The 144,179-nt window shown below is 44.8% G+C and overlaps 5 protein-coding genes across 6 annotated transcripts in view; 3 read left to right on the forward strand and 2 right to left on the reverse strand.

The window, feature by feature from the left end:
* Nucleotides 1-2,406: 2,406 nt before the first annotated feature.
* syce2 (synaptonemal complex central element protein 2) lies at nt 2,407-12,309 on the reverse strand. 2 transcript variants are annotated; one of them, XM_080216600.1, is made up of 4 exons: nt 12,196-12,309; nt 8,381-8,488; nt 5,876-6,090; nt 2,407-3,161 (listed from the first exon to the last, which is right to left on the reverse strand). In XM_080216600.1, the coding sequence occupies exons 2-4, from the start codon at nt 8,469-8,471 to the stop codon at nt 2,967-2,969; spliced, it is 501 nt and encodes a 166-aa protein (XP_080072726.1). In that variant the 5' UTR covers nt 8,472-8,488; nt 12,196-12,309; the 3' UTR covers nt 2,407-2,966. The 2 variants fall into 2 exon arrangements, with proteins under 2 accessions (XP_080072726.1, XP_080072724.1); XM_080216598.1 differs by having other exon boundaries at nt 5,876-6,095.
* Nucleotides 12,310-25,765: 13,456 nt separating this feature from the next.
* On the forward strand, nt 25,766-27,341 carry LOC145361106 (uncharacterized). The gene has a single exon (XM_080216697.1). The coding sequence runs from the start codon at nt 25,766-25,768 to the stop codon at nt 27,092-27,094; it is 1,329 nt and encodes a 442-aa protein (XP_080072823.1). The 3' UTR covers nt 27,095-27,341.
* Nucleotides 27,342-36,597: 9,256 nt separating this feature from the next.
* LOC145360875 (small integral membrane protein 44-like) lies at nt 36,598-50,169 on the forward strand. The gene is made up of 2 exons (XM_080216375.1): nt 36,598-37,635; nt 45,373-50,169. The coding sequence occupies exons 1-2, from the start codon at nt 37,392-37,394 to the stop codon at nt 45,519-45,521; spliced, it is 393 nt and encodes a 130-aa protein (XP_080072501.1). The 5' UTR covers nt 36,598-37,391; the 3' UTR covers nt 45,522-50,169.
* A 107-nt stretch (nt 50,170-50,276) lies between these two features.
* On the reverse strand, nt 50,277-84,887 carry farsa (phenylalanyl-tRNA synthetase subunit alpha). Its single transcript, XM_080216374.1, has 13 exons — nt 84,735-84,887; nt 81,415-81,552; nt 81,177-81,275; nt 77,796-77,914; nt 73,799-73,891; nt 73,045-73,173; nt 70,676-70,791; nt 68,568-68,652; nt 67,351-67,450; nt 65,321-65,489; nt 64,170-64,247; nt 62,814-62,928; nt 50,277-51,335 (listed from the first exon to the last, which is right to left on the reverse strand). Exons 1-13 carry the CDS (start codon nt 84,867-84,869, stop codon nt 51,230-51,232), a joined length of 1,482 nt encoding a protein of 493 aa, XP_080072500.1. The 5' UTR covers nt 84,870-84,887; the 3' UTR covers nt 50,277-51,229.
* Nucleotides 84,888-104,486: 19,599 nt separating this feature from the next.
* LOC145360890 (uncharacterized) overlaps nt 104,487-144,179 on the forward strand; it is a 56,742-nt gene continuing 17,049 nt past the window's right edge. Inside the window, exons 1-14 of the mRNA XM_080216392.1 lie at nt 104,487-104,740; nt 113,179-113,280; nt 116,136-116,339; nt 118,151-118,245; nt 119,664-119,873; nt 119,966-120,079; nt 121,241-121,384; nt 122,708-122,800; nt 124,720-124,911; nt 129,569-129,667; nt 138,149-138,307; nt 139,988-140,130; nt 141,288-141,445; nt 142,601-142,728. Coding sequence (XP_080072518.1) covers nt 104,653-104,740; nt 113,179-113,280; nt 116,136-116,339; nt 118,151-118,245; nt 119,664-119,873; nt 119,966-120,079; nt 121,241-121,384; nt 122,708-122,800; nt 124,720-124,911; nt 129,569-129,667; nt 138,149-138,307; nt 139,988-140,130; nt 141,288-141,445; nt 142,601-142,728 — 1,929 coding nt within the window. The 5' untranslated portion in view covers nt 104,487-104,652. The remainder of the gene's footprint in view (nt 104,741-113,178; nt 113,281-116,135; nt 116,340-118,150; nt 118,246-119,663; nt 119,874-119,965; nt 120,080-121,240; nt 121,385-122,707; nt 122,801-124,719; nt 124,912-129,568; nt 129,668-138,148; nt 138,308-139,987; nt 140,131-141,287; nt 141,446-142,600; nt 142,729-144,179) is intronic.

The following is a 144,179-nucleotide window of genomic DNA, read 5'->3' on the forward strand; positions in this document are numbered from 1 at the left end:
CTGGTTAGGGTGCACTGGCCGTGCTAAATTCTCTCTCAGTGTACCCGAACAGGTGCCTGAGCGTGGTGGCTAGGGGATTTTCACAGTAACTTCATTACAATAGTTAAATATTGGTAAGGCCACATTTGGAGTACTGCGTGTACAATTCTAGTCAACCTGCTATAGGAAGGATGTTATTAAACTGGAAAGGGGCAAAAAAAAGATTTACAAGGATGTTACCAGGACTGGAAGATTTGAACTATAAGGAGAGGCTGGATGGGCTGGGACTTTTCTCCCTGGAGCGCAGGAGGATGGGAAGTGACCATATAGAGGTTTATAAACGCATGAGGGGCATACATAAGGTGAATAGCCAAGATCTTTTCCCCAGGGTGGGTGCAGTCCAAAGATAAAAGGCATAGGTTTAAGGTGAGAGGGGAAAAAATTAAAAGGAATCCGAGGGACAACTTTTTCACACAAAGGGTAGTGTGGAATGAGCTGCCAGAGGAGGTGGTAGAGGCGGGTACAATTACAACATTTAAGAAATATTTGGAAAGTACACGGATGGGAAAGGTTTAGGGGTATATAGGCCAAATGCAGGCAAATGGGACTAGTTCAGTTTAGGAAATCTGGTCAGCATAGATGAGTTGGGCCAAAGAGCCTGTTTCTGTGCTGTATTCAGAAGGTGAAAATCATATAATCCCTACAGTGCAGAAGGAGGCCATTCAGCCCATCAAGCCTGATGACAATCCCATTTTCCCTGCTAATCCCCCTGACACTCAGGGACAATTTTAGCATGGTCAATTAACCTAACCTGCACATCTTTGGACTATGGAAGGAAACCAGAGCATCTGGAGGAAACCCACACAGACATGGGGAGAATGTGCAAACTCCACACAGACAGTGACCCAAGGCCAGAATTGAACTTGGGACCCTGGCACGGTGAGGCAGCAGTGCTAACCAATGTGCCACCATACCACCCCGGTATATATATCTCTATGACTTTATAGGATTCAATGAAATAGGCTGAGGGAAACTTGTGCAAAGCATAAACACTGACACATGTTCCTGTGCATTAAATTCTGTGTAATATTCTGATAATTACCAGTTAGCTTCTGTAGTACCCAACCATCACCACTGGATGATGCTAGCAGGTTCACAGACTGAATATTTATGTCACTCATGATGTTTGCCATTATAATGCAACATTAAATCCCTTCCCCAGTTGGCATCTGTTCCCCTATCCTGCCCACAACTAAACTGCTCAAGAACATAACACGTCTAAATGAAAATAATGTGGAGATGCCAGCGTTAGACTGGGGTGAGCCCAGTAAGCATTCTCACAACACCAGGTTAAAGTCCACCAGGTTTATTTGGTAGCACGAGCTTTCAAAGCATTGCCCCATCATCAGGTGAAGGAGCAGTGCTCTGAAAGCTCATACTACCAAATAAACCTGTTGGGTTTTAACCTGGTGTTGTGAGACTTCTCACTGTAAACGAAAATGGATGACAAAAGGGCAACAGAAAGAAAAATCTAATGGGATTACTACTTGTTAAGATGTCGTACCCATTTTGTGCGGAAATGGGATATTATTCTTGAGGTCTTGCATGATATGTTTGTGACCAACCCACCAAGGTAACTCTGGACTATATGTTGCTTCAACACTCATGACTAATTTAAGATAATCAGTCCTAACTTGGCTCATTTACACTTGCTGAAAGTGAAATAAATTCACACACGAAGTCCCATTCCCTAAAAGCAAAAGAAAATGTTCAAGGTTTGAATTATCCGGGAGCTTGGGGAACCTATAGATCCCCAGTATTTTCTCCATGACAACACTGTGACAAATCAGAGTTGACATGCCAACCAATCAGCACCCATTTTTCCTGTAGTTTAAATTGTTGTAAAGGTTTGAAATTTGACATTCTTGCACTTGTCCTGATGAGTGCAAGACATAACTCCCTCTCGACAACATGGCTTTCTCTCTCTCTCTCTCGGCAACATGTCTCCCTCGATCTCTCTCTCGGCAACATGTATCTTTCTCTCCCTCTCTCTTTCTCTCACTTTCGGCAATATCTCTTTCTCTCTCTCGGCTGTGTGTCTCTCTCCTCTGCAATATTAAAGTTCTGTACTACCTAGTGACTCTGGTTATATTCCACAACACATATGCTTCTTAATGCAACCATCTTTAAAGCCAGCTATTACAGTCATCACCAAATATTTTGAAATGTGTAACCCTCCCTTATAGTCCTCACGTTACCATATCTCTGTAGCTTTTGTTGTGTGAGCGCGTGAGTGAATGCGTGCATGAGTGACTGCGTGAGTGAATGCGTGCATGAGTGAGTGCGTGAGTGAATGCGTGAGTGTGAGTGAACGCTTACGTGAGTGAATGCGTGAGTGAGTGAGTGAGAGAGAGAGAGAGAGAGAGAGAATGACTGAGTGTGTGTTTGGGGTAGCTGCACCCACTTATCTACAACTCCTTGACAACCTGGACAAGATTGGGCCCAGGCTGTGTGAGAATCCTGTCTCTGAATGTTCACCAGCCATTCCCCTGCACACAATGTTATATCAGCAATGCCTTTGTATTTTTCTTTAAGTTCAACTACCTCCAATGTAATTTTTAAACAAAAATTTATTTTACAATTGTTAGTACAGGAAAATCTGCCAAGCAGAACCATTGTATAATTCCACACTGAGCGAGTGTGAGTTAAATATCCAGCAGCAGGGGGCCCCAAGTTTACCCCTGTACAAGTGGATGGGTACCGAATAGGTTAAAATCAGGCCCTGGATCTTTGCAGAATTTCTGGTCCAAAGCTTAACTCTAATGCATTGCAAAAAAAAAATCCATTAATTGATAGAAAGCCAACTGGCCACCAAGAAATCTATCGTTATTGCTTCTTTCTCTACCTATGACATTGAACTCTTAAAGAAAGGAGAGAAAAGATGCAAATACTTATTCTGCAGAGCCCATTATGTTGGAAGACAACACTTATACTTCTGGCTGGGTACACATGTCCTTGTAAACCGTTGCCATGGCACTGCAGGTCTGTTTAAGTTCGGACTCTAAGCACCTGATCTTATCCAGAATGTTCAGCAACTCCTGCAGTGTGTCCTCAATCAACTTGTTCTCATTGTTGTAGATTTCAAACAAGCCTTCTTCTAACTTCTTGGAGAATTCTGAAACCTTAAAAATGGCAAAATGTTATTATACCTTCTCTCCAAATTTCTCCCTGGGTTTCACAGCCAACACCAAAAGCACTAAGGTGCATTGACCTTACCACTGCCAACATTCTTCTTGTGCCTCGCTTAGAAGTCTTGCAGCACAGAAAGAGGCCCTTCAGCCCATCGTGTCTGCATCAGCCGTTATCCATTCTAATCTCATTCACTCACATGACAAGTCTTCACATGCAAGTCATGATCATAAAATCCCTACAGTGCAGAAGGAGGCCATTCAACCCATCGGGTCTGCACTGACCACAATCCCATCCATGCCCTATCCCCATAACCATCCTAGCTAGTCCCCTGACACTAAGGGGCAATTTATCATAGCCACTCCACCTAACCCGCACATCTTTGGAGAAAACCGGAGCATCTGGAGGAAACCCACGCAGACATGGGGAGAACATGCAAACTCCACACAGACAAGCCAGGAATCAAATCTGGGTCCCTGGTGCTGTGAAACAGCCCTGCTAACCATTGTGCCACAGTGTCAGCCACCTCTTATTACACCTGTTCTCCAATTTTCTCCCTGGGTTTCACAGACAACTCTAAAAGCCTGGGCATTGATTTTACTGCTGCCAACACTCTTCTTTTGCCTCGCTTAGAAGTTTTGCAGCACAGAAAGTGGTCCTTCAGTCCATCATGTCTGTGCCAGCCATCAACCACCTATCCATTCTAATCTCATTCACTCACATGGCAAGTCTTCACATGCCAGTCTTAACAGTCTTAATCGTGACTGAGTGAGTGGCCATTATTTAGCTTGATGCCAATCCAGTTTTTAACTGACATCTGCACACAAACTTTCCAGAAGGGAAACTCTAGGCAGTGATTTGGAGGCAGGGAAAAGTGATCTTTCCTCTCCCTCAGCTCAGAATACTGAGGCCAATTACAATGGCTAAGATTAATAAACACAGAATCAGCTTGAAGTGGAATTGTTGGGATCCAGCCTAACTTCAAACTATACCTTGAGGTTTCTGATCTGGCCCTTAACACTTGTGCCCCTGTTTATATTCTAAAACACATATTTTTCTTCTCAATTTCAAACATCTTTAACTTATAGCCAGCTACTACAATCATTACTAAATATTTCAAAAGTGTTAACCTCCCTTTATAATCCTCAAGTTTCACAGTGTCTGCAGGGGAGTGTGTCTCTGTGTGTGTGTGTGTGTGTGTGTGTGTGTGTGAGATTTTGATTTATTATTGTCACATATGTTGGGATACAGTGAAAAATATTGTTTCTTGTGCGCTATACAGAAAAAACATACCGTTCATAGAGTTCTTTTATTCATTCCTTTCAATGGATGTGGGTGTCACTGGCTGGACCCAGCATTTGTTGGGAGGAGAAGGAAGGAGAGAGTGCAGACTATGGTGTTACATTCATAGCTAGGATGTAGAGAAAGATCAGCTTAATATATGAAAGGTCCATTCAAAAGTCTGATGGCAGCAGGGAAGAAGCTGTTCTTGAGTCAGCTGCACCACTTTACCAGTGAATTTTTGAAGGAGCTGCCACCTATTCATCTACAACTCCTTGACAGAGAAGGTGATGGCCCACTGGTATTATTGCTAGACTATTAATCCAGAAACTCAGCTAACGTTCTGGGGACTCCAGTTTGAATGCCACCATGGTAGATGGTGGAATTTGAATTCAATACAAAAATATCTGGAATTAAGAATCTACTGATGTTCATGTAACCATTGTCAATTGTCGGAAAAACCTATTTGGTTCACTAATATCCTTTAGGGAAGGAAATCTGTCATCCTTATCCAGTCTGGCCTATATGTCACTTCAGAGCCACAGCAATGTGAATGACTCTCAGCTGCCCTCCGGCAACTAGGGATGGGCAATAAATGCTGGCTCAGCCAGCGACACCCAGGCCCCATGAACGAATTAAAAAAAACATGGGCAAGATTGGGACCAGGCTGTGTGAGAACCATAACTCTGAATGTTCATTAGCCATTCCACTGCACACAACATTACGGCAACTTTGTATTTTTTTAAATGCCTGAAATGTTTTTAAACAAAACTTTATTTTACAATTATTTGTACTGGGAAGTCTGCCAAGCAGAAACTATTGTACAATTCCATACTGAGCCAGTGTTAATTAGTTAGATTGCTCTGTACATCGCCTAACCACAATGCTGTACAGTAGGTAAATGACCATCAGTGGCACACTGGTTAGCACTGCTGCCACACAGCGCCAGGGACCCGGGTTCAATTCCCAGCTTGAGTCACTGTCTGTGCAGAGTTCGCACATTCTCCCCACGTGCAACCGAGTGCTCCAGTTTCCTCCCACAGTCTAAATATTTGCAAGTTAGGTGGATTGGCTGTGCCAAATTGCCCCTTAGTGTCAGGGGCTTAGCAGGATAAATATATGGGGTCGCAGGGATAGGGCCTGGGTGGGATTGTTGTCGGTGCAGGCTTGATGGGCTAAATGGCACTGTAGGGATTCTATGACTATGCATTTTCAGTTACACTGGAACCTTTGCTGCATTGTGTGACACCCTTGCGGAGCAGCTGGTGAGTAACCTAGGCCATGCTTTACAGGGGTTACAGAATTCCATGAAGTGTAAAGTCCTGTGAAGGAAATAAATGCCTTGACTCACAAACACACAACATTCTTCACACAAGAAAAGCTGCCTTACAAAAATTAGAGGTTGGCTTCAGGAATGTATAAATACCTTTAGGATAAGAGTGTCCTTAAAGTTGCTCATCAACTTGTGGTCCTTTATCCTACTTTTGTTTATTTCGTTAACCAGCTGTTTTGTTCGTTCGCATAGCGTGTCGACGTTGGAGTCTGAGGCCGCAAAGCTGTTTGCGGGCTTGTTACTGAAATCGTGTGTGGAATTCTCAAAATCTGAGTTTGTTGTTGCTTCGTCCGCTAAACTATAGGATTCTGCTCTGTTACAGAGGAAACAAAATACAATGATAAAATAAGATCACAGATTGATCGTTGACTATGATGTCCGTAGGTAAATCATAACCAAAATAAAGGTAGGTACGCACAGGTGTGCCCCAAAACTTCCAACTACAATGTAGAAAATGGCTGCAACATCTGTCCTTTTCAGAAAATGGAATATCACCTCCCAGCATTTATAAATGCACATCTAGCCATCATCTTTAGTTCCTGTCCTCTGTGAGTAAAAGAGGGAGGTGGTTATCTAGTGGTATTGTCACTGGACTAGTAATCCAGAAACCCAGGGTAATGTTCTGGGGACCCGGGTTCAAATCCCAACACGGCAGATGGTGGCATTCAAATCCAATAAAAATGAACCTAAAAGTCTATTGATGACCATTGTCAATTGTTGTAAAAACCTATCTTGTTCACTAATGTCTTTTAGGGAAGAAAATCTGCCATCCTTACCCAGTCTGGCTTACATGTGACTCCAGATCTCCAGCAATGTGGTTGACTCTTCAAATGACCTCCTAGTAAGCTGTTCAGTTCAGGGGCAATTAAGGATGAACAATAAATGCTGGTCCAGCCCCCACCTCACATCCCATGAATGATCAAAAGAAGTTTTCAAGTTACCCAAGAAGTTTCCCATGAGAAAAACGAAACAACTTAACATAAACAAAATTCCAAATAAAGAGGGATTTGCCCAGGAATTGGATTGAATCATGAGCCGAACTGTATAAAGTCTATTTTATTTGGCTCAATTTGGTAGCCAAGAATATTCCCAAACATGAGTGGTCAAAAACCCATGGACAGATATTGAATTTGATGGTCAGCCATGATCAAAATGAATGGCAAAGCAGACTCAAAGGGCCGAATGGCCTGCTCCTGCTTCTAGTTTCTATGTAAATATAGCCCTGCATAATAAATACCCAGCGTTTTACTCCAGTTAATTACATCAATCTTCATTAAGCTTTAATCTCCTTTCCTAATCTTAACATCCACCAAAAATGGGAGCACTAAAGAAACAATCACCTCAGCAGGATTCACCACCTCTGTGCTACCTTCTCAAGTTTATACTTTTTAAAGTGGCACAAGTAAAAATTTGGAACTCTATCAGTAACCAATCAATCTCCGTTTGATTGTTTTTTAAATCATGAAACATGGTGTGTGTGTGTCGCTGGATGGTTAGCAATTAATGCCCTTTCCTAGTTGCCTGAGGGCAGTTAAGAATCAACCACATTGCTGCGGCTCTGGAGTCACATGTAGGCCAGACCGGGTAAGGACGGCAGATTTCCTTCCCTAAAAGACATTAGTGAACCAGATGGGTTTTCCCAACAATCGACAATGACCTTCATTGTCTGTGTGGGAGTCTGCGTGTTCTCCCCCTGTCTGCGTGGGTTTCCTCCAGGTGTTCTGGTTTCCTCCTATAGTCTGAAAGACGTGCTGGTTAGGGTATACTGGCTGTGCTAAATTCTCCCTCAGTGTACCCAAACTGGCACCTCAGTGTGGCGACTAGGGGATTTTCACACTAACTTCATTGCAGTGTTAACGTAAGCCTACTTGTTACAATAAATAAATAAACTTAAACTTATGGTCATCAGTAGATTCTTAATTCCAAATATTTTTTATTGAATTCAAATTCCACCATCTCCTCTGGCGGAATTCGAACCTGGATCCCCAGAACACTGCGTGAGCTTTATGACTTCTTAAGTTTTAAAAGGTTCCTCAGCTGCTCATAGCTATATCAACCATCATATATTCCCAGCATCTAGGCTTGCTCTTGTGTGAATAACAGGAAAGCCCTTTAGACACACCCAGGTATAACTCAAGTGGATAATCTAGGCCAGGTGGCCCACAAAACAGTGGCACAGTGGTTAGCAGTGCTGCCTCACAGCGCCAGGGACCCAGATTCACTTCACTGTCTGTTAGGAGTTTGCACGTTCTCTCCCGGAGTCTGTGTGGGTTTCCTCCGGGTGCTCAGGTTTCCTCCCACAGTCCAAAGATGTGCGGGTTAGGTTGACTGGCCGTGCTAAATTGACCTTAATGTCAGGGGGATTAGCAGGGTAAATACATGGGGTTATGGGAATAGGGCCTGGGTGGGATTGTGGTCAGTGCAGACTCAATGGGCTGAATGGTCTCCTTCTGCACTGTAGGGATTCTATAGAAAGTGCAAGCAATGCACCCAAACAACAGCCAAAAGAAAACGTTCCAGCACTACTGATATAACCATTGTGGATCATGTTTGCCTTCCATTCTCCCACTAATAACAGAATAGCAACTCCTTCATCACCTTGACTCCCCCTCTGTGTAGGGATTCTTCCTGCAGCCACTGGTCTGTGGTGTGCTTTCATTGACGCCTCCCAGCTTTTGATCGCTGTCATAATCCTTGTCAGCCATCCTGATGTGAAACAGTACACAGAATTTTACCAGTTTGCTAAAGTTAAAAGTTAGAGTTTATTTATTAATCACAAGTAAGGCTTACATTAACACTGCAATGAAATTACTGTGAAATTCCCCTAGTCGCCACAGCCTGGCGCCTGTTCGGGTCAATGCACCTAACCAGTACATCTTTTAGACTGTGGGAGGAAACCCATGCAGACATGGGGAGAACGTGCAAACTCCACACGGACAGTGGGTGACCTGAGGTTGGAATCAAACCCGTGTCCCTGGCACTGTGAGGCAGCAGCGCTAACCAGTGTGTCCCCCATCATCAGATTTAATCAAAACACACTGTTGATTCAATTACATTTTTCATCAAATTTAGTCCTTTCATAGAAGGCCCTTCGGCCCACATTATTGTGCCGCATATGACACCAAATTAAACTCATCCCTTCATCCATATCCCTCTATGCCTTGCATATTCATGAGCTTATTAAAAGCCCTTAAGTACCCCTATGGTCTAAAAGCTCCTATTGAATTTGCCTCCACCACAGGTCCTGGAGCGTGCTCCAGGTAGAACATAGAACAGTACAAATTCTCAGGACTGCAAACCCAAGTCCTATCCTCAACTCTCAGTCCTGATGAAATTTATTTATTTTGTTTATTCATTAATGTCACAAGCAGCCTTACATTAACACTGCAATGAAGTTACTGTGAAAATACCCTAGTCGCCGCACTCCAGCGCCTATTCGGGTACACAGATGGAGAATTCAGCACGGCCAATGCATCTAACTAGCACATCTTTATAGAATCATATAATCCCTACAGTGCAGAAGGAGGCTATTGTGTGGAGTTTGCACATTCATGTCTGCGTGGGTTTTCTCCAAGTGCTCCAGTTTCCTCCCACAATCCAAAGATATGCAGGTTAGGTTGATTGGCCATGCTAAATTGACCCTTAGTGTAGGGGGAACTAGCAGGGTAAATATGTGGGGTTGTGGGGATAGGGCTTGGTGGAATGTTGTCAGTGCAGGTTCAATGGGCCAAATGGCCTCCTTCTGCATTGTAGGGATTATATGATTCTATAAAGGTGTGCTGGTTAGGTGCAGAAAAGATTTACTGGGACACTACCAGGACTTGATGGTTTGAGTTATAAGGAGAGGTTGGATAGACTGGGACTTCTTTCTTTTGAACATAGGAGGCTGAGGGGTGACCTTATAGAAGTTATAAAATAATGAGGGGCACAAATCAGCTAGATAGTCAATATCTTTTTCACAGGTAGGGGAGTCTAAAACTAGACAGCATAGATTTAAGGTGAGAGGGGAGAGATATAAAAGTGTCCAGAGAGGGGCAATTTTTTTCATACAGCGGGTGATTTACATTTGTTTGATTTGTAGCCCAACTGGGGCCAGTGGAAATTTTGAATCAAACCATTCCTCTACGACAAACTCAATAGACCTATAATCCCCTTGTCCAGGATAGAAATTAGGAAACACCTCTGCTCAAGGAGGGTGGCAGAAGTTTGGAACTCTCTTCCATAAACTGCAATTGATACCAAATCTGTAACTGATAAGTTTCTGTTAACCCAAAGGTGACACAGTGGTTAGCACTGCTGCCTCACAGTGCCAGGGACCCTGGTTCAATTCCGGCCTCGGCTCACTGTCTATGTAGAGTTTGCACGTTCTCCCCGTGTCTGCACGGGTTTCCTCCAGGTACTCTGGTTTCCTTCCACACTCCAAAGATATGCAAGTTAGGTTGATTGGCTAAGTTAAATTTCCTGTAGTGTCAGGGGGATTAGCAGGGTAAACGTGTGGGGCATGGGAATAGGGTCTGGGTGGGATTGTGGTTGATACAGACTTGATGGACCAAATGGCCTCCTTTTATACTGCAGGAATTCTATGAGTCTATCTTAAAGGACATGGGATGGCTTGGTGGCACAGTGATTAGCACTGCTGCCAAGTAGCGCCAGGGACATGGGTTCGATTCCCAGCTTGGGTCAGTGTGTCTGCATGCGTTTCCTCTGGCTGCTCTGGTTTCCGTCCACAGTCCAAAGATGTGTGGGTTAGGTAGATTGGCTGTGTAAAATTAATGTCAAAGAGACTAGCTAGGGTAAGTGCATGGGTTATGGGAATAGGGCCTGGGTGGAATTGTGGTCAGTGCATACTCAATGGGCTGAATGGCCTCCTTCTGCACTCTAGGATTCTTTGGGACAAAGGCTGTTATATGGATTTGGGTCACAGGTCAAACATAAAATGGAAGAACAGGCTAGAGGGGCTAATTAGCCTCCTCCTGTTCCTAACAGCATTTCAGGGTATAACTGATGATTGACTGGCCAGCCTGGAGAGATAGAAATAGCAATAAGAGCTGGATTTTCTTGCGATCAGCTGTAGATTACTTTGCCACGATATAAAACTTTGATTATACCTGATTACATCACAACTTAGACCTAACACAGATTTGAAGTTAAATGCTGCAGAAGTCTTAAGGCAATTCTTAATATTGGCAAAGTTCACTTTTTAACTTTGTAAAATGCAAAACACACTGACTACTTTAATACTTGTAATTAGTTTACTGCATGCAGATGTACCATACCATATCCTATTGCAACTGTAACAAGAGTTTTGATAATAATTTTGGTAAGCCAAGCAGCTAAGTAATATGTGGGCTGGCTGACCCAAGGTTGTCTGTCACCACCCATCCAACTAGGGCAGTGACAACCTTGGCTAGTGAGAGAATTGCATAAAAAGCCCTCCATCTCAGTTGGCCACAAGGTTGAAGTAGGGCTTATTCACAAATCTCTAACCCAAGAATAAGATTAAATACATTTGATACAAGCGGAATTATTTATAGTTATAACTAGTTATAAAAAAACTAAATCATTCATATATTATTAGAACTGTCATCAAATTCAAATGGTTAAAAACAAGAAAATATTTACACTTTGGGCACCAAGGGAGCGCACAGCTCTCACAGTCAATGTTGTGAGCAATCAGCACACGCCTCACTTCACGCACCCTTGCTTTACATGCGAATCGCTTCAGTCACACCAGTAGGAAAAAAAAACTACAGGGGTGTAAACCAACAGAATGTGGCAATCCTGCACTGGGCAACGGTCAACTAAATGTCCCATGGGCTACACTCAAAACCCTGATGGGCCGAATGGTAGTCCTAGGCCACAGGTTGCTCATCATTGACCCCGAGGGTGGAATATGCATGGCACTGGGTTATCCTTGAAACGATGTAGAGATGCCAGTGTTGGACTGGGGTAAACACAGTAAGAAGTCTCACAACACCAGGTTTAAGTCCAACCAATTTATCTGATAGTAACCCCACAAGCTTTCGGAAACAGTATTCCTTCGTCAGGTGTGTGGAAGGTTCCATGTGCTAACCCACACATCTTTGGATACTAAAAGGGAATTTAGCATGGCCAATCCACCTAACCTACTCATCTTTGGTCACTGAGGGGCAATCTAGCACAGCCAATCCACCTAACTTACACATCTGTGGAACAGCCCAGTGAAATGCATTGTCTGGGTCAGTCAATACAAACCTACAGGGACTTTCTTGACCCTTCAGGGCCCCTCTGCACTGACCCACCCAGGGACATGGGACTTATATTAAACTCTGAGTGAGGTATATTCTTGTTGTGTTGCTAAATTATTGAAATGCAACTAATTCCTATTGTTTGCCATTGCATTCCCAACTGAAACCATTTGTCTGGTACCTTACCTTTCTAGTTAATTCTTTTTTAAACAAGGTGTGTGTGGAGGGCACAGGACATTAAGCAGTTTGTGAGGCGCTGGCCTCCTGCCTCTGGCTGCCCAGGCCCGTTGCTAAGGGCCGCACCCGCCTAGCGACTAGCCCCGCCCTCACGTGACCGCGAAGCCGGCCCCGCCCTCTTCTGTGACGTCAGGTCCCCGTGCGCAGGCGCGGCGTCTCATTCAGAAGCTGCAGCGTTTTCCCGCGCTCCAACGATCCACGTGGAGCCATCCCAGCGCAACGGAGAGTAACTATTTGAGTTGGGAAGGTCCTCTTTCCATTCTCTTTCTACCCACTCTATCTGTCTTGGGGAAACCAAATGAATGGCATCACCTGCAAGGTTATTTTTTAACCCACCTTGTAGAATTATAATAAGTTTTGAAGTGTATTTATTAGGGTCACAAGTAGGCTTACATTAACACTACAATAAAGTTACACTACAATAACGTTACTATGAAAAATTGATTTGATTTGATTTATTATTGTCACGTAATAACATACAGTGAAAAGTATTGTTTCTTGCGCACCATACAGACAAAGCATACCATTCATAGAGAAGGAAAAGAGAGAGTGCAGAATGTAGTGTATAGTCTGGAAATTTGGCATGTCAGCTACGACTCTCACCAACGTTTACAGATACACCATAGAAAGCATTCTTTCTGGTTGTATCACAGCTTGGTATGGCTCCTGTTCTGCCCAACACCACAAAGAACTACAAAAGGTCGTGAATGTAGCCCAATCCATCACGCAAACCAGCCTCCCATCCATTGACTCTGTCTGCACTTCCCACTGCCTCGGCAAAACAGCTAGCATAATTAAGGACTCCGTGCACCCTGGATATTCTCTATTCTACTTCCTTCCTTTGGGAAAAAGATACAAAGGTCTGGGTCACATGCCAACTGACTCAAGAATAGCTTCTTCTCTGCTGCTGTCAGACCTTTGAATGGACTTATCCTGCATTAGTTAATCTTTCTCCACAGCCTAGCTATAACTGTAACACTACGTTCTGCACTGTCTTGTTTCCTTCTCAATGAACGGTATGCTTTGTCTGTATAGCGTGCAAGAAACAATTTTTCACTGTATGTTTATACGTGTGACAAAAATCAAATCAAAATAGCTAGGTTTCGGTGCATGGGGTGCATGGGGCCCTTAAACATGCTGGCTGCTTTTCCTGAGGCAGCACAAGTGTAGACATGTCTCATGAATGAATCCCCTAGTCGCCATACCCCGGTGCCTGTTCGGGTACACTGAGGAAGAATTTAGCATGGCCAATGCATCTAACCAGCACGACTTTCGGACTGTGGGAGGAATCTGGAGCACTCAGAGGGAACCCACGCAGACACAGGGAGAATGTGCAGACTCCACACAAATAGTAATCTAAGCCGGGAGTCAAACCCAGGTCCCTGGCGCTATAATACAGCAGTACCAACCACTGTGCTCTCAACTGCCCTCTGAAATGGCCTAGCAAGCCATGTAGTTCAATGATGACTCGTGCGGGATGGGTAATAAATGCTGATGTGTAGATGCCAGCGTTGGACTGGGGTAAACACATTGGACTGGGGTAAAATGCTGGCCAGCCAACGACAATCATGTCTCACAAATGTTTTTTTTAAATTGTGACAATAGATAGTCAATTTCCTTCTTTTTATCTGATAGTTAGGCAGATCTGATGGGTGTTTACATTGACATGTTTATTGTTGACATGTTTGGCAAGATAAATAGATTCGCATTCTAATCAGTAATCTCTAAACTGTCTGTGCTTTATATGCTCTGTCTGAGGCCAGAACTCTCCATTCACCTGACGAAGAGGGAAACCTCGAAAGCTTGTGAGTCTATTATCAAATAAATCGGTTGGACTAAAACCTGGTGTTGTCAGACTTTTTACTAAAGATAAATAGACCCAGAGATTTTAATTGAAGCAATCACTTTTAAAAGTGTATTTATTCAGGGGATATGGATGCTGCTGACAAGGTCAGTACTTACTTATTGCCCTTGTGAAGATGGTGGTGAGCTGCCTTCTTGAACCTCTGCAATCCAGATGAAGGTAGACCCGCAGTGCTCGTTTCGTTCATACATGCTTGGCTTATGGAGCCATTTAACAGTCCAGCACATTGCCTTAGAGTCACATGTAGGCTGGACTAGGTAAGAATGATGTGGAGATGCCGGTGTAGGACTGGGGTAAACACAGTAAGGAGTCTCACAACACCAGGTTAAAGTCCAACAAGTTTATTTGATAGTAAACCCACAAGCTTTTGGGGTTTGCCCCGTTGTCAGGTGAGTGGAGAGTTCTAGTCTCAGAGCATATAAAGGCACACACAGTTTACAGAATACTGATTAGAATGCAAGTCTTTACAGCTAACCAGTTCTTAAAGGTGCAGACAATGTGAGTGGAGATAGCATAGGTTAAAAAGATGTGTATTGTCTCCAGTCAGGACATTAAGTGAGACAGTAGTGAGTCACGGTGGCACAGCGCTTAGCACTGCTGTCTCACAGCGCCAGGGACCGGGGTTTGATTCCCAGTCTCAGGTCAATGTGTGGAGTCTGCACATTCTCCCCATGTCTGCATGGGTTTCCTCCGGTTGCTCCGGTTCCCTCCCACATTCCGAATGACGTGCTAGTTAGGAAAATTGTCCCGAACAGGCGCTGGAGTGTGACGACTAGGGGGAATTTCACAGTAATGTCAATGCAGTGTTAATGTAAGCCCTACTTGTGACTAATAAATGTCCTTCACCATTATTGATACTAGTTTTCAGAACATTAGCTGACTTCTTGGATTGACAACCTAGTGATCATGGCACTCTGTCGTCACCCCCGCCCCCCCCGCCCCCTGCCCACCAATTGATCCAACCGTATATGGAACAGATGTGACTCCGACTATGAGTAACGAATTTCATATGGGCTATTTAAACTGCACAATTTAAAAAGCTTAAGTAGAGTTTCATTTCAGAGGAACGGTTTCCACCGCTTCTTTACAATCTGACCTCTTTATTCATGCTTACAGCATGAGTTGTGCCACGGAAATTAAAGGTGTATGAAGTTTCCTCTCTCTCGCTCTCTCTGCCAATCGATAGCCTGCGAAGATCTTGTGTCATGTTGATCGATGGAAGCTTCCAGAACAATCCTGCCTGACTGGATGTGTCAGTGCTGGCAGCTGCTGCAACTGCAGCATCAAGCCACTGGAGGGAGTGGGGTTGCGGAATGAGCTATTCGACCAGATGCGCAATATCAGTATCAGCAGTGAGCTGTGGTATATTTGGCTTAGCAACCTGCATCATTTACAGAGTGAATTCAGGTGTTAAAGAACATCCTTTTAAAGAAACAAAGCACGTTTTTCTCCTCCTGAGACCCGGACACGACAAAGGAAAGATGTGCATTTATCTAGCATCCTTCACCTCCTTAGGTTTTCCCAACACACCCCACAGCTAATGAGGTACCTTTTAAAGGTATGGTCACTGCTATGTATATATGGACGGCATGATGGCAAGCTGCCATCTTGGATCTCTGCAATCCAGATGAACGTAGCCCCGCAGTGCTCATTTCGTTCATATTTGCTCGGCTTATGGAGTCATTTGAGAGTTAAGCACTTTGCCATCTATGCCTCCCATTCTCCGACATTGGGTAGTGGAAATGGTGGCTGAAGTGGAATATAATGTAGGAAATTGTGAAGTTGTGCCCTTCGGTAGGAAGGATAAAGGAGCTGAATATTATCTAAATGGTGAAAGACTGCAGAAAGCTGCGGCACAGAGGGATTTGGGGGCGCTCATGCATAAATCACAGAAAGCTAGCATGCAAATTCAGCAGGGAATAGGGAAGGCAATGGGATGTTAGTCTTTGCATTAAGTTGATCTTTCTCTACACCCTAGCTATGACTAACACTACATTCTGCACTCTCTCCTTTCCTCCTCTATGATTGGTATGCTTTATCTGCATGGCGTGCAAGAAACAATACTTTTCACTGTATGTTAATACATGTGACAATAATACAAGTCAAATCAAAAATAAGGAAGTCTCGCTAAAACTATACAAGGCACTAGTTGGACCACACCTTCAATACTGTGAACAGTTCTGAAAACTGGCATTGGAGGCAGTACAGAGACTGGGTCCAGGTTCACTGGGTCAATCCTGGATATGAAGGGATTTTCTTATGATGAGAGATTGAGTAGGTTGGGTCTGGATTCAATGGAGCTGAGAAGAATGAGACGTGACCTTATTGAGACATATCGGATTCTCAGGGGGATTGACAGGGTCGATGCCGAGGGGCTGTTTCCCCTTGTGGGAGAGTCTGGGAGCAGGGGGCATCATCTCAGAGTAAGGGGATCACCCATTTCAGACTGAGATGGGGAGGAATTTCTTCTCTCAGAGGGGAGTGAATCTGTGGAATTCTTTCCCACAGAGGGATGTGGAGGCTGGGGCGTTAAGTAAGTTCAAGGCTGAGATAGACAGGTTTTTAATCAGTAAGGGAATGCAGGGTTATGGGGATAAGGTGGGAAAGTGGAGTTGAGGATTTCATATCAGTCATGAACTCATTGAATGGCAGAGCAGACTGATGGGCCAAATGGCCTACTTCTGCTCTATCTCTTATGGTCTTGTGAATCTACCCTCCTTTGTTCATGGAGTGAAAGGTCAAATCACAGAATCATAGATCATACAGAATCTTACAGTGCAGAAGGAGGCCATTTGGCCCATCGGGTCTGCATTGACCACAATCCCACCCAGGCCCACTCCCCATGACCTCATGCATTTATCCTAGCTAGTTCTTCTGACACTAAGGGGCAAATTAGCATGGCCAATCCACCTAATCTGCACATCTTTGGAATGTGGGAGGAAACCAGAGCTCCTAGAAGAAGCCAACGCAGACACGGGGAGAACGTGCAAACTCCGCAATCACTCAAGCCAGGAATCGAACATGGGTCCCTGGCGCTGTCAGGCAGCAGTGTTAACCACCGTGCCACCATTCCGCAAATGTAGCCCCCTCCAGGTGCTGCCCTTGTGACTTCAGCACAAGCTGAGAATTTCTGTTCCATCAGATTCAGGGCCAACAACATGTGGCCACATGGAGCTAAGGGCTAATATCTCAGACTCCTTCCAATTGTTATTGGGTCTTAGTCTTTCTTTACAAAGTTCACAAACAATATCTCACACACAAGTTAGAACCATAGAATCTCTAAAGTGCAGAAAGAGGCCATCAGGCCTATTGAGTCTGGACCAATTTTCCAAAAGAACATCTTACCCATGTCCTCCCTATCCCCTAAACCCGCACATTCCCCATGGCTGATCCACCTAACCCTACACATCTTTGGTCACTAAGGGGCAATTTAGCATGGGTCAATCCACCTAATCCACAGGTTTTTAGACACTAAGGGGCAATTTAGCATGGTAAATCCACCCAACCTGCACATCTTTGGACTGTGGGAGGAAACCGGAGCACCCGGAGGAAAGCCACTCAAACACAGGGAGAATGTGCAAACTCCACACAGACAGTGACCCAAGGCCAGAATTGAACCCAGATCCCATTCCTGGCACTGTGAGGCAGCAGTGCTAGCCACTGTGTCACCATGCTGCTTTAAAGAAGTTATGAACCAGATGTATTTTAATGACAACCATTTTATGGTCAGATTTAGACTTCAAATTCGATATTTATTGAATTTTTATTTTACCATCGGCCCTGTTGAGTCACACGGACACAGTTTGGAGTGGCTTGTAAGGGAGGGTTAATATGACTTCATAGTATGGGTTTATAAGCATCTTCTCCACACTTTTCTGTGACATTGGCTTATAGCCTGGAATCCAGTGCAATTTTATCTTGCTATTTTTCGCCAGGTTATCTCCTTTCCAAGCTTCTCACCAGCCTTAAAGAAGCTGACTCATAGCTATAGTTAGTTCAAGACCGGGCCATCGATCGTCTTCCTCCGGCTGTTCATGAAGCCTTGAATAAGTGAATATTTACATTGGCAATAAAGGTACTGCGAGGAAAATGTTGCGATTGCTGGTAATCTGGAATAAAAATAGAAAACATGCAAGGACTCAACGGATCAGGTAGCATCTGAGAGAGAGAAAAACACAGAGTTAACAGAGCCTCTTAGTGTGCAAAGGTGCAGGTTAGGTGGATTGGCCATGCTAAATTGCTCCTTAATGTCCAAAGATGTGCAGACCTCGGATCACTGTCTGTGCGGAGTCTGCACGTTCTCCCCGTGTCTGCATGGGTTTCCTCCAGTTTCCTCCCACAGTCCAAAGATGTGAGGGTTAGGTGGACCGGCCATGATAAATGTGTGGGGTTACTGGGTTGGGGCAAGGAAGAGAGATTGGGTGAAATATTGGGTCAAAGAGTCGGTGCAGCCTCGATGGGCTGAATGGTCTCTTCTGCACTGTCAGGATTCTATGGTGGTTCTGTGAAAATCCATCAATGCCAGTTGTCAAATCATCCTTGGCCTCAGTATCATTTTTGCAGGATATGTGCGGGAGTAGGTGGGAGGGATTGGGCGGGGTGGGGTGGGGGGAGTTGGTGGTGAGGCAAGAAAGTTTGTGTGAAGAGTTGCTTCCTGACAATAACCTGGTTCTAATTCTAATATTAAGGTTGTTCTGGACTCAGCCACCAGAGGTATTATTTCCTTCTATCTGCCTTTAGCCATTTGAAACACAGCTTGTCTCGCATCGATCTCGTTGGTGAATGAAACAAGAACATTTTTTGCGAGTGGCAATGTGAAAGGAGAATTGCAGGAAGTGTGTGCAGGGCATCAGGTTTTTCCTTGGCATCACTCACTGAAGTGAAAGGTATGGGCCATCGACGTGAATGAAGCTGGTTTACAGCCAAGCGATTAACCCCCATCAAGCTTAACTTGACCTTTTATAGATCACTGGATGAAGAGGTGGATCGGATGATTAGCAAAATTACTGACGACACAAAGATAAGAAATGAGGGGAGGCAGTCGTGTGGTCACTACATTGGTAATCCAGAGATCCAAGGGATTGCTCTGGGGACCCGGGTGCAAATACAGACAAAGCAAACCATTCATAGAAAAGGAAAGGAGAGAGAGAACAGAATGTAGTGTTACAGTCATAGTCAGGGTGTAGAGAAATATCAACTTAGTGCGACGTAGGTCTATTCAAAAGTCTGATGCCAACAGGGAAGGAGCTGTTCTTGGGTCAGTTGATACGTGACCTCAGACTTTGTGTCTTTTTCCTGATGGAAGAAAGTGGAAGAGAGAATATCTGGGGTTCGTGGGATTCTTGATTATGCTGGCTGCTTTACCAAGGCAGCGGGAAGTGTAGATGGAGTCAATGGATGGGTGGCTGGTTTGAGTGATGGATTGGGCTACATTCATGACCCTTTGTAGTTTCTTGCAGTCTTGGACAGAGCAGGAGCCATACCAAGTTGTGATATAACCAGGAAGAATGCTTTCTATGGTGCACCTGTAAAAGTTGGTGAGAGTCATAGCTGACATGCTAAATTTCCTTAGTTTTGTTTAAGAAGTGGCGTTGGTTGGTGGCATGAAGGGGACCAGGACAGGTTGTTGGTGATTTGGACACTTAAAAACTTGAAGCTCTCGACCATTTTTACTTGTACATTTTACATTTCAATGTAGACAGGAGCATGTTCTCCACTACACTTCCTGAAGTTGATGAAAATCTCCTTCGTTTGTTGACATTGAGGGAAGAGTTACTGTCATCGCACCAGTTCACCAGATTCTCTATCTCATTCCTGTACTCTGTCCTAACTAACCCCAATCACAAATATCCATCCCATTCACTCTCATTCACATATCTTTAAACCCATTTTTTGCACCCACGTGTTGTGTGAAGTTTCCGCCTCATATACCAAAGAAAGTTTTGATGGTATTTGTAAAATTATGAGGGGTATGGATAGGGTAAAGAGTTGGAAGCTTTTTCCTAGGGCAGAAATGACAATTAAAAGGGGGTACAAGTTCAAGGTGGGGGGGGGGGGAAGGTTTGCTGCAGATGTGTGGGGGAAGTTTTTTTACACTGGTGGAATGCACTGCCAGATGAGGTGGTTGAGGCAGATGTGTTAGTGACATTTAAGACTTATCTGGATAGGCACATGAAGAGATGGGGAATAGAGGGTTACAGGCCCAGATAGGACAATGTGATTGATGCAGGCTTGGAGGGCTGAACTGCTATACTGTTCTTTGTCTGTTCTTGGAAATAAATACTTGCATTTCTATGCTACCTCCCACATCCACAGGATGTCCCAAGTGTTTTTACAGTCAGTGGAGCACTTTTGAAGCCACTGTTGTAATGTAGGAAACATGATAATCTATGGCAAACTCCCACAAAGGTCAATGTGGTAACTCTTTGTCAAAATAGGAGGCTTTTACATGCATCTGAGAGGGCAGACAAGGCCTTAATGACAGCAACCCCAACAATGCAGCACTTCCTCTGCCCTGCAGTGGAGTGTTGGCCTAAATTTCAAGTTTCTGGAGCGGATCTTGAACCCAAACCTTCGGTAGAAAGCATGCAAGGGTCATGCCCTTGCCACTGAGTCACTGTGACAATACTGTGCCATGAAGAAATGTATTGGAGTCATGTATCTTGTGCAGGATTTTGTTTACAGTCTGTTCTAACTGGTACTGCTGGGTCTATAACTGATGTCCTCTATTGTTACTGCAGCAGTATAATTGCTAATTGTTTTAATCTGGTCTAATGTTCTGTTGTTCTTAGTGTTCCCCTGGGGTTTTGCAGAAGAGGGCTTAATTGGGTTGGAAATATCAGATGGCTGGGTGGAGCTAAGCTTACACAGTGATGCTGCTTGGAGTTGAGAGAGAGAGCAGTGCCTCTCTCTTCCCTACTCTGAAGTTGGAGACTGAAATCTACCTGGAGATAAGTCTTTTTCTCTGAGAGTCTGCTGTAGAAGAGTCTTTCTTTCTCTGAGATTTGCTGTTTGGGGATATATCCTTCTCTGGAAACTGCTGTCTAGATCTCTGTCCAGACATGTTTAAAAGTTTGAAATCTAACCATGTGAGTATACTTGTTTTTTGTGCTAACTAATTCTGAAGAAGGGTAAATGCCTGTGGGGATATTGCTTTAATTGTAACTATAGATATTGCTAGTTGTTAAGGATTATATTTTTACATACTTTGATAGGCAGAGGGATCTGAGTGTACAGGTACACAGGTCACTGAAAGTGGCAACGCAGATGGAGAAGGTATCAAGAAGGCATACAGCATGCTTGCTTTCATTGGCCAGGGCATTGAGTTTAAAAATTGGCAAGTCATGTTGCAGCTTTATAGAACCTTAGTTAGGCCACAACTTGGAATATAATGTTCAATTCTGGTTGCCACACTTCCAAAGGAATGTGGAGACTTTGGAGAGAGTACAGAAAAGATTTACCAGGATGTTGTCTGGTATGGAGGGCATTGGTTTAATGAAGTTAGCCTAGACTCTAAGTTTTACATTTGATTTTGGCTTTGGAAGCATAAGGTCTTTCATTCCAGGTATGATTTAAGTTACCCACTAGGAAGCTTTTATCAAAGTTTATTTAAAATATAGCAAAAAGAATTAGCATAACTTTTACCAATTATAAGAGTCAAACATGACACAGTATAACTCCTAACAGCTAGCTATCTTTGTTGTTCCAAGTTAAACACAATCCCACAGACATATACACTTCTGCAGACTTAGCACAAAACAAGTATGCCCACATGATGCTGCATTTTCAGTTTTGTAACATCTATGGACATAAATCTAAGCCAGCTGTTTGAAGAGAAGGATATCTCCTCAACACAGCCAAACATCAGAGAGGTAAACTTAATCTCTGGTGACTTCCAGTCTTCAGATTCCAGAGAGGGGAAAGAAAACTGCTGTTGTTCCTCTTAACTCCTGAAAATGAAACAAACTGAAATGCTTTGAAAAAATAGCTGTCCCCAGGCATATTACCTGATCCATCAATTATTCCCAAATCAAGATCTACTCAGCTATCCCAAGGGAACATTAAAAGCACAGGACACTGCATTAGTTCAGATAAAAATCAACATGGTATGCATATCCCCTGACCTGTCAATTATTTCCAAATCAAGTTCTACTCAACAATCTCAAGGGACCATTAAAAGCACAGAACACTGCATTAGTTCAGATTAAAATCAAACATGGTATCAATTATACTGCCTCAGTAACAATAAAGGACACCGGCTACAGTCAACACAGTGCCAACAAAACATCCTGCAGAGAAACATGATTAAGGTACATTTCTTAAAGGCACGGTATCAACAGACTATCGAAACGATTCATAATTTTAACACCGCAATTACTTCTCCCTTAATTTTCACTTCTTCATAACCAAAAATGTATAAATATGTCTAAGGTACATGATATCCCACAGTAACATGAAGCAGGGTGTTGATGACTGTGCCCTTGTGTCACTGAGAGCAGGTCTTCAAAGGATCCTGGGCTGTTTTTCAAAACCAACTCTGGGTTTAAGGAATACAGAGATACACCACCAATTATTACCAAATTCGGATCTACCCTCTGTAACTATCAATGCCCTAAAAGTTCTAGATAACTTCACCTTTCTGGGAAGAATCATAGAATCCTACAGCACAGAAGGAGGCCACCCAGTCCATTGAGCCTGCACCGATCACAATCCCATCCAGGCCCTATCCCCATATCCTCATGCATTTACCTAGGTAGTCCCCCTGACACTAAAGGACAATTTAGCACAGCTAATCCACCTAACCTGCTCCGATTTCCCCCCAAAAGAAGTGCAGGTTAGGTGAGTTGGTTGTGATAAATTCTCCCTCAGTATACCCAAACAGGCGCCGGAGCGTAACGCTAGGGGATTCTCACAGGAATTTCATTGCAGTGTGAATGTAAGCCTACTTGTGACTAATAAATAAACTTTAACTTTAATCTGTGGGAGGAAACCGGAGTACCTGGAGGAAACCCACGCTAACAGGGAAAGAACGTGCAAACTCCACGCAGATAGTGATTCGAGGCCGGGAATCAAACCCGGGTCCCTGGGGCTGTGAGGCAGCAGTGCTAACCACTGTGCCAGCGGAACGCCCGAAAGAAATGTCTACATTTAACAGTGAGGTGGCGAATAGAATTGCCAGGGCAGCGGTCAGCATCTGCCTGTTTCCACAAGAGGCAACAGGGAAAACAAGGCTTGAAACTTACAACAAAATTTACTCCACACAAAGTCATGATAATATCTACCCTCCAGTCAGGCATGGGCTACTTATCCAGTCTTCTGGACAGACTCCGCATGAGACAGAACATCAGAACACCAGAGCCAAGAAACAAGAGGAGAAATTTCAAAATTCTTCAAGGAATAGAGGTGCCTGGAACCAAAGCATTCATCATCAGAAGCCAGCTCAGACGGAGTGGATGTGTAGAACGTTATAATAGGAGTTAGCCGTAAAGGAACAATGCTTTATTACACAAGATAAAGCAAAGCAAAATCTCAAGCCTGTGGTGAACATCAAACAGGTTCTTACCCGGATGATGCAACACTGGACCCACTCAAGGGCCTGCTTTGTACAGGGCCCACTATACAAGCCCCACCTGGTGGGGTAATGCCTGGTAGGCAAGCATTCTTTCTGGTTGTATCACAGCTTGGTATGGCTCCTGCTCTGCTCAAGACCGCAAGAAGCTACAAAAGGACGTGAATGCAGCCCAATCCATCATGCAAACCAGTTTCCCACTCATTGGGTCTGCCTACACTTCCCGCTGTCTCGGGAAAAGCAGCCAGCATAATTAAGGACCCCACACATCCTCTCTTCCACCTTCTTCCATTCGGATAAAGATACAGAAGTCTGAGGTCACGTACCAACTGACTCAAGAACAGGCTCTTTCTTGCTGCTGTCAGACTTTTGAATGGACCTACCTCGCACTGAGTCGATCTTTCTCTACACCCTATCTAAGACTGTAACACTACATTCTGCACTCTTTCCTTTCCTTCTTGAGGTATGGTATGCTTTGTCTGTATAGGGGACAAGAAACAATAGTTTTCACTATACACTAATACATGAGACAATAATAAATCAAATCAAATCAAAATAATTACCAATCGCCAGGAAGCTGGTAGTCTATGAATCCTACAAGGAGGTCAATCAGTGATTCTCCATACTGGTCCTGGAGGTTACCCCGAAGGTACGGGTGATGATAAAGCCTGTAAGATGGTCATGTACGCACAACCTAAATTTGGGATGCTAACCTGAGTGGTAGACTGGGATTAAGGTTGAAGGAACTGTGCATGCTCACAGGCTGTGGTGAACATACACAAGGAAGAGTTACCTGGGGAACACTCTCAGACAGGAACTCTGTTTCCTTCACGCACATAAAGGCAGCAAAGGACAAAAAAAAACAAACGAGCAGGACTGGGCAGGCACAATATAAAATTAGACAACTTGTCCTTGCTCGTTCTGTAGACAGCCATGCAGCTCTGCAATCAGAACGTAGGAATTAGGGGCAGAAGGGGGGCATGGTGGCACAGTGGTCAGCGCTGCTACCTCACAGCACCAGGGACCTGCGTTCGATTCCCGGCTTGGGTCACTGTCTGTGAAGAATCTGCACATTGTCTCCGTGTCTGCGTGGCTTTCCTCCAGATGTTCCAGTTTCCTCCCACATTCTGAAAGACGTGCTGGTTGGGGTGCGTTGACCCGAACAGGTGCCGGAGTGTGGCGACTCAGGGAATTTTACAGTAACTTCATTGAAGTGTTAATATAAGCTTTACTTGTGACTAATAAGTAAACACACTTTATTAACTTCAAACTTATCAAAACTTCAAGTAGGCAAATTCAGCTCTTTGAGCCTGCTCTGGAATTCAATCAGATCATGGCTGATCTCTCCCTGGTCTCAAATCCACCTCCCCACCTGTTCCCCACATCTTTTATCCTGTTTTCTATTAAAAATATGTCCATCTCCCTCTTGAACTCATTCAATGATTCAGACTCCACCGCGCTCTGGGGCAGCGAGTTCCACAAATTCACCACCCTCTGTGAGAAGTAGCTCCCCCTCATCTCAGTTTTAAATCTACCGCCTCTCAACCTATACCCGTGACCAGGTTCCACACAACCAGGTTAGAACGCACGACAGATGACCCAACGCATATTACGCCATCCACAATAACAGAGGGAAGCCACAATGGTTAAATTCATGCAAAAGTGAGTGTCGATGATGTGTCAGAGTCAGAGAAACAGGAGAGAAGGTTGCTAAGGAACCAGCAACAAAGTTGTGTGTGATGCTGCTGCTATGCAATAAACCATCACCTAGTGAGCATCGGGAGGTTCCAATTCCTAGCCCCTACTTTTGTGCTTTGAGCTACTCTCAGCAGGGTGGCAGGGTCACTAAGCCAGGCCTCTGCGTCCGTAAATTGGAGGAGTTACATCAATTCCCCACCACCAACCACCCCCAGCCCTCCCCTGCAGGCCTGTGACTCCCTGCTGCAGTCAGAACAAGGTGTACATCAGGTGACAAAAGGACTAAGCTTCATTGTGATGCCCCACGGTCCATCAAGTTGCCAGCACCCACTGCTCATGTTCACACATGAAGATCTGTGTCAGCTGTAAGCCAACCAGCTCCTGTGGAAATGGAGGACGAGCAGCCTGCGACTCCCGCAGAAGCTGCGGAGGAAGCACCGCCTGCGGAAGCCCCGGAGGAAGCACCGCCAGCAGAAGCCCCAGAGGAAGAACCGCCCGCTGAAGCCCCAGAGGAAGCACCGCCCGCTGAAGCCCCAGAGGAAGAACCGCCCGCTGAAGCCCCAGAGGAAGAACCGCCCGCTGAAGCCCCAGAGGAAGCACCGCCCGCTGAAGCCCCAGAGGAAGAACCACCTGCTGAAGCCCAGGAGGAAGCACCGCCCGCTGAAGCCCCGGAGGAAGCACCACCCGCTGAAGCCCCGGAGGAAGCACCGCCCGCTGAAGCCCCAGAGGAAGCACCGCCCGCTGAAGCCCCGGAGGAAGCACCACCTGCTGAAGCCCCAGAGGAAGCACCTCCTGCTGAAGCCCCAGAGGAAGCACCACCAGCTGAAGCACCGGAGGAAGCACCACCGGCTGAAGCCCCGGAGGAAGCACCGCCTGCTGAAGCCCCAGAGGAGGCACCGCCCGCTGAAGTTAGGGAGGAGGCACCCCCTGCAGAAGCCCCAGAGGAGGCACCGCCAGCAGAGGAGAAGAAAGAGGAAGCACCGGCTGAGCTGAAGAAGGAGGAAGCACCGGCGGAGGAGAAGAAAGAGGAAGCACCAGCTGAGCAGAAGAAAGAGGAAGCACCAGCGGAGGAGAAGAAAGAGGACGAAAGTTGTGAAAAGCCAAAATCAGAAGAGGAGAAAGAAAAAGCCAAAGCGGCGGAAGAAACCTGCGAAAAGCCAAAATCAGAAGAGGAAAAAGAGGAGGAGAAGGAGAAAGCCAAAAAGGAGGAAGACACCTGTGAGAAACCAAAATCAGAAGAGGAAAAAGAGAAAGAGGAGAAGGAGAAAGCCAAAAAGGCAGAAGACACCTGTGAGAAACCAAAGTGCAAGGAGGAAAAAGACCAGCAGCACGATAAGCCTGTGCAGGGTGCGTGCACAGAGCCAAAATCAGAAAAGGACAAAGGTGCAAAGCCAAAAGAAGAAAAAAAAGCTGACGAGCCTTGTGCAAAACTAAAGGCCCAGCAGCCAGTGGATTCTAGCTCCTGCACGTGCAGGGAATCGTCAGCAGAGTCAAGCAGACAGTCCAGGCCAGTGGATTCCATGCCCTGCAAGTGGAAGGAACCGACAAGAGACAGATCTACAGGGTCCAGCCAATGTCCAAAGGAAAAGCAGACTTTCTGCAGCTGCGGGAATCCAAAACCACCTGGAGCCAAAACCTGTGCGGCGGCACAGCCTGCTTTATGCGCCTGCGGAAACACGCACTCGGACCCCAAACCCTGTGGCCATTCGCACCACTAGGCAGGAGGGGTGACACACGGGAAATGGTTTCCACTAAGCTTATCTCAGGGAATGGGCCTGTGCTGCAGAACAACCCTTGATTTGGCAATATTATTCAGACTTAGCTTCTAATTAATGACCAATCACTGCTATGAAAATGGACAAGTGTAGAATGGGTTTGGCCTCCAAGCAAGAGCACCCTACACTCTAGTCCCCAGTGCCTTGATGCACAGAAGCAAGTTCTCACCAAACTCACCCACCCTCAACCATCCTCCACCCCTTTCAACCCAAAGAAGGTTAATGGCAGAGAGAAAGAGAGAGATAAGAATTCTTGAGATAAGTGCCGAGATCAATTACTTAAGGACTTAACACACTCAGGGTCACCATCTGTGTATATGTACTCCACTGATGCGCTGTAACGGGATGGTATGAAGTAGACACCACCATTACACATAGTCCCGTGATCAATCTCAAACAGAAGAGCCCATTTATACCTCCCTTTATCAGGTTCCTTCCTCACTGATACCACGTAACAATGTAAACGAACACTTTGGTCTCTCACTTTGCCAGTCAGACAAATCTGTGCCAATGTTGCAGCCATAGGATCTCCCTGCCGTGCCAACTAAAGAGAACCTGTTTCCCCCCAGTCTGCTGCGGCGATAGATAAGTGACTACCAGGAACATGTTACTAGCTGACTGGTAATGAAGATAGTGCCATCAGAGGGCCCTGAAAGTGCCAATTATATGGGCACGTACTCAGCCACCGACCCCTGGCTGTGTTTCTGGCCTCATCTTTCTCTTCACGTACCACTCATTCTGTCTTGATTGAATTCTCAGCCCGTCTGTCAGCATCAGAATTTTGAATAGCCATCTATTCTCGAGGCATAGTCAGATAAGATGCCAAGGGATAGCAGGACCACAGAAGAAGGCCATTCAAGGAGATCTTGGTTGATCTATATCCCAACTACATCCATGTTGGTTCCATATCCCTTTAATCTCATTGCACACCAAGACCGTGTCTGCTGCCAATTTGCCTTTATCCCAACTTCCAAAAGTATCGTCCGCCCCAAACCCCCACCCAAACCATGGTTAATATTTACCTCACAGCAGCCATCATTATGGATGGTCTCATTGCATCAAGGTCATGTGGAGGGCAGTCAGATGTAAAGTAAAGCTACTCTTCATGGAATCTGTTCAAGACACCTTTGGATAAAGATGACGAACAATGTTCAACCGATCTGGTCACATCCCTATGGGTTACCATCTTCCTATCATAGCAACCAGCTACTTCTTAAATTATCCCCGACCTCAACGAACCCTCAATATTAGAAGACATCATATTGGTGTCACTCCATGGCAGTGGACACACATCCTGGAGTAACACAGGAGATCCCCCTTAGAACCCATCAGCGGAATCTGCTTCAAGGTCCATTCTAGGACTAGGCTTCTTCCTACTCTTCTGGGACTTACTTCATCTCTTGGAGACATCGGAATCATGTACAATGCAAGACCATCACTGTACACCATGAATGCGATAGAAAATGTACAACTTGTCAATGTGTCCTTTTGTGTGATAATGCTGACCTCATGGGAGCTGGTCATTTTCCACACAGTGCTGAGTAAGCTAATCTGAACCATGTTGGCAATAAACAAACGTGGTTTGGCTCAGGCTGAGGTTACATGTCTGTGTGAGTTTATTTTTGGGCCATTTAATAGCTCGACCCACTGTGATCAATAAAGATATGAATGACAAACTAGAACGCTAAATGGGCTGGGGCGGCATGGTGGCATAGCGGTTGGCGCTGCTGCCTCGCAGCACCAGGGATCCAGGTTTAATTCTGGTCCTTGGGTCACTGTCTGTGTGGAGTTTGCACATTCTCCCCGTGTCTGTGTGGGTTTTCTCCAGGTGCTCTGGTTTCTTCCCACAGTCCAAAAATGTGCACGTAAGGGGGATTGGCCATGCTCAATTGCCCCTTAATGTCCGAAGACATGCTGGTTAGGTGGACTGGCTATGCTCAATTGCCCTTTAGTGTCCAAAGATGTGTTGTTTAGGTGGATCGGCCATGCTCAATTGCCCTTTAGTGTCCAAAGATGTGCTGGTTAGGTGGATTGGCCATGCTAAATTGCCACTCAGTGTCAGGGGCACTAGCTCAGGTAAATACATGGAGTCTGGGTGGGATTGTGGTTGGTGCAGACTTGATGGGCCAAATGGTCTTCTTCTGCACTGTAGGATGCTATGGTTCTATGGTAGAGATTCAGTCAGTCAAGAAGAACCTTTATGGGTTAAATCATATCTTGAGCAGACTGTAGTAAGGCCCCTTGTTCGGGACAGTGGATTAATTTCGGAAATGGGGGGGAACAGCAGGTATATTTGATTTATTATTGTCATATGTACCCAAGATAGAAACATAGAAAATAGGTGCCCTTCGAGCCTGCACCACCATTCAATACGATCATGCACTTTCAGTACGTAGCGGCACAATGGTTAGCACTGCTGCCTCACAGCACCAGGGACCTGGGTTTGATTCCCGGCTTGGGTCACTGTATGTGTGGAGTCTGCATTGGTTTCCTCCAGTTTCCTCCCACAGTCCGAAAGACATGCTGCTAAGGGTGCATTGGCCGTGCTAAATTCTCCCTCAGTGAACCCGAACAGGGGCCAGAGTTTTGTTTGGGAGTGTTTGATGAGGACAGTGTAGAGGGAGCTGTATCTAACCCCGTACTGTACCTGTCCTGGGAGTGTTTGATGGGGATAGTGTAGAGGGAGCTTTACTCTGTATCTAACCCTGTACTGTACCTGTCCTGGGAGTGTTTGATGGGGGACAGTGTAGAGGGAGCTTTACTCTGTATCTAACCCCGTACTGTACCTGTCCTGGGAGTGTTTGATGGGGATAGTGTAGAGGGAGCTTTACTCTGTATCTAACCCCGTACTGTACCTGTCCTGGGAGTGTTTGATGGGGATAGTGTAGAGGGAGCTTTACTCTGTATCTAACCCCGTGCTGTACCTGTCCTGGGAGTGTTTGATGGGGGACAGTGTAGAGGGAGCTTTACTCTGTATCTTAGTGTCCAAAGATGTGCGGGTTGGGTGGATTGGCCATGCTAAATTGCCCCTTAGTGTCAGGGGGATTAGCAGGGTAAATACATGGAGTTACGGGGACAAGTGGGATTGTTGTCATGCAGGCTCAATGGGCCAAATGGCCTCTTTCTTCACTGTAGGGATTCTACTCTATGAAATGAGGATGTGGGAACTACCACAAGCAGCCGTTGAGGCGAAAGATGCATAAATGCCATTGTGGACTCTTGGGAGATGTGGCCTGTAGCTGTGCTGTCAATTCTGAAAGAGTGTGGTCCAGAATAAGAAGAATGAGGGTTAGAATACTCAGCCTGTTACTGGTTTTAGAGAAACCATGCCTGCCTCCTAAGCCTTGTTACCCTCAAGTACTATCTGGCGTGAATTTCAGCTCCACCCTTTTTTCCCCCCACTTGTGTTCCTGCATTTGACACACTGACTCCGCAATCCGCTTTCACCTGAATGGCAGCAACTTCACACCGTGGGAACTGCATGGAAGCCATGGCAACCTCATCGGCAACCAGCCCTCTTCATGCAGCCCTCGAAAGGGGAGCGCCTGTGGCACTGACAGCTCACTCAAGATCCTCTCAATCGGCATGTCCCTTCCCTTGGTGAGAGGATGCTAGGTCACCTGGAGGAGTGGGGGCGGGGGGGTGGGGGCGGTTGGCGGATGATGGTGGTGTGGTGGGCAACAGTTGCAGCAGCGCTATGGCTAAGCACTGACTCGCTCCAAGATGAACAGCTTACACTCTGCACCTTTCATGACCTCAGAGTTAGTTTTCACTCCCACTTCAGTATCTGAGCACATAAGAACATAAGAAATAGGAGCAGGAGTAGGCCATCTAGCCCTTCGAGCCTGCCCCGCCACTCAATAAGATCATGGCTGATCTGAAGTGGATCGGTTCTACTTTCCCACTTTCTCCCCATAACCCTTAATTCCCTTGTCTATCAGAAATCTATCTACCCGTGACTTAAATATATTTAACGAGGTAGCCTCCACCACTTCAATGGGCAGAGAATTCCAGAGATTCACCACCCTTTGACTGAAGAAGTTCCTCCTCAACTCCGTTCTAAACTGCATCCCCCCCCCCGCCTTATTTTGAGGCTGTGCCCTCTAGTTCTGTTTTCCTTTCTAAGAGAAAAGAATCTCTCTACCTCTACGCTATCTAGCCCCTTCATTATCTTGTAAGTCTCTATAAGATCCCCCCTCAGCCTTCTAAACTCCAACGAGTTCAGGCCCAGTCTATTTAATCTCTCCTCATAAGCTAACCCCCTCATCTCTGGTATCAGCCTGATGAACCTCATAAGCCAGGCTGGGGAGTGGGATTTAGTGCAGAAAGTGCTATGTTGCCACATTTCAAGTGAAGTGTTAAAATTAAAAACCATCTTTCTGTTTACTTGGATATCAAAGATACCGGAACACTTATAAATGGAGCGAGGAGTTCTCCCCATGTCCTAACCCAACTTTGGAATGTGGGAGGAAACCCACGCAGGCACGGGGAGAACATGCAGACTCCACACAGACAATGACCCAAGGCAGGACTCGAACCCGGGTCCCTGGTATTGTGAGACAGCAACGCTAACCACTTTGCCCATCGTGCCACCCAGATATGACACCTTTTGAGAGAAGTATGGCATGGTGGAACAATGGTTAGCACTGCTGCCTTACAACTCCAGGGACCCAGGTTCGATTCCTGCATTGGGTCACTGTCTATGTGCAGACTGCACTTTCTATAGAATCCGACAGTGAGGAATAAGGCCATTTGGCCCATTGAGTCTACACCGACAACAATCCCCCCAGGCCCTATCCCCATAACCCCATGCATTTACCCAAGCTAGTCTCCCCGACACTAATGGGCAATTTAGCATGGCTAGTCCGCCTAACCCACACATTTTTGAATCCTTTCTCCCCGTGTCTGCGTGGGTTTCCTCTGGTTCCTCCCACAGTCCTCCCAAAGATGTGCGATTAGGTGGACTGACTATGTTAAATTGACCCTTAGTGTAAGGGGGACTAGCTAGGGTAAATGTGCAGGGTTATAGGGGATGGGCCTGGGTGGGATTGTGGTCGGTACAGATTCTATGGGCTGAATGGCCTCCTTCTGTACTGTAGGGATTCTAACTCTGCTGCAAACAGATTTTCTCATCACTTATCTCACTGTCAGTGGGACCTTGCTGGGCACAAACTAGATGCTATACTACAGCAGCGATTACAATTTAAAAATAATTTGTTAGACACAAAACAGCACGAGGATGCTGTGTTCTGTGCAAATGAATGTTTTCTCTTCTTTCAAAGCAGCAAAGCCCCCAGTGACCAACAGAATGACTCAACGTGAATCATACCTTCAACACTGAGCCAGATCTGCAAGGGGGTGTCAAGATTTTATTTATTATTCATTCGTAGACATGGGCGTCACTGGCTGGGCCAGCATTTATTGCTCTGATGAAGGGTCATCTAGATTTGAAACATTGACTCTATTCTGATGCTGTCAGACTTGCTGAGATTTTCTTGTTTTTATTGCCCGTCCCTAGTTGCCCTTGGAGGACAGTTGAGAGTCAACCACATTGCTGTGGCTCTGGAGTCACACGTAGGCTAGAACAAGTAAAGACAGCAGATTTCCCTAAAGGACTGTCTCAGTGGAGATTGCACATTCTCCCTGTGTCTGTGTGGGTTTCCTCCAAGTGCTCCGGTTTCCCCCCACACTCCAAAGATGTGCAGATTAGATGGATTGGCCATACTAAATTGCCCATTAGCGCCCAAAGATGTGCAGGTTAGGTGGATTAGCCATGCTAAATTACCTCTTAGTGTCCAAAGCTGTGCAGGTTAGGTGGATTGGCTATGCTAAGCTTCTCCTTAGTGTCCAAAGATGTGCAAGTTGGGTGGATTGGCCATGTTAAATTGCCCCTTAGTGTCGAAAGACGTGCAGGTTAGGGGGATTGGTCATGCCAAATTTCCTCTTAGTATCCAAAAGTGCAAATTAGATAGAATGAACATGCTAAATTGCCCCAAGACGTGTAGATCAGAGGGATTACAAGAGTAAATGTGTAGGATTAAGGGATGGGGGAGGTGGAGGGCATAGGTAAAATGTTCTTTTGAAACGTCAGTGCAGACTCGATGGACTGAATGGCCTCCTGCTGCACTATAGGGATTCTATGAAAATGGGGGATAAATGAACAGGTATTTATATAGTACCTTTCACGTCCTCAAGACATTCCAAAGAGCTTCACAGCCAACATACACTTTTTTTTTGAAGTGTAGTCATTGTTGCAATGGAAGACACGAGGCAGCCAATTTGCTCACAGCAAGGTCCCCCAAACAGGCAATGCATTAACAACCAGATCATTTGTTCTCATGATGTGGGTTAAGGGGTTAAATATTGCCTTGGACACCAGGGATAACTCCTTCTTTTAGAAATAAAGCCATGGGATTTTTTTTTTCTGTCCACCTTGGTTTAACATCCCATCTAGATTGGGGCAGCACGGTGGCACAGTGGTTAGCACTGCTGCCTCACAGCATCAGGGACCCAAGATCGATTCCCGGCTTAGGTCACTGTCTGTGTGGAGTTTGCACGTTCTCCACAAGTGTCTGTGTGGGTTTCCTCTGGGTACTCCGGTTTCCTCCCACAGCCTGAAAGACGTGCTGTTAGGTGCATTGACCTGAATAGGTGCCGGAATATGGTGACTAGAGGAATTTCATAGTTAACTTTGCTGCAATGTTAATGTAAGCCTTACTTGTGACTAATAAATAAACTTTACAAGTCTGATGGTGCTCCACTCCCTTCACAGAAGAAATGTCAGCCAGCATTATATTCTGCAGTGCCCTGGGTTTTTCAGAACAAGTTAACTGATTAATAATAAGTTATGAGACATATGGTATATACTTATCTTTATCTATTACTTTAATTATTTTATACAAAGTTTACCAGATACCAATGAGGAAGAAGTTACATTTTGCTGCTGCTGCTGCTATTATACAGCAGGTGAATTGTATACATCAAGGATCCACAAATAGCGATGGACTGCATGCTCAGATAATATCCCATGAATAATAAAATTTGACCTTTGAATTGTGCAATGGCTTCTGTTACCTTTGTTTAGAGAACGCCACAGCCTTGGTTTAAACAGCGCATCAGGAAGACAGCATCTCTAACAATGCAGCACTCTCTCAGTTCCGCAGTGGAACATCAGCTGTAGTGGGGCGTCTTTCACACAGCATGTTGCGTCCAGGGCAAACGCCCTGCCTGTTGCGTCAAGCCAACGCACAGTTAGTTTAATGTCTCATTTGTCATGCTGGAGTTGTATCGAACTTTGGTGAGGCCATATCTAGAGCACTGTGCGCAGTTCTGGTCACCACATCACAAGAAGGATGTGATTGCACTGGAGGGGGTGCAGAGGAGATTCACCAGGATGCTGCCTAGGTTAGAACATTTAAGTTATGAAGACAGGTTGGGTAGGCTTGGGTTGTTTCCATTGTAGACTGAGGGGCAACTTGATCGAGGTGTTCAAGATTATGAGAGACTTGGACAAAGTGTATCTATTCCCATTAGTTGAAGGGTTAGTCATGAGGTTCAAGGTGAGGGGTCGGAGGATTAGGGCGGATGTGAGGAAAAACTAAGATTTTGTTTAATAAGGGGATCGGGGTTATGGGGAAAAGGCAGGGGAATGGGGATGAGAAAAAAAAAATCAGCAATGACTGAATGGCGGAGCAGACTCAATGGGCCAAGTGGCCTAATTCTGCTCCTATGTCTTACGGTCTAACATTTTTACCCAGGTGGTAGTGACAATCTGGAATGCGCTGCCTGGGAGGGTGGCGGAAGTGGGATGCCTCACATCCTTTAAAAAGTACCTGGATGAGCACTTGGCACATCATAACATTCAGGGCCAAGTGCTGGCAAGTGGAGTTAGGTCGGCAGGTCAGGTGTTTCTCACGCATCAGTACGGACTCGATGGGCCAAAGGGCGTCTTCTGCACTGTAAAATTTTGAAAGGGTTCTTTTAGACACATACTTTAATTGAAATAAACAGACTGGGAGCTGAGAAACTCTGGCATGAAGGTTATTGAAAGAGAATGTGTGTGTCAGTGAGACTTCAAATTGGATTCCAATTCAAAATCTCATTGACACACACACTCAAATACTGGGTTAAGAACACATTAATCAAACATTAGGGGGGAGTCTCTCCTGACAAGAAAATACCGTGTGCATGTAAATGATTCAATGATAGATGCTGTATAAATCAGTTCTAATCTCCATCAGTGGTGTCAGATGATGTGTGCCAGGGCAGCGATGGAAGCAGAATTAGCCTCAGCGGCTCAGGCAATGAAGGTGCTCTCCCATTTCTTGTCTATCCGGCCACCACTACTGGAGAGTTCCAGTGCGAACGTTGGTTTGGGCTTGGACTTTACACTGTCACCTTTCACCGCCCTGCCTCCCTCCGATATTAAATATCCCAGTTACACTCTCCATCAGAACTCAAACATGGAGAATAGACTCTCAGGGGAATACAAGACCTTAGCCATCCTTGCGCATCAGTGGTTGAAAGTATGCGTGCAGGTGCAGCAAAGAACGCAAGTGGTATGTTGGTCTTCATAGAGAGAGGACTCGAGTACAGGAATACTGCAATTGTATAGGGTGTTGGTGAGGCCACACCTGGAGTATTATGTGCAGTTTTGGTGTCCTAATCTGAGGAAGGATGTCCTTGGTACAGAAGAGAGTACAACAAAGGTTTACCAGGCTGATTCCTGGGATGGTAGATCTGCCACATGAGGACAGACTAAGTCGGTTAGGATTATATTCACTGGAGTTTAGAAGAGTGAGTGGGAATCTCACAGAAACATATAAAATTCTTATAGGATTACACAGGGTAGATTCAGAAAGAATGTTCGCAAGGGTGGAGGAGTCCAGAACTAGGGCTCATAGTTTGAGGATAAGGGGTAAACCTTTCAGAACTGAGGGGTGAGAGAAATTTCTTCACCCAGAAGGTGCAAATGTGTGGAAATCACTACTACACAATCTAGTTGAGGCCAAAACGTTGTGTGATTTCAAGAAGAAATTAAACATTGCTCTTGGGGCTAAAGGGATATGGGGGCGAAAGGGGAATCAGGATACTGAATTCGATGATCAGCTGTAATGAAAATGAATGGCGGAGCAGGCTGGAAGGGCTGAATGACCTACTCGTCTTCTAATTTCTATGTTTCAGGAGATGAAACTGGAGAAGGACAGAAAACCATAAGACAATAGGAGCAAAATTAGGCCACTCAGTTCATCGAGTCTGCTCTGCCATTCAATCATGGCTGATATTTTTCTCATTCCCATTCTCCTGCCTTTTCCCCATAACCCTCGACCCCCTTATTAATCAAGAACCTATCTATCTCTGTCTTAAAGACACTCAATGACCTGGCCTCCACAGCCTTTTGCGGCAAAGAGTTCCACAGATTCAGAAGAAATTCCTCATCTGTTTTAAAGGATCGTCCCTTTAGCCTGAGGCTCTGCCTCATTGTAAAAGGAACTTTTACAATGTTGGCTTCTATCTTCTGATTATTACCTTGTCCCTTTGTAAGTTTCATCTTTCCCTGCTTCCTATTGATTACAAACGCTTACCTTTAAAATCACCAGTTAATCCTTCATTTTCTGTACTTTGGTGTCTTCTTTCCACTGTCTGATCTTTCTCCCTGTTAACGTGTTTAGTTTTTTCACCTCATATTTACTTCTCTTCCTTCATTACTTCCAAAGGGATTAGAAAGGACCACCCAGGCTTGGTGATTTGCTGATAGACAGCCAATTGAGGCAGAGGGATGCAGACAGCCTTGCTGAGCATTAATAAGCTCTTCAGCTTTGACAGCTCTTGCACCGGGAGCCAAACGAGGGACCCGGTGAAGGAAATCTGCTCAGACTATCTGAAGTAGAGCCAGTCATTATGCAGCTTGCCGCCGAAACAGCCTGATGAATAATTCCCCAACAGCTCAGAATACAGACTCATCGTTAAAACAGAGACCTGCTTACCTGGAATCTGAACATGCCTAGACGGGGGGACTCTACTTTCCATTTTTCTCAGAGGATGAAGCAAAGTGGGATTCAAGCTAATAGTGCACTGATCTTCACCCTGTAGAACAAGATCAACAGCACCCTTAGTCTTCTGGATCTGGGAATCTTTTCTGTCCCGACCCCCGCCCCCCTCCACAGTGGAATTTTAAGAAGCCGTGAGCTTTCTTCATTGAGAAAGAAATTCAATTGACGCCCCAACCGAACCTCCGGGAATGGACCAAGAATCGATTCTGCTCGCGGGCAATGCTACCAACTTTACAGAAGCGCTGGGCCACGCATTTCAATACTCCCTCTCCTCCAGTGATGTGCTCTACAGCGACCTGAAACCCCCTCGGAGGGAGCTGATCCCTTTGCCCAAAGCCGTGCTCTACCTACTCATGGCTGCCCTAGTCGTGGTGGCAGTGGCATATGCCATCGTGGGGCATCTAATTAAAGATCTTGCCCACGATGTTGCAGGTGAGTTCAGTTCAACGGTTACCATTTAAGATGGGGGGAGGGGGGGGTTGGGTGAAAGGCATTGTAGACTTGGTTGCTTTGTTATCGAATGGCACAGTCAAGGAGGCAAAGAGTGAAGGTGGGTCGCAAGTTTCTTGGTGGCACAGCAGGTTAGAGCTGCTGCCTCACAGTGCCAGGGACCCGGGTTCAAACTCCTGGCTTGGCTCTGTCTGTGCGGAGTTCTCCTCATGTCTCCATGGGTTGCCTTGGATGTTCTGGGCAGAAGGTTCTCTTGTGCACTGTAGTATTCTGTGCTTCAGTTTCCTCCCACAGTCCGAAAGACACGTGGGTTAGGTGCAGTGGCCATTGTAAATTCTCCCTCAGCGTACCCGAAGAGGCACCAGAGTGTGGTGACTAGGGGATTTTCACAGTAACTTCATTGCAGTGTGAATGTAAGCCTACTTGTGACACTAATGAATAAACTTCAGCAGTTTACATTGCAGAGTGTCTTTTCACATGTTGAATCCCCGAAGATCATAGTGTGGCACGGTGGCACAGGGGTTAGCACTGCTGCCTCACACCTCCAGAGACCTGGGTTTGATTCCTGGCATGGGTCACTGTCTGTGTGAAGTTTGCACCTTCTGCCTGTGTCCGCATGTGTTTCCTCCCACAGTCTAAAGATGTGCAGGTTCAGTGGATTGGCTATGCTAAATGACCCTTAGTGTCTGGGGATTACCTAGGATAAACGCATGGGGTTAGAATCCCGCCTGCACTGTAGGGATTCTAAATCTGATCAACCGTAAGATTAAATTCAAAGAGAAGGCAGGAGCTTATTTAACTCTCTCCTTTCCACCACCCTTTGCCACAGCAGACTCAGGGTTGTGGGACTGCTACATTCTCAGAGATGTGGAATGAGATTTTAGTTGATCCCATCTACCTGATTAAAAGTTTATTCATTAGGGTCACAAGTAGGCTTACATTAACTCTGCAATGAAGTTACTATGAAAATCCTCTAGTCGCCACAGTCCGGTGTCTGCTCGGGTACACTGAGGTAGAATTTAGCACAGCCAATGCACCTAACTAGCACGCCTTTCAGACTGTGGGAGGAAACCGGAGCACCCGGGACACCACGCAGACACAGGGAGAATGTGAAAACTCCATACAGTGACCCAAGCCGGGAATTGAACCCAGGTCCATGGCAGCAGTGCTGACCACTGAACCAGAAAAAGATCTTGCGACAGAGAAAGGTGTCTTTCCGCAGTGTCCTGGCCAACAGCACCAGGGAAAACAATTAACTGTTTGCAATGCTTTTTGAAGCAGCTTCCAACTCAAATAACCTCTTTGCTACCTCAATCAAGGGCAACAGGTGCACGGGGACACCATATGCAAGTTCCCTCAAAGTCATACTGAAAGTGCATGATTGGCCATCATCATATTGAATGATGGTGCAGCCTCAGAGGGCCGAATGGCCTCCTTCTGCACTTATTTTCAATGCTTCATCCACCATCTGATTTGGAAGTATAATTGCCTTGTGCTCCTCCATCAGCGCTGCATCAATATCCTAGAACTTCATCCGTAGCCCACTGTGAGTGCACCGACATGACGGGCTACAGAAGGCGGGTCACCACCACCTTCCGATTGCAATGGAGGGACGGACAGTAAATAATCAGCAACTGGACTGACAGCAACAGCCAACGAATGAATAAAAACCACTGCCACATATCCCTGTAAAATTTTAATGCACTCCCCAAAGATTATGTTGCCATAACAAGGAGCTATTTTTAAAAAATCCCAAGTACTTAATGACCTGCAATCCTGTGTGTGCGACTTTGATTTCCTTGCTCAGAAGCAAAATCAGCTTTGTAGATTTACAAGTTCAAGTCAATTATGGATTCCCAATCTGTCACTGAATAGAACTCCCTCAATCTCCTGCGCTGGGTCCACCATGGTGAAAAGGAGATGCTGTCTGAACAGCACAAAATTCTCCTTCAAGGAGGTAATACATAGAGGTGGGGTTCATAAAATGATAAGAGCAAAATTAGGCCACTCGGCCCATTGACTCTGCTCCGCTATTCAATATTTTTCTATCCTGCCTTTCCCCCCATAACCCCTGATCCCCTTATTAATCCATAACCTGTCTTAAAGATACCCAATGACCTGGCCTCCACAGCCTTCTGTGGCAATGAATTCCACACGTTCGCCACTCTCTGGCTAAAGAAAGTCCTCCTTATCTCAGGTTTAAAGGATTGTCCCTTTAAACCTGAGGTTGTGCCCTCTGATTCTAGTTTTTCCCACTAGTGGAAACATCCTCTCCATGTCCACTCTATCCAGGCCTTGCAGTATCCTATAAGTTTCAATAAGATCCCTCCCCCTCATCCTTCTAGACTCTAACAAGTACAGACCCAGAGTCCTCAATCGTTCCTCATATGATAGGCTCTTCATTCCACAGATCATTCTTGTAAATCTCCTCTAGACCCTTTCCAAGGCCAGCACATTCTTCCTTAGAACAAGGAAGAACAAGGAGACAGAGAATATAGGTCAGAGAAAACAAAGGAGTGCAAAGGAGACCAGTTTTGTCATTAGAGACACAATTAGAGAACGACTTCCAATTGCATCTCCCCCTTTTGAAGGCATAACTCTCACCAAAATACAGCTGTACACGGTTTAGCCCTAGTCCTATCCAAATGCTTTGAATAAATAAGCTAGCTATTTGATCATGGGGAACATCACAGCTTAGGTCAGCTCCTGTTCCAACTCGCTGCCCTGACTCAAAACACTTTTCACATCCCTAACCCCAGAAGGAGACTGTCAATCCCATCACCTTAGCGGAGACCGTAAGAAGTCTCACAACAAGTTAAAGTCCAACAAGTTTATTTGGAATCACGAGCTTTCGGAGTGCTGCCCTTCATCAGCGGAGCAGAGATTAGTTCACAAACACAAGCAGCACTCTGAAAGCTTGCGATTCCAAATAAACCTGTTGGAATTTAACTTGTTGTGAGATTTCTTACTGCCCATCCCAGTCCAATGCCAGCATCCCCATTTCATTAATAGGAGGCCCAGCAACTCAGAATCCCTACAGTGTACAAAGAGGTCATTCAGCCCATCTAAGCCTGCATCTACAACAATCCCACCCTGGTTGTATCTCCATAACCCCATGCATTTACCCTAATCCCCCTGAACCAAAAGGCAATTTACCATAGTCAAATCAATCTAATCCACACATCTCTGGACTGTGGGAAGAAACTCATGCAGACACGGAAAGAATGTGCAATCTCCATACAGACAGTGACCCAAGCCGGGAATCAAACCCAGGGCCCTGGTGCTGAGGCAGCAGTGCTAACCACTGTGCCACCTGTCAGAGATTGAACCAGGGGACCCAGCATGGGGGCACAATAGTTAGCACTGCCAACTCAGTACCAGGGACCTGGGTTCAATTCCCAGCTTGGGTCACTGTGTAGAATTTGTACATTCTCCCCGTTTCTGCGTGGGTTTCCTCCGTTTTCTGTCTGAAAAATGTGCCGGTGAGATGCATTGTCCCAAACAGGTGCCGGGCTGTGGTGACTTTCACTGACTTCATTGCAGTGTTAATGCAAGCTTTATTTGTAACTAATAAATAAACAAACTTTAAGAGTGATGTGTTAGGTGATCACATTGCTAAATCTCTTGGCATTGCTTTGAATGGAGAGCCTTTGGTGTCTCAGATTATAATGCATCTACTTGCATTAATTGGATGCTGTGGTCTGAAGGTGAATAACTCACAGGGGAGCCATTGATAAATAAATTTGATTTGATTTATTGCCACGTACTAGTTTAAAGTGAAAAGTATTGCTTCTTGCACACTATGCAGACAAAGCATACCGTTCATAGAGAAGGAAAGGAGACAGTGCAGAATGTAGTGTTACAGTCATAACTAGAGGTAGAAAAAGATCAATTTAATGCAAGATAGGTCCATTCAAAAGCCTGATAGCAGCAGAGAAGAAGCTGTTCTTGAATCAGTTGGTCGGTATGTGACCTCAGACTTTTGTATCTTGGATGCACACACAGTAGGGTTCCGTTTCAATCTGACTGGCTATTTACCATGGTCAACCAATCTAACGCATACGGCTTTGGACTGTGGGAGAAAACCGGAGAACACCCTGCAACACACTAGGAGAGGGTTAATACTTTAAATTAATACCCGGTTAAATTGCTGTTGCGAGCAGTGAGCAACACGCTATCAAAGTCCTAGCTGACCCGTGCTTTTTCTGTGCTCATTTACACTAAACACTTCCCAGATCTTACGCAAGTCTTGTTTAAAAGAAGCGACAGCGTGATCATCTGACTGCTGGGGGTCTGTTCTCAGTGTTGTGTATGACCACAAAAAAAAAGATGCTCGATCTGCAAATGTATTGTTTGTACTGTTCAGGGAGCGCAGCTAATGATTACACACGTATAAACCACCCCCGCTTGCTAATCTCTCAGCAGAACCAAATGCTTAGAACCAAGTTAATCTCTACTTACAACAATCAAAATGTTAAGATCTGAATGGCACGACCAATTACTCAACTGAACAACAGAATAATACATCTGTGCATCACTAGGCTCCAACTGTTTTATGATGGTGATTGAGCAAAGCCATAGGAGATCAACTATGGTGCAGCACTGCTACCTCAGCACCAGGGAGCCAGGTTCGATTCCAGGCTTGGGTGACCATCTGCTTGGAGTCTGCACGTTCTCCCCATGTGTGTCTGGGTTTCCTCTGGGTACTTTGGTTTCCTCCCGCCCTCCAAAAACGTGCAGGATAGGCGATGCTGAGTTGTTCCTTCGTGTCCAAAGGTGTGTAGGTTTGGAGGATTAGTGGGATAAATGCTTGGGGTTACGGGGATAGAGTGCAAGAAGAATCTCTCAGGAGGGCTGGTACAGTCTTGATGGGCTGAATGGCTTCTTCTGCATGGTAGGGATATGATTTTGAATTATTTTGCAAAACCCTCTTCTGCTGCCAAGAGCAGCAAAACAGTTTTGTGCAGTAACTGGGATTTCAATTTGACGTTCTATTGTTGCTATCTTGTAGAAAGTGCAACTGTAATGCAGTGGGCAAACCTTAATCTTTAGCAATAGCTACTTTTCAATGTTAATGTGATCAAATCATCCAATGTCCAGTCTCATCCTAGACAATCTGTGACGACTAGGATGCTACCAGGACTTGACGGTTTGAGTTGTAAGGAGAGGCTGAATAAACTGGGACTTTGTCCCTGGAGTGTAGGAGACTCGGGGTGATCTTATAGAGGTCTTTAAAATAATGAGGGGCATAGATCAGCTAGATAGTCAACATCTTTTCCCAAAGACAGGGGAGTTTAAAACTAGAGGGCACAGCTTTAAGGTGAGAGGGGAGAGATACAAAAGGATCCCACACAGAGGGTGTGGAGTGTCTGGAACGAGCTGCCAGATGTAGTAATAGAGGCGGATACAATTTTGTCTTTCAAAAAGCATTTAGACAGTTACATGGGTATAGAGGGATATGGGCCAAACATGGGCAATTGAGACTAGCTTAGTGGTAAAAACTGGCTGCATGGACAAGTTGGGCCAAAGGTCTGTTTCTATGCTGTAAACTTCCATGACTTTAAGATCCCAGCAAATTGAGAACTGATTGGCATTGGCAAAGGTTCAAGTCCGCTTCCCCCAAGTAGATATTGGTGGGGTCTCTGACTGACAGCAGCAATTTATTCGAATGGCAGAAGGAATGAGAGAGGTCAGCTTACCTGAAGAGAATTTTTAAAAAAGCTGGATTGCTTGGGGATGCAGAGAAATTTGAATCATAGAATCTTTACAGTGCAGGTGGCCATTTGGCCCATCAAGTCTGCACTGGCTCTCTGGCTGGAACAGTGGCAAGCACCACAGCCTCACAGCGCCAGGGACCCAAGTTCGATTGCTGGCTTGGGCCACTGTCTGTGAGACGTCTGCACCTTCTCCATGTCTGAGAGTTTCCTCCATGTGCTCCAGTTTCCTCCTACAGTCCGAAAGACATTCTGGTGAGGTACACTGGCCGTGGTAAATTCTTCCTGTGTACCCAAACAGGTGTTGGAATGTGGTGACTGGGGGATTTTTACAGTAACTCCCACTCTTCCCCACCTTATCCCTGTAACACTGTTATCCAAAAAGTGAGAATGTGAAATCAGAATCCCTTCTGAATGCCTCTATCACCCTCTCATGAGGTCTGTTCTGGACTTCCAACCATCCTCTCATCACCTAGGTGACCAAAACTATGAACGGCTGAAGTGAGGAGGAGAAATTGTTCCAACTGGCAGGAGAGCTGCCAATCTGGGCACAGGCTTTAAATTAGAAAATGCTGGAAAATCTCAGCAGATCTGACAGCATCTGTGGAGAAAGAACAGAGCCAACATTTTGAGCCTGGATGACTGTCAGAACTTGTTTAATTGGCAAAAGAAACAGTTTGAAGTTTATTTATCAGTGTCACAAGTTGGCTTACATTAACACTGCAATGAAGTTACTTCAAAATCCCCCAGTCCAGCACCTGTTCAGGTACACAAAGAATTTAGTATGATCAATGCACCCAACCAGCATGTCTTTCATTGAATATATTTAAGTCATGGGTAGATAGATTTCTGTTAGACAAGAGAATTAAGGGTTATGGGGAGAAAGCAGGAAAGTGGAACTGATTCGCTTCAGATCAGCCATGATCTTATTGAATGGCGGGGCAGACTCGAAGGGCTAGATGGCCTACTCCTGCTCCTAGTTCTTATGTTCTTTCAAACTGTGGGAGGAAACCCACGCAGACGCAGGGAGAACGTGCAGACTCCACAAAGATAGTGACCCAAGACTGGTGCTGTGAGGTAGCAGTGCTAACCACTGTGGAGGAGGGAGGGAGATTGAAAATTTCAATGCAATAAATTTTTATGCAATAAGTTTGATTTCAGAATACACTGTCTGAATAGTGGTGGAAGCAGATTCAATATCAACTTTAGAAGAGAATTGGGCAAATACTGAGAAGGAAAAAAATTCAGGGCCATTGGGAAAGGAAAGAAAATTTGGGAATGGGGTTTGGGTTTTCTTTTAAAAGTGATCTGCTAATTTTCATGGTTATCTTTCCTGGTGCAAGCTTACAAGTAACCAGATTTACTGAATTCAACAACTTAGCAAGAAAGGATTTGAATAACTGGCTCCAAGGAAGAGAAATAGGAATACAATCCCACCCTATCCCCATAAATCCCACTGACATCCCCTGGACACTAAGGAGCAATCTGGCATGGCTAATCAACCTAAGCCACACATTTTTCAGACTGTGGGAGGAAGCTGGAGCACCCAAGGAACCTACGCAGACATGGGGAGAACATGCAGACTCCGCGCAGTGACCCAAGCCAGGAATCAAACTCAGATCCCTGATGCTGAGAGGCAGCAATGCTAACCACTGTGCCACCCTCAATTAAACAAACAAGCCAGAGACGAGACATAAATAGGTGGATTGGCCATGCTAAATTCTTCCTCAGTGTACTCGAACAGGCACTGGAGTGTGGCAACTAGGGGATTTTCACACTAACCCCCACTCTCCCCTGCCTAGAACAGAATCCATACATTGCATAGAGGCTATTCAGCCCATCGAGACAGGGATTAGACACATTCAGTCAACAAGCTATGCTATCTGAAACACATCTGGAAGAGTAGTGAAGCAGCTTGGTACTGCTTCTGGTGCTGTACCATTCTATAAGTTTAGATAGTTGAAATTTTATCCACTTTAAACAAGTTGTCTTTCTTTCTCGACAGATTGCATATTCGGTCCGAGGCAGCAGGATACCGAGACCAGCACCGACCTGAAGTGCGTCACACATGAAACCCCTCTGTACCCTCTCCAGAATCAAGAGGAAGTCCCAATCCCAGAAGAGGAGGCTCTGCCCCTGTCACAGGAGACGTGACTTCAGAAACAGGAAGAGAGGGAGAGGGGGATGGCTTCACCAAAGACAGCGCCAATAGCAAAATCCTCATTCCATCAGCAACACTAGCCAAACTCCAGTTTAATGGCGTCAGCTGCTCCATCACCATAAGAGGTGGCTTCTTGAAGCTGATCATATTGACAAACTGGTCAAGTTTACCTGTGACATTTTGAATCCTTGACGTATTTCCTGATTGTAGCAGGAAACAATATGTAATCATATATAATCAAATATGTATACTGTGTACAATTCTGGTCACCCTATTATAGAAAAGATATTAAACTACAAAGAACACAATGATTTACTAGGATGCCACTGGGACTTGATGGTTTGAGTTATAAGGAGGGGCTGGATAGACTGGGACTTTTTCCTCTGGAGCATAAGAGGCTTAGGGGTTATCTTATAGAGGTCTATAAAATAATGAGGAGCACTGATCAGCAAGATAGTCAATCTAGGGGAGGTAGGGGAAGGGAGTCTAAATCTAGAGGCATAGGTATAAGGTGAGAGGGGAAGAGATACAAAAGGGTCCAGGGGGCAATTTTTCACAGAGGGTGGTGAGTAGAACAAGCTGCCAGAAGTAGTAGTAGAGGCAGGTACAATTTTGTCTTTTAAAAAACATTTAGATAGTTACATGGGTAAGATGGGTAGAGGGATATGGACCAAATGCAGGCAATTGGGATTAGTTTTAGGGGTTTAAAAAAAGGGCAGCATGGACAAGTTGGGCTGAAGAGCCTGTTTCCATGCTGTAAACCTCCACGACTCCATGTACATAGTTTGCCAACAGATTCGTAAATGTAATGGCAAGTCAAAGGCCATTCTGCAATTTGCATTTATGTAGCGCTTTTAACATAGCTAAAGCATCCCAAGTCACTTCACAGGATAGGTTTAAGCTTCTAACTTTTCAGTACATTAACTCCACTGTACTTAAATCTAACTGTTTTGATGGCCCCTGTAGCTCGCCTCAAATTCGATGCTGGTGAAACTACCCTGGATATTTATACGAAGACATCCTCTCAGCACTTATTTTTCATTAGTTTACATTAGAGACCACTGGTTCTGCTGCTCTGTATTATTTAAAAGCAATATTCAGAATTTATCTCAAGCCTTTGAATATTTTACTTTTTTCAGCAAGGTTCCAATTGAAACTCCTCCCTAGACAATTAGCATTATTAATCCTTCCTCGCAGCTCACTCCACATTTGGAATAATCTCTTGGTGTTATTCGTAGGGGTAGCACAGTGGTTAGCGCTGCTGCCTCAGCACCAGGGACCCGGGTTCGATTCCCGGCTTGGGTCACTGTGCGGAGTCTGCACAGGTTTCCTCCAAGTGCTCCAGTTTCCTCCCACAGTCTGGAAGACGTTCTGGTTAGGTGCTCAGTGTACCCGAACAGGCGCTGGAGTGTGGCGACAAGGGGATTTTCATTTCATTGCAGCGTTAGTGTAAGCCTACTTGTGACACTAAATTAAACTTTGCATTTACCCACAACACTTGCGCATCTCTGGTGAACAACTGCCATATTTTGGTTTGCTCCGATTGGTTTTTAAGTGGATGGAATTTGAGTGGTTTCCACTAATGTTAAATAGGGGAGGTTCAACACAAAGGGAGACGATGGCCGGGTGGTATTATCGCTAGACTATTAATCTAGAAAACTCAGGTAATGTTCTGTGGACGCGAGTTCAAATCTGATCTCAGCAGATGGTGGAATTTGAATTCAATTTAAAAAAAATCTGGAATTAAGAATTTACGGATTTATCGTATGAACAGTTTAGGTTGATACTCTCTGGAATTTAGAAGAATGAGGGGAGATCAAATTGAAGTATGCAAGATGATAAAAGGTATGATATAGTAGACGTGGAGTGGATGCTTCCTCTTGTGGGAGATTCTAGGACGAGGGGTCATAGTCTTAGGATAAAGGGGCAGCAAATTTAAAAACAGTTGAGGAGAAACTACTTCTCCCAAAGGGTTGTGAATCTGTAGAATTCGCTACGCCAAAGTGCAGTGGATGCTGGGACAGTGAGTAAATTTAAGGAGGAGTTACAGATTTTTAATTGGTAATGGGTTCGCTAAATATTTTTAAGAAGCGGGTTGATGGGTTTTTGATAAGAGGGGGGATTAGGGGTTATGGGGAGAGGGCAGGAATGTGGAACTGAGCCACGACAGATCAGCCATGATCTTATTGAATGGCGGGGCAGGCTCGAAGGGCCAGATGGCCTACTCTTGCTCCTACTTACGTTCTTATCAAGGGTTATGGGGAGAAGGCAGGAAAACGGGGATGAGGAGCCTATCAGCCAGGATCGAAAATGGTGGAGCAGACTTGATGGGCCAAATGGCTCCTATATGTTATGAACGCATTGTCGGAAAAACTCATCTAGTTCACGTGTCCTTTAGGGAAGGAAATCTGCCGTCTTTACCCTGTCTGGCCAACATTTGACTCCAGAGCCACAGCAATGTGGTTGACTCTCACCTGCTCTCTGAACAAGGGTAATTAGGGATGGGCAAGAAATGTTGACCAGCCAGCAATGCCTGTATTCAATTAGTGAATTAAAAAAACACATTGGTCACAATGACAGCACTCAGCATTGTGTAAAAATATGGTGATTTGTCACAGGGCTATAGAGACTGTCGCTGGTAAAATCAAACATGCACTTAAACTGCAGAAATCCCTCAATAACCTGGATAAGCGATTTAATATCCAGCAACAACTTCCTACTCACCACATGCTGCTCTTGCAACCGTGTATGGAAATACTGGAGACATCTCCCTGGATGTTTATTCTAATTCCCCGCAATATTAAACATTCTCGACCTGAAATACTGGCACTGTATCAGTCTGCATCCATATTTTAAAATAAAGTTTATTCATTTGTCACAAATAAGGCATACATTAACACTGCAATGAAGTTACTGTGAAATTTCCCTAGTCTCCACATTCCAGCATCTGTTTGGGTCAATGCACCCTAACCAGCACGTCTTTCAAACTGTGGGAGGAAACCGGAGCACCTGAAGGAAACCCACACAGACACGGGGAGAACATGCAAACTCCACACAGGCAACGACCCAAGCTGGGATTTGAATCCATGTCCCTGGCACAATGAGGCAGCAGTGTTAACCACTGTGCTACCATACTGCCCACTTCAAGAAACCAAAACATTTACATCAATACCCAGTTGTGAACAGTCCCAGAGGAAATTTTCTGGTCCTTGGATTTCAATGCAATTCCAATTCCAGTGGTCCCCGTTACCACTTCTCCCCCTCACTCCAGTAAGAAGTCTCACAATGCCAGGTTAAAGTAGAAACAAGTTTATTTGTAATCATGAGCTTTTGAAGCACTGCTCCTTAATCAGATGAGTGGTCAGCCATTCACAAATGAAAAGACTCTCCTGATGAAGGAGCAGCGCTCCGAAAGCTTGTGATTCCAAATAAGCCTGTAGGACTTTCATCTGGCGTTGAGACTTCTTACTGTGTCCACTTTAATCCAACACTGACATCTTCACATGGTTCACCCCAGTTGGCACAGGATGATGATTGCCAACTGTTTCAACCCATAAAAAGCAACCAAAGAGTGGGCCTGCAGAACGCAGGGTAGCTTATTGCTTAGCTGCAAGCAAGCTATTAATAGGTAATGTTGTGGTGAATGGTGTCCAAGCCACCTGGTATCACTCCTTTACCCTCCAAGGGCAGCAATCCCTCCTTGCAGAAAACAGTCAATGCGCAGCATGCCAGGTCCACCTTGTGTCAACTAATAGACAAGGGGGAAACTGGGGCTTCTGCACAAGGGCTTGGTTGGATTGGTAATGCAAGAGGCTGACCTTTAATTGCAGCAATCTCAGGCTTTTGAGAAGTTGGTACATTATTACTGAACCCAGCAACAGCCCAATAGCTGGAATTGAGCTACAAGAGTCTAAACTGATCCGTAGTCCATGCTGCCTTAGTTGATGTCAGTAAACCATGCTACTGCTGACAATATCGATCCCTGGAATGATTAAATGTAGGTGAACATGTTGGCATGGAGCTCAAAGAAATGATGCCCTCTGTGCAGTGTGCCAGCAAGATCTAGGTTTGCATGAGAATTGCTGCCCAGTGAATTGGCCATGCTAAATTCTCCTTTTGTGTCCCCAGATGCTGAAATGTGCAGCTAGAGGAATTTCACAGTAACTTCCCTGCAGTGGCTAATAAATAAACTTTATAAACAGCAGGGCAGCATGGTGGCTAGCACTGCTGCTTCACAGCACCAGGGACCTGGGTTTGGGTTTGATTCCTGGCTTGGATCAGTGTGGGGTTTGCACGCTCCCTGTGTCTGCGTAGGTTTCCTCCCACAGTCCAAAGATATGTTGGGTAATGTTAAATTGCCCATTAGTGTCAGGGAGATGAGCTAGGGTAAACGTATGGGGCCAGGGCCTGGGTGGAATTGTGGTCGGTGCAGACTCAGTGAAGCAAATCGTCTCCTTCTGCACTATAGAATTCTATGAAAGCTTTATTTAAAGGTTCCTCGCTTCCATTAGTGTCACAGCCCACTTCTCCGAACCAGTCACAAACAAACGGAACATCAGATTCTTAACGTGTCTGGATACCAGCAATAATCTCTCCGTGGACCGTGTAGCCCCTTGAGTGACAGATTGCAGTAAACCAAGCTGGCCCTTTGCCAATCACTCAGAATATAGACTGACCTTTAACTAAAGCTAAAACTCTCACCTTGTGTTAGGGTGGCCAAGAGGAGAAACACCAGAGAATTCAATTCATACACTTTGTTCCATTTATTGCTTTCGATTTACAGCTCCCATTCTGATAGAAGACGATAATTATTAAATAAACACGCTCCTCTGGAATCAAGACACTTTAAGCATGTGATAATGAGGTATGTGCCACAGTAACAGCTTTTCAAGAGACCACTGTATGAAACAGAGGGAGGGGTCCACATTAAACAACAAAGAATGACTGCACAAATGACCAAAGCCACCACTTCCTTTCCTTTCTAAAGGAAAATTACTGCAGATGCTGGAATCTGAAACCAAGAGAGAAAACACCGGAAAATCTCAGCAGAGCTGGCAGCATCTGTAAGGAGAGAGAAGAGCTGAAGTTGAGTGTCCAGATGACCCTTTGTCAAAGGTGGACATCTGGATTTGAAATGTCAGCTCTTTTCTCCCTCCTTACAGATGCTGCCAAACCTGCTGAGATGTTCCAGCATTTCCTCTTTTTGGTCCCTTTCCTTTTCTGGTTGGTTTCGACACTTCAAACTGGGTTTTATTCACTGCCGATTAGGCAGTAAGGGGGGGGGGGGGGATGGAAACCGATGCAACCAGTATATCCAGCCTTTCGTCAGAACAGCACACTAACAGAAAATGTAACTTTTACTGCAATTCCAATCCAGCTTCTAGTTCTATTTTAAGTTGATGCCTCAACACATTCTGACAACAATCAATTGTCAGCAAACTTGTTAGTTCTCTGCAACACCTTGAAGCTTCAATTTAAAATAGGCATTGGATTGTGAGCATCACGATTTTACACAAAGAGCTCCAGAGGCGGTCAGAATGAAAAGTTGGACGATGGCAAACCATTTTCTCCTGGAGTGGCAAAGCCTAAAACATTACTTCAATATTCCTCTCCCCAAATTTAAATATAGCTAAACCTTCTCTTGGACTGAAGGAGTGTCGAGCACATGTTTCGGTAAGAGTCCGTTCCTTCTGCATCAACACTAGGAGTCCAGGCGGCAGACTGGGCTATCGTACACCATCTGTAGGTTCACCCTGTGCCCCACCAGCTCGCGGATGTTATTGATTCCATATTTGATCATGGTTGGCCTGGAGATCAATAAATAAAACAAAGATGCTAAAATTAAAAACAGGTCTGATTTTCATTTCCAGGGTGGTTTGGGATTGACACTGGGGCTAAGGCAAGAGATAGAATCTCTGCAGTGCAGGAGGCAGCTATTCAACCCATCTACATTCTGCACCAACTACAATCCCATCTAGGTCCTATTCCCATAACCCCACATATCATGCTAATTCTCCTGATACTAAGGGACAATTTAATACGGCCAATCAACCCAAAGACATGCTGGTTAGGTGCATTGACTCTTGTTCGGGTCAATGCACCTAACCAGCCGGAGTTGGGATTTTCACAGTAACTTCATTAGTGTTAATGTAAACCATACTTGTAACAAATAAATAAGTAAACCTAACCTGCACGTCTTTGGACTGTGGGAGGAAACCAGAACATGCAAAATAAACCCATGCAGACACGGGAAGAACGTGCAAACTCCGCTCAGTGACCCGAGGCCAGAATTGAACCCAGGTCACTGGCGCTGTGAGGCAGTGCTAACCATTGTGCCCCATGAACAGAAAGCGATGGAATTCTATAATGCTACATGTAGCCTTGATGCCAACTATAGATTAACAAATACACAACAACGACATACGTGCTTGCGAATGCTTCACTGCAAACGCCAAATTGGACATTACGTCAAGCTTTAAAACTAAACACAATCGACTTGTGGCATTAACGGAAACTATATTCCAGGGTAGTGGATGCTCATTCTTTAGTCCTGTTGAACACTATTCAGTGGATACCATGTTATATTGTGCAAGAACAGAATGTCTTTAGAATCACAGGATTTTACAGCATGGCAGAAAAATCTTCGAAGGTTGTAAATCTTTGGAACAGTCCACCCCAGAGGGTTGTGGATGCTTGAATGTTGAGTCTAAAGCTGGATTTGATAAATTTGTGGTCTTTGAGAATCAAGGAATATGAGGTGCAGGCTGGAAAGTACAGTTAAAAAGGACATCAGCCATGATCATATCAAAAGGCAGAGGAGGCTCAAAGAGCCGTGCAGTTCTACTGCTGCTCCCATTTCTGAAGAGGCCCTTCAGCCCATCATACCTGCACCAGCTTCTTGTAGGACCCATCCAATTTAGCTTTACTCCACGCTCAATATTCTATTACCTTTTGAAAGTTACTGCTTCAACCAACATTTTAAGCAACATGATACAATTACAAAACCCATCTTCTCTAGCTCTTTTTCCTTTACTGAGGTTGCTTCTTCTGGCCTGAAGTGTTGAATCCAGCCGAAGGTGGGGTGCAATATCTTATAATAGTATCTGCAATAAGGGGAGGCAATGGCTTAGTGGTATTATCGTTCGACCATTAAGCCAGAAACTCAGCTAATGGGACCCTGGTTCGAATCCCATCATGGCAGGTGGTGGAATTTGAATTCAATAAAAGATGATGTGGAATTAAGATGACCACGAAACCATTGTCAGAAAAACCCACCTTGTTCATTAATGTCCTTTAAGGAAAGGAAATCTGCTGTCCTTACCTGGTCTGGCTTACATGCAACTCCAGAACTACAGCAATGTGGTTGACTCCCAACTGCCCTTGGGCAACTAGGGATGGGTAATAAATGCTGGCCCAGCCAGCAACGCCAATGCCCCATGAAATGAATAAAATAAAATACTTGGATCTTGTTTGTCTCACGGGAACCATGAATTGCATTCAATTTGAATTTGGCTTTTGGAGAAAGCACGGAGATGGGTTTGGGTCTGGCCAGTCCACTCGAGCTCAGTGTGGGGGGAATACAAGAAAAAGAAAGAGATCAACACTAAAAGGACACATCGAATTCTGACTTTAGAATGCTTCACCTGTAACCACACAGCATTTTTGTTGAGTTTATGTTGAAGGAGAATGCGAGTTCAGACAACACTGGCAACCACAAAGGAGTAAAAGGACAAACTACTTTTAATTTACTGTCCAAATAAATGCTCCTGATCAGGAGATGGGAGATAATTGATTCTGGCCCATATTTTGAAGCTGTCAACACTTATAAAGTTACAGGACAAAAGCTGCGGTTTCTTACTCTATAGGAAACGCTATCAGGTGAATGTATCTGCACTATTTATAAACAGAATAGATGGGACATTGATGTAATGCACTCGAAGTTGTGCAGAGGACGTTCTTTAGATTTGGACCTTGTGTGCAGTGACCGAGCAATCCCCAAGCTCCTCCTTGGAGCATGGTCATCTCATATTCTGCCCCTTTGGCGCCAACTCTATTCAGGAATTGGTAATTAGTTCAAGCCAGACAGGCTGAACAAAATGGACTAGCTGTGATGCAAGGGACCATTAAAAAAAATTCCAGGGATTGTCACTCGAGATGCCTCGTTTTGGTCCTTGACTAGAAGTCATTGCTCTCGCAGAAATTTCCCGAAACACTAAACATAAAATTTAACTGATGTGGGATTATGGCCAAGATTCATTTGTTCGCAGTCATCTCAATTTTTAGAAACAAAAGAAATAATTCCCCTTCTTAGAACCTTACGGTGCAGAAGGCGGCCATTCGGCCCATTGAGTCTGCACCATCAACAATCCCATGCAGGCCCTATCCCTGTAACCCCATGCATTTACCCTAGCTAGTCCCCCTGACACCAAGGGTCAATTTAGCACAGCCAATCCACCTGACCTGCACATCTTTGGACTGTAGGAGGAAACTGGAGCACCCGGAAGAAACCCACGTAGACATGGGGAGAATGTGCAGACTCCACACAGGCTCTGACCCGAGCCAGGAATCGAACCTAGTCCCCAACACTGAGGCAGCACAAGCTAACCGCCCCTGCTTGTGGTACAGGCACACTATATGCCAAACTGCCACTTTGAGCAAAGTCAGGAGGCAGGACACATGCACAGGTCTTCCAACTCCCCAGTTTCCCTTACTGATGTGAAGATAATAGATGCCCTGAGCATTCCTTTACCAAAAGGTTCCAAGAAGCTCACCTTTCCTCCATTTTCTATCTTAACCTTACAGTTGGTGCCATCTACAGTTCAATTGGGAGCACTTATTGAAAGTTCAGGGTTCACACTCCAGGGAGTTGAGCATGTGATGAAGGCTGACACTCAAAATGCAACACTGCCGGAGGCACTGCCTTTCATTTGGTTACAATTTGCTTGCTTGGGTGGGTCTAGAGTGATCATAGGGTGCCCTCTTAAACAGACAGGTGCCTACCGGATAAAAGCAAATCACTGCAGATGCTGGAATCTGAAACCAAAACAGAAAGTGCTGGAAGATCTCAGCAAGTCTGGCAGCATCTATAAGGGGAGAAAAGTACTGACCGAGTCCAGATGACCCTTTGTCAAGCTAAAAGGCATAGAAAGTGGGAGATACTTATACTGTGAGGGAGGAAATGAAAGGTGAATCACAGCCATAGAAGTAAAGGGAAAAGACTGGGAGATATGGACAGAGAAAGAACGATGACAACAACAATTTAACAAATGGTAATAGTGTCTTTAAAATGGCTGTTCTGGCTGAGGGCCAAGCATGCTGGGAATTTTGGTCAATTTATAGATTAAAATTAGGGGCAGGCCATAAAGAGGCTCTGGCCTGGGAGCTGCGTTCAGAAGCTTCCAGTGTTGGTTGAATCAGGGAAGTTGTTTACATTAATTGAGACATCATGGCTCCAATTTATGGGACATGTAAAATGAAGCATCATGGCTTCATTCAAAAGTAATTTCACTGGATGTTTGAGCCATGTGATCGGTTTCTGATCACTCAATTGGCTGGATGACAGAATCTTCTGGAAGCAAGCTGAGAAATGTGGATAAAAGACACACAAGTTCTTTGTTTTTGCAGTGATAACTCCAAGAGAACAGCCATCGCAACAAGACCTTGTATCCTGAAGGGAATATCAGAGAGAACAAGAAAATAGATTCTATATTGAGGATATTTCTTGGCCCAAGGTTTTCCTAAACTCGCTAGTATCTATTTTCAGTTAAATAGTTAAATTATATTTTAACTGAACATTAACTCTTTACTGAACTTTAACACTTAAAGTTGATAAATTACAACTGTTTGAGTTGGTACTAGAAGTGTTAAATAAAGCAATAATTGAGTGACTGTCCTTGTTTTCTGATTAAATTGGAATGCTTGGAAGGTGTTCAAATTAAAGCTGTATAACAGCAGGATAGATAGATCAGCCATGCTCCGATTGCCCCTTAGTGCCATAGGATTAGCAGGTTAAATACATGGTGTTATGGGGATGGGACAGGACGGGAGTGTCATTGGTGCAGGTGTGATGGGCCAAATGGCCTCCTTCTGTAGTGTAGGGATCCTACGAGTCTATGCAAGGCAGCAGGTGGTCAGGAAGGCGAATGGGATGCTGGCCTTCATAGCGAAGGGGATTGAATATAAAAGTAGGAGGTCTTGCTGCAGCTGTATAGGGCATTGGTGAGGCCGCAGCTGGAGTACTGTGTGCAGTTTTGGGCGCCGCACCTGTGCAAAGATATTTTGGCCTTGGAGGGAGTGCAGAGGAGGTTTACTAGGCTGATACCGGAGTTGAGGGGGTTGAGCTATGAGGAGAGGCTGAATAAACTAGGCTTGTACTCGTTGGCGTTTAGAAGAATGAGGGGAGATCTCATTGAGACGTATAAGATGATGAATGGGATGGATAGGATAGAGGTGGAGAGACTCTTCCTGCTCAAAAAAGACAGTAGGACTAGGGGGCACAGCCTCAAGATAAAGGGGGGGCATTTTAGAACGGAGTTGAGGAGGAACTTCTTCACTCAAAGGGTGGTGAATCTCTGGAATTCTCTACCCGTTGAAGTGGTGGAGGCTGCCTCGCTAAATATTTTCAAGAAGCGGGTTGATGGGTTTTTGATAAGAGAGGGGATTAAGGGTTATGGGGAGAGGGCCGGAAAGTGGAACTGAGCCACGACAGATCAGCCATGATCTTATTGAATGGCGGGGCAGGCTCGAAGGGCCAGATGGCCGACTCCTGCTCCTATTTCTTATGTTCTTATGTTCTTAAATACAAGTCTTTACAGAGGGGCAGAACAGCCACACAGTGTCACAATATTTAGTGTCACTGACAACCTTGCATGGTTCTGCCCTACTTTCCTCTGGTGCAAAATACTCCCTGTAACAAAATACTCAAGAGTACCCAAGCGGCACAGTGACAGTGGTTACCACTGCTGCCTCACAGCTCCAGGGAGGGGGGTTCGATTCGCTGCTTGGGTCACTGTCTGTGCTGAGACTGCACATTCTCCCCATGTCTGTGTGGGTTTCTTCCGGGTGCTCCAATTTCCTCCCAAAGTCCAAAGATGTGTGGGTTAAGGTGATTGGCCACGCTAAATGGCCCCTTGGTCTCCCAGGATGTGTAGGTTAAATGGATTAGCGGGGTAGGTATGTGGGGATAGGGCCTGGGATGGGATTGTTGTCGGTGCAGACTCAGTGGGCCGAATGGCCTCTTTCAATGGAAGGTTTCTATGATAATGACTTCCTACTCAGCACAGGAAAACATTACAGGGCTCGGAGAGAGTCTAAAACTAGAGGGCATAGGGGAGAGGGGAGATGCACAGAGGTTTGGAGGGGCAATTCTTTCACTCAGATAGTGATCTGGAATGAGCTGCCAGAGACAGTAGTAGAGGTGGGTACAATTTTGTCCTTTACAAAGCATTTTGACAGTTACTTGGGGAAGATGGTATAGAGGGATATTGGCCAAACACGAGCAATTGGGACTAGCTGAGAGGTTTAAAAAAAAGGGCAACATGGACAAGTTAAGGTCAAGGGCCCGTTTCAACACTGTAAGCCTCTATGACTAACACAGCACAGGAGCAGGACCTTTGGCCCATGATATGGTGCCAAAAATGACACCAAGTTAAACTAATCCTTTCTGCCGGCCCTTGGTCCATATCCCTCTAGTTCTTGCATAATCATGTGCTTATCTAAAAACCACCATTCTATCTGCCTGCATCACCACAACCCTGGGCAGCACACACCAGACACCTACCACCGAGTAAAATAAAACTTTCCCTCTTGCACCTTAAGTGCATGCCCCCTAAGTATTAGGCATTTCAATTAAAGAACAAAGAAAATTACGGCATAGGAACTCTGGTGGGCCAGGGGGAGGAATCTGACTGTCAACCCTATCTATGCTTGTCATAATCTTACAGGCTCCCTTAGCCTCCACCAAGCCAGAGAAAAACAATCTTCGCGACAAGCGAGGTCAGTCTTCAGAGCAGTTTTCAACATGCCTGACAGTCAAGGAGGAGCTTTGGGGATTACATGCCCAAGGACTGGTTCTTAATTAATGCCTTGTGTTCTCAAACTCACTTCAATGAATCCCTGGGATTTAGTCGAACAGCTTTTGAGCCTTGTGGAATTCAGCCGAGGGTAATTCAATAAGAGGATTACGAGGTGCTGAAGGTTTGTAGCACAGGCTGCAAGAGTGATTATTAGATGCCGAAAAACCTCCTCCCATCGCACTGTACGCAGAGCTGGATGCCTGAGTAGCAGTTCTGTTAGGTGAGCTTCTTATTCTCAAGGCTAAGATCAACTAAATAACAGTGCAAAGCTGGCGATGAAGTGACAAGCTGACTGAGGAGTGCAAATGAAATCTGTCCGCAACAGCTTCTCACGTGGGAAGTGTTAGGCAAAAGGAAATTAGAAAGCTCCGAAAAGAAAAATGTTTGTCAAATGAGTAATAGAATCGCTACAGTGTGGGAGAAGGCCATTTGGCCCATCAACCACAACCCCACACATTTACCCTGCTAATCCCCTGAACACTAAGGGGCAATCTGTGGATTTCCCTGCCCAGTAAACCAGTTGAAGCTACCTCGTTGAATGTTTTTCAGGCAAGAGTAGGTAAACTTTTGAACAGTAAAGGAATTAAGGGTTATGGTGAGCGGGCAGGTAAGTGGAGCTAAGTCCACATAAAGATCAGCCATGATCCTATTGAATGGCACAGCAAGCTCAAGAGGCCAGATGGGCCTGCCTTAGCTTGTGTTCTTATAAATTAGCACAGCTAATCAATCTAACCTGCTACAGCTTTGGACTGTGGGAGCAAATTGGAGCATACAGAGGAAACCCATGCAGACACAGAACGTGCAAACTCAGCACAGGCAATGACCCAAGACAGAAATCAAACCTAGGTCCCTGGCACTATGAGGCAACAATGCTAACCACCGTGCTGCCCACGGAAGCAAATAAAAGCAACATGCTACAGACGTCGAGAACCTCAAATAATCCAGACGTTCGCACCCCACCATAACTGGCAATGTGGACAGAGAATCTGGCACTCAGCCAGCTGTTCACTGCAGCAGGGCTGGAGAGTCTCAGCTAGGACTCTCCAGCCCTGTTGCAATGAACAGAGAGCTGGCCGAGTGCCAAATTATCCGTCCTTGTTGCCAGTTATGGTGGGGTGCGAATGTCTGGATTATTTGGCGGTTCCCAACATCTGTAGTATTTTGCTCTCTAGCTGAGGGCGAGGTTGGAGAATCGAGCTCAACGTTTCAAGTCTAAATGACCTTTCCACAGAATTGAAGGTAGATTGAAATTGAGGAACTAGGTGGTTGGATAGGGTGCACTAAAGTGCCTTTTATTTTAAGCCTACGACAAATTTGTCAATCTCTCCTTTGTCCCGACCGATCCTTGTTTACTAGTCTTCCCCCAGCTCCTCCGTCCCCCTTTCCAACTATATAATTCTGTACATTTCTATCTTTCTTCAATTCAATTTGAGGGTCATTTAGACCCGAAACGTTAACTCTGATTCTCTCTTTTTATTTCAGAGATCTGTCAAACACAGGCGGCACAGTGGTTAGCCTGCTGCCTCAGCGCCAGGGACCCAGCTTCGATTCCCAGCTTGGGTCAGTGTGGATTTTGCATGTTCTCCTCGTGTCTGCATGGGTTTCCTTCAGGTGGTCCAGTTTCTTCCCACAGTCCGAAAATATGCAGGTTAGGTGGATTGGCCATGGTAAATTGCCCTTTATTGGGGGGATGTTGAGGGAGATTAGTAGAGTGGGTGTGTGGGTTTGCGGGGATAGGGTCTGAGTGGGATTGTCGTCGGTGCAGGCTTGATGGGCCGAATAGCCTCCTTCCACACCATGGGATTCTATGAAATGGGCAGGGTGGCACTTCTTAGTGCCAGGGACTGGGTTCAATTCCCAGCTTGAGTCACTGTCTGCATGGAGTTTGCATGTTCTCCCCATTTCTGTGTGGGTTTCCTCCAGGTGCTCCGATTTCCTCCCATAGTCCAAAAGACATGCTGGTTGTGATGCATTGACCCGGACAGGCGCCAAAGTGTGGCAACTGGGGGAATTTCACAGTAACTTTATAGCAATGTTAACGTAAACCTTACTTGTGACTAATAAATAAACTTTACATTGAGAGACCAGGGGTGGGACTGGAACACTTCTCCATTTCATTTCATTTTGCTGTCAGCACCAAGTTCCCCCTACTCAGGCGCAGCTTGAGTTTGGTGGCATTAAATCAGTGCTTGGAGGTCACTCCCACAAGCACTTTCCTATCAGAGGGTCACAAATTATGACCAGGAGCCTAGGCCCACTTTCTCCTCTATCCCAGGGCACAGAGACAAAGCACTGCCCTAGTTAACTAGGAAAGGAACATGCCTGCAGGATTCAGTCGCTTAAACAGCTGGACCATCAGGAGGGTGCTGCAACTAACAGGACTCATGGAATATGAAAGTGATTTGTTTGATTTCAACAGCTTTACTCCAAGTGTTAATTTGTGTTTGTTTTGTTCAGTACCAAAATAAAACTGCTAAATCCCATCAGCTGTTTAAACCCAATTCACCAACTCTCCCCTTCCCAATACCCAGTCTCGTTACCACTAATTCCTACACTACAACGGGCGGTAAAGGGGTTGGGGCAGCACAGTGTTTATCACTGCTGCCTCACAGCTCCAGGGACCCGGGTTTGAATCCTGGCTCGGGTCACTGCCTGTGCGGAGTTTGCACGTTCTCCCTGTGTCTGCATACATTTCCTTCCACACTCTCAAAATGTGCGGGTTAGATTGATTGGCCAAGTTAAATTGCCCCTTAGTAAACCACGATTTGTAGGTTAGAGAAAATAATGGGATAAATAAGAACATAACTAGGAGCAGGAGTAGGCCATCTAGCCCTTCAAGCCTGCCCCGCCATACAATAAGATCATGGCTGATCTGTCGTGGCTCAGTTCCACTTTCCCGCCCTCTCCCCACAACCCTTAATCCCCTTGCCTATCAAAAACCTATCAACCCGCATCTTAAATATATTTAGCGAGGTAGCCTCCACCACCTCAACGGGCAGAGAATTCCAGAGATTCACCACCCTTTGAGTGAAGAAGTTCCTCCTCAACTCCATTCTAAACACCCCCCCCCCCCAAATCTTGAGGCTGTGCCCTCTAGTCCTACTGTCCTTTCTGAGCAGGAAGAGCCTCTCCACCTCTATCCTATCCATCCCATTCATCATCTTATATGTCTCAATGAGATCTCCCCTCATTCTTCTAAACTCTAACGAGTACAAGCCTAGTTTATTCAGCCTCTCCTCATAGTTCAACCCCCTCAACTCTGGTATCAGCCTAGTAAACCTCCTCTGCACTCCCTCCAAGGCCAAAATATCCTTGAGTAAGTGCGGCGACCAAAACTGCACACAGTACTCCAGCTGCGGCCTCACTAGTGCCCTGTACAGTTGCAGCAAGATATGTGGGGTGACGGGATAAATATGTAGCGCTTGGGTGAGATTGTTGTCGATTCAGTTACGATGAGCTGAATGGCCTCCTTTTACACTATAGGATTTCTAAGATTTCGATAACATCGACACCACTTAAAAGCGGCGAGGCGATGTCCCACTGGTATTATTGCTAGACCATTAATCCAGAAACTCAGCTAAATGTTTTTGGGACCTGGGTTCGAATCCCACCACAGCAGATGGTGAGATTAGGAATCTACTGATGACCATGAAACCATTATTGATTGTCAGAAAAACCCGGTTCACTAATGTTCCTTTGGGGAAGGAAATCTGCCATCCTTACCTAGTCTGGCCTACTGGTGACACCATAACAACGTGGTTGACTCTAGTGTTACAAGTAGGCACATGAAGTTTGTGAAAATCCCCCAGAGACCACCCTCTGGGGGCGCCTGTTCAGGAACACAGAGGGAGCATTTTAGCATGACCAACGCAACTAACCAGTACGTCTTTCAGACTATGGGAGGAAAGCGGCACACCCATACAGGCATGGGGAGAAACTCTGACAGTAACCCAAACCAGGAATCAAACCCAGGTCTCTGGTGTTGTAACGCAGCAGTGCTAACCATGCTGCCTCTGGCAAGTTCACATCTACATCACACACCATTCTGACTTGGAACTATTTCTTCCCTGTTGCTGGGTCAAAACCTGGAACTCTTTTCGCAACAGCATTCCACAACACATGAACTGCAGCGGTTCAAAAAGACAGTCCACTACCACCTTCTCAAGCGTAATTAGCGATAGGTAATCAAATGCCAGCCTAGCCAGTGTTGCCCACATCACATCCACGAATAAAAGGAGAAAGAAGAAAGGCAAGTTGCAATGATAGAATCCCTACATTGCAGAGAGGCCATTCAGCTCTTCAAGACTGCAGTGACAACAATCCCTCCTAGGTCCTATCCCTGTATCCCCACACATTTACCTTGCTAATCCCCCTGACACTAAGGGGCAATTTAGCATGGCCAAGCCACCTAACCCGCACATCTGAGGGGGGAAAACTGGAACACCTGGAGGAAGCCCATGCAGATGCACAGTGAATGTGCAAACTCCACACAGTGACCCAAGCTAGGAACTGAACCCAGGTCCCTGGTGCTGTGAGGCAGTGCCACCCAACAGAAACTGAAGCATATCAAAGCAAGATACTACAGATGTTGGGAACCACAAATAATTTGGACTTCCGCCCCCACCACAACTGGCAACAAGGATGGAGAGTTTGGCACTGAACCAGCTCTCCATTCACTGCAGCAGGTCCGGAAAGTCTCAACTGTGAGTGAGGTTGGAGAATCGAGCCCAATGTTTTAGGTCTAAATGACCCTTCTACAGAGCTGAAGGTAGGTTGAAATGCAAGGGATTATGTGGTTGGATAGGGTGCATTAAAGTGCCTTTTATTTTATGCCTACGACAACTTGTCAATCTCTCCTTTGAGCTGACCTATCCTAGTTCTGCTATTCCTCCATCCCCCTTTCCATCTATTTAATTCTGTACATTTCTACCTTTCTTCAGTTGTTTGAGGGTCATTTAGACACAAAACCTTAACTCTGATTCTCTAGCTTTCTCCACCAATGCTGTCAGACCTGGCGAATTGAAACTGGGTCCCTGGTGTTGAGGCAGCAGTGCTAACCACTGTGCCACCCCCAAGCTGTGTGTTTTTGTACAAATTCATTACTTACAATTGGGATTCATCTATTGAGGCAGTGCAGGAGGTGCTTTGAAGGCTGAGCACAATGTCTACAACCACCTTTCTAACCATGCCAGCATGTGGGGTGCCACTTACCGCTCAAGAGACAGGCCCCAGGCTATCACGGTCACATTTTCCGGCAGACCCATTGGTAGCAGCATTTCGGGGCGAAAGACACCAGAATTTCCAACTTCCACCCACTTCTTCAATCCTGTAGGAAGAAGAAATTTCTCTGAATGCAGCACTAAGACTTTCTAAGCAGAGACCATTCATTCCCCCTGTGAACAGCTCCAAGTGTCTGCAACCAACAAGACCTTAATAAAGGCATCAAAATAATCCTAATCACCAGTTGTGGGATAACACCCAGAAGTTTCTGCTATATTTTAGCTTTTAAAAAAGGTGCAATCTGCTTTTTGAATGGAACGTGTAAGCAAAGACCATAAAGAGCTCATGTATAATAATTCAATGGCAATCACTCATTTAAAAAGGGTCATGCAAGTACAGATTAAACAAAAAGTTACAGAATTCATTTTATCTATTAGTGTCTCAGGTAGGCTTACAACGAAGCTGCTGTGAAAATCCCCTAGCTGCCATACTCCAGCACATGTTCAGGTACATCAAGGGAAAATTAGCACAGCCAATCCACCCTAAGCAGCACTACTTTTCACTGTATCCCTATATATGTGACAATAATCAAATCAAACATGTAAATTCAAACTGGGGAGACTTAATAGATTTATGTTGAAACAGATTCCTGGGGTGACAATAAAAAAAGGTTATTAAATAAAATGAGCACACCCAAGCTCAATAAGGCGTTAGCACTGCAAGAACCTTGAACTGCTTGTGCTCTGCTAGATCTGCCTTATAGAACATAACAGCACAGAACAGGCCCTTTGGCCCTTGATGTTGCGCTGACCTGTGAAACCAATCTAAAGCCCATCTAACCTACACTATTCCAATATCATCCATATGTTTATCAAATGACCATTTAAATGTTCTTAATGTTGCTGAGTCCACTACTGTTGCAAGCAGGGCATTCCACACCCTCACTACTGAGTAAAGAACCTATCTTTGTCCTATATCTATCACACCTCAATTTAAAGCTATGTCCCCTCAGGCTAGCCATCTCCATCCGAGGAAAAAGGCTCTCATGGTCCACGTCATCTAATCCTCTGATCATCTTATATGCCTCTATAAGTCACCTCAACCTTCTAACAAAAAACAGCCTCAAGTCCCCTAACCATTCCTCATAAGACCTGCCCATCATACCAGGCAACATCCTGGTAAATCTCCTCTGCACCTTTCCAATGCTTCCACATCCTCCCTATAACGTGGCGACCAGAACCGTACGTAATACTCCAAGTGCAGCCGCACCAGAGTTTTGTACAGCTGCAACATGACCTCATGGCTCCGAAACTCAATCCCTCTACCAATAAAAGCTTTAGTACTCACCTTCATGGTAACTGAAGATCTCCATACTAGGCTCTGTGTAGGGGTTGAAGGCTGGCTTATAGCGCAGTTTGCTTATACCTGTCAACAGGAGAAAGACTGTGAAAAACCGCATCTTTAAAATTTAAAACAAATCTGATGCACAATTTTAAAGTTATTAAAAAAACTTGGATTTTTCAACAGGGCAGGAGACAAGATGTTCGATTGTTCTGGTATTGGACTGGCAATCTAAAGGCCAGAACCATTTCTTAGAATCCCTACAGTGCAGAAGGCAGCCATTCAGCCCATTGAGTCTGCACCGACCACAATCCCATCCAGGCCTATTTCTGTAACCCCTACATATTAACCCTGCTAATCCCCTGACACTAGGGTCAATTAAGTATGGTCAATCAATCTAACCTGCACATCTATGGGCTGTGGTAGAATAAGGGAGCACCTGGAGGAAACCCTCGCAGACATGGGGAAAATGTGCAGACTCCACACAGACAGTGACCTGAGGCCGGAATTGAGCCCAGGTCCCTGGTGCTGTGAGGCAGCCATGCCACCCAGACACGATTTATCCAGAGCAGGAGAGTTCAAGTCCCTGCTGGAACTTTAACCTGGTGTTGCGACTTCTTAGTGTTCAAACCTCACCACTGCATTCCAAAAATTTAAGTTCAGTTTTAAAAACAAAATTACAAATGGAAATTGTTTTATAAAGTGACCATCAGCTCAGGTGCTGTCCCAAGAGAAGGAAACTTGCTGTCCTTTGTCAATATACATGACTTCTCATGCTAACAGTCAGCACAATTGCCTTTTAATATGGTTCTTAAAACCATCACCTTCCAACTTGGAAACCATACAATAAATACCAACTTTACCAGCACATCCAGAGAATTAATACTTAATCAAAATGAATTCAACAGTGTTGAATTAGTATGGCCAGAGGTAGTATCTAGCAATGACTTGCTTCCACTGGATGTTAAAATTCAACTTTCTCACTTCAGCCACTTCAACCTTCACATTCATAACCTTCCCAAAACAATACAATCAAAAAGTTGCAATAACATTATTCCTTCAACGTTTATAAAGAGATAAGCTGGTACGTTTGCTTTCCCGACCCAAGTCGGTTACAGGAAGGAACAGAGAAGAACCACACAGAGATAGGGTCTTACCAAGTTTATTGAAGAACTGTTGGAGGACTCCCATCAGGTCACCCAAAGTCAGATCATAATCTGCCACCACCCCCTCAATTTGGTGAAACTCTGCCAAGTGAGTGGCGTCCAATGTTTCGTTACGGAAGACTCGGTCAATGGAGAAATATTTTACAGGCGTGAATTCTTTCTGTAGTTAGGAAGAAAACCATTACAGAAGGCTTTATATCATTCGACAGGACAGGAAAGTGACAGTTACTTTGGACACAGCACATAGCACAGCATAAGGGTTACATCTCTCAAGTGTTTAATTTGCGTTTCAAGTTTATTTCTTAGTGTCATAATGGTGACCATGAAACTTATTGTTATAAAAACACATCTGATTCACTAATGTCCCTTTAGGGAAAGAAATCTGCCATCCTTACCCAGTCTGGCCTACGTGCGACTCCAGGGCCACAGCAATGTGGTTGACTTATGTTTATTTATTCGTGTCACAAGTAGGCTCAGATTAACACTGCAATGAAGTTATTGCAAAAATCCACTAATTGCCACACTCTTGGCACCTGTTCGGATACACTGAAGGAGATTTTAGCATGGCCAATCCACCTAACCAGCATGTCTTTTGGATGGTGAAAGGAAACTAGAGCACCCAGAGGAAACCCACGCAGACAGTGACCCAAGCCAGGACTCAAATCTGGGTGCCTGGCACTGTGAGACAGCAGTGCTAACCACTGTGCTAATGTTCTCTTACCTAAAGGTAGAAGCTTTTTCCAGGAGTGGAAGAATCAATTACTAGGGAACACAGGTTTTAGGTGCAAGGAGCAAGTTTTAAAGGAGATGAATGAGGCAGATTTGTCTACACAAAGGATGGTGGGTGCCTGGAACTCGCTGCCAGGGAAGGTAGTGGAAGTGGATACGATAGTGAGTTTTAAGGGGCATCTGGACAAATACATGAATAGGATGGGAGTAGAGGGATATGATTCCTGGAAGGGTAGGGGGGGTTTAGTTACGTTGGGCAGCATGATCCGTGCAGGCTTGGGTCACTGTCTGTGCAGTGTCTGCATGTTCCTCCGGTTTCCTTTCACTATCCAAAAGATGTGCTGGTTAGATGGATTGTCCATGCTAAAGTCTCCCTCAGTGTATCCAAACAGGTGCCAGAGTGTGGCAACTAGGAGATTTAACATGAGCCTACTTGTGACATGAATAAGCATAAGAGTTAACCACATTGCTGTGGCTCTGGAGTCACGTGTAGGCCAGACTGGGTAAGGATGGCAGATTTCTTTCCCTAAAGGGACATTAGTAAATCAGATTCATTTTTAATAATGCACACTTGGTGCGAGTTTTAATTGAAAAAATTTAATAATATTAATATGGTAAAGAAAAGCAAATTCAGGAGACTGGCCTCTCAGCCAGGCCCTTGAGCTGTAACACTAGAAGCCAAACTATATTTCAACCCTTATCTCGTTATTGGAAGTCACAGGCTGTTTCCATATAGAAAAGCAATCCTTGCAGCTGCTGTATGGGAAACAGTTGCTTGCCTGCATTGTACACCCTTCAGGAATGCAGTCAGCTAACCCATCATGCCTTCTGATTCTACATGTAGTTAAGCCAGCTACAATTGTTAAGTTTAGAGTTAGTTAGCCCCTACAGTCTAGCATTTATTTGTAAATAAAGTCTTTGCAAAGACTGAAGCAAACAGGGCTAAGAATACACAGGATCTCTCTCTGCCACAATGAACATACCTACATGTTAAAGGCTTATGGAGGTGCTGTTCTGATGATTCAGCTGGTTACAAAAGGTCTGAATTATAGTAATCAGAGGTTTGATCTCTGACCTGTCCAGTGTTTGCTGCGAAGTCTGTTTGTAGTTTAGTGGCCAGAGATCTAGGAAAGAAAATCTTTGCCCTGGTTACTTTTGTAAATTGCATCACCACAAGACTAGGTAGAGGATTGGCACCTGAAGAGTGGCCATTAGAGTGGAGCACTGGAGATGGTTGGCAACAGTGGAATTATTCTCTAGCGGAGCCAAGGGGAAGAAAAAAATCAACTCACCTTTTGGGCAAGTTTGTACAGCATCCGTGCACTGACAGCTGTTGTATGTGTTCGCAAGAGATTCTTCTGCGCCTCCTCAATCTTCCAGTCATATTTATACCTGGGTACAGGCACACACAGTTAGTGATGTGTGGAACTAAAAAGAGTACAACATTGACGCAACTTTACAAGAGACACACTGCTCTTCAATTTGATATAGAAATCCTTTTATAAAAAAAGGAGTAATTTTGTCTCTCGACAATAGCCAACACAGTGGCAGCACTATCGACAAGATGCACTGTAGCAAATCACCAAAGCTCCTTCAACAGCCTGTAACATCAGGAAGGACAAAAGGATATAGGAATGTGTGGCTCTATGGCACAATGATCAGTCAATGATTTGGGCTGTTCTTCAAAGGCTGTGGGTTTGAGTCCCACCAGAGTCATTTTTTGGGCTGCACAGTGGCACAATGATTAGCATCATGCTAATTTCGGCCTGGGTCAATGTCTGTGCGAGTCTGTAAGTTCTTCCCATGTCTGCTCCAGTTTCCTCCCACAGTCCAAAGATGTTAGGTTGATTGGCCATGCTAAATTGACCTTGTGTCAGTGGGGATTAGCAGGGTAAATATGTGGGGTTAGGGGCTGGATGGGATTGCAGTCAGTGAAGACTCAATAGGCCAAATTGTCTCCTGCACTCTGTCACTAACTGTGAGCCCCTGCCCAAGTTATGTGCCAGCTTGACTTGGAACTACATCACTGTTCCATGATTTTGTCTCAAGTGACAGTGAAGGAACTCCTTCCTGAACAGCACAGTGGTCTATCTACACTGCACTGGCTCAACAGTTCCTCCAAGTTAAAGCAAAATAATGAAAATACTGCAAATCTGAAAGTAAAATAAACAAAAACAGCAGGTCAGTCTGCTCCTGGGGAGAGAACACAAACATGTTTAGTTCTGTGCCAGGACTGTGCTTGAAATATAAACACATTTCACCACCAGATGCTGACCAACCGGCATTTTTCCCCTCAGACCTTCTCAAAGCACCAGTGGGCTCACTGTCGTAAGTTACCAAATGCGGCATCTCATTTGCACACCACAAGCCGCCACAGACAGAGCTCCAACACTAACATGGTAACGTATCAGTGGTGTCGGATGACAATAATACAAATTCAGTGTAAAAACTCTTTACGTTATTGCTTTAAAATATTACTACACAATGTAAACAGCTGGTGCTGCCTTACCCCTGGGATCCGTAGCCACCCTCCGAATGGACTTTCTTTACCCTTTCCAGGTAATCCATTGGGAATTGTGTTGCAATGGCTGGCTCTGGATGTGTAAAAAAAACAGGAATACTCAATAAATAAAGTTCTGGGATAGGATCTTTTTATCATTTTCTATTGCACAATTTAGTGGCTTCTGTGAAGATGTAGTTACTGTCACTCCACCAGTACGATACCAGAGTTGTGCACATGCAGTCAGAATGAACAATTAAAGGAGATGTCTTTTATCCAGCAGACTGTCTCAAACCGACTATGTCTGAAGTGTGATTGTTGTCAGGGGCATAAGCATGCAGCAATCAATCACACACACAAGGTTGTAAATTTAAGGGAACATGGGCAAAAGAGATGTGCACCCTCATGCACAGCAGCAAAAAGGCAGCAGACAGTCTTTTAAAATTGCAGGCCATAATGCTATGCCCTGTCACTCTGAATTAGAGGGGTAAGGATTGGGAGAAGCTGCCAGTTAGCCACATTGCCTACAGTAGTTCAGTGTGGTACCTCACTAATATCCTCTCCAAGGCAATTGGAAGTGGATAATAAATGCTGATCTAGCCAGTGCTGTCCACACCCCAAAAAACTTTAAATGATAGGCCAGAGGATACATATGGTAAACAAAATGAAAATCAATTGACCGAGGCAATATTTGGTAATCAGAGCACCTTTAAAAAAAAGCTCTTTTTTGAACCCCCATTCTAACTTTTCTCCTCTCCCCTGAACCCCAGGCATTTGTCAACCAAATTGTAGAATTTCTGCAATGCAGGGGGAGGCCATTCAGCCCATCAAGCCTGCACCAATAACAATCCCACCCACGTATTTACACTGTCAATCTCCCTGACACTAAGGGGCAGTTTACCATGGCTAATCTACCTAACCTGCACATCTTTGGAGTGTGGAAGGAAACTGGAACATCCAGTGGAAACCCACACAGACACAGGGAGGACATTCAATCTCCACACTCATGCCAGCTTGGAATTGAATCCGGGTCCCTGGCGCTGTGAGGTGGCAGTGGTAACCACCGTGCCACCCCAGTGCTCATTAGTGTAGGTAAATGCTGACCACCACACGTGAGAAGAGTTGAAGATTAAACAAGCTATTTGGCCATGCTGAACAATGCAGCCAAATCCAAATCCATCCTCACTCTAACCTTCAAATAGGCAGCAGTCAGGTAGGGAATCACTGGCTGATCTTTCCCCTCCCTGGCACAAGCAGTGCCTCCTGGGGTAACCAATGAATTGACCCAAAAAATAAAAATCTCACTGTTCTCACTGAAACAAAGCAGTTGAAGGCAACCTGATAGAAGTCTACAAGATTGAGGGGCATGGACAGAAGCTTTTTCCCAGGGTGGAAGAGTCAATTGATAGGGGGCACAGGTTTAAGGTGTGACAGGCAAGGCTTAAAGGAGATGTACGAGGCAAGTTTTTTTTTAAAAAGCACAGAGGATGGTCGGTACCTGAAACTCACTGTCGGGGAGGTCGTGGAAGTGGATACGGTAGTGACTTTTAAGTGGTGTCTTGACAAATACATGGAATAGAATAGGAATAGAGGGATATGGTCCCCGGAAGGATAGGGGGTTCTAGTTCAGTCAGGCAGCATGGTCAGTGCAGACTTGGAGGGCCAATAGGCCCATTGTCGTGCTGTAATTTTCCTTATTCAACCAGTTTGCCTCCATTCAGAAGAGTCAAACGTCGACTCGAAATGTTATTCGGGTTTCTCTCTCTGCAGATGCTGACTGATCTGAGTATTTGTCGCTTTACGCGTTTTTATTCCCATCTGTCTCGACATTGGCCATAATGTGGAAATGCCGGCGTTGGACTGGGGTAAATACAGTAAGTCATCTCAACACCAGGTTAAAATCCAACAAGTTTATTTGATAGTAAACCCACAAGCTTTCAGGGTTTGCCCCTTGCTCACTCACCTGACAAAGGGGCAAGCTTGTTGGTTTACTATTAAATAAACTTGTTGGACTTTAATCTGGTATTGAGAGACTTCTTTCGGTGTTGACCTGCAGCCATTGGTTTTAGAAGATGGCGTTTGAATTCTCTGTACTCAAAAGGAGAAAGATTCCATACCGGATAGGAAGAATGTGTCATGTTGGTCTCGTGCCGGGTGTTGCTGCGGCTGAAAGAGGGAGTCAAAGTTCCAGAACGAGCTCTCGATGAAGTTATTGGTTGGCATTTCTGTGAAGCTTAAGATTGGAAAAAGTTTATTACACCTTCCCTCAAAAGGATAATAGGAATTATTCTTTCACTATGTTATGCTGACGAAAGTGACACCAATTGCATCATACGGTGATAATGTAACCATACTCTGCTACAGCATCCGCCAAACTAAAACTGCAATCAAAGACTCACTAACACAAGATACTAACAGTTATTTTGTTCCTCAAAAGACTGACCTAGGAGAAATGACAGGTGGTTGTATTGAACTGGCAGCAAATAAATCCAAAATAAGCTTTAAAACTTTATTTATTAGTGTCACAGATGGGCTTACATTAACAATAAACAAAGTTAGTGCGAAAATCCTTTAGTCGCCACACTCCAGCGCTTGTTGGGGTACACTGAGGGAGATTTTAGCTTGACCAATGCACCTAACCCGCACATCTTTGCGCTGTGGGAGGAAACCCACGCAGACACAGGGAGAGCATGCAGACTCCACATAGACAGTGACTGAAGCCGGGAATCAAACTCGGGTCTCTGGCGTTGAGAGGCAGTAGTGCTAACAACTGAGAGAGAGAAAGAGGAAATTACCACCACCACGACATGTCAACTTCTTCAGTTCTGACCATTTGGATCTTTCAAAGGCTTCATAATCTTATGGTTACGTATTAATGGATACTCTGCCTGCCTGTTCAAGTGATCTGAAATGATCCCATTGTTTAAACAGAGTACCAAGGGAGTTGCCCAGAGTGTTTGGGATGTGAATCTTATCACCATGGTCCTGCATTTGGTGGTTTCATCACCAAAGTGCTCCTTGCTATCATTGGAGCTAAAAGAATATGCGGACACAATGCCTGGATCCTTTATTGCTTTCTTAGCAATAAGGCAAAAAGAATTGAAAATCCCTAAGGCTTCTTCAGTTTGCTCAATTGTGTACAGTCAGCCTTTTTTAAATAGGGCTGATCTTACAATTTGTAGTAAAGATAATTCTGTTTAGTCACGCACACTGGTAAATTAATTTCAACAATACAAAGAGGTAGGCCCGAGATAATAGCTGTTTAATTGTGTCCCATTGGTAATGTCATAACCTTTAGTGGTAGGCAATGGAATGTCCGTTCAGACAATGGTCACTTAATCATGTCTCAATTACAGTTTCAGTGCTGTTAGCAAGGACATTCAGCTGTGCCCTGTTGATGGATATAGTAAAACATCCACCTTTTGTCTGCACTATCACATATAGAGACAGCCAGTCTACAATGAGGGGGCTGCAGCTGATGTGCTAATTTTCCTGGTCCCCTGGCCAACCTCCTGCTGAGTTCAGTTTTCCTCTCCCACACTATAGGCAGATGACGACTTTCTAAAGCAGAATGTCATGTCTTTTCCAGTTTCCTGGACAGCTCATTCATTGTTAACGAAAGGCAGCAAGTTAATGCTCTGGTCACAAACACATGCACAGTTCCACATTGGAGAGGGATGACCTACATGGCAGTGCATCATTTCAGGCGGATCTGGAAGCTTTAAAAACAGGGACAAGGGAGAGATGTGGCGAAACATATCACATAAAAGTGAAACAAGAAACAAAAAGGGCCACGGGAGATTTGAAACAGTTATCAGAACACATCGATGGTTAAAAAGGCAAAGGGCCCAGGCTGAAAACGAGTACAAAGAAAGACAACTATGTTCAACGTTGAAGTGGTGCGAGAACACCTAGTGGGGAACGTACATAATCCCTTGAAGATGACAGAACAAGTTGCAAATCCGGTTTTAAAAAAAACAAAGCACATGGGATCTTTAGCTTTATGGAGGGGCACAGAGTATAAAGCAAATTCTGGGAATTGAGAGAGGATGCCAAGGCTTTAGAATGTCGCAGAAGGGATTTACTGGAATGGTATCAGAGTTTTAGCACTTGTTATATAGAGAGATCTAACTTTTGTTAGATCAAACCACCAAATGCAGGACCATGGTGGTAGGATCCCAACAAACATGAGCCAGTTTCTTTGCTATTCTTAAAAATGCCTTGGAATCATTTTAGATTACTAGGTCAGGCAGGTAGAATGTCCCATTAACACCTACCCTAAAGATTATGGAGCATTCCAAGGGCCCAAACTGCCACAGTAACTCTAAGGGGCCTCTCCCTCACCAAGTGGAGTTGTGGATAGGACCCACCTTCAGGTAGAGAATTCATTATAATTGAATAACTAATACACTTCTAATGTGGTCTAGGAAGGCAATCAACTGAGGTGGTTAGTTGTGGATCAATTTAGAAAATAAGCTTCACCTACCCCATTTCCAGGAATATCTGCCGGAACTGTGTTCGGACTTTCATTAATGGATGCAGGTGGCCACACTCCGGGATGATGCCCATGGCGTCAAAGTTGTACGGCTTGAACTTTTTCTCTCTCCACGAACCACTGCCAACAGATTTTGCATGGATCCATCAGAGACTGCTTTAGGCAACAATAACTCACAGTTCAACTTTCATTTATGACGTGGAGATGTCAGCAGTAATTAACCTGGTGTTGAGACTCCTTACTGTGTTGATATAGCAGTGCTAACTACTGTGCCATCGCACCGCCTTAGAAGAGTGTATTTGCTCTCCAGACATGCAAACAGCACCAGGCTTAATTACACAATCTTTTGTGACTTCGAAAAACTCAGACAGTCACCATCCAGTAAAGCGCCACTTGTATCCCACACTGAAGACTCACCCACCCTCGCATTTAATGATTTTTAGCGAGGATTACTGCTGTGCATTTTGGGGGAAAAAAGGAAAACAAAAAAAAAATGACCGCTACTGGACCATCAATTTGAGTTTAAAGTGCAAGTTTTGTCACTCCTTAATTCAGGTCTCCTGTGCAAATGCCTTGCGATTGTTCCATAGTACAGGAATTACTGTCCTAGGCATCATGGCTAGCACATTCACTGAGCCTAGGGTACAAGCTGAGAATGTTCAGCAGAGCAGGTTTCTGCTTCAGCCACAACCCCATGAACATTAATGATGAAGTCCTTACACTTTGACCTGTTGCAACATCTTACTTGGCTATCATCTCCGGGGTGAGCTCTGTATCCTGTTTAACCACTGTGGTGCTGAATGAGCTTCCTTTAGTGATCCAGTAGGTCTTCAGGGTCCTACAGAAAAGTAGAATGGTCAGTTCACGTCAATAGAGATATCTTTGATTTTCTGTGATTCTCCCTGGCCCACTCCCTCTCTAGCTGAGTGATTGCAGCACAAGCTAAGAGACAGGCAAGTAACATTATTTTGGCCTCAATCTGATGCCCTTCTCACTACCTCCCATAGCAGCATAAAGATCAAAATAATGAACTTGCACATTTCCCAACAGAACAGTCCATAGCCAGTGAAGAACTTTTGAAGATGCAGCAATCAATTTACGCACAGCAAACTCCCACAAATGTCAATGATAGTGACCAGATCATCAGCTTTTTAAAGTGATGGCGACTGAAGGATAAATATCAGCTACACAACCAGAGGAAATCTCCTCTGCTCTCTGAACACTGCGCCTTGGAAATCTTGTGCCCGCACCCAAGCGGCAGACTCTTATTTAAGCTCTCATCCAACACTTCAAATATCAGCCTCAGATTATGAGATCAAATCACTGAAGTGGGGCTTCACCTTATGGGTTCAAGTCACTTGAAGTGGGAAGCAGGGAGGCAATGGCCTAGTGGTGTTACCATTAGACTATTAGTCCAGAAACTCAGCCAACATTCTGGGGATCCAGTTCAAATCCCGCCATGACAGATGGAGGAATTTGAATTCAATAAAAAGTGTCTGACCATGAACCGATTGTTGGAAAAAACCCATCTGGCTCACCAATGTCCCTTTAGGGAAGGAAATCTGCCATCCTTACTTTATCTGGCCTACATGTGAATCCAGAGCCACAGCAATGTGACCGACTCTCAACTGGCCTTGGGCAACAAATGCTGGCCCAGCCAATGACACCCACATCCCATGAATTTTTTTTTAAAAAATGGAACGCACAATCTTGGGACTCAGGGGCAAGAATGCACTGCCACTAAAGCGGCCCAGGTTGCCAGGCATTTCACCTTGCCTTCCTAGTGTGGGTTGGCAGATCTCTGGCTGCTGTTTGCCATAGAGTCAAAGAATGCAGAAAGGCCCTGTGGCCCATCAAATCTACATCGATAGTATCTACCACTAAAGGCGCACTAATCCCATAACCTCGAACATTATATTTCAAGTACTCATCCAAATTTTTTTTTGAGAGGTTGTAAGGTTTCCAGCCTCAACTACCATGATGGAACAAGTCTTCACTGTGGAAGTATGGAAATAAACGCTATCATTCGTATAGTCTACAGTTCTACTTATTGTGAAGGAGTTGCAGTGACACCCATCTGTCTACTCATGTTTGAGTGGCCTCAAAGGCAGCAATAAGTAAAATTAATCACAGAAGACTGCGGCAACATGTGACACTCTTCATTCATTGCCACAAAACGATAGAACAGTTTAGAAAGTTACATAAAACGTTGAGCACACACCCTGAAAACCAAAAAGCTCAGACTTGGTAAACATGACCCTTTTTGATGAACAAATTAAGATCTAAATCACACTGGGACAAATAACGGCACAGTAGTTACACTGCTACCTACAGCGCCAGGGACACATTTGATTCCTGGCATGGGTCACTGTCTGTGTGGAGTCTTCATGTTCTCCCTGTTTCTGTGTGGGTTTCATCCGGGTGCTCTGGTTTCCACCCAAATTCCTAAAGATATGCAAGCTAGGAGAATTGGCCATGCTAAATTCTCCCTCAGTGTGCCCAAACAGGCACCAGAGTGTGGCAACTAGGAGATTTTCACAGTAACTTCATTGCAGTGTGAATGTAAGCCTACTTGTGACTAATAAGCAAACTTTTAAGCATAGAAACATGAAGAATCATAGAACATCACAGAATCCTACAGTGCAAAAGGAGACCATTCAGCCCATCAAGTCTACACCAAAGAGAAAGGAGGTCTGTCAAGTCTGCAGCAACCACAATCCCACCTAGGCCCCATCTCTATAATCCTACACATTTACCCTAGCTAGTCCCCCTGACAACAAAGGACAACTTAGCAATGGCCTATCAACCTAACCGGCACACCTTTTGGACTGGGGGAGAAAGCAGAGCACCCAGAGGAAATCCCACAGGGAGAACATGCAAACTCCAGAGTCACCCAAGGCAGGAATCAAAACCTGGTCCCTGGCACTGTACAGCAGTAGTGCTAACTACTGCGTCTCCGTGCCATCCTATTTGTAGGTCTGTATTACCTCTGCACAGTTGAGTGCACTGTATAAAAATGTGCTGGCTGGATATTTTCCATCTCTACAATAAAACATTTCATGGCATCATAGTAATTTACAGCAAAGAAGGAGGCCATTCAGCCAATCATGCCTATGCAAGTTCTTTGCAAGAACTATCCAATTCACTCCACTCCTCTTTTTTCTATAGCCCTGCAATTTTCTCTTTTCAGAGAGATTTAATTCCCTTCTGAAAGAGTCACTACTGAATCAGTTATGCTGTCCTGTCAGTGCATTGCAAGGAAAATCCTATCAGTTAGCATTTTATATTAGGACAACCAGTTGGTAGAAGTAGATACAGTAGCAATGTTTAAGATGCATCTTTACAGATACACAAATAGGCAGGGGATAGAGATATACGGACCACAAAGACAAAATGGTCTTTAGTTTAGAAAGATGTCATGTGTCGGCACAGGCTTGGTGAGCCGAAGGGCTTGTTCCTGTGCTGTACTGTCCTTTGTTTTTAAATTACAGATGGGAAATTTGTTAGAGATTTGCTCCATGCAAATGCAGTTTTTAAGTTTATTTTACAAATGTTAGTTCCTGAAAAACAACAAACTACCCATACAAGGACTGCAGCAATTCAAGGCACCTCGCCATCACCATCAAGGGCAATTAGGGACGGCAAGAAATAGTTTTTCTAAAGTTTATTTCTTAGCGTCACAAGCAGGCTTACATCAACACTTCAATTAAGTTACTGTGAAAATCCCCAAGTCACCACACTCGTGCCTGTTTGGGTACACTGAAGAGGAATTTAGCACGGCCAATGCACCGAAACAGCACGACTTTTAGACTGCAGGAAGAAACCAGGGCACTTGGAGGAAACCCACGCAGACATGGGGAGAACGTGCAGTCTCCGCAGACAGTGACCCAAGCCAGGAATCGAACTCGTGTCCCTGGTGTTGAGAGGCCGTGCTAACCATTATGCTGCCCCTAAAAGCAAGGTTCTACTGAGATTTGAACTCAGATTGCAGGACCCAAAGTCCTCACCATTACACCACAGAACCCAGAGCACTTGTCAGCAATAATCCCAGGATCAGATAATTTTTTAAAAAGTCCAAGCAGAATATTCTTGGTCCATATAAGTTATTCCATTGGGAAATTCCATCTCACCGCACTGAGATTTACCCTCAGAATCTAATGAAACAGTGCCTCTCAATGTCTTGATTACACCAATATTGGTGTGAAGCTATACAGTACCTACTGCCACCCACAGAAAAGAGCTTGCAATGACAGCTTCTTTCTGGATAAATTGAGCCCTTCAAATTCTTATCAGAACCCCTGGCCTTGCAGAAAAAGCACATCACTGCAACAAATACCTCCTTTCCCAAAACCCCTCTATACAGCCTTCGCACCCTCCCTCTTAACTTATCATCTTGGGCAGGTGAAAGAGGAGCTCTACACGAATCCGTCCACACCAGTGAACCTCGCAGAGCAGCACATTACTGCAGCTAATGCCTCCCTCACCAATACCCCTCTGTACAACCACCCTTAATTTATCTTGGGGCAGGTGAAAGCAGAGCTCTACACACCTCCAACCACAAGTCTGATGGTCTCTGCTGTTGGGGGCTTCTCGCTGCCAGATAATCCAAGGCGCATTTTCTCTCATGGCGATGAGATAGCTTGCCAACACTTATAAAGTTTAAAAAGTAGGCAGGAAATGGGGAAAGGAAGATCTCAAGCAATGCCAGAGGGACTCGAAACAAAGAGGCAAAGACAACTTACACCTCACTCAGCAGCTTCCTCTTTTTCAGTTCGTTCTTCTCCTTATCGTCCAGGCTGCTTTCCTTCCTCTGTTCGACCAGCAGCAGTTTACGTTTGACGGTATCTTCAATACGCTCAGCCTGTTGGAGGAAGGCAAGTTACACCAAGAGTCCTTACTCAATAACGGTAAAAACAAATGAGTCTTTTAACCTGCTTCTCTGCATAACAAGAACGTAAAATTCACAGGGTCGGTCACAGCCTTTCCACGCCGGAAGTGCAGTTAACGCAGTGTCAGCTAACACTCTGAAAAGAAACTGGACGAACAGCAGTTGTGCGAGGGAATTGGTGGATGGTGGCGTGGTGGTTAGCACTGCTGTCTCAGCATCAGGGGACCAGGCTTAATTTCAGCCTTGGGCGACTGTCAGCGTGGAGTTTGCAAGTTTAACGTTAAAGTTTATTTATTAGTCACAAGTCTGCTTACATTAACACTGCAATGACGTTACTGTGAAAATCTCCCAGTTGCCACACTCCAGCACCTGTTTGGGTACACCGAGGGAGGGTCAATGCACCTAATCTGCACATCTTTGGACTGTGGGAAGAAACCAGAGCACCGAGAGGATAACCCACACAGACACAGGGAGAATGTGCAAACTCCACAGTGACCCAAGCCAGGAATCAAACCTGGGTTCTTGGTGCTGAGAGGCAGCAGTGCTAACCACTGTGCCGCTCTGAATCTGTGTGGGTTTCCTCCAGGTGTTCCAGTTTCCTTGGTGGCAGGGGAATTAGCAGGGTAAACACGTGGGGTTATGGGCATAGGGCCTGGATGGGATTGTTGTCGGTGCAGACTCAATGGGCTGAAATGGCCTCCTTCCACATGATATGGACTCTCTGATTCTATTACGGAGTCATCTCGAGTGTTGGATGGCTGAACCATCCTTGTCCTTTAGTTGCAAGCTGCAGTGCAGAACAAGTAAACGTGCTAGGATAAAACCCCTTCACCTCCCTGCTTATCCAACTCGTCTGCTACTCTTCAGCCCCACCCAATGACTGGCTGCCAGGCTCATTATTCAATCACTTGCTGGAAAGACAGAAGGTGGAGGGAGAGTTGCAACCCACAACAATTTGGGAGGGGACTAATTTGATCGAGATGCCCATGTTAAAATCATGTGACTATTCGTGTTGCAATACATCATGCAGTACCAGAAACAATTACATTTAATTTTCTCTATGAATGTTAAAGTTTATTTATTAATCACAAGTAGGCTTACATTAACACTACAATGAAGTTACTGTGAAAATCCCCTGGCTGCCACACTGCCTATTCATGTACAGAGAGAATTTAGCCTGGCCAATGCATCGAACCAAGCACATCTTTAGGACTGTGGGAGGAAACCCACACAGACACGGGGAGGACATGCAGACTCCACACAGACTGTGACCCAAGTTGGGAATCAAACCCAGGTCCCTGGCGCTGTGAGGTTGCAGTGCCAACCACTGTGTCACTGTGTTGTTTGTAATTTGTCTATGAATGTCAAACAGTTTACTCAAGTAATGCTGATTTGATTTCTAATTTTTAGATGAAGAAATTTGATCTCTTTTCTTCGGTGAATTGTCAACATGCAGACAGGACCTCTGGGGACTCAACGCTCCATTTGAAGAGTGCACCTGTGTTCCTATACTGGGACTATCAGTACATTCCACACTGAAGCCCTGTACAAAGTTCCAGATGACAATGGACTGGCCCAGAGGCAAGCATGCGACCGACTAGGCGGAGGTGAACCATGTGAAATAAGGAACTCACTTAGAAGGCAGTGAGTAAAGCAATAGCAATGCTTAAGCTCAGTTCCATGGAAGAATGCAAATTCAAAACACTATCTGTGCTCTGTGGATTCTGACTGTCTGAGTGTTTCTGAACTGCTTCAGGTTTCCAGTACCTGCAGCATTTGGTTTTACCCATGATATTTAAACCGTTAGTTCTCAAAAAAACTATCCCTTTGCTTCAGTGATTATCAGGCAATGTCCAATGACTTCAGTCAGAGAATGCTATGACCATAAGACATGGAAGCAGGATTAGACCACTCGGCCCATCAAGTCTGCTCCGCCATTCAATTATGGCTGATATTTTTCTCATCCCCATTCTCCTTCCCTGTCCCCATAACCCCTGCTCCCATTAACAAAGAACCTATCTGTTAGAGAATGAATGAATGACCTGGCCTCCACAATCTTCTGCGACAAAGAATTCCACATATTCATCACTCTGACTGAAGAAATTCTTCCTCATCTGTTTTAAAGGATCGTCCCTTTAGCCTGACGTTGTGCCCTCTGTTCTAGCTTCTCCTACTAGGGGAAACATCCTCTCCATGGCTTAACACAGTGTATTCTCTTGCATTAGAGTAGACTTGAAATAAGGGGATAACGACTAGACCATCTCCTTTTCAGCAATGCTGGTTTAAAGTTTATTTGTGTCATAAGAAGGTTTGCATTAACACTGCAATGAAGTTACTGTGAAAATTTCCTAGTTGCCACACCCTGGCACCTGTTCAGATACATTGAGGGAGAATTTAGCACGGACAACAACCAGCACATCTTTCGGACTGTGGGAGGAAACCCATGGAGACAATTTACAAGAATAAATACGCGAGCAAGTTTAATTTACAATTTCAATATGCCTGGTTACCTTCCACATTGCTCTACGATATCTCTCAATCTAGCAGAATGATTTATGAAAGAGAAAAGTAATCTGTAGGTGTGATTTGAGAACAATGATAAGCCAGTGATTTGAGAACAATGATAAGGACAAGTTAAAAAAATCTGCAATTGTTGAAAGTGAGAGAGAGGACAGAACCTGGTGAAAACACCATGTCAGGCAGTCAGCACTTGAGGGTAGGACAGCATTCAATTAACAAGACAGAGATCCTTGTCAGGTACACACCTCAGAACCGACATCGGTAACCTGTCTAGTTTGGTTTCTGTTGCTATAAGTCCTGCTGAACATTGACAGTTGAAATCAAAAAACTGTAAGCAAAGTTTACAGGACAGCACGGTGGCACAGTGGTTAGCACTGCTGCCTCAGTGCCAGGGACCCGGATTCGATTCCTGGCTTGGGTCACTGTCTGCGTGGAGTTTGCACATTCTCCCCATGTTTGCATGGGTTTCCACTTGCCTTCCACATTCTGAAGGACGCGCTGGTTAGGGTGCATTGATCTGAACAGGCGGAGTGTGGTGGCTAGGGTAATTACACAGTAACTTCAGTGCAGTGTTAATATAAGCCTTACTTGTGACAATAGTAAGTAAACTTTAATGGGGGGGGGGGGGGCAGCAGGAGGAGGAGGAATCGACACACCTACGGGAGAGTGAAGTTACACAGACACAAGGGAACCTGAGATTGACCCATCTACCTACAGCTTTATAGATACGAGGTCCCCCTTCAGCATTCTTGTCTATGCGGATCCACTTGTTGGACATAGCCTTGTTGAATCCCACTTTTCCACTTGGGAGTTTCTGTGCAAAAAGAAAGAAGAAAGGTCCGTTTAATGCCTTACAAATAAGTAAGCAGCGCTTGCATCTCCCATTGGAAACAGCATAAGATGCCACTCGGGACAGGCCCAGGACTTCTCACAACAGACAGCAGCATGCTCACCATCAGGTCACACTGAGTAATTCCATTTGGTGGAATGGCAGCGTACACCCGAGCTTCATGACTGCCTTTCTCCACAATCTCTTTCCCTTCCTCAGTCAGCTCCCAGTGTTTGCTGGATCGCAATTCAGCTTCAATCACCTGCAGCAAGAAAACAAAAATTGGCTCAGCAAGGAAATGTTAACAGATACAATAGCCCTGGTGGTTACAACAGGAGCAGTCATCCAGAAACCTGGACTTTTGTGAACTGGAGACAAGTTCAAATCACCATGGCAGTTAGGAAGGCAAATGCAATGTTAGCATTCATGTCGCAAGGGCTAGAATACTTCTGAAAGATCTAGTCAGACCCCATTTGGAATATTGTGAGCAGTTTTGGGCCCCATATGTAAGGGAGAATGTGCTGGCCTTGGAAAGGGTCCAAAGGAGGTTCAGAAGAATGATCCCTGGGGTGAAAGGCTTGTCGAATGAGCAATGGTTGAGAACACTTGCACTTGTTGGAGTTTAGAAGGGGGTGGGGGTGGGAATCTTATTGAATCTTACAGGATACTGCGAGGCCTGGATAGAGTGGGCATGGAAAGGATCGGCAGCAGCGAGAACGTGCAGACTCCACACAGTCACCTTAGGCCGCAATCAAACCCAGGTCCCTGGCACAGTGAGGCAGCAGTGCTAACCACTGTGCCGCCCACCTCAACAAATGCTGGGTAGCATCATACGTACTGCAAATTGGTTTTGCATTAACTGTACCAAGAGCCCATCCATTTGCCAGCTAGCCCTGGTACAAATTAAGGGATCAGAGCAGTCTAACATGGTGTTCATCAGCAAAATTAGTGGTAGGAAAGTCAGACCTGCGCAATCCCATCACACGCAGGCTACAGTGTGCACAAGATGCATTGCACAACTCACCTATTGCTGCTCCTCCCAAAGCCACAACCTCTTACCACCTAGACTGCACTTGAGAGGGTGAACATCATCTCCTCCAAGGTCACCTAAAGGTCACAAACACCACCGCGCTGCCCCCCCGGCCCCCCTCCCCCCACGTCCCCCGCACGCGCCCCCGCCACCGCCACCGCCCCCAGGCATATGAATTAACCCCTCCTTCATAACATTTGGGTCAAAAATCTGTAATTTTCTACACAGCAAATCGGAGGAAACGTTTTCACCACACACATTTCAATTCTCAAGACACCTGAGGTCAAATAAATAAATATCCGACACACGTGAATACGAATTACACTGTTCCCCTCCTGTACTTTCAATTTAGAATTCAGGCCTTCATCTGTCTGGAGGGGCATGGTCACCATCCATCAAGGTGGGCCAGGATGAGGGTGGGTTTTAGACCATTAGGAGCAGAAGTAGGCCATTTGGGCCATCAGGTCTGCTCCGCCAGTCAATCAGATCATGAAATCCCTATCACGTAGGTTATTTTATGATGAGAATAGAGGAAGCGGAGGTGTCTTTTGGTCGGTCTTTCGGGTCAAACAAGTAAACAAACTTAAATTACATTCGGACAAAGAAAAAGGGGGCAGCTCCCCAAAAGGAGGGGGAACGGCCCGAACAGAAACAAAAAAGTACAAAGGAAACTTAAGACACGTCAAATCAAAATGTGATTATCGGGGTCTATAAGGCACCTCAGCCCCTGCGGTGCCCAACAGGCATGGAAGGCCTCAACTGTGCCCGCAGACACCACGTGCTCCCTCTCCAGGGACACCTGGTGCGAACATAGCCACGGTAGAGGGGCCCTACAGCGTAGGAAGCCATTCAATCTAAAATCATAACCCACTTTCCCACCTAATTCCCATAACGTCCAATTCCCTTACTGATTAAAAATCTGTCTCACTTCATCATACTTAACAACCCAGCCTCTGTGGTAAAGAACTCCACAGATTCACTACCTTGAAGAGAAGAAGTTCCTCATTATTTGTCTTAAAATCCAGGTCTCCTCCTGTACCTAATGGTAGGCACAGTGCAGACTTTTGCCTGTTCCCACAGCAAGTCGTTAGTCAGTTACCAGCAGCTTATATTTTGAGGATGCATCACTTCACATGAAGTGTGGCTGAGTAGGAATTATTTCCACTCCTACCACGAGCAATTAGTATGATTGGAAGGATTTTGCAGGTTGATGCTCAGCCTGTTTGGCCATGTGAAGAACACACCTTCTTTGGACATCAAGTCCTGAGATGGGACTCGAACCGAGGGCTTCAGGCTCAGGAGTGGCGTTAACCTCACTGCGCCACAAGATCTCTTATTCTGAGATAACGTCCTCTGGCCCTAGACTCCCCCATAAAAGGGAAACAACTTTGCAGCATCCATCAAGCCCCCGAGAATCCTCATTTTTGGGAGTCTATGTCCCTGTTCCTTACTGCTCATCCACCCTTCCCTTACAGCCTCCCCCCAAACCCCTTGACTCCTTTGACCCCCTCATATCCTTAACCAACCGCCCCCCACCCTTCTCCACATGCTCCACCCCCTCCAAACCTTCACCCACCAAACCTTCCCCCTTCACATACCTCCCTACCCCCTCCTCTCACCCCCCCATCCCCCTCCCCTTCTGTCTCACACACATCCCATTCCCCTTCCCCCCTTATACATGCAAGGCCCTCCCCTTCTCTCCCCCCACCAACAAGGCCCTCTCCCACAACCTCCCCCTTCCTCTCCACACCCCCTCCCATCATACCCTCCCTCCATCCCCATCCCAAAGTACCTTCTCTACAGCCCCCTACCTTTCCTCCATATCCTCCCCTTCCCTAATAACCTCTTCGTATCCACCCCCTCCCCTAACACTACCCCCTATTACCTTCCCCTCCCCTAACATCCCTTGTGTATACACCCCACTGCCGTAACCATACCAGTAGCCCCCCTCCCCCCAACCCTTCTGTATTCACCCTCCTCCCCTAATCATTTCCCCCTGTGCCCTCCACCCAGCATACTCTCCCTCCCTTAACATCCACCCCCACCCCCTCCCAAGGTCCCTTACCCTTCCCTGACCACCCCCCAGGTCCCAGGTCCCTTCCCCTCCCCTGACACACACTCTCCCTCCCCCGACTCTCCGCCCCCGGGTCCCTTCTCCTCCCCTGACAACCTCCTGGATCCTTCCCCTCCCACTCCCTTCAAACCACCCCACCGTATCCTACCCCTCCCCTATCCCCCCCATATCCTCCCTCATGTCTTGAGTCTCCCCTCCATATCCTCCCCCTTCCTCTAACCTCTCTACCTTATGCTTCCCCCACCCCTCCTCAAATCCTCCCCCTCTGACCAACACCCTCGCCATTCTTCCTCCCGACCCCCGAGGCCGCACGCACTCACTCACTCACTCACTTACTTACATCGCCCAGCGTCTGCAGGCTCTTGACGGCTCCCACCAGCAGCTGATGGTCGAGGCCTAGGCGGGTGGCCAGCTCCGCGCTGTCCAGGCCACCCTCCGCCTCTTCCAGCTGCAGCAGTAGCTCCCGCTCCGCCATCTTGTGACATCACCTGACCCCGCGACCCTTCACCCCCGCCTCGCGCACGCGCAGACCAACACAGCCCCTGAAAAAAAACCATCGGAAACTCATCAACATCACCAAATAAACACCCCCCAAAGCACCTGGACACCCACAGAACCGATCATTACTAATTTAAACACCGTTAAAATAAATGTATTTAACTCCCTCATGGGCTGGCACCACGTGACATCTCTTACCTGTCCACCTCAGCCACCTGGGTCCAGGTACCTCCCCTCCCACCATTCAGTCCCATTGATGCCCCAAACACTCACACAGTGACTGCAAACCTCTTCTTATCAGCTTGTTTTCTTTATATATTTATTCTTTCCATCTTGTATATTTATTATTTGCCATGAGTTACTGTGAAATTCCCCGAGTCACAGAAATCTCTTAACACAGAAAGAGACCATTTGGCCCATCGAGTCTTCCTCAACCACAAGCTCAATCAGCCCCCACCCCCATATTCCCACACGTTTACCCACTATGCATCTCAGGACACTAATCCCTAGCTGGTCCCCTTGACGTAAGGGGCACTTTAGCATAGCCAATGAACTCAACAAGTACATCTCTGGACTGTGGGAGGAAACTGAAGCACTCGGAGGGACCCCATGCAGACACAAGGAAACTCTGCACAAACAGTGACCCAAGCCAGGAATCAAACCCAGCTCCATGGAGCAGCAGTGTTAATCACTGTGCCACCGTGCAGCCCAAATAAAAGCAAGTAGTCACCACGTTCCAACGCCTGTTCGGGTCAATGCACACTAACCAGCACGTCTTTCAGAACGCGGGAGGAAACTGGAGCATCTGGAGAAAACCCACGCTGACACGAAGAGAATGTGCAAATTCCCACACAGGTATGGTGACTAGCACTGCTGCCTCACAGTGCCAGGGACCCTGGGTTCAATTCCGGCCTCGAGTCAATGCCTGTGCGGAGTTTGCACATTCTCCCCTGTCTGCGTGGGTTTCCTCCGGGTGCTCCAATTTCTTCCCACAGCCCAAAGATATGCAGGTTAGGTGGATTGGCCATGCTAAATTGCCCTTTAGTGTCAGGGGGATTAGCAGGGTAAATATGAGGAGTTACAGGAATGGGGCCTGGGTGAGATTGTGGTCGGTACAGACTCAATGGGCTGAATGGCCTCCTTTTGCACTGTAGGGCTCTATGATTCTACAGTGACCCAAGCTGGGAAGCAGCAGTGCCAACCACTATGCTGCCCCAAATAATCGGTGACCCCACGCACCCCAGATGTTCTCTCTTCCATCTTCTTCCACCGCCCATGTATTATTGGGATGCAGTGAAAAGTATTGTTTACCATCAAAAGCACCCTACTTGTAACATCCATTGACTCCATCTACACTTGCTGCTGCCTCAGCAAAACAGCCAGCATAATCGTAGAAACACTACAGTGCAGAAGGAGGCCCATCGAGTTCTCATTGACAACAATGCCATCCAGGCCCTAACCCCACATACTTAAAAAGTAGTTTATTTATTAGTCACAAGTAAACTTACATTCACTGAAGTTACTGTGAAAATCGCCTAGTTGTCACGCACTGACACCTGTTCAGGTACACTGAGGGAGAATTTAGCATAGCCAATTCACCTAACCTGCATATTTTTGGACCGGAAACCGGAGCACCCAGAGGAAACTCATGCAGACATGGGGAGAATGTGCAAACTCTGCACAGACAATGACCCCCAAGCCGGGAATCGAACCCAAGGCCCTGGAGCTGTGAGGCAGCCGTGCTAAACACTGTGCCACCGTATGCCTCAAAATAATCAGTGACGCCACGTTCCCCAGCCATTCTCTCTCCCACCTTCTTCCGTCGGGAAAAAGAAACAAAAGACTGAGGTCACGTATCAACTGACTCAAGAACAGCTTCTTCCCTGCTGCCATCAGACTTTTTAATGGACCCACCTTGCATTAAGTTGATTGCTTGCTACACCTTAGCTATGACTGTAACACTACATCCTGCACTCTCTCCTTTCCTTCTCTATGAATGATATGCTCTGTCTGTATAGCACACAAGAGACTATCCTATTCACTGTGATAATAATAAATCAGATCAAATCAAAATACTGAGGATGCTGGAATGCAGAACAAAAACGCTGCAAAATCTCAGCAGGCCTGACAGCACCTGTGGAGAGAGAATAGAGCCAAACATTTCGAGTCTGGATGATCCTTCGTCAGAAAAGGTATTGTTTCCTGCATGACAAAGCATACTGTTCAAAGAGTACATATTTCTACGTTATATTAGTTATTGGTGTCACATGTAGACTTACATTAACACTGCAATGAAGTTACTGTGAAAATAGATGAGAAGGAAAGGAGAGGGTGTAGGTTGTAGTGTTACAGTCATTGCTAGGATGTAGAGAAGGATCAGCTTAATCTAAGGTAGGCCCATTTAAAAGTTTGATTTATTATTGTCATATATATTAGTATATAGTGAAAAGTATTGTTTCTTGATGCTATACAGTCAAAGGATACTGTACATAGAGAAGGAAAGGAGAGGGTTCAGAATGTAGTGTTGCAGTCATAGCTAGAGTGTAGAGAAAGATCAGCTTAATATAAGGTAGGCCCATTCAAGGTCTAATGGCAGCAGGGAAGAAGCTGTTCTTGAATCAGTTGGTACATGATCTCAGTATCTTTTCCCCAACGGAAGAAGGTGGATGAGAGAATGTCTGGAGGGTCCTTGATTATGCTGGCTGCTTCTCTAAGGCAGCATGTATTATAGGCAGTATCAATGGGTGGAAGGCTGGTTTGAGTGATGGACTGGGCTTCATTCACAGTAGTTTTTTGCCGTCTTCAGCAGAGCAGGAGCCATACCAAGCTGTGATATAGTAAGAAGTCTTGCAATACCAGGTTAAAGTCCAACAGGTTTATTTGGTATCACAAGCTTTTGGAGTGCTGCTCCCTCATTAGGTGAGTGATGAAGCAACAGTGCTCCGAAAGCGCATGATACTAAATAAGCCTGTTGAACTTTCACCTAGTGTTATGAGACTTCTTACTGTGCCACCCCAGTCCAACGCTGGCATCTCCACATCAAAGCTGAGATACAACCAGAAAGAATGCTTTCTTATGATGCATCTGTCGAAATTGGTGAGATTTGTAACTATAATGTTGTCATGGAGTTGGGGGGGGAAAACCAGGACAGAGTACTGGTAACCGAGACACCGAAAAACTTGAAGCTCTCAACCATTTCTACTTCATCCCCATTGATGTAGAAGATGTTAGAGCCAGTTCAGTAAAGGCCTCTCACTGAGCAGCTTTGCAGTATTAAACACAGAGCATTTTTGTTATTCATTCAAGAGATGTGGTCTTTGCTGGCTAGGCCAGAATTTGTTGCTCATCCCTAATTGCGCCTGAGGAACGGGCTCAAAGGACTGACTTGTCTTCTGTCACTCCTAATTCCTATGTGACTATATTTGTTCCTATGTGCCTATACCGGCCAGCTTTTTAAAAGAGCTTTTCAAGTAATCCCCTGCTCTTTTCTCACAGCTCTTCAAATCGCAGAATCCCTACAGTGCAGAAGGAGGCCATTTGGCCCATTGAGCTTGCACTGACAATAATCCCACCCAGGCCCTATCGCCACGTATTTACCTTGCTCATTTCCCTGATACTAAGGGGCAATTCACCTAACTTGCACATCTTTAGACTGTGGGATGAAATCAGAGCACCTGAAGGAAACCCACACAGAGAATGTGGAAACTCCACACAACAGCTACCCGAGGCTGGAATTGAACCTAGGTCCACACATAGAATCATAGAAAAACTACAGCATAAACAGGCTTTTCGGCCCACAAGTTGCACCGATCTTATCTCTACCTACTAGGCTTACCTATAACCCTCAATCCTATTAAGTCCCATGTACTCATCCAGAGGTCTCTTAAAAGACCGTAACAAATTTGCCTCCACCACCACCGACAGCAGCCGATTCCACTCACCCACCACCCTCTGAGTGAAAAACTTACCCCTGACATCTTCTCTGTACCTACCCCCCAGCACCTTAAACCTGTGTCTTCCTGTGGCAGCCATTTCAGCCTGGGGAAAAGCCTCCGGGAGTCCACCTGATCAATGCCTCTCATCATCTTATACATCTCTATCACGTCCCCTCTCATCCTTTGTCTCTCTAAGGAGGAAAGATCGAGCTCTCTCAACCTATCCTCATAAGGCATGCCACCCAATCCAGGTAATATCCTTGTAAATCTCTTCTGCACCCTTTCAAATGGCTTCCACATCCTTCTTGAAATGAGGTGACCGGAATTGAGCGCAGTACTCCAAGTGGGGTCTGACCAGGGTCTTATACAGCTGCAGCATTATCTCCTGACTCCTAAACTCAATTCCTCGATTGATGAAGGCCAGTACACCATACGCCTTCTTAACCACGTCCTGTACCTGCAAGCTGATTTGAGAGACCTACAAACCCGGACCCCAAGATCCTTCTGATCTTCCACACTGCTAAGAATCTTACCCTTAATATTACATGTCCCTGAAACAATGAGGCAGCAGTGCTTGCCACTGTGCCACCCTTCTGGGCATTCCCCAGTCACTATCTATAGGGGTATTCCCCAGTTGGTATCTATCGGGGTAATTCCCAGTCAGTATGTATAGGGGTATTCCCCAATTTGTATCTATAGGGGTATTCTCCAGTCTTCTGTTTCCAATGCACTTTCAGACATTGCATTCCGGATCATAGCAACTCTTGTGCGGAAAATTGTTTTTCTTTGCTTTGCTCCTGGTTCCCTTGCCAATGATTTTAAACATTTATATTTTACTTACTGACCCTTCCAATTTTTTCTCTATCAAAACTCTTCATGACTTTGAACACCTCTGTCTAATCTCTCATTAACCTTCTCTGCTCAAAGGAGAACAATTTTAGTTTCTGATGTCTCTTCATGTACAGGTACCAGTTACTAAATCTCCTGTACACCCTCTCTAAAGCTTTGACCTCTTCGGAGTCCAGAATTGGCCACAGTGCTCCCATTGACCTGACATCTTCACAGTCAAAGGAGTACTTTTGATGTGTAGTCATTGTTGTACTGCAGGAAACACTTGATAAGATGCCACATCAAAGGTTATTGCAAAAACTGAAAGCTCATGGTGCAGGGCGTGACACATTAGCGAGATTAAAGAATTGTTGACTGGCAGAAAACAGACAGTTTAAACTTTATTTATTAGTGTCACAAATAGGCTTACATTAACACTGCAATGAAGTTACTGTGAAAATCCTCTAGTTGCCACACTCCAGTGCCTGTTTGGGTACACTGAGGGAGAATTTAGCTTGGCCAATGCAGACTGTGGGAGGAAACCGGAACACCAGGAGGAAACCCATGCAGACACAAGAAGAATGTGCAGACTCCACATAGATAGTCACCCAAAGTCAGAATTGAACCTGGGTCCTTAGTGCTGTGAGACAGCAGTGCTAACCATTGTGTCACCGTATGCATAACCGGGATTTTGTCTGACTGAGGGGATGTGGTGAGTGGAGTCCAGCAGGGTCTGTGCTGGGGCCTCAACTCTTTACAATTTTCATCAATGACTTAGATGAGGTGAATTATAGTTTGTTAACTAAATTTGCAGACAACACTAAGAAGGGGAGGCACACGTATTGTGAAAGGACATGTGGCATGGAAGTTTAGGGTCTTGCTTGACCCAAGACCGGAAGATTCCCACTTAGGGTCCATTGACCTTCCCATTGTCCGCCCCTCATCTGCTCCAATTCCAATGGCGGGCAGGGCGGTAGAATTCCAGCGATGGACTTTGCAGATGGGTACAGATCATTATCAATGGGATTAAATTGGAAGAGGAGGCCCAAGCATCTTCAGCTGCTTCTTCAATGACCTTCCTTCCATCATAAGGCCAGAAGTAGGGGTGTTCGCTGATGACTGCACAATGTTCAGCACCATTCCAGATCTTGCTAACATCCTGAATCCCTTTCTCCTTCTTCCTATAGTAAGAAATCTCACAGGACCAGTGTTTAACAGGTTAATTTGGAATCACGAGCTTTTGGAGCACTACTCCTTCGTCAGGTGTCCAGCTTGGGTAACTGTATGTGTGGACTTTGCACATTTTCCCCGTGTCTGCATGGGTTTCCTCCAGGTGCTCAGGTTTCCTCCCATAGTCCAAAGATGTGCAGGCTAGGTAGATCGGCCATGCTAAATTGCCCCTTAGTATCAGAGGTTCTAGCTAGGTAAATGCATGGGGTTATGGGGATAGGATCTGGGTGGGATTGTGGTCAGTGCAGACTCGATGGCTAAATGGCCTCCTTCTGCTCTGTAAGATTCTATGATTCTAGGTGAGTGATGAAGGAGCAGCACTCGGAAAGCTTGTGATTCCAAACAAACCTGTTGGATTTTAATCTGGATGTTGTAAGACTTCTTGCTGTGTCCACCCCAGTCCAACACTGGCATCTCCACATCCTTTCTTCCTATGGGCAATGCTTTTGCAATTACATAAGAACATAAGAAATAGGAGCAGGAGTAGGCCAACTAGCCCTTCGAGCCTGCCCCGCCATTCAATAAGATCATGGCTGATCTGTCGTGGCTCAGTTCCACATTCCCGCCCTCTCCCCATAACCCTTAATCCCCTCTCTCATCAAAAACCCATCAACCCACGTCTTAAAAATATTTAGCGAGGCAGCCTCCACCACTTCAACAGGCAGAGAATTCCAGAGATGACATCTTGTTCGTTGGGTTCTGAGATGGCTGATACATCCAATGCATGATCTACAGACTGTGCTGCAATTCGGACAAGGTGCTATTTGAAGAGTTGGGTAGGTAAAAGGTTACGTGCTTCCTCCTTCACCTCAACCTCACCTCTACTTGTTCCCCGACAAGTCGTGAGGGGGGGGAGGTTACAAATACCATAGAAACCATAGAAACCCCACAGTGCAGAAAGAGGCCATTTGGCCTATCGAGTCTGCACCGACCACAATCCCACCCAGGCCCTATCCCCATATCCTACATATTTACCCACTAATCCATATAACCTACGCATCTCAGGACATTTCAGCATGGCCAATCAACCTAACCCGCACATCTTTGGACTGTGGGAGAAAACCGGAGCACCCAGAGGAAACCCACACAGACACGAGGAGAATGTGCAAACTCCTAAGTGTGACATGAACCCAACATCCCAGTTGAGGCCATCCTCATGTGTGGAACTTGGCTATCTATGTGACAGTCTGAAAGCTTGTGCTCTCAAATAAACCTGTTGGACTTTACCCTGATGTTATGAATGACATGTCCAGCCCAGCAGAGAACGATTAGTGCCTTAATGCTGGACATGGATCCGGCCTCAATAGAACAAGTTGAACAGCGTTCCATTGTGTGGTGAGTTGTGAATGATTTTGATTCATGAATTGTTTGCCTCCAATTGTAAGGCTTCCAATTATGCACTTAGCTCCATAAACGAACTAATTTTCCTACATTTGCATTTTGCATTTACAATTCTGTTCATAGAAATTCAACATATCATCCAGCTTGTAACCACATGCAAAATGCTCTCAGTTGCGATAAAAGCAATTGGCATTGGCAGTTTATTATCAGTAATTGTACTAAAGAGGGGTAATTCAATATCATTGAAATGAACCACAGACCCAGTATAAAGTGTCACACATTTGATTATGGACTTGGATACAGCCTACACCTGCCAGCTGACATGCCTTCACTTCACATGCATTTCACGTAGGGCGGCATGGTGGCAATTGGGTGGCACGGTGGCCCAGTGGTTAGCACTGTTGTCTCACAGTGCGAAGGTCATGGGTTCAATTCTGGCCTCGGGTCACTGGCTGTGTGGAGTTTCTCCCCATGTCTGCATGAGTTTCCTCTGAGTGCTCTGGTTTCCTCCTGCAATCCAAAGATAAGAACATAAGAAATAGGAGCAGGAGTAGGCCATCTAGCCCTTCAAGCCTGCCCCGCCATTCAATGAGATCATGGCTGATCTGTCGTGGCTTAGTTCCACATTCCTGCCCTCTCCCCATAACCCTTAATCCCCTCTCTTATCAAAAACCCATCAACCCGCGTCTTAAAAATATTGAGCGAGGTAGCCTCCACCACTTCAATGGGCAGAGAATTCCAGAGATTCACCACCCTTTGAGTGAAGAAGTTCCTCCTCAACTCCGTTCTAAACCACCCTATCTTGAGGCTGTGCCCCCTAGTCCTACTATCCTTTCTGAGCGGGAAGAGTCTCTCCACCTCTATCCTATCCATCCCATTCATCATCTTATACGTCTCAATGAGATCTCCCCTCATTCTTCTAAACTCTAACGAGTACAAGCCTAATTTATTCAGCCTCTCCTCATAGCTCAACCCCCTCAACTCTCGTATCAGCCTAGTAAACCTCCTCTGCACTCCCTCCAAGGCCAAAATATCCTTGCGCAAGTACGGCGCCCAAAACTGCACACAGTACTCCAGCTGCGGCCTCACCAATGCCTTATACAGCCGCAGCAAGACCTCCCTACTTCTATATTCAATCCCCCTCGCTATGAAGGCCAGCATCACATTCGCCTTCCTGACTACCTGCTGCACCTGCAAGCTGGGTTTTTGCGACTCATGCACAAGGACCCCGAGGTCCCTCTGCACCGTCGCCTGCTGCAGTTTTTCGCCACGTAAGTAATACTATTCCTACCATTATTCCTACCAAAGTGGACCACCTCGCACTTGCCAACATTAAATTCCATTTGCCATTTCCTGGCCCATTCGCCCAGCCTATCTAGATCCTTCTGCAGACTCTCCACACCCTCTGCACAATTTGCCGTTCCACCAATCTTGGTGTCATCAGCAAATTTCGACACCATACACTCGCTTCCCTCCTCCAGATCATCTATATAAATGGTAAATAGCTGAGGCCCCAGCACCGACCCCTGGGGCACTCCACTAGTCACCATCCGCCAATCTGAATAGCACCCATTGACCCCCCACTCTCTGCCTCCTATTTGACAACCAATCCTCTATCCACGCTAACACTCTACCCCCAACTCCATGTCCCCTGACCTTCTGCAATAACCTCTTGTGAGGTACCTTGTCAAACGCCTTCTGAAAATCCAGAAAGACCACATCCACCGGCTCTCCTCTATCCACCGCCCTAGACACATAGGTTTACCGGCTGCGCTAAATTGCCCCTTAGTGTCAGGGGGATTAGCAGGGTAAATATTTGGGATTACGAGAATAGGGCCTGGTGAGGATTGTGGTCAGTGCAGACTCAATGGGCCGAATGGCCTCCTGCACTGTAAGGATTCTATGATACCTCTGTGTATTATCTCCATATGTCTTTTCTCTTCATAGCAAGGTATGATTGAGGGGCTGAATGGCCTACTCCTGCTTCTAACTCGAATGTGATTCATATGTTAATTCTTACTGGTGCCCCATCTCTCATTTTCCTCTTTGCTTTACACCATCAACTTCTATCAGCAGCAACAATTTGCATTTATATAGCATCTTTAACAGAATGCAACACCTCAAGGTGCTTCGCAGCTGCATTATAAAACAAAATAAGGGGTGGCACAGTGGCACCATGGTTAGCACTGTTGCCTCACTGCGCCAGGGACCCAGGTTCAGTTCTGGCCTTGGGTCACTACTGTGTCTGCGTGGGTTTCCTCTGGGTGCTCCGGTTTCCTCCCACAGTCCAAGGATGTGCAGGTTAGCTGGATTGGCCATGCTAAAATTGTCCCTTAGTGTCCCATGATATGTAGGTTAGGGGAATTAGTAGGGTAAGTAGTGAGGTAAGTATATGGGGGTTACAGGAATACGGTAAGGTGCTCTGTCAGAGAGTCAGTGCAGGTTCGATGGGCCGAATTGGCCTCCTTCTGTACGATAAGATTCTATGATTCTATGAAAATATAACACTGGACCACCTGGGAGCAAGGAACAGTTCAGACCAGTATTCCTATTTCCCCATTTTATTGTTTTATTCAATCAGCGCACATAAGGTATGAGCAGATATTGGGCAGGATTTTATGGCCTCGCTTGACCCAAAACCGTAACATCCTGCCCAAGGTCACTGGACCTTTCCATTGTGCTCCCCTCGCCCACTCTGATTCCCGTGGCGAGTGGGGCGGTAAAATTCTGGCCTTTAGATCAGATGACTGTTAAGCTTGGTCGGAGAGGTGGGTTTTAAGGTGGATGTGGATGTGAATATCAGACAATGTTTCAAGAGTTTCAGAGGTTTTGGAGATTTCATAGAATCCCTACAGTGCAGAAGGAGGCCATTCGGCCCACTGAGTCTGCACTGACCACAATCCCTCCCCGGCCCTAGCCCCACAACCCCATGCATTTGCCCTAACTACTCCCACTGACATTAAGGGGCAATTTAGCATGGCCAATCCATCTAACCCGCACATCTTTGGACTATGGGAGGAAACCGGAGCACCTGGAGGAAATCCACATAGACACAGGGAGAATGTGCAGGCTCCACACTGGCAGTGATCCAAGCCGGGAATTGAAGCCAGGTCCCTGGTGCTGTGAGGCAGCAGTGCTAACCACTGTGCCACCATGCCGCCCACATATTTGAGAACCTGCTGTGGTCAAGATTAAAGATTGTGAGCCTGTCTCTGGCAGAGACTCATGCGCCAAAATTCCACCTGGGTCCACAACTGCACTGAAGTATTCCAGAATGGTATCCTTCTGTTCTAGATTATTCTATGGTCCAAAGATGTGAGCCTTATCCTTGCTCCATATAGTGGGAGTGTTGGGACAAACTATGCTTAAAAGAAGGAAAGTAAGGTAGAGAGGCATAGAATCCCTCAGTGCAGGAGGAGGCCATTTGGGCCATCAAGTCCACAGCGACCACAATCCCACCTAGGCCCCATCCCCATAACCCCACATATTTACCCTAGCTAGTCCCTCTGACACTAAGGGGCGATTTAGCATGGCCAATCCACCTAACCAGCAAGTCTTTCAGACTGTGGGAGGAAACTGAAGTGCCCGGAGGAAACTCACGCAGGCACGGGGAGAACGTGCAAACTCCACTCAGACAGTGACCCAAGCCGGGAATTGAACCCGGGTCCCTGGCACTGTGAGGCAGCAGTGCTAACCGCTGTGGCACTGTGCCACCCCATCACTGTGCTGTGTTTGAGGAAGTCAATTCCCATAAACTCACATAGATTCACATAGTCATAGCTCATGGTGACTTTTGAACAAACCTGGTGTTGTCAAACTTTTTTACCGACTTTTGAATTCACAGGGGCCAGTGCTGGAGTGATTAAAATCGAGGGTGCAAAAGAGGTCGGAATTAAAAGGGCATAGATAGCTCAGAGGGAAGCGGGGGCTGAAGGAGAAAAGGGAGTGGCAAGGCCCTTGAGGCGTTAAGGACAAGAATTTTAAAACTGAGGCCTAACCGGGATCCAGCATAGGTCAGCGAAAATAGGAAGCGGATGAACTGGACTGGTTGCTATTCAGAACATTAGTATCAGATTTTTAGATGACCTTAACTTTATGAGGACAGAACATGGGAGATGACAAGGAGTGCATTGGAATATTCAAATCTAGAGGATGTTTCCTTTTGTGGGAAAATGTAGAACTGCAGAGGAATGCAGTGGTGGGGGGGTGGTCACTGTTTAAAAGTAAGGGGTCGTTCATTTAAGATGGAAGGTTTACTACACTAATACCAGGAATCGGGGGGGGAGGGTTGGCTTACGAGAAAATGTTGAAGAGGTTAGGTTTATATCCACTAGATTTATAAGATAAGAGGTGACTCGATTGAAATGTTTGAGATCCTTGAGGGGTATTGACAGGGTGGGATGTGGAGAGAATGTTTCCTCTTGTTGGAGAATCTAGAACAAGGGGTCACTGTTTAAAAATAAGGTATTGCTCATTTAAGACAGAGATGAGGAGAATTTGTTTCTCACAGAGTTTAAAGTTTATTTATTAGTGTCACAAGTTGGCTTACATTAACACTGCAATGAAGTTACTGTGAAATTCCCCTAGTCACCACACTCCTATTTAGGTACACTGAGGGGAGAATTTAAGTTTGAAGCTTATTTCTTAGTGTCACAAGTAGGTTTACATTAACACTGCAATTAAATTATTGTAAAAATCCACTACTCGCCACAATCCAGAGCCAGTTCGGGTACACTGAGGGAAAATTTAACATGTCCAATGCACCCTTACCACCATGTCTTTTGGACTGTGGGAAGGAAATCAGGGCACCTGGAGGAAACCCACACAGACATGGGGAGAATGTACAAACTCCGCTCAGATAGTGACACAAGCCAGGAATCGAACCTGGGTCCCTGGCATCCTGAGGCAACAGTGCTAACCACTGTGCCACCATGCTGCCCTGATGAGATAAGGAAGAGTTTTAATACAACTGTGGCCATTGCAAACTAGAACAAATGGCCCTACTGTATAATGTGTGCAAGTTAAAATGACATGCCTGGCCACTTCTGTCTGTTTCTGAGTTTGAATGCCAGATCCTGTGCTGCAAATTAAGTAAAATTAACATTTCAGCTAAGTTCCAACACCATAGGAACAAGAGGAGTCCATTCAGCCCTTTGACCCTGTTCAGCCCAATTCAATGAGATTGTGGCTGATGTATGAACCGTATAGAACATAGAACATAGAACATAGAACATTACAGCGCAGAACAGGCCCTTCGGCCCACGATGTTGCGCCGACCAGTTACAAAAACAATGACCCACTAGCCTATACCAATCCCTTTTCGTCCATAAACCTATCCAGAGATCTCTTAAACGCCCCCAAACTAGACGCATTTACAACTGCAGCAGGCAGGGCATTCCAATCCCTCACCACCCGCTGGGTAAAGAACCTACCCCTGACATCCGTCCTGTAGCTACCCCCCCTTAATTTAAAGCCATGCCCCCTCGTGCTAGCTTTCTCCATCCGAGGAAAAAGGCTATCACTATCCACCCTATCTAAACCTCTAATCATCTTATATGTTTCAATAAGATCCCCTCTTAGCCGCCTTCTTTCCAACGAAAACAACCCTAGATCCCTCAGTCTCTCCTCATAAGACCTCCCCACCATACCAGGCAACATCCTAGTAAACCTCCTCTGCACCCTCTCCAACGCCTCCACATCCTTCTTGTAATGCGGGGACCAGAACTGCACACAGTACTCCAAGTGCGGCCGCACTAGAGTAGTGTACAGTTGCAACATTACACTGCGACTCCTAAATTCAATCCCCCTACCAATAAACGCCAAGACACCGTACGTATGTATATATATATATATATATATATATACCGTATGTACAGCCTTTTCCCCTTATCATGGAATCATATGATGTATGAGTAGACATTTCAGCCCATTGAGTCTGCACCAACTCCCTGAAGATCTATTCACCCAGGTCCTATCTCTGTAACCCCACATATTTACCCCGCTAATCCCCTGAACCTGCACATCTCTGGACACCAAGGGGCAATTTAGCATGGCCAATCCACCTAACCTACAGATCTTTGGACACTAAGGGGCAATTTAGCATGGCCAATCCACCTAACCTACACACTTTTGTACACTAAGGGACAATTTAGCATGGTCAATCCACCTAACTGACATATCTTTCTGACTGTGGGAGGAAACCAGAGCACCTGGATGAAACCTGTACAGACACGGGGAGCTTGTGCAAATCCAAACAGGCAGTCACCCAAGGCTGGAATCGAACCTGGGTCCCTGGTGCTATTCCTTAATATCTTTCAATAACAAAAATCTATCGATATCAAGCTTAGATGTCACAATAAAAAACTTTTTTGTTAACTCCATTCTCAGAGTTACAAAGTCAATGTGCAGAGTGGAGAGGGCAACCCCTTAATCCACTTCCTCGCTTGCTCCAAAAATCAATTCAGACTGAACCCAATTGATGCCCTTCTCCCACTCCTCAACAAGAGAGTAAGAAGTCTCACAAAACCAGGTTAAAGTGCAACAGGTTTATTTGGAGTCATGAGCTTTTGGGGCACTGCTCCTTCATCAGGTGAGACGTACAAGATCCAAACTGATAAGAAAAGGCATTGCACCTGATCTTGGGCTTGATCTTAGCCAATAGGCCAGACCTAGCTTGAATTTCTATTTGCAAAGTGAGTTCCAAAGCTTCACATTGTCATTACCACCTCTCTGTCTGGTGCTCTACATAACTTTGCCTTAATTTCTCATAGTTTTCAACAATCACCGACCTTCTACTCTTCTTCAGTTGCTCCAGCCCCTCTTACACGGTATATAATCATCACATTTCCCCCTCTCCTTAGCTCTGAAGGAGAGTCAAACAGACTCAAAATGTTACCTCTATTTTCTCTCTCCACATACGCTGCCAGACCTGCTGAGTTTTTCCAGCATTTTTGCTCCAAGCTTCTACTTCCCTTTGTATGTACCAGCGTTTCCTAATTTCAGTCCTGGAAGGTTCGACTCTACTTTTTAGACTATAAAACCCTAGCTTCTCCAACCAGCAGCAATAGTTTATCTCCACCTACCCTAACTCTTTCCCTCAATATCTTGAAAACGCTGATGAAATCACCTGTTGAACTTTGAAATTCAATGCTTCAGATGTCCTGCGGCCTATTCACTGACTCGCCATGCAACATGGTGACACAGTGGTCAGCACTGCTGTTTCACAGCACCAGGGAGCTGGGTTTGATTCTTGGCTCCTCACTGTCTGTGTGGAGTCTGCAAGTTCTCCCCGTGTCTGTGTGGGTTTCCTTTGGTTGCTGCTCCCACAGTCCAAAAATGTGCAGGTTGATTGGCCATGTTAAATTGCCCCTTAGTGTCAAGGGGACTAACAGTGGGGCGGGGGACGTCTTTCGGGTCAAACCAAGTAGACAAACTCAAATTACATTAGGACTAAGTAAAAGGGGCAGCTCCCCTAAAGGAAGGGGAACGGCCCAAACAAAAACAAAAGTAAAAAGGAAACTGAAGACACTTCAAATCAAAATGTGATTGTGGGGTCTATAACGCACCTCAGCCCCAGGGGACTAGCAGGGTAAATATGTGGGGTTACGGAATAGGGCCTAGCTGTGATTATGATCGGTGCAGGCTTGATTGGCCAAGTAGGTGCTCTGGTTTCCTCCCATAGCCTGAAAGTGCATTAGATGCATGGACCCGAACAGGTGCCGGACTGTGGCGACTACAGAAATTTCACAGTAACTGCATTGCAATGTTAATGTAAGCCTTACCTGTGACTAATAATTTAACTTTACATATAAGTAAGAAAAGGAAAAAAAAGTCTTGCATTTCTTGTATTGCCATTTGTGACTGGTTAACTATGATGATATGAGTGGCACAGTGGTTAGCACTGCTGCCTCGCAATGCCAGGGACCCAGGTTGGATTCCTGGCTTGGGTCACTGTCTGTGCAGAATCTGCACATTCTCCCCATGGCTGTGTGGGTTTCCTCCGGATGCTCTGTTCTCCTCCCACAGTCCAATAGACATGCTGGCTAGGTGTATTGGCCGTGCTAATTTCTCTCTCAGTGTTCCCGAACAGGCGCTGGAGCGCGGGGACGAGGGGATTTTCACAGTAACTTCATTTCAGCGTTAATGTAATCCCACTTGTGACACTAATAAATGAACTTTCTTCAAAAAAAAGATATTAGTCGAAGGTTAAAAACTCCCCAACTTCTCTTTGAATAGTGCTGTGGGATTCTTTATGCCCATCCTTTGGGCTATTTCTGGTACCCATTTTCTGCCCTCTTGTCTCTGGTGGGACATGAATGATTGCTTTAAAATGACCTTCCGTTTTGGAATTATTCCTTCTCTGCTTCCTCAGATGCACACACTGAACTGCAAAAAATTCTTTTTAGGCACTCTGTCATCAATGATTTGCACAATACAAATATTTGGCCTTCTGCTTAGGTTCCCCAGTCTGTTTTCATGGGCACACTCCCATGAAAGGAATCTTCATAGGAAATGATTGAAATGTGTCTAAATGTCTGAGAATGTTCCTGCGAATGTTACGGATGGTATACAATTGCAAGTTCAGGATGGCACGGTAGTACATGGTTGGCACTGTGGCCTCACAGCGCCAGGGACCAGAGTTCAGCTCCAGTCTTGGGTGACTGCCTGTGTGGAGTTTGCATGTTCTCCCTGCCTCTTTTGGGTTTCCTCTGGTGCTCCAGTTTCCTCCCACGCTTCAAAGATGTGCAGGATTACAGGAGTAGGTAGATTGGCCATGCTAACTTGCCCCTTAGTGTCCCAAGATATGTAGGTTGAGATGGATTAGCCATGTAAATGTATGGGGTTACAGATGTAGGGTGATAGAAAGTACCTGGGTAATGTACTCTGGCAGAGAGGATCAGTGCAGACTTGGTGGGCCAAATGGCCTCCTTCTGCATTCTTGTGTCTGGCATCTCATCCAAAAGACAAAAATGTTTAAAGTTCAATCATTATTGTCACAAGTAGGCTTACATTAACACTTCAATGAAGTTACTGTGAAAATCCCCTAGTTGCCACACTTTGGCGCCTGTTCTGGTATACTGAGTGAGAATTTAGCATTGCCAATGCACCTTAATCAGCATGTCTTTCTGACTGTGGGAGGAAATCAGAAAAAACCCATGCAGACACGGGGAGAATGTGCAGACTCCGCACAAACAGTGATGCAAGCTGGGAATTGAACCTGGGTCCCTAGTGCTGTGAGGCAGCAGTGCTAGCTACTATGTCATTGTGCCGCCCACATGAGTTATGCAGAAAGCCCCAAACTGCAAGTGACTCAAGAAACTCAGCACCATCCAGGACGTAACTTCGCACTTGATCAGCAAGTTAAACACCACCACTGCCTTCCTGCCTCCAATACTGATGTACCACGACTGCGGTATATCTGTGGCTACAGCAGCATAATAGCACAGTGGTTGGCACTGCTGCCTCACAGCACCAGGGACGCGGGTCTGATACCTGACTTGGGTAACTGTATGGAGTCTGTACATTCTCCCAGTGTCTGCATGGGATTCCTTTGATTGCTGCCCCCACAGTCCACAAAATGTGCAGGTGAGGTTTATTGGCCATGCCGACTTGCCCCTTGGTATCAAGGGGATCGGCAGGGTAAATACATGGGGTTATGGAATAGGGCCTAGATGGGATTGTGATCGGTGCAGGCTCAATTGGCCAAATGGCCTCCTTCTTTGCTGTAGTGAATATATGATTCTCTACTCCAGGCTCAGTACTTTGAGCAATGGCCTGTTAAATTGCATGTTAATATGCTGGAAAATGTGTAGAAATTGCTTTGGTGCACTTTCCAGCAGGTTCAATGCGATGTGCATGTCGTGTATGTGTGTGTGTGTGTGTGTGTGCGTATATGTGTGTCTGTGTATGTGTGTCCATGTTGCATTTTGCAAATTGTAGTGTTATCTCAGTTTGAAAATGCCTCCCTTCTGCATTCCTATGTACTCCATGGTCAGTACCTTGAGAAATGTAAAGGCAAAAGCAGTATCATTCAAAAAAAAATCACTGCTACAATTTTAATTTCAAATGAAGCTATCACCACGAAATTTTTTAAAAAGTTGAAGCTAATACGACTACAGCGCCAGGGACCTGGATTCGATTCCCAGCTTGGGACATTGTCTGTGTGGAGTTTCCACATTCTCCCCTGCATGGGCTTTTTTTAAGAAGTTTATTTATTAGTCACAAGTAAGGCTTACATTAACACTGCAATGAATTTACTCCAAGCACCTGTTCAGGTCAATTCACGTATTTCAGAATGTGGGAGGAAACCAGAGCACCAGAGGAAACACATGCAGACACGGGGAGAACATGCAGACTCCACACAGATGGTGACTCAAGCCAGGAATCGAACAGAATACAGTGAATTCTGTCACTGTAAAGCAGCTGTGCTAACCACTGAGCTACTGTGCTGCCCTATGGATATCCTCCAGGTGCTCCAGTTTCCTCCCACAGTCCAAAGTTTAGGTTGAATGGCCATGCTTAATTGCCCCTTTGTGTCAGGGCAATGGCAAGGTAAAATATGTAGGCTTACGGGGATAGGGCCCGGATAGGGTTGTTGTCAGTGCAAACTTGATGGGCCGAATGGCCTCATTCTGCACTCTAGTGGAGTGTGGTGACTAGGAGATTTTCACAGCAATTGCATTGCAGTGTGAATGTAAACTTACTTGTGACTAATAAATAAAGCTAATTGGGCGGCACAGTGGAACAGTAGTTAGCACTGCTGCCTCACATCAGCAGGGACCTGGGTTCGATTCCCAGCTTGGGTCAAAGTCTGCACAGAATTTGCATGTTCTCCCCGTGTCTGCCTGTGTTTCCTCCGGGAGCTCTGGTTTCCTCCCACAGTCCAAAGATGTGGTGGTTAGGGTGCATTGGCCATGACAAATTCTCCCTCAGTTCACCCAAACAGGTGCCAGAGTGTGACAACTAGGAGATTTTCACAGTAACTGCATTGCAGCGTTAATATAAGCCTCACTTGTGACTAATAAATAGAATTGATATGAAGGCACAGTGGTTAGCATTGTGGCCTCACAGTGCCAGAGACTTGGGCTCAATTTCCGGCTTGGGTCACTGTCTGTGTGGAATATGCACATTCTTTTCGTATCTGTGTAGGTTTAGACCAGGATTGGGCATGGTAACTTGCCCCTTTGTGTCTAAAGACGCACAGGTTAGGTGGATTGGCCATGCTAAATTGTCCATTAGTGTCCAAGATGTGCAAGTTAGGTGGATAGGTCATGTTAAATTGTTCGTTAATGTCCAAAAATGTGTGGGTTAGGTGGATTAGCCATGTTAAATTGCCCCTTTGTGTCCAAAAATGTGTAGGTTAGGTAGACTGGCCATGTTAAATTGTCTGTTAATGTCCAAAAATGTGTGGGTTAGGTGGATTAGCCATGTTAAGTTGCCCCTTTGTGTCCAAAAATGTGTACGTTAGGTAGATTGGCTATCCAAAATTGTCCGTTAGTGTCCAAAAAATTTGCGGGTTAGGTAGATTGGCCATGTTAAATTGTCCATTAGTGTCCAAAAATGTGCAGGTTAGGTAGATTAGCGATGTGTCAGCGGAATTAGCTAGGGTAAGTGCATGGATGGGGTAGGATTGTGGTCGGTGTTGACTCAATGGGCTGAATGGCCTCCTTCTGTACAGTCAGGTTTCTACAATACCACTAGATCATTTAAAAAAAAGTTCACCTCTACAATTTTAATTTCAATGTTAAAAAGGTGGAAAATGTGCAGAAATAGCTTTGCTGCACTTTCCAGCAGGTTGAGTGCTATGTCCATGTTTGGGGTCTGTGCCCATTTTGCAAAAGTGCAGCCATTGTCCCTCTTGATGAGGAAAAAAGGTCCCGTGTGACATCATCGGACCGACAGTCTAACCGACCAATCAGAGGCGGGGGCCGGCAAAAGAGGCGGGACCCCGCCGCCCCCTGAACATGTGGTCGATGCCCATTGGCGGGGGCCTGCGTCGCCATGACGTCCGCGCGCGGCCAATCAACGACGGCCATCTGGGCAGCCCGCGCGCAACCTACCCTGCTGGCCGTTCCCCCGCGCGCCGGGGGGGAGGGCAGGAGGACGTTTGACTGACAGCCTAAGTGACCCAATCAGGAGTGGGGGAAATCACCCGCAGTGGCGGGTGCGGCCAATCAGCGGGCTGGGATGAGGGGGTGGGACAGGGTCGACTATGAAGTTTGAGTGAGGCGCGCGGTATAAAAGCATCAGTGAGGGGGAGCTGCCTCAGTCCTGGTGCTTTCAGTTGAGGTCCTTTATGGTTTTGAGGTGTTGTGCTTAATATTTAAGCCCCTCCATAGAGGAAACCCCCCCCCCCTAGAAGAGCCAAAGTAATTTAAACCAGGAAAAATAGATTTTTCTTAAAAAAAGCCCCCTCCAAGCTGAAAGATGAAGACCAGGTTGCTGCTTTGCCTGCTGGCTGCCCTGGCAGCTGCAGACCCCTCAGTGTATTTTAAGGAGGAATTTTCTGATGGAGGTGAGTATTACTTGTCTTTTTTTTTGGTGGGGTGTTTGGGATATAGGGTAGAAAGAAGGTGTTCCTTCCAGCAAAAATAACCCCCAAGATGATGGCATCTGCAGTAAATTTTTAATCCATAGAATTGTAAATGTTGGATCAATCCAGCTTAAATTTGTGTGTGTATAGGGGGTAGGGGGATAAAATGTGTTTTTTCTCTGTTTTAAAAAGAATAAAAAGATCTGGTGATAATAGCCCCATTTGGAGTTCAGAAGGTAAAAGGTTAAACATGATCTGGTGGACATCCCAGCTAAATGGTTGGGGGGAGGGGAACTTTTTTAAATCTAGTGGTATATCAGTTTTTTAAAAAAGTTAAGCTAGTTATATAGCTTTATCTGGAATTAAAATGATCCGGTGATGGGTGAAAACCTAATCTGGAGTTCAGATGGTTAAGAGGTTAACTTTTAAATAAACTTATCAAGTGGTATATTAGCTTCAACTTTTAAAAAAAAGGTTATAGTTTTATCTGGAGTTAAAATGAACTGGTGGTGGGTGAAACTTTTATCTGGAGCTAAAATGGTTAGAGATGAACTTTTTAAAATTGATCTAGGGGTGTTTAGTTTCAATTTTTTAAATAGTGGGTAAATAGTTTTATCTGGATTTAAAATGATCTAATGGGTGAAAACTCTATCTGCAGCTAAAATGATTAGAGGTGAACTATTTTTTAAAAATCTGGGGATAACTTCACTTGAAATTAAAATGGTACTGGTTTCAAATGATCTGATGGTGTAATGGTTTAATTTTTTTAAAATTAAAACGGTAAATAAGAGGTAAACCTGAGTGGTAGTAGCTTAATCTGAAATTGAACTGGTTAGAGGTGAACTTTTCTTCAATACTTGGTAATCACCTCACTCGAAATTAAAATGGTAGAAGTTTTAAAATGATCTGGTGGTTTTAGCTTCATCTGAAATTAAATTGTAGAGATAACTTCTGAAATAAGGCTGTGATTGTTTCATCTGAACTTAAAATGGTAGAGGAGTGTTAAACTTTGTTTCACTTTCTTTTTCACTTTTTTATTGAAAGAAATGAGAGCTTCAATGAAAATTCTGTTTTTTTTTGACTTTTTTTATTTTGGGCATTGCTAAGCTGTAGTTAATGGTGTCCCCCGCCCCCCCAGCCACCACCACCACCACCACATCTGTCTTGTGTACAGGTGCCATGAATGAGCACTTTGGTATTCCTACACGTGCTAGAACCTTAAAAGAACTGTTAAGTATTTTTTATTCTTAATGTTTGAATCTAAAAATTACTGTTGAGGCAAGAGTGATGTATCTGGAACTGTACGTTTAAAAATTCTCTTTTTTGTTAAATCCTAATTACTCAACTTTTAATGGAGTGAGTATTTTCTTGCCAGCACCTCAGTTTTGGGAGCACTCTGTCCACAGGTATGTCTGTCTTTTATCCATTCAGTTTTAAGTTTGGATCATCTCCAAATGTGGAGAAGTTGGAATGTATTCCCCCAACCTTGTGGAGTGATTGTTTGGAATACATGCTGTCATTTTTTTAAAAAAAATGTGCTGTGTGTATTTCCTTCCTTGTTCTGACCTTTTGGCTAGCCAGAAGGACTCAAAAATACAGCCCTGTTTCACAAAAAAAAATCATCAATGTAATTTTTTAAAATTTGGTGGGGTTCGTAGGATGGTGAAGTTGAGATGCCATGTGAATGGGTACGTGCGGGTGGAATTGAAGCTATTTCAGGTTTTTCCTGATGTTCCAATCTGTTAAAAGGTGTTGCATGCAATTCTGAACCTAAGGTGAGTTCTCCTGCCTAAGTAGCAAATGTCAGCTGGGTGACTGAGGATTGCCTTGGATGGGTAGAAGGGAAGTTGGCCACTAACTAGCTTCTGAGCACCGTTTAGTGCCTCCTGCAAAGCGGTTCAGATTCGGTTGAGTTTTGCCATTGCTCTACCTTGGTTGCCTCCTTCTGCTGTCCAAAAGCCTGAAGACACGTAGTTTGTAAGGTTGCACAAGCAAACTGCCATGTTGTGAAATACATGCTGGCTGTGGAACTTTGTCAAACCAAGTAGGGAGTTGATGTTGTCTGGCAGTAAGAAAGAAATCCTGATGTATGGATAGCATGATTTTAAGATTTTACTGAGCTTTTTCCTCAATTTCTGTGTTTGACTTACAAATTCACTTTAGTGTTGTAGTATTGGAATTCATTGGTGTTATGCTTCTTGCTTTGTTATGGAATACAACCTACTCCATCGTTGCTTTACTCCTCCATAGGAGGACAGGGCTAAGCAAGGGTTATTTCCCTCTTCACTGTGAACCATGTGTACTTGTACACCACTTTTTAAAAAAAATAGTGTTTGGGGGCAGCACAGTGGTTAGCACTACTGCCTCAGAGCGCCAGGGACCTGGGTTCAATTCCTGTCTTAGGTGCGTGTCTGTGTGGGTTTCCTCTGGGTGCTCCAGTTTTCCCCCCTCAAGTCAAAGATTATAACATTCCTATGTTACGGAAGGAGGCCATTTGGCTCATTTGAGCCTGTACCGACGACAAATCCACCTTATCCCTGTAACCCCACCAATTTATCCTGTAACCTCTGCTCCCCAAACCCCCCTAAAACTAGGATCAATTCAGCATGACCATTCAACCTAAATTGCACATCTTTGGATGTGCGGGTTAGGTGGATTGGCCATGTTAAATTGTCCCTTAGTGTCAGGAGGATAGGGGCTGGGTGGGGTTGTGGTCAATACAGACTCGATGGGCCAAATGGCCTCTTTCAACACTGTTGGATTCTATGAAACATTACAAGATACTTTTCATTATTTGGATTATTTTAAAGCAAAAGTTGGGAAAGTGACCAAAGATTTAAGAGATAGGAATGGTGACAAGTTTGAGGAAATTCTAGAGCTTGAGACCAAAACATGCAGGATTTGTTCCAAAGTGCCATGTGTGAGATCTGTTACTAAAGATGGCTGAAGGGAAGTCGAGGAAATACTACGAGAATATAATTGGTGATCAGGAATGACTTGCTGAATGTGAAACCAGAAATCCTTGGTCAGACGCACTATAAAACATCTGGCCTTGATCAATTTTGCAAGCATTAACTTGAAGTGAAATGTAGTTAGCGGTGGAAAATGACTAGTATTTTGGATTGAGATGACCTAATGTAGATGAGCACATGAGCAGCTCATTGAGGAACAGCATGAAGGATGTTTGTTTAGGGTAAAGCAGGCTTTAAGTGTTTACAAGAATAAAACCTCAGGGAAAGGAATTCTTCAAATTCCTATACTCTAAACTATTTTTTTCCTTCTCCTGTCAAGCCTGCATTGCAGAATTAACAAAGCAGACTGGTTCCTTCATTGAGGGCAGTACACTACTGCTGCTGGAACTGGATCTTGAAGAGTGAGTGGCTGTTAGTCTCTCTCCATGTTCCCCTCTCTCTCGGCAGAAATGTCCTGACCTAAGTATTTACTTCTATTGAAAGCTTTTGGTGGTTAAGCGAGGGCAAAGATTGGTGCCAAGACTGCTCCTTCTAATGAAAGATATTGTTGCAATCTTATTTCATAGACTGGGAAAGTCATTTCCAGATTTTTCTTCTGTGGTAGTATTTGGTGGTATATTTCCTACACGTTTTTCTAGATTTAGTTAACAGGCAGGGATCGGTGTATGATTATAGTGTTGTTCTGTTGTGCAGCTTTAAAAAAAGGCTTTAATTTGAAAAATCTAGTGATACAGCCAGCACTTCACTGTCCTTGCCTCGATGGTATTAAAAGTGAGTTTGTGTATTTGGCTGGCTAGATGTTAACACAATTACTGCAGGTGTAAGTATTCTTGAATGAAGGCCTCTTCTGCTCCCTTAACTGCACCAAGCGCTTTCATAGCTGGAGCTTGCCTGCCTCTTTAAAAACTAAAGAGAAATACTTGTGGGGAGTTAGCAGTGTAGTCACAATCCACAGATCCCAGTGACATGCTTAGAGGACCATGGTTCGAATCCCACCAGATGGTGAAATTTGAATTGAATAAAAATCTGGCATTAAAACTCATGAGTGAAACCATTGTCAATTGTCATAGAAACATGTCTGGTTGTACAAGATATTAGGTAGGCCACACTTGGAATATATGTACAGTTCTGGCCACCCTATTTATAGAAAGCATTTTATTAAACTAGGAAGATGGTTGTCTCTGGTTCACTAATGCCCCTTTAGGGATGGAAATCTGCCAGTCTGATCTACATGTGACTCCAGAGAACACTCAACTGCCCTCTGAAATGGCATCAGTTCAAGAGCAATTAGATGGGCAACAAATACTGGCCCAGCCAGCAGCACCCACGTCCCATGAATGAATTAAAAAAATGCTGGAAGTGTGACATAAGCTCAGAAGGTCAGGCAGTAACTGAAGAGAGAAGCACTTGATGACTGACCTCCATCCAGTCTGAGCTAAAACACTGTCTTTGCAGAAGTGGTCTGATGGGCTTTTGGAATTTTATTAATTAGTTTTTAAGGTAACCCCTCCTGCCCCTATGAAATCGATACTTGCTTTGAACATCTGCCTTCACTATGTGTTGACTGACTTATAAGCCCCATTTTACCTGGACCTGTATTTTCTACTGGACCACAGGCCATGCACGAGATAGGAATAAGCATAAACCATAAACTCCTCCATATTCAGTGCTCGTTGAGCTTGCTCTGTCAGCATTTTATATTGAACCTGGTAAACCATTCTTGAATGAACAGTTTATCTTAAAACTAAAACTACAGCTTGTTTTGTTTAGTGTCAGAAGTAGGCTGTGATTTAACTGCAATGAAGTCACTGTGAAAATCCCATAGTTTCCACATCTGGCGCCTGTTCGGGTGCACTGAAGGAGAATTTAGCACAGTTAATGCACCCTAACCAGTGTGTCTTTCAGACTATAGGAGGAAACCAGAGCATCTGGAGAAAACCCACAGACAGCAAACCAAGCTGGGAAGTAAACCTGGGTACCTGGTGCTGAGGCAGTGGTGCTAACAGGACAGATGTCTGTTCCAAAAGGTGTGCACATGTAGTTCTCATCAATCATCTCTAGGGTATAACCCAGAAGTGAGGGTGAAGCAACATAAGCCCATTGCTCCTTAAAGGACACAGCAGATGGGGCTGTCCTTGGAATTCCTCAAATCGTTGTCCCCCTAGTTCTAAGGCTGTTGTATATCAGGCCAAAATTACAACCTCCTTCACTTTAAAACAATGTGCCAAGTTTACAGCAGGGTTAGTTTATATAGCACAATCTTCCCTGCTTTGCACGAGGCTTTGAAGTATTGCCAATTGAGTAGCTGCTTGCTGTGTGCATACTGATCCTGGTAAATTACCAGTATTTCAAGGGTTTCCCATCTGCTTTAATCTCCCAGTGAGTGAATGGGATCAATGCAACAAAACAGTTATGTATTTTTTTTGCTTCCTATTGTGACTTTTTTGCCAGAGAAGCAGAAATCTTAAAGATCTGTTAGGTGGCTTTAATCAGATGGTGGGCATTTGCTGTCCACATTTAAAGCTTTGCCTGTGACACAGCCAAGAACTGTTTTTATTAACCAGTTTCTGATGACCACCCTAAACGTCTCTCGTTTCCTCCCTCAGTCTGAAAGATGTGCTGGTTAGATGCTAAATTCTCCTTTGGTGTGGTGACTCAGATTTTCACAGTAACTTCATTGCAGTGTTGATGTAAGCCTGCTTATGATTAATGTTTCTCTCTCCAGATGCTGTGTGACTTGCTGAGTATTTCCTGCATTTTCTGTTTTTAAATTTGATTTCCAGCTTCTACCCTATTGTTTTTTTTAAACTAATTCATTATTTGGACTACACAAACCTCATGACTGGTTAATTGGCATTGTGAAGATCTCAGTGGTTACTGCTGCCCATAACGCCAGAGACCCAAGTTCAATTCCTGACTTAGGTCATTGTGCAGACTCTATACAGACATTCTACCCATGTCTGCGTGGGTTTCCTCCCACAGTCTGAAAGAGGTGCTGGTTAGGTGGATTTGCCGTGTTAAGTTCTCCCTTGTGTACCTGAACACTTGTGAATGTAGGCCAGCATTTGTGGCCCCTTGAGTAAGTGGTGGTGAGCTGCCTTCTTGAACATAGAACATAAGAACTAGGAGCAGGAATAGGCCATCTAGCTCCATGAGCCTGCACCACCATTCAATAAGATCATGGCTGAGTTCCACTTACCTGCCTGCTCCCCATAACCCTTAATTCTCTTATTGGTCAAAAATCTGTCTACCTGTGACTTAAACACATTTAACGAGGTAGCCTCCACCTCTTCAATGGGTAGAGAATTCCAAAGGTTCACTACCCTCCAGCAGAAGTTCCTCCTTAACTCCGTTCTAAATTGACTCCCCCTTATTTTGAGGCTGTGCCTTCTAGTTCTTGTTTCCATTCTAAGTGGAATGGAATCTTGCACTCCCTGCAGTGTTGGTACACCCACAGTGCCAGAGTGTGGCAACTAGGGGATTTTTCACATAACTTCATTGCAGTGTTACTGTAAATCTACTTGTGACTAAATAAACTGCCTATAAAGGGAACTCTTGTGGCTTTTGCAGCATTAATTTGTGGTTATTTCCAATGCTCACTGTCCATTGCATTTCCAGCACTTAATTTTTATGCTTTTTTTAATAAACATTGATGCATTTCCAATGCTTTTCTCCAGTGAAACAATGATGTGTTCTCCCTCCCAACCAGCTAATATCCTTGCCAGCTAATGCCTTTAAGGATTTTGAATCTCTATTATTGTGCAGTTGCTAGTCACCTTTTTATGGCATCTCTGTCCAAGCAGCCACTATTCACCAGGGAACACCCTGGCAAACTAACTAGCCCCACAAGGCATCACAGCTGAGCCTGCTTTTCTTATGGCAAAGAGATCAACTTGTGCCTGTGCAGTAGGAAGTCATGGGGAAATGATTGCAAAGGGAGCTTGGAGGGAATTTTCTATTTGTTGCCTCAGGGTCACAAATTCCAAGCTGCAATTCAGCATCAAGCTGGCCTCTTGGGTCACTCACTTTGGATAAAACTCAAACGTCGTAAAGCCTCTTGGCTATTTTAAATCATCAGTAGTTATTTTCTCTCTTCTAAATCAGTTTGGCATTATACAGCTTTATTTCATTATAATCCCAAGATATAATTCATTATAGTCCAAAGATGTGTGGGTTAGGTTGATTGGCCATGCTAAAATTGCCCCTTAGTGTCCTGGGATGTGTAGGTTTGAGGGATTAGCAGGTAAATGTGTAGGGATATGGGGATAGGGCCTGGGTGGGATTGTGATCAGTGCAGACTCGATGGGCTGAAGGGCTTGTTTATGCATTGTAAGGTTCTATGCTCTATAATTAAATAATGCAACTTGTGTAATTTTTTTTGAAAATCAGATTTAATCGAAACATAAGTGGCACGGTGGTTAGCACTGCTGCCTCACAATGCCAGGTACCAGGTTCAACTCCAGTTTGGCTCACCGCCTGTGTGGAGTTAGTACATTCTCCCCATGTCAATGTGGGTTTCCTGAGTGCTCTAGTTTCCTCACATGGTCCTCCAGGTGCTCTGGTTTCCTCGCATGGTCAGAGATGTGGGTTAGGTTGATTGACCATACTATAAATTGAGTCTAGTGTCAGGGGATTAGCAGGATAAATATGTGGGGCCAGGGGCATAGGGCCTGAGTGGGATTGTGGGTGGTGCAGGCTTGATGGGCCAAATGGCTGCCTCCTCTGCACTTATGGGGATTCTATGAACGTATACATTTCTGGGGCTGGACAGCCTGGATGCAGATACATTGATTGTTTCCTTGATTTGCAGTGATGGGGGCAGGGTGGGGGGGGTTCTGAAACAAAAGATCACAGTTGGGGCAGGAGGAAGGAGGAGGAAGAGTTCTGGAACAAGGGTTCACATTCTCAGAATATAGGGTAGTCTCATTAAGACTAAAATGAGGAGAAACTCACTCCAAGAGTGTTGAACCTGTGGCATTCTCTACCACACAAAACCATGGAGGCTTAGTCCCTGAAAACATTTAAGGAAGGAAATCTCTTGATTCTAGAGGTGTCCAGGAGTGAGATTAGTCATGATCTTGTTGAATGGTGGACCAAACTCAATAGCTAAATAGCTTACTCTCTTCTGTTTCTAATCTGGTTGGCCAAATTTTGGCACAAAATTTTTATCCTGAAATGGTTGCTGTAAAAATGCAAACTTGGTGTGCTGGGTATTGGTGTCAATTTCTTCCATGTAACTATAAGAGTTGTGACTAACTGAGCTTCATACAACAGGGGAATCCTATTGAAATGCCACCTGAAAGCTTGACAAAATGGTGGTGACGGGTAATGGATTCCATAGGCAATTGCTTTTAGCTTGGTTTCATTTTAAAGACATTTTCTGTGTCTTTGGGTCTTTATTCTTGCATTTTACAATGTAGCTGCCTTTTGTTTTGTATTGTGCAACAGATGCCTGGACACAACGATGGATCGAATCAAAGCACAAGTCTGACTACGGAAAGTTCAAGCTGACTTCTGGCAAATTTTACGGGGATGCTGAGAAAGATAAAGGTAGGGGAATTCCTCATCTCTGCTGCCACCGCCCCCAAAGATGTGCATGTTAGGTGGATTGGCCATGCTGAATTGCCCCTTGGTGTCCAAAGATGTGTAGGTTTGGGGATTAGTAGGGTAAATGGGTGGGGTTATGGGAATCAATGCTCTTGGAGAGTTGGTGCAGACATGATGCACAGTAAGGATTCCTATGCTTTTTATCTCTAGTTCTGATTAAAACGAGGGCTCCTGTACCTTATCACTAAGGCTGCCCCAAGTATTAAATATTTTCAACTAATTTTCCTTGCCTGAGTTAAGCGTTCATCCTATACCTTGTGTAGGATGACTTTAGTTTCTTGATGCTAAATGACCAATTTGGCCCTTGGCATTTCAGATGTTTGTTTTTAATTCCTTAAGGGAAGAAAGACATACAAAAATCCAATGCTCCCTTGTGTCTTCGTCTGACTTGGTATGGGACTGAACTCTCACATGATTCTACAGAGAAGACTGAGGCTGTTTGTTTGCTCTAGGGGGTGGACAAATGATTGAATGGTTTCAAAAAAAAACTGAAATTTGGAATATATTTCAAGGCTGTATTGCATCAAAAGATTGAGATCATCAAAGATGGACTTTTACTACAAGGCCTAATCTTCTGGCTTCTCAACTTCAGTATTTCTTTGTAATGTGCCCTGGGGTGGTGTTCACATGTGGCAGTATTATTGTGCTAGTTTTATTGCTGTGTATACCTGTACATAAAAGCACTTTCTCACCAACCTAAAGGTTTCTAATTGAGTGCTATGTGACCAGGCTTGCTAGTAAGATCTGGATTATGGTGGTTCTTGCTACTATATAGCTTTTCTTGACCTTCTGCCTTGTCTCTTTCCTCCTTGTATCACTTGTTTTCCCTAATTAAAGCTTCTGCTTCTGTGGTTCTTCCTTTCCATTTAGAAAGAGAAAAATCTACATTCTGGTAGATTGGGCTACTGTCTGTGTGGAGTTTGCATGTTCTCCCCATGTCTGTGGGTTCCCCCAGGTGCTCCAGTTTCCTCCCACAGTCAAAAGACGTTTGGTAGTTTGGCCATGCTAAATTGCTACTTAGTGTCCTGGGATGTGTATGTTGGAGAGATTAGCAGGGTAGGTATGTGAGGTTACAGGATAGGGCCTGGGTGGTATTGTTGTCAGTGCAGATTGGGCCAAATGGCTGCCTTCTGCACTGTAGGGTTTCTATGATTCGATGATATTAGCTTCCCTCGATTTTGTGTGGAGAGAAGGGAGGCTGCCTTTCTTTATGGCCATAGAACCCTGCAGTGCAGAAGGACGCCTGACAAGTCTGCACTGATCACAATCCCATCCACGCCCCAGCTCCATAATCCAATGCATTTACCTTAGCTAGTCTCCCTGAACTAGGGGGTAATTTAACATGGCCAAGCCATCTAACCCACATCTTTGGACAAGTCATACACTCAGGGTGCCTCTTTCTGCTGACTGGAAGGTTGCTACCACTGACATGTGACACATTGCAATATGTCAGTTGGTGATTCTGCTTTGTAGTGAGCTTTGAGGAATCTTGAATGTCAGTGTAAAAAAAAAACAAATTGTTCAATCTGAATCCAGACCCTTTAGTCTGCATTGAAACTGGGAGAATTGACTGCTCACTCTGCCATTGACACTGACACTCAGTAGTAGCAGCAGTGTGTGCTATCCACAAGATGCACTGCAGCAATTCACTAAAGATCCTGAAATGGCACCTTCCAAACCCACAACCACTTCCATCTTGAAGGACAAGGGCAGCAGATACCTGGGACCACCAGCACCCTCAAGTTCCTCCTCCAAGCCACTCGCTATCCTGATTTGGAAATATATTGCTGCTCCTTCACAGTCGTGGGGTCAAAATCCTGGAATCCCCTCCCAAATTGTGGGGCAACCCACAGCACATGGACTGCAGTGTTTCAAGAAAGCAGCTTGAAGTGGGAATTCTGTACTCGAGTGGCTAGAATGCTTTTTGGAAAATATTAAAGTAACTTTATTTTTCACAAAAATAAATAACTTCAATCTAAAGTCTAAAATTCACTTTCAAAACTAGCTTTGTTAAAACAAATGAACAGTACAAAGACATACATTAGACAGACACAATACTTCAGCCAAAGGGGGAATCTGGCAATGCAATAAATAGCACCTTGAGTTTTCTCCACAAATCTCCAACTTCAGTGACAAAATCTTAGATAATTATGAAAGTTGGTTATCTTGATACATCCCAACAATTAACTTTTCATTTAATAATTAACTTGTCAATCTAATCATGACATTATCAAATCATCAAATTATAACTTGGCACTTTAAAAGTTTATTTGACCAATTTGCTCAGCTCACCACCACCACCTCGAGCACAACTAGGGATGGGCAGTAAATTCTGGCCAACCAGCAACATGGTATGTCCCACAAATGAACAAGAAATTCTGGGGTTGTGAATTGCAGTAAAAGCTTTCAAATACATGTAGCTGTTACAAAATTAAAACCTGACTTTTTTTTTTTGAAAGCTAGTTGGGGTTGCTTTGTTTAATGGTACTGGCTCCCTGGATGTTACAAACTGCTTGAACTTTTCTATCATTCAGGGTAACACAGGCTCTTTGTCATAACTGGAATGGGTTTCTGTTGGAAGAGCTACTGGCTCTTGTAGTGGAAATATATGGAGATTTGAGAGATTATAACCAGACTCCTGAAACCAGCAGCTTTCCTCCGTATTGGAGTCTTGTCATTGCTATTTATTTTTTGGACACTGTGTGGGATGTTTTAAAATGTCCTTTTTTTTTAAATTATACAACTTGTGCTACTTAACCTCCTGAGCTCACTTAGCTTCTACTTTTCCCTAATTCTAGGACTCCAGACGAGCGAGGATGCCAGATTCTATGCAATGTCTGCAAAGTTTGAGCCTTTCAGCAACGAGGGAAAAACACTTGTCGTCCAATTCACAGTCAAGCATGAGCAAACCATTGACTGTGGAGGTGGCTATGTGAAGATCTTTCCGTCTACCCTTGATCAGTCCGATATGCACGGAGACTCCAACTACAATATTATGTTTGGTAAGGTTTTTTCAGGTTGAACCCTACATTTCATTTTATTTTATTACTCCACTCCTAGGCACCTTCTTTGGCCTCAGAACACCAAGGGAATGTGTGAGGAGGCAGTGTGGTCCCCCACTTGCCTACAGGATGAGATTGGAAGGCTGAACCTTCGAACCCACTTTGTGTTGTTCCATACAATCCATACATTGTTCCATGGTGCAATCTGGATTCTGTGCCACTCCTCAATGCAGCCATTTCCTGTTGTGTGAATCAGAGCTGCAAACTCCATCCAGTGGAGGGAAAATGTTACCTGAATTGTACCCATCCATCACCCCCATAGGGGGGAGAATATTACTTGCATTGTATCCATCTATCACTGTCCCTTGTTTGTGTACTTAATGCCTTGAACTGTCATTTGTGCACACTACAATTGTTCCTTGATCTATAATTACATAGTTCCCCAGGGATAAATCTTTAGCATTACGTAGTGCATTATCTGCATAATTGGTTGCCTGAACTTGTACCAGATCGATAAAGTTCCAATTTTGCCTTGCCCTGCAGTTGAATGTTTTTAAACAGAAAAATTAGGGAGCAAGTGTGATTTGTTGCACAATTTCAACACTAGGACAGCAGTAATATAACCCTTCGGGCAACACAGTGGTCAGCATTGCTGCCTCAGTGTCAGGGACACAGGTTCAATTCCAGCTTTGGGTCACTGTGCAGACTCCACACATTCTCCCCATGTCTGTGGGTTTCCTCTGGGTTCTCCAGTTTACTCCACACTCAAGATGTGCAGGTTAGGTTGATTGGCCATGTGAACTTGCCCCTTGGTGTCAGGGGTTCTAGTTAGGGTAAATGGGTGAGGTTGTGGGAATGGGGCCTGGGCATGATTGTGGCTGGTGCAGACTCAATGGGCCTGGTGGCCACCACCTGCATTGTAGAGTTGCTATGATTTCTGCTTTTGAGTATTCTACAGAACAAGAGGCCCTTCAGTCTGCGGTATCATGCTGAACATGATGTCAAATTAAATTAGTCCCTTCTGCCAACACTTTTCCCATATCCCTAATCCTTGCATTTTCATATGATTATCTAAATACCCCCATCATATCTGCCTGCACATTCAGACACCTATCACTTTTTTTTAAAAAAAAAACCCCTCCCCCTTTGAATGTCTCCTCCTCATTTTAATTGAATGCCCCACCAGTATGAGACATTTCAATTCTGAGCAGGGGCAGATTCTAACTGTGAACCTTATCCAAGCTTCATAATTTTATGGACTTCTATCAGGTCTCTTTTCCACTGTTCCAGAGAAAACAATGAGTTTGTCCAGCCTCTTTATAGCTCAGATCCTCTAATCCAGGCAGCATCCTGGTAAACTTCTTCTGCACCCTCCAAAGCCTCCACACCCTTCCTGTGGCAACCATAATTGAATGCAATACTTGTAAGAGCAGCCAACCAAAGTTTTTTTTTTATAAAAGTGCAACATGACATCCTGGCTCTTGTATTCAATGCCCTGACCAATAAAGGCAAGCACGCCATAGTTGTCTATTACTTTTATCTACTTGTGTGGCCACTTACAGGTATGAACTTGAATCACAAGAGCCTTCTGTGGGCTGAAGGGCTGCCATTAACTGTGTACTTATTTGTAACATTTGAGCTCCCAAAGTGTAGCACCCCATACTGCCTGGATTAAACTCCATCTGCTTTTTCTCCATCTAAGTCTGCAGCTGATCTATATCCAACTGTATCCTTTGACAACCTTAACATTGTAGGCTATTGGAATATGTTGTGTAGTCAGTGATGTTTGTTTTTTGCTGTTGTAATTTCAGGTCCTGACATTTGTGGCCCAGGAACCAAGAAAGTCCATGTGATTTTCAATTACAAGGGGAAGAATCACTTGATTTCCAAGGATATTCGTTGCAAGGTGAGTAACTGCAAAGTATACTAGGAATTGCTGCAGCCACATCCTTAAAACAAGATGCTGAGAAATGTACATCAGGTCTGCCAGAGTTAGGAGGGAGGAGAAGAGACTTTTAATGTTGACATTTTTTTAGTAATATAATGGTAGATTATGCAGGTTTTCATTAGAATCTTATCACATGCTGCCTGGCATGTAAAACTCCCCTTCCATGAATGCCCTGTCAGAAGGCAGGTCCACCCATCATTCATGGGATGTGGGCATCACTGGCTAGGTCAGCATTTATTGCCCATCCCTGAGGGCATTTAAGAGCCAAAGATAATTAGTGTGGGATCAGGCCCTTCAGCCCACACTGACCATGCTGTCTGACTGAACTTAGACCCCTACCCTTCCAGGGACCATAGCCCTCCATCCCCATGCTATTCATGTATTTGTCAAGGCACCCCTTAAAAGTCAAATTGCCGTGGGTCTGGAGTCATGTAGGCCAGACCAGCTAAGGATAGCAGATTTCCTTCCCTAAAAGGCATTAGTGAACCAGGTGGGTTTTTCTGACAACCGGCAATTCAGAAATTGTCTCATGGTCATCAGATTCTTAATTCCAGATTTTTATGAATTCAAATCATTTGCCATGGTTCCCAGATCATTACCCTGTATCTCTGGATTACTAATCCAGTGACAATACCACTGCTACCCCCTCAGGCTCATTGCCTGATGAAGCTTCACTCTGAACCTTTTTTTTTCTTAGCAGTATTTTGGCATGTCAGTACTGCTTCCACCCCCTCAATTTCTGTACACTCAATCCATGCTTTTTCACTGATCTTTACTAGTGTGGATCTCCTGTCAGGAATCAGGTGAGTGGAGCTCTGTTATTCAGGGGCTATTGCTGATTGACTTTCTGTTGGAATAGTCTGCTAATTAATCTTCCCGTGTGATCAACTGCAGTTTAAAAAGTTGCAATTTGAACATGTCTAATTGGATAAAGTAAATTGTACAAAGGCTAAATTGTAGTGAGATAAAAGAACATGCAGTCTGATTCTATCTTTGTACAATCCAATACCCTGAATGGTGACACATCCAATACTGTGATTCTAGGTATATACCCTGCCTTTGTGGAGTTTGCATGTTCTCTATCTGCATGGGTTTCCTCCCTCAGTCCAAAAGATATGCTGGTTAGGTGCATTGATCTGAACAGGTGCCAAGAGTGGCAACTAGGGGATTTCATAGTAACTTCATTGCAGTGTTAATGTAAGCCTTGTGACACATAAACTTTAAATTGAGCCTCTTGCAGCATTGCCTGTCATGACAAATGGATGAGGGGTGTTGATGCTTAAGGCAGAGCAGTCTCTTGGAAATCCAACAGCTTTAACCCTTTGGCCAAATTGGTAGAAACTGACTTAACCCACTTGTTCTCCACTTTATACTAGGATGATGAGTTTACACATCTCTACACCCTCATTGTCCGTCCAGACAATACTTACGAGGTTAAAATCGACAACCAAAAAGTTGAATCAGGCAGTTTGGAAGAAGACTGGGACTTCCTCCCACCCAAGAAGATCAAGGATCCAGAAGCCAAGAAACCTGAAGACTGGGATGAACGTGCAAAGATCGATGACCCAGAGGATAAAAAACCTGATGTAAGTAAATTTCTTACTCCACTTTGAGATGTTGCAATAAATAGCAACGCTGTGTTTACTCATTTTTAACTGTTTCTGATTTTTTTGGTCAGGACTGGGAGAAACCAGAGCACATTCCTGATCCTGATGCCAAGAAACCTGAAGATTGGGATGATGAGATGGATGGTGAATGGGAGCCACCTATGATTCAGAACAGTGAATACAAGGTGAGTAGGTTGCCAGAATAGCAATCTGGGTCAGGTATCTGACCTCATTAGTCTAATTTTTGTACTGTCTGTTCTGTTTAAGTCGCAGACTAGTGTTACAATCTCAGCTGGCGCAAATGGGTATTGCAGGCTGTAGCCAATTTTTGATGGGAGAGGAATGGGTTTACAAGCAGAAAGTAGCAATAGTAAATTTTAGCTGCCTGTTATGTGCTGAATTTTTCCTTTATTGATGAAATGAAGTATAAATGAAGCTACTTGTCGCCCAGTCTTAAACTTGAGTTTTGACTTGAGCTGTGCTTGTTGTACGATTTACTTTTTATTCTAACCTCACTGCAGCATTAGGTGTCAAATGCTCTGTTCACACTGTGGTGTGGCTACTACCTGTTTATGAAATCCATTTTAATTGCTGGCCACAAAAGTCTTCAAGACACTGACGTCATGAGATTGTTATCTTGTACTCAAGCCCATTCTACCAAACCACAAGATTGGTCTTGATCCCTAATGTATTATTGTCACAAGTGGGCTTACATTAACACTGCAATGAAGTTACTGTGAAAATCCCTTGGTGGCCACACTCTGGCACCTGTTTGGGTACACTGGGGGAGAATTTAGCACCTAACCAGCACATCTTTCTGACTGGGAGGAAACCAAAGCACCCAGAGGAATCCCATGCAGACATGGAGAATGTGCATTCAAGCCAGGAATCAAACCCAGCCATATGGCAGAGGATGGCAGTGCTAACCACTGTGCCACCATGCTGCCCTCAATCTCAATATTGATGAGAAACCTTTTGTGGCTTCACTTGATCTTTTTTAACTGATTTTTCTCTTTTAAAACAGACTTCACATCAACATTACTTGCTACAAATACCAGAACAGCCTGTCTACCCCCATTCTATTCACATCTAAACAAAACTGAGAATTGCAACAGTCCCAGGATATTTTAGTTAATCAACTGTCTCCATTTGAATTGTGTAGAGCCAGTGACCGATCAAATCTTTATTACTTGCAGTTTGTGGGAGAGGGGAAATGTGCTTTCTCTTTTGTTTAATATTTACACTCCTTGTACCTATTTTCTCAGTTTAAGTTTTGGGGAAAAATATTTCCATTTTGGAAAGAGCAGTTATGGTCTGACTGAAATATGTTTTTATTTTTGTACCAGGGTGAATGGAAACCACGGCAAATTGATAATCCAGATTACAAGGGCAAATGGATTCACCCTGAAATCGACAACCCTGAATACACACCAGATTCTAGCCTTTACAGTTACAAGGATATTGGTGTAATTGGTCTAGATTTGTGGCAGGTTAGTGTGCTGGAAAGATTTGTAGCAATGTTTCTGAAGCCTTTTGTTCCCAAGTTAATGGATATCTGCAGCACTGCTTGCAATGCCTTGACACCTATAGTTTCTATCTCCTCCTTGATGCTTATTTCTTGTATTTTATATCTTGCAGGCATTGAAATTTGCATTCTTGGTCCTAATGTCACACCCTAAGTTTCCAATCTTGGTCCTTCACCCTATCAGTGACAAGGTTTTAATATCTAATGTGAGGCATAATTATTGGAAATATTCATTTTAAACTCTGGCTTGCAGTACTTCATTTTCTAATTGACCTTTTTAAGGCAGGGTTTGGTCACCTCCTTGTGGCAAGTTATTAGGCCAAGCTACAAGATGGAAAAAACCATGGTGCACAGTGGTTAGCACTGCTGTCTCACCAGTGCCAGGGACCCAGCTTGGGTCACTGGAGTTTGACTACTAAATACTTTTATTAAAAAAAAGCATTAAATTTTGGCCAAGACAGTGAAACCCACAAAAACTTAATTTCTGTATATTGGGGAATCATCAGCATAAATTGGTTTTGAAGTATAGTGGCACAGTCTATTAGTGTTACAAGTAGGCTTACATTAACACTGCAATGAAGTTACTGTGAAAATCCTCTAGTTGCTACACGCTACCTGTTCAGATACACGGAGGGAGAATTTAGCATGGCCAATGCACTGTAACCACACATCTTTTGACCTGTAGGAGGAAATCCCATTCAGGCCTTACCCCCCCCCCCCCCATCCCCAATAATGCCGTGCATCTACCCTAGCTAGTCCCCCTGACATTAAGGGGCAATTTAGTACAGCCAATCCACCTAACCTGCACATCTTTAGCATGTGGGGGGAAATCGTATAGAGACAGAACATAGACTCTGCACAGTGACCTAAGCTGGGAATCAAACCCAAGTCCTGGCAGCAGTGCTAACCATAGCTATCATGTGTTTGTCTAAACTTCCACGTTCATTTGAGCAAATTATTTTTTGTGGTTTTTGAAAGCATGTAGTGATTCCGATAAGGAAACTTTTCAGTGGCAGAACCATACTCAATATGAGCCCATTTTAAATGTAATTTTCTCCCTTTTTTTCCTTGCCTGTTTATGGAAACAAGCATTGTTTTGGCTAAGTGTGCAGAATTTTAATGTCCTGCTCCAAAGATATGAGAGCACGTTATCTATCTTTATTCTCTTCCTTCCTGTTCTCTTTCCTTCACACTTGCAAAACCTCTGTGGAATTGGTGTCTTCCAGATGATGCTATGTTGTTACAGACATGACACAAGTTGTTGAGTGAGTTGTTTCAATTTTTCCAGGTTAAATCTGGGACAATATTTGATAACTTCCTGATCACAGATGATGAAAAATTTGCTGAAAAGTTTGGAACAGAAACCTGGGGAGCTACTAAGGTAAGAGTGTGAAACATGCCCCTTGGTAATCTTTTGGTTTGGAGTCGGAGGGGGGGGAGGGGGGGAACCTGCCTGCAGAAAGGGGAACAAGATTATTTAAATGGAAGTCCCTGGGGGTGTTTTCAACCTTGTGTAATCATTGATATTCTGACCATTTTGCTTCTGGGATCTGTCTAATCTAATGGGCTAAAAAGGAAAAAGTCCAGGATACATGATAACAAGCCACAATATAAGGGCAAGGCATCACACGGTTGGGGGGGTGTGGGGGAAGCAACAAGGGTTGGATGTGGGCCAAAAGAAAAGAGGCAAAAGCTTGAAGAAAAGGGGACATGTCCTGTGTCCAATCCCAAAAACCTAATGGGCTGAAATGTGTTTCTGAAGGTGTTTTGGTTGCATGGAATTGTTTAGTGCAGTTACAACCTGGCTCTTGGTCAATTTTAATTCATGACAAGTGCAAAAAATTTGGATGAGCAGTAAAGTGGCACTCCTTGAGAATAGCTCTACAAACAAAGCTAGGGACTTGGGAATAGCTTGGCACTCCTGTGCTGATAAACCTCTCAACAGTAAACTAACAAATTGAAAAGACATCACTTGCATTCTGCCATAAATTGGCAAAGCCCCTTATGATGTTGGCTAGTTGCTATTTTTAATTGTTTATAACAATGGGGAATTTTAAGTGTTTTTTTAACATTTTGCCTCCATATCTGAAATATTGTGATGGAATAGTTAGAACCGACACTTTAATAAACTTCTCCTAAAATCATAGGAAAATAACACACTGCATGGTATGGAGTTTCACTGTTAGCACGAGTAATTCTTGGTGTATAGATCAAAATTAAGGGGGGGGGTGCAATGGACAAGTAATTCAGAAACCTAGGGTCATACACAGGAGATCTGCATCCATTTAAATAGGGCAGCATAGTGATTAGTGCTGCTGTCTCATAGCACCAAGGATCTGGATTTGATTCCCCACTTGGGTCACTGTAGAGTTTGCACTTTCTCCCTTTGCTTGCATGAGTTTCCACCAGGTGCTCTGGTTTCCTCCTGCAGTCCAAAAGATGGCCATGCTAAATTCTCTCTCGGACCCTAACAGACGCCAGAGTGCGGCAGCATGGTAGCACAGCAGTGGTTAGCACTGCTGCTTCACAGCTCCAGGGACCTGGGTTTGATTCCCTGGGTCAGGTCACTGTGGAGTTTGCACATTCTCCGTCTGTGTGGGTTTCCTCCTGGTACTCTTTCCTCCCACAGTCCAAAGATGTGTGGGTTAAGTTGATTGGCCATGCTAAGAAATTGCCCCTTAGTGTCCTGGGATGTCTAGGTTAGAGGGATTAGTGGGTATGATATGTAGGGATAGCAGGGTAGGGCCTGGTTGGGATTGTGTTCAGTGCAGACTCAATGGGCTGAAGGGCCTCCTTCTGCACTGTAGGGTTCTATGATTCTATGACTAGGGGATTTTTACAGGCATTTCACTGCAGTGTTAATGTAAACCTACTTGTGACACAATTAAAAGTCTAATGACCATGAAATCATTGTCATTTTAAAACAAAACTCATCTGATTCACTAATCTCCTTTTTAGGGAAGGAGAAGGAAATCTGCCATCCTTGCATGGCCTACATGTGACTCCAGGGCCACAGCCATGTGGTTGACAAATTCCCTCTAATGGCCTAGCAAGCCACTCAGTTCAAGGGCAATTAATGATGAGCAACAAATGCTAGCCCAGCCAGTGACATCTGCATCCCATGAATTAAAAAATGGTCTCTTCAGACCAACTTTTTAAGGATTGAATTAGTAATGGCAGGGAGAAATGTAGTATTTCAAATAACCTGATTTGTGATTTAAAATCTCTAATTAATTTGACTGTGCAGAACAGTTTTTCCCCCTCCCATAACCTGAGTTGATTTTTTTGGTCATGTTCAAGGATCCAGAAAAGAAAATGAAGGAGCAACAGGATGAGGAAGAGCGAAAGAAGCGAGAAGAGGAGGAGAAGGATAAGGAGGATGATGCCGAGGGAGACGAGGAAGAGGATGAGGATGAAGAGAAGGAAGACAAAGAGGAGGAAGAGGAGGATGAGGAAGAAGAAACAACAGACACTGCTCCAAAGGATGAATTGTAAAGGATTGTAACAAATGTTGGGAGAATGAATGGCAGCAGGGCAATGTGCAGAAAAAAACCTTTACACAAAGCAGTTGGGACCCCTTTATTGGAATGTTTCTTTGTTTACAAACACAATAGAAAAAATAGGGTCTTTGGGCATGGGGGGTGGTTAGAAAAAGGGAGGGATGGGATCTAATTCTCACTGGAGAATATATCCATTGAGTAAGGGACTACTGAGACTTCAGAACCTTGGTTACTAAAATATATTCGGATCACTAAAGATATTGACTTCATAATGTTGGGGAGAGGGAGTGAATGAAGCTTCAACACAGCAACCTTACTGGGTATGAGGAAAAAGCCACACAATCTTGGAAATCACCTGAGCATTGTTCACAGCAGGTTAGCTGTTTTTCTTTTGCTATTTTTACTGAGGGTGTTAACTTGTGGGTCAACCCCCTCAGTTTAAAAAGCCCTTGAGTATTTGCATAGTAATAATGCTTATGGCCAGTAACTTCCAAACTTGGGTTCCTACACTGTTTAGGTTAGTTTGTGTTGACTTGTCTAGATGAGCATAATACACTGAACAATGGTGTACTTTAAAACATGTCTCAAGGTTGTACAGTTGATGCCAGTTAATTTCCAGGGAGCACAACTTTATAAAGTTTTTTTTCTTAACCACTTGATTCCCTAGCATAAAATTAAAATCTGGTGATGGAATTAACGTAAAGGGGGGGAATAATCTGACTTAAATTGACCAATTTCACTTCCATCTGGGGTTTTCCCACATTAACAGGCTTCAACTGTAAGTGTAATTGTACAGCTGCCTTTATCCATTCAGAACAATAGCATCAAGCAGGACTGCACTGGTTATACACATGGATGTTTATTGGCTCTTTCCAAATCCAGGGTCAACTTTGCCTTTGTATTTTGCATTCTTTATATAGGGGTTTCAAGGGAGGGGAGGGGAAATTCTTTATTTCCAACACAATTCAAAAGGGGGACTTAAAATTTCTGTACAGACCAAGTCTAAAAGTTTGTCATTTTAATCTGTTATTTAAATGTTGTAAATTGGTGATTTGACAGATAACCGTGTTTGGGGAAAACTTTTTTTTTGAGTTCTGTGTGCAATACAGAAATAAGTTTGATCACATTTCTACAATAAAAACCAATGGAAGTGAAATGACTACTGTGGGTTTGTCCAGGTTTAATGGGACTCCTGAGATTGAGGGTAATATTAGCACAGATTTGTTGGTTGAGTTGCCAGACTGCAACCAGTGCAGTATGCAAGGATCCATGCTTGGGACTTGGCTATTGGGGCAGCACAGTAGTTAGTACAATGCCTGACAGCTGCAGGGACCTGGGTTCAATTTTCTTTTGCTTGGGTCACTGTCTATGTGGAGTTTGCACATTCTCCCTGTGTCTGTGGGTTTGTTCCAGGTGCTCCAGTTTCCTTCCACAGGCATAAGATCTGCAGGTTAGGTGGATTGGCCCTTCATGTCAAGGGTACTAACTAGGGTAAATGCATGGGTATTGGAGATAGAGCCTGGGTGGGATTGTGGTTGGTGCAGGCTCAATGGGCTGACTTCTGCACTGGAGGGATTCTATGATCTTGAAACCAAATATATAAAATTAAGGGATTTGACCAAATTTGATGATCACGTGTATCAGCATACAGTGAAAAGCTTTGTTTCTTGCAGACTATACAGAAAAATATCTGTTATAGAGAAGGAAAGGAGAGGGTGCAGAATGTAGTGTTAAGTCATAGCTAGGGTGTCAAAGATGCCGTAAGGATGCTTCTCTGGGTAAGGAGTCGGTCCATGTGGCACAGACTGATGTATATCTTTGGAATTCTACTCCAGAAGCCTGTAGACATTGACTCAATTTTTCCTTGTTGCTGGCAAGGCCTGCATTTTGTTATCTATTAATTGCCCTTGAAGTGATTTCCCCTCTTGAACCACTACAGTCCACTGTGCTGTTAAGAAGGTAATTAGTCTTAGATATACAGCAGGGAAACAGGCCCTTCAGCCCAACCCATCCATGCTGACCAGGTTTCTTAAACTGAACTAGTCCTATTTTGCCTGTATTTGGCACATGTGCCATTAAACTTTTCCCATCCATGGCTTAAATGTTGTAATTCTACCCACCTCTACCACTTCCTCTGGCAGCTCATTCCACACACACATCACCCTCTTGAAAATGTGCTCCTTGAGTCCCTTTTAAATCTTCCCCTCCACTTTTTTTTTAAACCCTTCCCTCTAGTTTTGGATGCCCCTACCCTGAGAAAAGACCTAATTTATTCAGCTTATCAATGCCTCATGATTTTATAAACCTCTAAAGGTCACCTCTCATCCTCCTACTGTCCAAGGAAGAAGTCCCAGACTATGCAAGCTCTCCTTTATAATTCAAATCTTCCAGTCTGGGTAACAAATCTTCTTTGCACCCTTTCCAGGTTAATAACATGCTTCCTATAGCAGGGCAACCAGAATTGCATGCAGTACTCCAAATGTGGCCTTAATGTCTTGCACAGTTGCAACATAATGTCCCAACTCTTGTACTCAATATTCTGACTAATGGAGGCAAGTGTGCCAGATGTCTCATTCACCACCATGTCTACCTGTGATGTCACTTTCAAGGAACTATGTGCTTGCACTCCTGGGTCTCTCTGTTCAACAATACATCCCAGGGCCCTACCATTAATTAAGTCCTGCTCTGTTTTGCCTAACCAAAATGCAGTATCTTGCATTTATCTGAATTAAACTCCAGCTGCCATTCCTTAGCCTGTTGACCCAGTTGAAGATTCCAGGATTTTGACCCAGTGCTGGTGAAGGAACATCAATCTAGCTCCAAAGATGGTATGGGTAGATACATGTTAGTAGTTTTGGTAGTAGTTTTGGTAGGTAGTGTTACAGAGGTAGTGGTAATATAATTGGACTAGCAATTCAGATAGTGAAATCTGGATTCAATAAAATATCTGGAATTAAAAATCTAGTGATGAAACAATTGTTGTAAAACCCATCTGGTTCACTTATGTCTTATCAGGGAAGGAAATCTGCTGTCTTTATGTGGTCTGGCCTTCGTATGACTCCAACCTGTGGTAATGTGGTTGACTCTCAACTGCGCTCTGAAATGGAGTGTAGTTAAGAATGGGCAATAAATGCCAGACCCAGCCAATGACACCTACATCCTATTAAAAACAAATATTAAAAAAAGTATAACTGGAGATTGCACATGTAGGACAGGTGACATAGTGGTTAGCACTGCTACCTCACAGCATCAGGGACCCAGGTTCAATTACTGGCTTGGGTCACTGTGTGGAGTTTGCACAGTCTCCTCATTTCTGTGTGGGTTTCCTCCCACAGTCTGAAAGACGTGCTAATTTGGGTGCATTGACCCAAACAGACGCCAGCATGTGGTGACTAGGGGAATTTCACAGTAACTTCATTGCAATGTTAATGTAAGCCTCATTTGTGACTGATAAATCAATAAGTAAAATCTTTGGACTGTGGGAGGAAACTGGAGCACCGAGAGGAAACCCATGCAGTCACCTGAGGTCAGAATTGAACCTGGGTCCCTGGTGCTGTGAGACGTTGACAGTAGTCATGATGTGGAGATGTCATGTTGGACTGGAGTAAACACAGTAAGAAGTCTCACAACGCCATGTTAAAGTCCAAGTGGCGTTTTTTTTCCAAAAATATTCTTTATTCATTAAAAATCTCAATAATCTAGTGCAAATGTATAGGGCTTTGATAGCAAACAATGTGGAATCAAAACATTTTTACAGATCTGTCCAAATTACAGTGACTACATTTCAATACTTAAAAACTATATCCATGTCTCAATATTTACAGATTTGTGCTAATTACAATGATTACATTTCAATACTTGAAACTATATACATGCCTCAATAAATTACTGTGTGCCGTTAGTGCTCAGATTGGCACACAGCTACGCAGGTCGAGGGTGTTCTGCAGTTCCTGGGCCCTCGGTCTGCCTCCGTTAAAAGGCTTTACAGTGTGGCCTTTCCCCATTGTGCCTTTGTGGCGGCTGCCCCAAGCTTCAGCCCGTCCCTCAGCACATAGTCCTGGACCTTGGAACGTGCCAGTCTGCAACACGCGGTCGAGGACAAGTGGCGTTTGCTACTAAATAAACCTGTTGGACACACACAACCTGATGTTGTGAGACTTCTTGCTGAGGCAGCAGTGCCAACTGTACCACTTTACATTTGCTATTTTATATGTATTTGCATATATTTTATAACTATAAGATATAAATGTTTTTATTTTCTAATGAAGAAGTACGGTTAGTCGTGGGGAACATGAGTGTAGAAGTGCTTGAATGGAGTCAGTCAATCGCACATGGTGGTACTTCCTGGTTAAAGGCTGGGCGAGGCCACGCCTCAGGTAACGTGATCACGCAGGCCTTACGTAAAGCGATTGCGTACACGCAGTCTACGTGACGTAATGACGCAGACAGCGTGGCGCAACCACGCAGAGTACGCGACGCGATTGCGCAGACCACGTCACGTAACTCGAATACGTAACGCGGGCCGGTCGCCATGACGACGACGCTGCGCGGCCTTGCGTCAAGATGGCGGCGGTCTGAGGCGGCCCCGCTGGAAATTTCCAGCAAACTTGAGGGCGAGCGGACAGGCGGCGGAGGAACGGCACTGCTAATCACCCTCTCTCCGGCGAGGCGAGGCGGGGGCCATGTTCATCACCGTGAAAACGCTGCAGCAGCAAACCTTCAAAATCGAGATCGACCCTGAGCTGACGGTGAGGGAGCGAGCGGGGGATCCCCTCCCCTTCTCTCCCCAGTCTATTTATAGGGAGGGGCCGGGGTACCGGGGGCTGCCTCCTCCCCCGGAAACCGGGGCGGGTCGGAGGATTGGAGTGATTATATGGATGAATGTTGCATTTGTATGGCAACTCCTCTCCTCCTCCACCTCCTTCTGGTCTGGACTGGGATGAGGATAAGGGGCTGATCAGCCTCTTTCTTCCCACTCGAGGACTTTAAGAAGTCAAGATTAACTCACCCCACAACAGGAGTCAGTGGGGGGACAGAAATTGCAGCTGTTTAACGAATATTGCATTTGTATAGTACCCACACCCACTTTCTCCTAGAGTGGGGTAGTTTATAATGAGGATAAGGGGATTAACCCCAGGAGTCGGGATTATTGGGGGCAGAATCTGATGTTCCTTGAAGAATATTGCATTTGTATAGCACGCTCTTCCTCCTCCTGACATAGTGGGGTGGGGGTGGGGACAAGGGGATTAATTCCAGATGTCAGGTTTATTGGGGGTAGAAACTACTGTTACTTAAAGAATATTGCATTTGTATAGTACCCCTGCCTCCTCTAGGGTGGGGTAGTGTGGAATGGGGATTAACTCCAAGAATCAGGTTTATTAGGGGGCAGGAACTATATAGCACCCTCCTTCCCCCCTCCTGGCATGGGTGGGATGGGGGTAAAAGTTGTCTTCTGCTGGCCCCCAGGGGTCAGGGCAGAAACTGCTGCTGTTTAAAAAATATTACATTTGTCTCACATCTCCTGTTCTGAAGATGGAGGAGAAATGGGGGTAAGAGGTTGATCAGCTTCCTCCTTCCTACTCCAGGACTTTAGAAACTGGAGATAACCCACCCAGGGGTCATGGTTTGAGGGGGCTGTGTGGGGAAACAGCGACTGCTGTTGCTTGAAGAATATTGCATTTGTGGAGCACTCCTCCTCCAACTGGGGCAGGGGAAAGATGAACAGAGGATAAGTGGTTGATTAGGCTCCTCCTGCTGTGTTCCAGGACTTTGGAAACTGGAAATAATCACCCCCCACCCCTCAGGAATCAGTACTGGGGAGTTGGGGGCGGGGGCAGAAACTGCAGTGGATTAAAGAAAATTGCATTTGTATAGCACTGACCCCTTGCTGTATGGGAGGGAGATTGGGTGGGCCAGGCTCCCCTTCCTGGCTCCACAGCTGTGGAAACTTCAGTTATTTAAAGAATGTTGTCTTTATAGGTCATCTTTCACGTGCTGAGAACACCCGCCACCCCCACTTCCCTTTTTACCGCCAATTAAGTTTCTGTTTCTTTATGTTCTATGCCTGAAGAGGGCACTGGCATCCATGGGCTGCCTTGTTAATGAAAACAGAAAGTGCTAAAAATCTCAGCAGCTCTGGCAGCATCTGTAGAGGGAGAAAGGTAGAGTTAATGTTTCGAGTCCAACATGACTATTCATTGGAACTTGTGTTAACCTTGCTTTCAATGCAAGATCTCGCCAACGATCCTTAGACAACTCCTTCCAAACCCACAACCACTTCCATATAGAAGTTCAAGAGCAGCAGACACATAGGAACACCTTCACCTGCAAGTTCTCCAAGTCACTCACCATCATGACTTGGAAATATATTGGCTGTTCTTTCGCAGTTGCTGGGTCCAAAATCCTGGAACTCCCTCCCTAATGGCATTGTGGGTCAACCCACAGCACGTAAACTGCAGCGATTCAAGATAACAGCTCACCACCACCTTCTCAGGGGCAACTGGGGATAGGCAATAAATGCTGGCCAACCAGCAACACCCACGTCCCATGAATGAATAAAAACAGGTCTGGATCACCTTGGTTGATGGTACATGCATCCGGTTTGCAAGATTCTTTATGAACGAAGTATCTTTTCGAATAAAAGTGCCAGGGCAGCTTTTAAAGTTCAAGTTTATTTATTAGTCACAAGTAAGGCTTACATCAACACTGCAATGAAATTACTGTGAAATTCTCCTAGTTGCCACACTCTGGCACCTGTTCTGGTCAATGCCTCTAAGCAGCATGTCATTCAGAATGTGGGAGGAAACCGGAGCAGCTGGAGGAAACCTGAGCAGACACGGGAGAACATGCAGACAGTGACCCAAACCGGAAATTGAACGCAGATCTCTGGCACTGTGAGACAGCAGTGTGAACCATTGTGCTACCCTGTTGCCATGTTACCAACTGGGCAGAGCATGATCTGGCAAACTGTAATGTGACAGTACTTTTCCTGTTTTCTTTCATGATTTTGGTTGCTACGTTGACACTCTTCTCCTTCTGGGACACCAGTGAAAACCCACATTCCTCATTTTCAAAATAACGACTGTGGGATTTGCATCAGAAAGGTGGCACCTCTGACAGTGCAGCATTCCCTCTACAGCATTGGATTTCTTGGCCTTGCTTTATTTCTTGAACCCTGGGGTGTGACTTGAACCCACAACTATCTGGACTGAAGGGGAGATAATGCTACCAAGAGAAGCCCGACCCGCTGAGATAAAAGCAAAACACTGTGGATGCTGGGATCTGGACCAAAAACACAAAATGCTGGAAAATCTCAGCAGGTCTGATGGCATCTGTGGAGAGAGAATAGAACCAATAAAGGGTCGTGCAGACTTGAAACGTTTGCTCTGTTTCCCCATGATGCTGAGGACTGTTTACAGAGGTTTTGAAAAGGACAGGTTATTGATTGAGAATGTATTTTATATTAGCTTAACATTTTAATACTGACCTGAGAGAGAGGTTAGAAATTTTATTTTGTCTGTTGGGTTGCTGGAATGTTTTAGCACAAGAATCGATACGGCAGGCGGTCCGCCTGAGTCATATAACTAATTGTAATGGAGGAAGATACAGGACTAGAAGAGGGAGATTAATTTTGGTTTGCTCTAGGAGCATCTGCTGTGTGAATTTGTGTATGTGGCTACTTTGTGGTTGACACATTGAGGAGTTAACAGCTGTACTTAAAAAAAATTAACTCTTGAGTAGGTGTTTCTGTCAGATACCTTAATTGAGCAAAAAACTGGCTTGTGGAGTAATGCAGCCTGCACTTAACAAGTCACTCTTAAGGTCTTAGTTTGAAGTTCGTTAATCAAAACTTCTGTGCTTCTGTGTAATCTGGTTTTAGAGGTTTACAGCATGGAAACAGGCCCATTGCCCCAACTTGTCCATGCCGCCCTTTTCTTAAAACCCCAAAGTTAGTCCTAATTGCCTGCATTTGGCCCATATCTCTCTATACCCATCTTACCCATGTAACTGTCTAAATGCTTTTTAAAAGACAAAATTGTACCCACCTCTACTACTACATCTGGCAGCTCATTCCAGACACTCACTACCCTCTGCGTGAAAAAATTGCCCCTTGGGACACTTTTGTATCTCTCCCCTCTCATCTTAAACCTATGCCCTCTAGTTTTAGACTCCCCCACCTTTGGGAAAAGATGTTGCTTATCTAGCTCATCTATGCCCCTCATTATTTTATAGACCTCTATAAGATCGCCCCTCAGCCTTCTACGCTGCAGAGAAAAAAGTCCCAGTCTATCCAGCCTCTCCTTATAACTCAAACCATCAAGTCCCAGTAGCATCCTAGTAAATCTAGCTGTGTACATTTCATTACATAACCTTATGATACTGAGAACTGTAAAACTTAGGTGATTGTTAATCTACAAGTAGGATGGATCTGGACAGAAATAGTGTACTCTGTATCAAGGGAGTGAAGACTATCTGGCTGGATTTTAAAGTTTCAAAGTTTATTTATTAGTCACAAGGAGGCTTACATTAACACTGCAATAAAGTTACTGTGAAAAATCCCCTAGTTGCCACACTCTGACGCCTGTTCGGGTACACTGAGGGAGAATTTAACATGGCCAATGCACCTAATCAGCCCGTCTTTCAGACTGTGGGAGGAAACCGGAGCACCCAGAGGAAACCCATGCAGACAGTGATCCAAGCCAGTAATGGAACCCGGGTCCCTGACGCTGAGAGGCGGCAATGCTAACCACTGTGCCACCTCGGTACAGATTTAAAGTAAAGTAGAAGTAAAGTTTATTTATTAGTCACAAATAAGGCTTACATTAACAATGCAATGAAATTACTGTGAAATTTCCCTACTACTGAGATTTGTCCATAGTGTGAATGGATAAGAAGTTTTATTTGCTGGTAAAATTTCAAATTACCTACATTTAAGGAGAGTAGAATTAAGTTATTGGGAAGATTTGTCAGGATGAGGGTTAATACCTGGATAAATCTATTAGATTTCTAGACGTGAAGGTGTCATGGGGTGAGAGAGAGGAGCAGCCTTAATCGTATTGAATAGCCGAGTAGGCTCCCTGGGCCAAATGGACTGCTCCTGCTCCTACTGTTCTACATTTCTGTTAGGTCTGTATGTGACTGCAGATCTTGACCATTCCTGCCTGGCTGCAATTAATTATGCAATGTCTTAATGGACTGTGGCACCGGACAGTGGGAGGCTTACTCATGCTCAAGTGCTGGTAAGATGCTCCCTTTTACTTGGAGAGACTGCAGAACTACACAATTGTGCAAACTCTTGCTGACCTTTTACCCTGAGTTTTCTTTGGCAAAAGTAAATGGGGTTTGCCCAGTCAAGGACAGCGACCCCATAGAGACGCTACTTGATTGCAGGCTCTTAAACCGTGATGATTGGGTTTTACGGTAGTTGGGTTAGACAAAGGAAACATAAGAACATAAGAAATAGGAGCAGGAGTAGGCCATCTAGCCCTTCGAGCCTGCCCCGCCATTCAATAAGATCATGGCTGATCTGTTGTGGCTCAGTTCCACTTTCCTGCCCTCTCCCCATAACCCTTAATCCCCTCTCTTATCAAGAACCCATCAACCCGCTTCTTAAAAATATTTAGCGAGGCAGCCTCCACCACTTCAACGGGCAGAGAATTCCAGAGATTCACCACCCTTTGAGTGAAGAAGTTCCTCCTCAACTCCGTTCTAAACTGCCTCCCCTTTATCTTGAGGCTGTGCCCCCTAGTCCTACTGCCTAGTCCTACTAAAGGCTGAGGAAAGTCAGTGCTGGTTTTTGGATCACTCGGTCAGGTATATAATATTCAGATACCGTCAGCCATGACACTACCTGACCTCAAAAGAATGCCACTTACTGCACCAGCTATGGCATTTCCCTATTTCTTATACAAAGCTTTCTGAGGTCATTAAGTGAGATCACCACTTTAGTGCCATTGTGGCCTAAATGCAGAGAACCCATTTTTCTTTCACGCGTGACTTTTGACATCATCTCAGCTGTCTGGTCTGAACTCGCTCTTGGAACTATGACACTCCCTGCACCACACAGCTCACTTTACTGCCAGATCAGGAATACCTGATGTGATAAAGTAGCGTTTATTTATTAATCACAAGTAGGCTTACGTTCACGCTGTAATGAAGTTACGGTGAAAATCCCCTAGTCACCACACTTTGGTGCCTGTTCGGGTACACTGAGCGAGAATTTAGCATGGCCAACGCACCTAATGAGCACATCTTTTGGACTGAGAGAGGAAACCGGAGCACCGAGAGGAAACCGGAGCACCGGGAGGAAATCCATGCAGACACAGGGAGAACGTGCAAACTCCATACACAGTGACTGAAGCCGGGAGTCAAACCCAGGTCCCTGGCACTGTGAGGCAGCAGTGCTAACCACTGTGCCACCCTGATAAACTAATAATCTTTGTTGTACCTATACCTGAAGGGCTGTAATTTCGTAGAGGGAGGGGGGAGATTGATGTCAAGGTGTGTTCTAGGGTCAATAATTTAATTAACTGCAGGAGATTTGATTTGATTTATTATTGTCGCATGTAATAGCATACAATGAAAAGTATTGTTTCTTGTGTGCTATACAGACAAAGCATACCGTTCATAGAGAAGGAAAGGGGAGAGTGCAGAATGTAGTATTACAGTCTTAGCTAGGGTGTTGAGAAAGATCAACTTAATGAAAGATAAGTCCATCCAAATGTCTGACAGCAGTGAGGAAGAAGCTCTTCTTGAGTTGGTTGGTATGTGACCTCAGACTTTTGTATCTCCTTCCTAACGGAAGAAGGTGGAAGAGAGAATGTCCGGGATGCGTGCGGGTCCTTAATTACGCTGGCTGCTTTGCTGAAGCAGTGAGAAGTGCAGACGGAGTCAGTGGATGGGAGGCTGGTTTGGGCGTTGGATTGGGCTACGTTCATGACCTTTTGTAGTTCCTTGTGGTCTTGGGCAGAGCAGGAGCCATACCAGGCTGTGATACAATCAGAAAGAATGCTTTCTGTAGTGCATCTGTAAAAGTTGGTGATTCCATTCCAGCTTGTGTGCTGACACTAATTTGTGAGCGTATTAATATGAATCTGCTGCAGGGGCAAATGGGTTGTAACCTCCAGAAACATTATCATGTTTGGTCATTAATAATGACAAATCATCTGCAGCAGTATTCCCTTAAATGAGAGTAATTACTGTAAATCAGCAGGAATGTTGACGCTTGAATCATGGCAGCACTTAGCCCCTCGCGACATGTTACACATTGTTGGCGTATTAACTGGTATCATGTGGCAGCAGTTATTAAATGTGTTTAGTGCTGTTGCTGCCATTAGTGTGACACAGCGTGTGCAGTCTGGCCCCTGAACCAGAACATTGTGGACTCGAAGACTTGACCAGATAATCAAGGTTGACACTTTGATGCAGTGCTGAGTGCTGCGTTGCTCTGGAGAACCGATAACAATGTTTAAATTCAGGCCTGATCTGCCCGTTCCGGCGGATATGAAAGATCCTAGGCAATTTTTCATGGCAGACTCAATGGATTTTCCCAGAGGTTTGGCCAACATTACTTCCTTGGCGACTTGCGATTCCGCTGATGTTTGTGAAGCCTTGCTGTGCACGTTTGCCCTCAAAGCAGTGGCGGCCACACTTACGAACTGAAATCGTTGGGAGTCTTAATACTGGGTGTGCTTTTGACATCCTTCCCAGTTTGTGTTTTCACAGATCTGCAGGGGTATTCATATCTGGCTGTACTATTGCTTGTGTTGTGTCATCAGCCCTAATATATAGTGTTAATAGTGCATTAGTCACCTTAAGCAATGTGATACGCCAACAGTATTTTTTTTGAGAAATGTATTCCCTAAATGATCAATTGTATAATTACTAGAACTACAATCTGAATTCCCTGATTGTTGGCACCAAATATAATGTAATTGAAGTTGTGTTTTGGATTATATATATTATTTTGGCCAGAATATTTTCCTTTTTAATGTCTTCAAGCTATGCTTCCAGTGGCAGTGCCAACCTTTGTCTACTTGCCAATGAATTTGCAGCCAGCACTAGAAATCCGGGTGTAGAATTTTATTTTCTCTAGTCTTTTGGCCATTCCTAGAGCTCACAACTGTTTGTCTGGGACCAGCTAACTTGGTAGACCAGGAATTGAGGCTGGGAACTTTGAATCGTAGAGTTATACATCATGAAAGCAGGCTCCTAGGTCCAATTCGTCCATGTCAACGAGGTGTCCTAAACAGAATGAGCCCCATTTACCTGTGTTTGGCCCATATCTGTATCAACCTTTCACGTCCATGTACCTGTCCAAATGTCTTTTAGCACAGCCAGAGACAAACACGGGTATCTGTGTATGGACAACCCCACATCCTCTCCACCCATCCCCTTTTGTCCTTCTCTCCCTCTCCCCGTTTCATTCCTCTCCCCTCCCCTCGCCCATTTAGTTCCTCATCCCCCCCCTGCGAGGGAGATATACCCTTGGCTTGTGATGGGAATGCTTTTTTAATACAGCTGGGAAAATGATGTGATGAGTATTGCTCAAAATTAGTGTCTCTTTTACCTCTGGCCTGTATGAACTTTTTTATTAACTTTGTAATTGTACCCGCCTCTACCACCTCCTCTGGCAGCCCATCCACACACCCACTGTCCTCTGTGTGGAAAAGTTGCCCCTGGGGTCCCTTTGAAATCTTTGCCCTCTAGTTTTGGATTCCCCTACTCTGGGGAAAAGACTTAGCTATTCATCTTATCTCTGCCCCTCAAGATTTTAAAAACATCTACAAGATGACCCTTCATCCTTCTTCGCTCCAGGAAAAAAAAGTCCCAGCCTATCCAGCCTCTCCTTATAATTCAAACCTTCCAGTCCCGGTAATATCCTTTATAAATCCTTTTTTGCACCCTTTCCAATTTTCCTATGGTGGGGAGACCAAAATTGTACGCAGTACTCCAGATGTGGCCACACCAATGTCTTGTGCAGTTGTAGCAAGACATTCCAACTCCTGTACTCAATGAACAGTGTGGAACACATTGCTCAGTGCTTAAAACCTGAAAAAACGGTAGGAAGATGCCTATCGAGCGGGCTTGGAGGTGTTAAGTACAAAGTTTAAGATCTTAAAGTTTTAGTTTGCGCTCTTGACTGTAAGGTCACTGTTCTGGTTATTCTCAATGCTATGTCATCAGTGTCTGACTGTTTCTTTCTGTCTTTACAACATGTTATTTGATAGGTGCAAGCACTGAAAGAACGTATTGAAGCAGAAAAGGGCACTGGTTTCCCTGTTGCTGGTCAGAAACTCATATATGCAGGGAAGATTCTAAGCAACGATGTAAAGCTCAAGGAATACAAGATCGATGAAAAGAATTTTGTCGTTGTTATGGTAACAAAGGTACGCGTAGTTTTTGGGTTTCTAGCAATGGAGTTCTTTTTTTAACCAGAGTAGTTCCGGGATAGACGGATTTTAGTTATAAGGGAAGGAAATCTGCCGCCCTTACCTGGTCTGGCCTACATGTGACTCCAGAGCCACAGCATTGTGGTTGACTCTCAACTGCCCTCTGAACAAGGGCAACTAGGGATGGGCAATAAATGTGTGTCAGCCTGCAATGCCCAAGCCCCACAAATGAATAAAAAAAAGTTAGGTCGGAGAAGCCAGGGTTGTTTTCCTTGGACCAAAGGTGATTGAGGGAAGGTTTGATGTTGGTGGACAAGATTATGACAGGTTTAGATTAAGGTAGACACACAAAAACTGCTCCAGTTAACTGATGGTGCAAGCTTAGGATTTGATTTATTATTATCACATGTATTGGGATACAGTGAAAAGTATTGTTTCTTGCACGCTACACAGACAAAACACACCGTTTAGAGAAAAGGAAAGGAGAGGGTGCAGAATGCAGTGTTACAGTCATAGCTTGGGTGTAGAGAAAGATCAACTTAATGTAAAGTAGGATCATTCAAAAGTCTGATGGCAGCAGGGAAGAAGCTGTTCTTGAGTTGGTTGGTACATGACCACAGACTTTTGTATCTTTTTCCTGATGGAAGAAGGTGGAAGAGAGAATGTCAGGGGTGTGTGAGGTCCATGATTCTGCTGGTTGCTTTGCCAAGGCAACAGGAAGTGTAGACAGAGTCAATGGATGGGAGGCTGGTTTGCGTGATGGACTGAGCTTCATTCACACCGCTTAGTAGTTTCTTGCGGTCTTGGTCAGAGCGCAGAGATTTAAGGCTTTGGGCAAGAGATGCAGGGGAAAAGCTTTTTCCTGCATTGGGTGGTAATAACCTGACATTTGTTTTCTATTTAAGTTATGAAGAGAGGTCGGATAGGCTTGGGTTGTTTTCTCTGGAGCAGAGAAGACCAAGGGGTGATCTGATAGAGGTGTTCAAGATTGAGGAGCATGGACAGAGTGGTTAAGGAGCAGCTGTTTCCCCTTAGTTGAAGGGTCAGTTACAAGGGGACTCAAATTAAAAGTGAGGGGTGGGAGGTTTTGGGGGGGGATTTAAGGAAAAACCCTTTTACCCAGAAGGTGGTGATGGCCTGGAATGCACTGCCTGGGAAGGTGGTGGAGGCCTCACATCCTTTAAAAAGTATCTGGATGAACACTTGGCACATCATAACATTCAAGACTATGGGTCAAGTGCTGGCAAGTGGGATTAGGTAGGGCAGGTCAGGGCGTTTCATGTGTCCATGTGGACTCGATGGGCTGAAGGGCCTATTCTGCACTGTAGTATTCTGTGATTGTGTGATTCTGTCTACAAGAGTGGTAGAAACAAAGGCAATTAATGATTTCAGAAGGAAATGTTTGGAAATGCACTTTAATCTATACTCTGTGTATTGTGCACATACAGGTGGTGAGGGTTTGAGAGTGGAATTTTACCTCACAAGCAGGATTTGTTTTTAGCTTTGCTCCAATTTCCACCATTCTCTCTGTGGACTCACTCACCTTATTTCAGTATCTATTACAGGGGAATGATATATTCTTTGTGCTTCATGACGGGGTGCCTAATCGCTAATTAACGCAATGAATTTGGATAGAGACTTCACTAAGAATGCGACTTTTTATTTTTAAACCCGCAGCCTAAAAATGCCCCCACGGAAACGGGATCAGTTGCTACAGTTGCACCATCCACCACACAGTCGCAGTTAGAAGGGGAGGAGAAACAGAATATGGATGATGGAAGCCAAGCCCAGACTATTACCAGCTCTGTTTCAATATCCAGGTAAAAGCTGATAACATAGGATCAGGCCAGTGACTCTTGATTTCCTTGAAGAGATTTCCTGATACATTGCTGAGCAACAACATCAGCCTACATTTATATGACACCATAGACACCGAACCACACAAGGAGCTACTGGGTCAGATGACCAAAAGATTGGTCAAAGTAGTAGAATTTGAGAATTATTTCAGGAGGGAAGCAAGGGGGAGAAGTGTAGAATCTAAAATCTCTACGGTGCAGAAAGAGGCCATTCGGCTCATCGAGTCTGCACCACCACTCCGAAAGAACATTTTGCCCAGGTCCTCCCTTCTGCCCTATCCTGTAACCCTGCACCATTGCTATGGCCAATCCACTTAACCTGTACATCTTTGAACATGAAGGGGCAATTTAGCATGGCTAATCCACCTAACCTGTACATCTTTAGGCACTAAGGGGCAATTTAGCGTGGCCAATCCGCCTAACCTGCACATCTTTGGACTATGGGAGGAAACGGAAGCACCTGGAGGAAACTCACGCAGACATGGTGGATGATGTGCAGACTCCCCCCACAATCACTCAAACTAGGAATTGAACCCAGCTCCCTGGCGCTGTAAGGCAGCAGTGCTAACCCCTGTACCACTGTCGTAGGAGAGGGATTTCCAGCGCTCAGGGTCTAGGCAACTGAAGGCATGACTGCTAATAGTGGTGTGATTGTAATTGCGAATGCACAAGAGGCCAGGATTAGAAGAGCACAGATACCTTGGAAGCGTTAGGAGTTAGAGGATATTACAGAGGTAAAGAGGGACAAGGCCATGGAGGGTCTGAAAACAAGACTAGAAGATATCTTGGTGAAATCTGATTGGCCCACTGTACCAGGGACTTGGGTACACTGTCTACGTGGAGCCTGCACATTCTCCCTGTGTCTGCATGGGGTGCTCTGGTTTCCTCCCACGGTCCGAAAGATGTGCTGGTTTGGGTGCATTGGCCGTGCTAAATTTTCCCTCAGTGTACCCGAATAAGTGCCGGAGTGTGGTGACTAGGGGATCCACAGTAACTTCATTGTAGTGTTAATGTAAGCCTACTTGTGACGCTAATAAATAAACTTTAACTTTAGAAATGTTAGAACAATGTTATATTGCCAAATTATTGCTTGAAGATTCCTCTTAAATTTGTGTTCACAGTTCGATGCCCTCTTCAGGAAGTGATATACTCTCTGCCCCATTGTCAGTCAGTGATTTACACCCTGCGCAAGTGTCAATGATTGATTTAATTTCGGAACCGAGTTTGCAGAGTGATTTGCCTGATGACTTACCCCACAACAGTGATAACACGATGCCAGGTCAGTGAATCCATAACCTTCCTTTTTTGTTTTCAATAAATGCAAGGGATGGGAACCAAGAAAGCAGAAACAGCCAAGTCTACCATGATTAAAAAGCTATATTGTCGGCTGATGATTTGCAATTGCTGTGAGATGTTCTCCGCTGCTGTAATAGACATAAAGGGGTGATAGCAGGAATTCACAATGCTGAACTGCAGGAGAGAGCTGCAAGCATTCATCCTTGTCTGATCTAGTGCCAAGAATGTAATTGTTGATGAATTTATACACAAAACAAAGAAAAATACAGCATCGGAACAGGCCCTTCGGCCATCCAAATCTGTGCCTAGCATGATGTCCTAATTAAAGAAAACCTTTCTGCCTTTACTCGGTCTGTATCCCTCCATTCCCTCCCTATTCACGTATCCAACCAGATGCCACTTAAATGTTGCTAATGTGCCTGCTTCCACCACGTCCTCAGGCAGCACGTTCCAGGCACCCACCACTCTGCGTGAAAAACCTCTTCCGCACATCTCCCTTCAACTTTTTCTCTCTCTTGCCTTGAACCTGTGCCCCCTTGTAATTGACAGTTCCACCCTGAGGGAGAAAGCCTCTGACTAGCTACTCTGTCTGTGCCTCGCATCATTTTGTAGACCTCTATCAGGTCTCCCCTCAGCCTCTGCCTTTCCAGTGAAAACAATCCTAGTTTATTCAACCACTCCTCATAGCCAACACTTTTCACACCAGGCAACATCCTGGTGAACCTTCTTTGCCCTGTCTCTAAAGATTCCACGTTCTTCTGGTAGTGTGGCGACCAGAACTGCATGCAATATTCCAGATGCTGCCTAACCAAGTTTTATGTAGCTATGTAATCCGTAAGAAGTCTTAGAATGTATGAAAAGTGCTGTGCCGTAATTTGCACCTTCTGGTAACACTTTTTCTGTATGGTAACATCTCTGTTACTATTTGAGGACATTGAAGCATACTATGGAAATTCTGCTAGTGTTTGTTTCTATTACATCAATTAACCTGAAATTGATAAGGGCCGTGTTGAACACTGGCCACTTTTTTTGCCCTTTGTTAATGCTGGACATTGATGAGCGTACAGCAAAATGTAATTTTGTGATTACCAGTGTACCACACCAGGGTATTTATGCTATAAAAATTGTTCCTTTCCAGCGAGGGATGTGGCTTACGAGACAATGCTGTCAGAAATTGTATCGATGGGCTATGAACGTGAGCAGGTGGTGGCGGCATTAAGGGCGAGTTTCAATAACCCGCACAGGGCTGTGGAGTACCTGCTGACGGTAAGGGGTGTGTGTATGTGTGTCTGTCTCTGTGTGTGCGAGCATGCACGTGTGAAGGGGTGGGTGTGTGAGTGTTTGTATGTGAGTGCATTGATAGGGGTGGGTGCTGTTCATACCATTTGCTGCTTGTTTATCTGACTGTTCCTGATAAAGTAATGGGTGCGTGGCCAGGGTTATTGCCCCTTTCCAAACTTACCTTGCCATCTTTAATGTAGATGGGGTTATGTAGGATATACAGTACAGCAACAGGCCATTCAGCCCAACCAGTCTGTGCTGGTGTTCATGCTTCACTCGAGCCTCCGCCCATCTTTCCTCATCTAAATCTATCAGTATAACCCTCTATTCCGTTCTCCTTTATATACTTGTCTAGTTTCTCCTTAAGTGCATCAATACTAGTTGCTTCAACCATTCCCTGCATTGGTGAGTTCCACATTGTCATAGAATCACTACAGTGCAGAAAGAGGCCATTTGGCCCATTCAGTATGCACCGAATCCCTGACAGAGCATCTTACCCAGGCTCTATCTCTATAACCCCACGTATTTACCCCGCTAATCCCCCCTAATCTACAGATCTTTGGACATTGAGGGGCAATTTAAAGTTAAACTTTATTCATTAGTTGCAAGTAGGCTTACATTAACACTACAATGAAGTTACTGTGAGAATCCCCTGGTCACCACACTCTGGCACCTGTTCAGGTACACTGAGGGAGAATTTAGCATGGCCAATGTACCTAACCAGCAAGCCTTTTGGACTGTGGGAGGAAACTCACGCAGACACAGGGAGAATGTGCAGACTCTGCACAGACAGTGACCCAAGCTAGGAATCAAATCTGGATCCCTGGTATTGTGAGGCAGCAGTGCTAAACACTGTGCTGCCCATCAGGTAAAAGAAGTCTTTTTCTTAATTTCCTATTTTCCTTTGGAAAAGAAAATGCACGTTTAGTCGATGCAAATAAGGTGGGTGATGAGGTAAAACCTGATTTGGAAATATATCGGCCGTCCCTTCACTGCCACTGGGTGAAAATCCTGGAACTCCCTCCCCTAACAGCACTGTGGGTGTAATTGCATCACATTGGGACTGTAGTGGGTTCAAGAAGGTTAATCTTGAGGACAATTACTGATGGGCTACAAATGCTGGTCTAGCAACGCCCACATCTGGCAGGTGAAGGAATAGTACTGTAAACTTACCAAATGCTATACAGCAGCTCCAAGTGATTCTTCTTTGGTTAGGGGATATAACAAGAACAAAGAACAGTACAGCACAGGAACAGGCCCTTTGGCCTTCCAAACCTGCATTGATCATGATGCCTGCCTAAACTAAAACCGTACGCACTTATAGTCCGTATCCTTCCATTCCCATCCTAGTCCAGTTGCCCCTTAAATGCTGCTATCGTACTTGCTCCCACCACTTCCCCAGGCAGTGCGTTCCAGACATTCACCACCATTTGTGT

Source organism: Carcharhinus amblyrhynchos, chromosome 33, assembly GCF_965287045.1.
Source record: "Carcharhinus amblyrhynchos chromosome 33, sCarAmb.v2.hapA, whole genome shotgun sequence".
Lineage (NCBI taxonomy): Eukaryota > Metazoa > Chordata > Chondrichthyes > Carcharhiniformes > Carcharhinidae > Carcharhinus > Carcharhinus amblyrhynchos.

Excerpts from the sequence above, each read along its gene's own strand:
- syce2 (XM_080216598.1), bottom strand. The coding sequence starts at position 8,487 with ATGGCTGACAAGGATTATGACAGCGATCAAAAGCTGGGAGGCGTCAAT. Across the intron at positions 6,096-8,380 it reads TACACAGAGGGGGAGTCAAG|AGCAGAATCCTATAGTTTAG; the intron begins GTGATGAAGGAG and ends CCTCTGTAACAG. Across the intron at positions 3,162-5,875 it reads AGGACACTCTTATCCTAAAG|GTTTCAGAATTCTCCAAGAA; the intron begins GTATTTATACAT and ends GCCATTTTTAAG.
- farsa (XM_080216374.1), bottom strand. The coding sequence starts at position 84,869 with ATGGCGGAGCGGGAGCTACTGCTGCAGCTGGAAGAGGCGGAGGGTGGC. Across the intron at positions 65,490-67,350 it reads TGTACAAACTTGCCCAAAAG|AAAGAATTCACGCCTGTAAA; the intron begins GTGAGTTGATTT and ends TCCTAACTACAG. Across the intron at positions 64,248-65,320 it reads ACAGTTCTTCAATAAACTTG|GTATAAGCAAACTGCGCTAT; the intron begins GTAAGACCCTAT and ends TCCTGTTGACAG.
- LOC145361106 (XM_080216697.1), top strand. The coding sequence starts at position 25,766 with ATGGAGGACGAGCAGCCTGCGACTCCCGCAGAAGCTGCGGAGGAAGCA.
- LOC145360875 (XM_080216375.1), top strand. The coding sequence starts at position 37,392 with ATGGACCAAGAATCGATTCTGCTCGCGGGCAATGCTACCAACTTTACA. Across the intron at positions 37,636-45,372 it reads TCTTGCCCACGATGTTGCAG|ATTGCATATTCGGTCCGAGG; the intron begins GTGAGTTCAGTT and ends CTTTCTCGACAG.